Source organism: Rhodnius prolixus, unplaced genomic scaffold (assembly GCF_049639745.1).
Source record: "Rhodnius prolixus isolate KJV_2025 unplaced genomic scaffold, Rpr scaffold_31, whole genome shotgun sequence".
NCBI lineage: Eukaryota > Metazoa > Arthropoda > Insecta > Hemiptera > Reduviidae > Rhodnius > Rhodnius prolixus.
In genome coordinates, this window is record NW_027411586.1 from 449,452 (window position 1) to 593,630 (window position 144,179).

The 144,179-nt window shown below is 35.4% G+C and overlaps 2 protein-coding genes across 5 annotated transcripts; one reads left to right on the top strand and one right to left on the bottom strand.

Annotated features, from left to right (window-relative positions):
• The first annotated feature begins 51,260 nt into the window (after positions 1-51,260).
• LOC141448411 (uncharacterized) lies at positions 51,261-52,367 on the top strand. Its single transcript, XM_074116769.1, has one exon. It carries the CDS (start codon positions 51,261-51,263, stop codon positions 52,365-52,367), a length of 1,107 nt encoding a protein of 368 aa, XP_073972870.1.
• A 12,381-nt stretch (positions 52,368-64,748) lies between these two features.
• On the bottom strand, positions 64,749-94,388 carry LOC141448432 (uncharacterized). Of its 4 annotated transcripts, none has more exons than XR_012454999.1 (2): positions 68,751-70,034; positions 64,749-67,830 (listed from the first exon to the last, which is right to left on the bottom strand). XR_012454999.1 is itself a non-coding variant. In XM_074116791.1 (2 exons), the coding sequence occupies exons 1-2, from the start codon at positions 93,905-93,907 to the stop codon at positions 67,744-67,746; spliced, it is 738 nt and encodes a 245-aa protein (XP_073972892.1). In that variant the 5' UTR covers positions 93,908-94,388; the 3' UTR covers positions 64,749-67,743. The 4 variants fall into 4 exon arrangements, 3 of the variants coding, with proteins under 3 accessions (XP_073972892.1, XP_073972891.1, XP_073972893.1); XM_074116791.1 differs by lacking the exon at positions 68,751-70,034 and adding an exon at positions 93,257-94,388; XM_074116790.1 differs by lacking the exons at positions 64,749-67,830; positions 68,751-70,034 and adding exons at positions 81,719-85,596; positions 93,257-94,388.
• Between the last annotated feature and the right edge of the window lie 49,791 nt (positions 94,389-144,179).

Sequence of the window (144,179 nt, forward strand, 5' to 3'; positions counted from 1 at the left end):
AGGGTCTGCCCCCCATTTCTTGTGAGAAAACATTCTTAAGTTATTGAAGTATTTTTGCACCTTTAACTCAATACTTTCCACGTATTTTTTCCAATTGAGAGTTTTGTCGAATATGATCCCTAAAAATTTAGCTGATGAACTACAAGGGAATCTCCAGTTAGCCAGCTGCATTTCCCTGGATATGCCCAATCTTCTCTTTTTGGTGAAGGGGCAGAGTACCGACTTTGAATGCGATAATGAAAGGCCATTTGTTAAAATCCAATCATTTAAGTTATTTAGGATTTGTCCGAGTGCCTGTTTGCATTCCGGAAGTGTGCTTTTAGTGGTGTATATGCAAACATCATCCGCATATTGGAGAATTATCACATTTTCGATTAATATACTTTCTAGATTAGCTACATAAATGGAGTACAGAATAGGACTCAGAATGCTTCCTTGTGGTAAGCCTATCTGAGTTACCTGTGGGCTTCTATCGAGTCATTTATTTTGAGATAGATGAATCTATTCGATATTAAGTTAATTATACTCCTAATGAATTTATTTGGAAGATTTACAATATGCATCATTTTTGCCAGAATTTGCAATTGTACCGAGTCGTAAGCCGAGGTGAAATCTAAAAACAAAGCAAGTGTTATTTTATTTTCAGTGAAACCCTTGTAAATGTCCGTAACTAATTCGGTTTGGCTTTCGTGAACGGATTTACATTTCCTAAATCCAAATTGGCTGACCGGCAATAAACCGTTGGATTCCATCCACCATTCCAACCTATATTTTATCATTCTCTCGAACGTTTTGAGAACGCACGAGGATAACGATATTGGTCTGTATGAATCGCAATGGTCGCGGTCTTTATGTGCTTTTAGGATAGGGCAAACTAAGTAGTTTTTCCATTGAGGTGGATATTCCCCTTTTCGCCACATTTCGTTGTATAACTGCAGTAACTTGAACTTAACAGCTAAAGGGAGATGGTAGATCTTGGCGTAACTTATTTGGTCCAGTCCTGGGGCTGAATTAGCGTGGTTTTTTGTAGCTGTGTTTAATTCGTTTATTGTAAACTCTTCTAACAGCATATGTGTTTCCACTGCATCGTAACTTATTTCAATATTATTTAGAGCACAGGGAGGAGCTAATTTATTCATGAAGTCGGTGGACCATTCTCCTTTTACAATGAGAATAAAGTTGTTGGATGGGTTCGTTATTGACCTGATTTTTTTCCAAATTTGGTTGACTGGAGTATTTTTGTTCAAATTTTCGCAGAAATGTCACCAGTGTTTCTTTTTTACCTTCTTTTATGATTAACTTGGTGTAGCGGTTTGTTTTTTAAATTTAATAAAATTCTCATAATTGGCATTCTGTTTGTATTCTTTGAACGCCTTTTTCCTATCATATATACTTTTTTTTTGCATTTTTCATTCCACCATTTCTTTTTGGAAGTTGTGTAAGGTTTTAGTCTGGGAATTGACTTTTCATTTGCTTCATTCAGAGCTGCTAAAAAGTTATCATCGTTGTGAATATTTTCCATTTTCCCGCTGAAAGCATCCTTGATCCTTTGCCAATCAGCTTCTTTTAAGTTCCATGATCGGAAATTCTGTATGCGGATATACCTTATGCATTTCTCATTCGACTCTTAACAATGGGAATGTGGTTTTAGCCTAGTGCATCGTCAAACAGAGTCCATGAAAACTGTGAGGCTATTTGGGAGGTGCAAATTGTAATGTCAATAGCTGATCTATGCTTTTGTTTTATATTATTTATGAGAGTGGAAGATCCATCATTTAGATACACTAAATTGTTATCTTGAATGGCTTCCAGTAAAGCATGGCCTTGGGCCTCGGTGTAACTAGAGCCGAATGCTTGGTTGTGTACATTAAAGTCCCCAGCTACTATGAAAGGCGGAGATAAACTCTGAAAGAATAAGTTCCATTCACGATAACATTATTTTGGGGATTATTGTACAAGTATTTTAATGCCAACGGACATTAATCCAATAATGTTATTTAAGGAAGTTATTTCTTTGAAAGGTGTGTTATTTCTAATTAATATCGCTGTACCTCCCTTTCCGTCCTGCCTGTCTTTTCTAATTACATTAAATAAATAAATAAAGCCTTTATTAATTCCTTCAAAAAAAAATACAAATCAGATATAAAATACAAATAAAATTCAGATAAAACTATTTAAAAAACTTTTTTTGGAATCTAGGCCCAATGCTGGGCAAAGGCCCCTCCCAGGTGCGCCCATTTCTCCCTATCCTCAGCCATCCTCATCCAGTTCTCACCTGAAACCTTTACAACGTCTTCTTTCCATCTCATCTTTTGTCGTCCTACTTTCCTTACTCCCCATCTTGGAACCCACTTTGTTAAGGTTTTTGTCCATCTTCCATCTTTTAGTCTTGCAATGTGACCCGCCCATTTCCATTTTAATTCTTTAATTATCTTCATTACATCATCTAATCTTGTTGTGCCTCTTATTATTTTATTCTTTATTTTTTGAAGTCTACTTATATTAAGTAGATTTCTCTCTATTGCAGACTGGGTAGAAGTTATTTTCTTTACTATTTTTTGTGTGATGGACCAAGTTTGGGAACCATAGGTTAGCGCTGGAAAAACACAACTCTTGACAATTTTTATTTTATTCGCCAAACTCACCTTATTATTTTTTAAAATAAACTTTAATGACCAGTACTTCCTCCAGGCGATAGCACATCTTCTTTTTGCTTCCTTTTCGCTTCTTTCTTTAAATGAGATAAGCTGCCCCAGGTAGATAACATCTTGGTTCCAGTTCAATTTGCGGCCTTCTACCTAAATATCCACTTCTTTTCTATTAGTCAAGAGGTGTGTCTTTCCAGGGTTTATGCTGAGACCAGCTTTCTTGCTCATATCTGTAAGACTTTGTAACATAAATTGTAATTCTTCAGAGGTCTTAGAAATTAGTACAATATCATCAGCAAAGCGTAGATGGTTTATATATTTATCATCCACTCTTATACCTAATTTACTCCAACTCAGCTGTTGAAAGATTTCTTGCAAAGCCGCGCTGAAGAAAAGAGGCGATAGCGGATCCCCCTGTTTAACACCTTTTTGTAACCTAAAGTATCGTCCCGGTTTTTCTAATAAAATTCTTGCATAGTTATTTTGATATATGTTTTTAATTAAATTGATAATTTGAGATGGTATACCTTGTTTCTGTAGGGCTTTGAAGAGGAAGGTGTGATCCAAAGAATCAAATGCTTTGGTAAAGTCGACAAAGGCCAGGTAGAGTCCAATTTAAAATTCTTCACACTTCTCAATCAATTGGTTTAGCACTTGAAGATTATCTAAGGTAGAGTATCCACTTCGGAAGCCTGCTTGCTCAATGGGCTGATACATATTTAAAATTGGTTGGATTCTATTTTGAATGAGCTTCATAAAGACCTTACCAATACACGATGTGAGGCTAATGGGCCGGTAGTTATTTATGTCGTGGAAATCTCCTTTTTTATGTAGTAGAATTATATCTGCCCTCTGCCATTGTATAGGAATTGTTTGTTCTTGTAAAATTCTGTTAAATAGCGCCACTAGCTCTTCCATTATACTTGGGGCTATTGCTTTTATCATTTCATTTGTAATACGGTCGTTATCTGGCGTTTTAACTTTTTTTAGTGTTTTCAGAACTGCGATAACTTCCTTGTTCTGAAAAACAGGTACCTTTTGACAGTCAACTTCCACATTTTTGTCGTAAAATGCTCCATCTGTACAACTGTATAGTTCTTCTTAGAATTCTGTAGCTGTGTTCATAATATTTCCCCTATTGGTTTGTATTTTCCCACTATTATCTTTAAATCCAGTACTCCAGAAAATGCCCTCTTGTAAATCTTTTTTCATCTTTTTTATCGATCCATCTGTGTTTAAAGCCTTCTCAATTGATTTGTCCTCAAATGTCTTTTTGTCTTTTCTAATATGAAACCTAGTTAGTTTGCAGAGTGTGTTATATTCCAATTTATCCTTGAAATTTTTAATTTTCTTTCTTTTCAGTTTTTCTCTTTCGTTTATTAGTTCTTTTGTTTTGTCAGAGAATTTAGTTAGTTTCTTTTCCTTGTTTACCTCAAAACTATTTTTAATAAACTCTTCCAGATGGTTGTAGTTTTCCTGAAGACATGTATATTTTAAATTAGAGATATTTTGCAAGTTACTTTGTAGATCTATTTGTCCATTTACCTTCAATACTCTTATTCCAATATGAGATGTGTTCCACTGACTGCGAGGTCTCCTACACATCCATTCTTCAGAGAGTTGCGCCTTTATAAGCCTGTGATCAGTACTGAAGTTTAAATTTCCAATTACATCGTACCTCTTTATCATTCCTTTCTTCTTGGCCAGGATGAAGTCAATTTCGGTTTTATATAGCTGACTTGGAGAAATCTACGTCCACTTCTTACCAGCCCTCTTTTTGAAAAATGTATTAATTATTTTCATTTCGTATTCCTGGCAGAAGCTCACTAATTCCTGACCGGCCTCATTTCTCTTACCATAACCATAAGGGCCGACTGTACTGTTTTCGTCAGTCTCTTTTACTCCCACTTGACTATTAAAGTCGCCCATTATTATGACATTATTTTTCCAGTTCTGTTTTTCTTTTTCTAAAACTAATGACAGCGCAGAGAAAAATGCTGACCTTTCCTCTTCCCTAGCTTCTGCAGTAGGCGCATAAACTTGAATTACGCTCAGGGTTTTACTTTCCCTCATCTTTAATTTTAATATAGCAATCCTCTCTGAGATTTCTCTAAATTCTTCTATTCTTCCTTTTAGACGTTCCCTTACAATGAACCCTATTCCTTTTTGCCCCGGAGTTTCCCCAAAGCAGTAGAATATAAGTCCACTTTTCCGATGTACAATTTTTTCAGCATTTCTCCTTACTTCACATAAACCAAGAATATCAATTTTTATACTTTTTAGAGCTTCTTCCAGTTCTAGAAGTCTATCCTCTTCTTTAGAGTTCTGACCTTTAATGATCCAATTATTAAACCCGGGAGGTTGTGGTCATAATTCCCCTCAATGACCAGTCTTTCTGGGGAATGATGTGGAGTCGGTAATGATCCGTTTTTATTAAGATTTTTCCTGTGACAGACCTGGTTGTTTTCCCAAACGTTGAGTCCAGTTTCCGTTTGATCCTATGTATCTTCTTCTTCAAACTGTCTAGACGGTTTCGCTTTTGCGATTAGATTCCCTTCATTATTTGATCCAAAAAATGTTGTGATATTATGTTTCTGATTTAAAGATTTTCCTATTTTATGTCTCTTTTCAATTTTTTTCTCTTGAGCAGACGATCTTTTGGGCGACTCTGGAGAAAGTCTGCGTTTATTTTTATATTTCATTTCTCTATCTTCTCTTATTACTATTTTATCGTAATTTATAAACGCAAAACTGCCTGACTTTCTTATTTCAGTTAACTCTTCCTGCAAGTTTTTTCTTATTTCTAAAACACTTTTCGGATAGTCCTCTGTTATAAATATATTTTGGTCTTTCAGTAGTTTTTTATTTTTCAACACTATTATTTTTCTTCTATACGTAGTGAATGTAACTAAAATAGGTCTGACTTTCCCTTCAGATTTTCTACCGATTCGCCTCACCATGTATAATAATATTTTTTTTACGCAAATCCCTTTCAATATTATTTAATCTTTCTTCTTGTGACGCTATTTTTTGGACGATTAACGTTTTATTTTGTCAATAGAACAATTTATTTTCTCTAATTTACAATTTAAATCGCCTATAATATCTTTTTTAAATTGAGTTAATAAAGAAACAAATTTTGATTCGTCCATTTTCTCTGGATATCAGTTTATTTTTGATGACGAACAGACAAGTATACAAACAGACAGTGTTTACCTGTATGATGCCAGCACTAAGTTCACTTCTTTCCCTATGCAATAACACACAGCAGGCTATCCCCACTCCACATGTCCGCTGATAACAGTAGCAATTCTTCTAACCTTTTTAATAAAAATTTATGAAATTAAACTTGTTATATCTTCACTAATATTTCGAACTTTTAGCTTCTGTAAAATGTAAATCACTCCACTACTGTTACACTTCCGTTTACTCACCTTTCCTGTTATAAAACCGTCAACTAACAATAAAAAAAACGAACAAATACAGAGAGATGTAACACGCTTGGTGGCCTGCCACCGACTCCCTAATTACATTAAAACCTGTAAATTTTATAATTACCTTTGGTTTAAACCAAGTCTCACTTAGTGTTGCAACATTTATTTCCTCATTTTCCAAACAGACTTCTAGGCTACCTTTATTAGAAACGGCAGACCTTGCGTTCCATTGTAAGATTTTTAATTTATTCATGTTCTATTTATGGTTGAAAGAAGAAACTTAGTTGCGTCTGTATATTCTCTATAAACTTATATAGCTTCATTCAAATTTATAACTCTATCCCTAATAATTGTTTTTAATTTGTCATCACGCATTTTATTCAATTCAGTACTGTTCATACTCTTTAAAATAGAGTAAACCGCTTCAAAAAGAATTGATTTTTCTTTTTTATATTGTGGGCAAGCATTCACATAAATGCCCTATGACTGACTACCACTACTACAGTTCACGCATTTGGCCTGGTTATCTTCCGAACATGCAGATACATCGTGGTTCATTCCACATTTCTCGCATCTTTTATTCCCTTTACACTGATCCTGAAAATGTCCAAATCGAAGACAGTTTTTACACTGTTCTACGTTTTGGATGTAGATATTTACTTCACACCTTACGTAATGGATATATACATATTGCGGTAATTGCTTACCCCTCACTGTAATCAAAACAGATTGGGTGGACACCAATTTCACTTTGTTAGTGTCCCTATCTGTAACTTTCCGTTTCAATCTTCGCGTTTCTAATATTTCATAATGAATCCCAGGTGGACCTCTAAGAACATCTTTTATTTCGGCCTCAGACAATTCGGTTTCTACTCCCCTAATTACCCCTCTTCTTTGCAATTAATATCTCGGTATGTACACATTAAATCCTTTATCTTTGAGCAATGAAGATCCCAACAATTTATTGGCTGAGACTCCATTGTTCAATTCAACCCTAACCTATTTATGCCAACTTTTTTTACGTTGTCAATATTTTGAGAGATTTCTGGGTGATGATCAAAAAGTACTTTTCCAATGGACATTGGATGTATCCTAGCGATCCCTTTTTGGTCTCGTTTGTTGCTTTCAATAATTATGTGAAATGTCCCTAAATCAGTACTTCTATACTCCATAGTAATTGTACTTTTACTTACGGGCACTGTATGTCTCTGCTTTGAAATAGCGTCGTTAATACTTACCACTTTATCCAGCCTTTTCCACTTCATCTCCACATCATCGGGTGGCCTTCCCGATACTCCCCCACAATCCAAGTTCATGTTTAAGGAAACTTACCTCTAAGAAAACTTGACGGTAATAATAACACTCGGAACACACTATGTACACACACACACACACACATACACACACTGATAAAACGTACTGTCTATATCACTACGACCAAGTTACAACTTTGGTTCGCTACACTCAACCGCTGTTACACAAAGCCTAAGCAATATAGTTCATAGATGTTACGTAACTCAAAATTGCCGCCAACAAACAATTCAAATGACAAATTAATTATTAAACACGGAGACAATTTTTCTTTGAATTCACTATTTTAGCAAATCATGAGATAGCTACTTCATTAAATAATTAAATTTATTGTCCACGTGAGATGTTGCTAGGGGTTTAAATAAAGATTCAAGGTTATGAAAATATTATTATTGATCACAACAAAAAAAGGTCTTTACAAAAAAAATACACAATCGTAAACCCTGCTAAATACTGAAAAATACAAAACTTGATTAATAGGTCATGAAATAAATAGAATCAGAAAACTAGTCTCACTCTTATTACTAGGGAACGGATTCGTATGTATTTACATATTTTTTTCTAGGCAATTTACAGACTTTTTTCAACTAGAAGTATTCATACTGACACTTTTTAAGCCGTTTGAGTCTACTTTTATTTCACATATTTCCACATATTTGGATGTTATCGCATATTTATACATATTTGATTAAAATAAATAAATATTTCTACATATTTAATCAAAATATGTACATATTTTTCATTTTGGGCATATTTTCATAATTGGGAGGTGGTTGACAGGAACTGTGAACCACGGACTGTAGGGCTGTGAATCACAGTGGGTACAATGGTTATTGTAATTTACACAGAGTGCTGCTAAACAGTGACGGGCACTTGTTAATTCTTTGAAGTTGTCTGACGTTGTCTGTTCATTCAGCTCATTCGTTGAAGTGTCCAATTCATTTCGTTCGGTCACTTAGTGTATTCTTTTTTGGGTGAAATGCCACGAACATCGGCCTCAAACAAACAACTGGTTGCTAAATATCTTCGCGAGTTTCCAGCAGAACTTTTTCGAAGTGATGGAGACATTTTGTACTGCACAGCTTGTGACAGCTCTCAACGTTCCCAAGTCACCCAACATATTGCTATTGCCACCGGATCGCACATAGAGAATAAAAACAGAAAGAAAGAGAGGACGTCCTATCAAGCCTTCCTTACATCTCCATCATCAAGTAAGTCTACTCTGATTACAGATCTGTGTCGGGCTTTGGTTAGAGCAGATATCCCTTTCCACAAACTTAAAAATCCTCATTTCAAAGGATTCATAGAGACCTATATTGGGAAAAAAATGTCTGACGAGAGCACTCTGCGGAAAAACTACCTGGAAGATATCTATAAAGATACACTAACCAAAATTCGAGAACATATCAAAGATGGACCGATTTGGGTGTCAATTGATGAAACCACTGACGATGAGGGCAGGTATATTGCCAATGCAGTTATTGAAAAACTTGACAGTGATGCTGATGTGGATTCAAAGCCATTCCTTTTGAACTGTGAGGTTCTCGAAAAATGCAATCATTCCACCATTTCACGATTCTTCGATGCCTCAATGCATATCCTATGGCCCAGTGGAGTTTTGAACAAAAAAGTAATGCTGTCCCCAACATGGTCAAGGCTGGGCAATCTATTCAGGTATTTTATCCTAAGATAATTCATGTGACGTGTATTGCTCATGCCTTGCATCGAGTAGCAGAAACTGTCCGATCTTTGTTCAGTGACGTAGATTCCTTAATCTCCTCGGTTAAAAAAGTGTTCTTAAAAGCACCAAGTCGCATTAAAATGCTAAAAGATCTCTATCCAGACTTGTGCCTTCCACCAGAACCAATATTGACAAGATGGGGTACTTGGCTGGAAGCAGCTCAGTATTACTTTGAAAACTACAATAAAATCAAGAATGTCCTTTCACATCTCGAAGACGAAGCAGTAGAGATAAATACAGCCAAGTCTTTATTCGAGAAACCTAATTTAAGGAACGACCTTGCATTCATTTCTGACAATTGCTTATTTCTTGCACAAGCCATTACCCAACTTGAGTCCCAAAATGTTCGACTGACAGAAAACGTGTCCAACGTTAAAAAAGTCATCGAAAAGGTGGAAGGAATACCTGGGAGTAAGGGAGATCTGATCAGATCAAAACTGGTAGAAGTACTGAGCAAGAACAAAGGGTGGGAGACCATCTGCCAGATTTCTGATATTATCACTGGAACAGAAGTCACCTCAGAACATCGTGTACCCTTTACAACCAACGAGATAACTTCTTTTAGCAAGGCACCTATAACATCTGTAGATGTTAAACGATCTTTTAGTCGTTACAAGTCCATCTTACGCCCAGATCGTCGTCACTTTACGTTCCAACATTTGAAATTTCATGTGGTTGCAAACTATTTCGAAGAGTGAAGTTTTCAAAATTGAAAATTTAACACATCTTTTTATAAATAGCAAAAATGTTCTTTGTTGTATAAATTATAACTTGTAAAAACAAATTATTTTGTTCCTAATAAATTATTATAAATTGTAAAAATATTCTTTTCTTGTATAAATAATTATAACTTCCCCCCCCCAAAAAAAAATTCCATTTTCATAAAAAAAATGTCCATTTTACTTAAATATTCCAGAAAATATTTTAAGAAAATCACATATTTTCCACATAATTGGCGATAATAAATGCATATTTTAGTTAAATATTTGACATTTTTAAATACTACATAAAAATCCGTTCCTTACTTATTACATTGCCTATCCTTACAGTAAATCCCAGGCCTGGTTTTGCTTCAATTTACACTTCTTTCCTAGTCTTCTTATGGGAAGCTCACCACCAGTCAGGTACTATTCCTTCCTGTTACCCTTTGAGAAGTAGAGGTTCTCCGCTCAATGGATTCTTCTCTCCCTGAGGCAAATCCCGCCAAGGTGATTTCTTTTCACTCCAATTTGTTTTAGCTCCAACCAGCTCGGTACAACCACCAAATTCCAACTCAGTAATTAATTTATTTTCGAGATCCCATCAGTCTCTATCTCTCATATGTTGCTCGCGTCGTTTGTCTTTTTTTCCCCTGATGCCCTCTTCACACAGCCATATGCTCTTCAAGTATAATTTTTTCCACTTTCTTCATTTCTCTTAATTAAATTTCCTAGATTTATTTTCTTAATCCCCGATTTTACCTAACTCTAACTAACTGACCTGAACAAAATCTAGAAATAATTACAATCATACCATCAAAATTGGTTTCGTTTGGAAAAGCTGTTACAACGTAACAACAAATAAAAAAGCGTTTTGGAGTTTAGTTTTACAAAAGTTAACGCATCAGCAGGTCGGATTATGTGAAAAATAGACCGGTTACTTGGGCATCTTTTGTACGGTAAATCGGAATATATGAGATATATCAACACTATGTTTCGCGAGAATAGAAAAAATAGTAAAGTTTAAAACCGTATAACCAACAAAACAATATGCCGGCTAATTCCACGGATATATATTTGAAGTCATGGCTAAACGACTACTATCCGAATCGACCCGACCATCTAGAAAATTTAAACTTATACGATTTCTGTCGTTATTACGATCTTTCCCACGATTAATTAAAAGCCGAAAAACGAATAAAATTAAAAATAATTTTATTTTAAGAAAGTGCGGCAAATCTTACTAATTCAAAATCCGATTTACAAAACGTTAAATACAGAACAAAACCGCAATAAGTATTATCATTTCGTTTTGCTTCTTTTTAAACTGTGGCGAAATGAATCGGATATTTTAAAAGGTTTTCAGACGTAGCAAGAAGCGTTTGAACATTATTCCTCGGAATTAAAAGAGGCCATGACATATTTTGATAAATTAATAATGATTCAAGAAAAAATCAAAGCACTTATTGTAGAATATAAAGAAGAGAATTTCATTAATTTAGAAGAGGATAATATTACGCAAGAAGAGCAGGATGCAGACGTGGCGAAGTTGGAAGTTTGCGCAGCGATGTTCACTAGCATTGACGATCATGATAGTAAATATAATTTAAACGAAGATCAGAACCGGATTTTTAATACAATAAAACACTTATCGACCAAAGGGTTAATTAAAGCTGTAGTCAAAATTTTAGCCGTTAGTGAGCCAGCAGATAACTGACATTTGGACTGACTGAAAATATTTTATTTGATATTATTAATTTGTTTCTTCATGTTTCTGTTTTCGAAGCAAAAAAAATTGTTAATATATTGTAAAATATGTTTTTCGCAATGAATACCTCGGTTTTGTCCACATACACTATGTGGCTATAAATTTATTCTGCCCATTTAAGTTTTTATACAATTTCACTTGACAACCAATAACTGTGATCATTTTTTGTTTTTAATAACTTGAATAGTTTTTGGTAAGGTTTTATTTAATATCTTAGGTTCACTCGCCTTGAAATAAATTATTTCTTTATTTTCAGTGACATTTCCCATCTTGTAATTTCTCGTAATTAACTCAGGCAGTAGGGAAACTATTGAGCCTATTTTAATTATAATTTATACAAAAAAATAACAATTAGTTAATTTACGTAGTCGTTTCTTTTTTCACCACAAATCACTATTTTAAATAGGGGAGGGATTAGCTATGTGGTTAGCGTACTCGTTTACCACGCGGAGGTCCCGGGTTCGAATCCAGCTGCTAACCCTTAGATTTTCTCTTCCTAGGAGCTTCTTACAGCTGACTGTCCGGTGATGGACAGTGTTGTCTGTAACGAGAGAACACTTTCCGGAGGCCGGCAGTGCACTGAAAAAAGCTCCGAGCGCTAATAACCTCAGCTGTTGATGCGCTAAAAAAAAAAAAAAACTATTTTAAATAAATTTTAAAAAATATGAATGAAAATTAATGCAGTAAAATTACTTAAATAATATCAATGAAGTATAAATGAAATTTTGGGTACTTGCTGATTTGTGTACCTTTTGGCGTTCAATCAACCCTTATACTTAACTTTTTAAACTGTAAGTTTTTGTTAAGGAGATTTTTGTACCTTTTGGACAGATTTTCCTTTTTGTCTATTCTGCAAAGTTACATATCTGCTTTACAGATGAAATTTTTTTAAAATTTGGAATAAGCGTTATAACCAATCATTATAACCTGATAAGGTGTTAAGTCGGAACCGTAACTACTACTGCAGAGATCTTTTTAAAGAAAGATTATAGTTGCGGTCCCCAAAACCATCCTCAATAACAATTTTTTTTGAGAAAACGTTTTGAATAAAATAGGAAGGTATTTGTGCTTAAGTAACAAAATAAAACTGCGATTTCAGTACTTTCTTTTAAGAGGAGTAAGAAAAATAAACTGCAATTACAGTATTGCTCCCTAAAAAGCAAAGAGGCAAAGATTTTAAATCGAACGACAATTTATTGATGAAAATCGGTTCACTCATTGATAATATTAACGATTGCAATACTTTCTCTTAGTAGGTGTAAGAGCATGATGGCACTTCACAGCCACGTAGAGGAGCTTTAACCACTTCGTGCTAAATTTTATCAAAATCGGACTAAGCTTTTAGAAATATTGGTAATAATAGTTTTAGAAAGGGCCTTACTTGGGAGGGGGAAACTCCCCTCCTTATGAGGCACAGTGTCGAGGCTTTAAAAGTGCAAATCTGAACAAAATTTCGATTCGAATGACACTTCATTCATGAAAATCGGTCATGAAAGTTAATAATTTAAAACGATTGCTGTACTTCCCCTTAAAAAGTGTAACGTGGAACGTCGCTCTGATGTTACGTGGGGGAGCCCTAACCCTATCATCCTACCAAATTTTATCATAATCGGGCCAAGATTTACAGAGTAATTAGTAATAATAATTTTTGTGGGGCCTTACATAAAGGGGGCTAACTCCTCTCCCATTCAATGTGCAGCGTCGAGACCACCAAAAGGCACATCTACATAAAATTCCAAATCGAATGACACCTCATTCATGAAAATCGGTTTGCACGTTTAGGCGCTACGTTGTTTACAAAAAGGTAACAACAACAACAACAACAAGACCAATTTTTGAAAATGCCGTTTTGGCTCATTTTCAGCAAATTTTTTCTCGTAATATATTAAATCTGGGTTTTGCCAAAAAAATTACGGTTATAAAGGAGGATTTGCCCTAAATTTTAAAAGAAATTTGAGAATTTTATTTTTTATAGAAAAAGAGAAAAAAATTGTCAAAGTTGAGCGTTTTTCAACGTTACGCTTTTTCGTGCACTTTTTGACGATCAACCCTTATACAACTGTCCTACCGGATGAAAGGTTTAGGGCTCCCCTACGTAACAATAAAGCGACGATCTACTCTTACACTTGCTAAGGGGAAGTATAGCAATCGTTTCAAATTATCGAAACGTGAACCGATTTTCATGAATGATGTGTCATTCGAATCGAAATTTTGTACAAATTTGCGCTTTAAAAGTCTCGACGCTGTGCCTTATAAGGAGGGGAGTTTGCCCCACCCCAAGTAAGGCCCTTTCTAAAACTATTATTACCAATATTTCTATAACGCTTAGTCCGATTTTGACAAAAATAAAATATTATGAATGAACTAAGGGAAGGGATTAGCTATGCGGATAGCGTATTGGATTCCCACGCGGAGGGCCCGGGTTCGAATCCAGCTGCTGACCCTTACATTTTCTCTTCCCAGGAGCTTCTTACAGCTCACTGTCCGGTGATGGACAGTGTTGTCTGTAACGAGAGAACACTACCTGGAGGCCGGCAGTGCACTGAAAAAAGCTCCGCCAATAACCTCAGATGTTGACGCGACTTAAAGCATTTTTTTAAAAAAATTATGAATGAACTGGCCAGCATAATGGTCTGTGACGTCTAATAAATTCTAAAAAATATTAATGAAAATTAATGCAGTAAAATTGCTTAAATAATGTCAATGAAGTATTAATGAAATTATAGGTACTTGCTGATTTGCGTACCTTTTGGCGTTTAATCACCCTTATACTTAACTTTTTAAACTGTATGTTTTTGTTAAGGAGATCATTTATTAAAACTGTCCGGTAGGACAGTTGTATAAGGGTTGATCGTCAAAAACTGCACGAAAAAGCGTAAGGTTGAAAAACACCTAACTTTGACAATTTTTTTTTCTCTTTTTCTATTAAAGATAAAATACCCAAATTATTTTTATAATGTTGAGGCAATACTCGTTTATAACTGTAATTTATTGCAACAACCCAGATTAAGTAGATTTTGAGAAAAAAGTTGCCGTAAATGAGCAAAAACGGCATTTTCAGAAAATGTTCTTGTTGTTGTTGTTGTTACCTTTTTTGTAAACAACGTAGCGCCTAGAGCGCAAACCGATTTTCATGAATGAGGTGTCATTCGAATCGGAATTTTATGTAGATGTGCCTTTTGGGGGTCTCGACGCTGTACATCAAATGGGGGAAGAGTTAGCTCCATATATGTGAGGCCCTTTCTCAAAATTATTATTACTAATAACTCTGTAAATGTTAACCCGATTTTGATAAAATTTAGTAGGATGATAGTGTTAGGGCTCCCCTACGTAACATTAAAACGACGATCTGCTCTTACACTTGTTAAGGGGAAGTATAGCAATTGTTTCAAATTATCGAAATGTGAACCGATTTTCATGAATGAAGTGTCATTCGAATCAAAATTTTGTACAGATTTGCGGTTTAAAAGTCTCGACGCTATGCCTCATAAGGAGGGGAGTTTGCCCCACCACAAGTAAGGCCTTTTCTAAAACTATTAATACCAATATTTCTGTAACGCTTAGTTCGATTTTGATAAAATTTAGCACGAAAAAGTGGTTAAAGCTCCTCTACGTGGCTGTGTAAGAGCCATCAAGCTAAGAGGAAGTACTGCAATCGTTAAAATGATCAATGAGTGAACCGACTTACATCAATGAATTGTCGTTCGATTCAAAATATTTGCCACTTTGCCTTTTAGGGAAAAGTATTGTTATCGCAGTTTAATTTTCTTACTCCTCTTAAAAGGAAGTACTGAAATGGCAGTGTAATTTTGCTATTTACGTACAAATACCTTCCTATTTTATTCAAAATGCTTTCTCAAAAAAAATTGTTATTGAGTATGGTTTGAGGACCGCAACTATAATCATTCTTTAAAAAGATCTCTCCAGTGGTAGTTACGGTTCCGACTTACCTCCTTGTCAGATTAAAATGATGGAATTGCTTATTCCCAATTTTAATAAAATCTGTAAAGCAGATATGTAACTTTGCAAAACAGACAAAAAGGAAAATCTATCCAAAAGGTACAAAAATCTCCTTAACAAAAACTTACAGTTTAAAAAGTTAAGTATTAGTGTTGATTAACCCTCCGCTAGTCGCATGCATTTTATATACTAATATGTCGCCGTGCACCTGTGAGGTGTAGTTTTTTTCGACAGATTCTCTATACTCTTTTTTTGGATATTAATTTAAAAACTGTTTGGCAGCAATATAAATAAGACTAAATTGATATAATGAACGGGATTTTTTTAAAAACACTTAAACAAACAAACATCAAATATAACATATAAAACATATTAAACAGTTTTTTTTTTTGAAAAATAGTCTTAATCATCACAAATTTTATTATTCCGACTCAGAAATATAACTTTTTTTATTTTTATTGGTATTATTATTTAGACAATGAGTACACATAATTTGTACATGGCCTAAACATAAATATACCCCGCAATCTTCACAAGAAAATCTCGTGTTTTTTCTTTGTTTCTCAGCTAAACAAGGCTGACACCGTTTTCTTTTGTGGCCTTTTTCGTTTACAACCGACGATGTGGGTGACTCTGTTTCATATTGACGCGGTTGGTTTGTTATTTCTAACATCCTGTTTCTGAGATTTGTAGGTAGGCCTATTTTTGAATTGCAACGCATTATCATGTACTCTTTCACAAGATCTTTTGACAATTGGCGAAGAAAATATCTCCGGTTTTTTATTTCATTTCCATTGCCTGTAAATATGATTTGAGCATTTATTCCAGCGACGTTTAACATTGCGTAAAAAACTACCATTGGCCAACGCCGGGTATTTCGGGCTACGCTGTATGTTGCACAAAGCTGATCAACTGTGTCCACACCTCCTTTAGTCATATTATAAAATGTTACGATCTCTGGTTTCTTTTGAGATCCTGTTGACTCATCAATTGCTTCATCAAAGTGGGTGCTGGAAATAAGAATAACATTCTTTTTCTTGCGTGGTACATAAGAAACTATAGTACCTTCCTTCCTAAACGCAAATAAGGATGAATTCTCAGGGCGGTTTGTAAAGTTTTTCAATTCCACTGGAATCTGCCATTTATTGGATTTTAGAGTACCTACAAATGATATTTTCTTTTCTGCTAGGTCTTGTAAAAGTGAAACATCACTGAACCAATTATCGGTCGTGAGGTTTCTTCCTGAATTAACTATTGGGGATATTAGTCTATGCACCACATCAGTACTTTTATTACTGATTGAAAACGGACCATCAGGTTGTGTGCCAGCATATATTTCCATGTTAGAAGTGTAATATAAGCGAGCATCTACAAGAGCAAAGATTTTAATGCCGTATTTTGCCGGTTTTGATGGAATGTATTGTCGAAATGGACATCGCCCCCGAAACGCTTCCAGTTTTTCGTCTAGTGTTACGTATTCTCCGAGCGAGTAGCTTTTTTTGCAATTTTGTATAAATTTCTCAAATACTTCTCGTACCGCAGCCAGCCTATCCAGTTTTTTCCTTTCCTCTCTTGTATTTTTGTCGTCAAATCTAATACATCTCATTAGAAACCTAAAGCGTCTAAGGCTCATTGTTAGTCGAAAAGTCTTTATCCCATCACCACTAGTGTCCCACAAATCCTCTAAATTTAGGCGTGCGCCCCGATAAGTGCCAGCAAGGTACAATAAGCCAATAAAAGCTTTTATTTCTATTGAGTCGGTCAGTTTGGCGTCCCTTGAACGGGAAAACGAACTCTCTAAAGTTTGTATATAAATATTAGTGGAGGTAACAATTTTATTTAGCATCTCATCATCTATCATACAACTCCAGGACTGTATAATGCTTTCAGCCTTTTTGGCCGCTCCTTTTACTCCTGGAATATGTACCACAATATTCTGCTTACCAAACTTTCTTCTATTGGTAAAGGGTTTTTTGTACCATCTGTAATTATTTATTATCTTATTATTTTTTTTTTGGACTGCAATATAAGAGCCACCCACTCCGATCTCATTCTCATCTTCTGTTTCTGCATCACTTTGCTCAGTGTCAGAATTCCCATCTCTCTCAAGTAAAAGATCTTCACTAGTTTCTGAAGAATCGTCTAACTCTTCTTCGTCAGAATCATGGTCGAAAAGCATTTTGTGGATCCTAGCCACATCATCTTCTTTATTTAAATCGAACACTCTCTTTTCGGAGGACATTTTAGGATCTGAAAAATAAATAAATAAATAAATAGTCGCAGGCACCTTGGAGGTGCAATTGATTTTTTGATGATATTTATCAATATAGTATTGTGGTTTTTCAGTTATAAAGTAAGTAATAAATACATGTAGCAACATTGTAGCAAGAAAAACTTGCAAAATTAAAAAATTAATATACTTACTTTAATAGTCGCAATGCACCCAAGAGGAAATTTTCACAAAATTTGCAACTAACGCGATCACTAACAACTTTAAAAACACACTGACATGTACAAAGAGTGGGGATAGGAAGATTCGCGAAGGGTAGTTCTTTTAGCTTACGTCCCCACTTTTTTTTCAAATTAGAAAAAAAAACATGCACCCTTTAGGAACATGCGACTACTGGAGGGTTAAACGCCAAAAGGTACACAAATCAGCAAGTACCTATAATTTCATTAATATTTCATTGATATTATTTAAGCAATTTTACTGCATTAATTTTCATTAATATTTTTTAGAATTTATTAGACGTCACACACCCTTATGCTGGCCAGTTCATTCATAGTTTTTTTTAAAAAATGCTTTAAGTCGCGTCAACATCTGAGGTTATTGGCGCCCGGAGCTTTTTTCAGTGCACTGCCGGCCTCCAGTTAGTGTTCTCTCGTTACAGACAACACTGTCCATCACCGTACAGTGAGTAGTAAGAAGTTCTTAGGGAGAGAAAATGTAAGGGTCAGCAGCTGGATTCGAACCCGGGACCTCTGCGTGGGAATCCAATACGCTAATTGCATAGCTAATCCCATTCCTTAGTTCATTCATAATATTTTATTTTTTGTTATAATTATTATAAAATGTTTTTTTTATTCTGTTTTTACCAAAAAGGAGTACAGAATGCACAAATCTTTTTATGAACAAATAATATAAGATAAAAATTAAACATAATTTAGGTAAATAAAGAAAAATAAAAAATTACATAATATAAAATAATCATAACAAATGAAAATTAACCTTCTAGATTAAATGGTAACTTAAATATTTTAGCACTACATTATAACTTATATTAGTCGTTATGTATTGACGAGTGCAACATAACTACATTTACGATATAATTGTAAATGTTTAAACAGTCGGATTTCAAGTGCAGTGACAGTAAATGAAATAATTGTTCCTCTCTACTAATAGTGGTTGGGGTTGATAATTGAGGAAGATTCTTTATTCTCATAGATTCCTAAAGCGGACCGGTAATGAATAAATGGAATAAATCTTCATTTTAATGGAGATTACAAAGTGTACAGAGCAAAGTGTACAGAGCTGGTTAGGATTTATTAAGCTATTGCTTTGTGAACGATTTTAATGGAGAAATTACTGCAAGTTCTAAGTTGGAACAATATGGTAGTTACAGGAAATGGTAGAGAAAGTAGAAGATAATTTGGAACATCCGAAGTGTTTAAAGGAATATTTCTGTTATAAATGCTATAATTTGAGGAGTATAGTCTGGCTACATCAGTATTGTGTAAATTGGTTTCATAGGTTGACAAAATTGTATTTAGATTTTTACGGATTACTTATGGATCCTGCATTTCCCAGAGATGGTTGTAACCAACATTTATAAAAAAACTCCTTTATTTGGGTTACCCAGTTGAACTTAATATTATTGGACGGTAAAGAGTCGAGATGTAATAGACTGTCATAACAAATACGAGGTAATCTGGATCGATCCATTTCCAATACTTTGCAAAACCATTTTAACGCAAGCTTAAAAACAGTAGTGGCTATATGAGATAATCCAGTTTCCAACAGTATTATGTAGTACGGAGTAGATTTTAATAAATGAAAAAGACGTTTATAAAAATTTGTTTGGGCATATTCTAAACGGTCTAAACACCTTAGTCCCCAGATTTGTACTGAATAGAGCAATGTGGAACGGGCAATTGAATTAAACAGAGCTACATTACTGGACCATGAGTTACTCTTGACTTTCGCCAGAATATTGTTTACGGTACTAGCAGCAATATTAAATCTTGAGATTGAGTATTCTGTTGCTGAGATAAACATGGATGAAGAGGAAAACTGCACGCCTAGATAGACGTATTTATTCGTCAAAACGATTTCTGTGTTTTCATAGAAGAATTTTTCCGATAGAGTTGCGCGCCCTCTATGAAATTTTATAATTTTAGTTTTTGTTGGGTTTACGTTTAGGGAATTCAAATGGCAATATTCCTCCAGCGCCTTTAAATTTCTTTTCATACCAACATAAGTGTCGGACAGAATAATAAGGTCGTCTGCATACAGAAGAACCGATAAATCATTAAGGCCACCAATACTTAAACCAGAGGCTCCCACCCTTTCCTTGAGGAAGTTTTCCAAATCTGACAGAAACAGAATAAACAGGAACGGTGAGAGGATTTCCCCCTGCAAAACTCCTTCAGTCATTAAAATATCAGAGGATAAATTAGTTCTATCCTTACATTTAAAATAGCATTTCCATACAGATTTTTCAAGATTCTGATAAGCTTTGGACTCATTCCCATTAAGAACAATTTAGACCAAAGAAGATGATGTTTAACGGGGTCGAATGCCCGTTTAAAATCCACAAAACAAGCGTAAACAATCCTTTTCTTCAAACGGAGGTGGAGATGTATTACAGAGGACAGAATAAAAATGTTGTCAACCAAGACCGCTTCTGAACCCTGACTGAGACTCCGGCAAAATTTTAAATTCTGATTCCCAGATAATCAAACGATTTAACGAAATTTGAGTAAAAACCTTTAAAGTGCAATTAGCCAGAGCTAGCTCCCTATAATTTGCAGGATCATGCCTATCACCTTTTTTGTGGAGTATACAAAGAGAAATTCTCGACCAAAGTTTACGAATGTATTCAGTTTCTAGAATATTATTAAATAGAACTTGCAAGTAAAGTAACCAGTTTTGTTGAAGAAATTTCAGAAACTCAAAAGAAAAACCGTCCTGACTAGGAGCAGAGTTTGATTTACATTTTGATAAACTTTGAATAATCTCATTGAAATCAATTGGCTCATCCAGAATAGGCAAAGAAACGCCAAAATAAAAGCCCTCAATGTTAGGGCATAGTTGATAGCTATCAGTGTAGAATTTTTCCCAATCTTGCAGAGAGACTAAGTTCGAATTATTTCTTTTTGTTTTAAATTTTCTGACTACTGACCAAAAGGCCTTAGGATCTTTAACATTGGAAAAATCATCTAATATTGATTTGTCATAATAATTTTTTGTATCTTTAACTGTTTATACTTATTTTTTAACAACACATACATTTTGTAGTCAAAATCCAAAAAACCACTTCGCCTACAAGCACACAATTGTTGTTTAACTATTTTTTTTTGAAGCTTTAAGCTCTAAATCTTACCAAGGCTTATTAAATGAATAATTTGGCTTGTTATAAACAATTTTTTCATGTTTTAACCCAAGACAAGTTGCAGCATAAGTTAGTGTTTAAAAAATTTTCGTACAAAATATCAGAGGATTTACTAAGAATGGAGACTTTATCTGAGTACATCATAAATTCTTTATAAAGGACAGATTTGTTACTATCCCATCTAAATACGTCATCCTTGTTTGCAATAGAGTTAGAAAAATTACAGGTAGATTGTTGATAAATAAAGTAAAGCCGCAACAATACAGGGAAATTGGGAAAGCAAGATGGCGAACAATGTAGACACTGAGTTTTTTGAAGCTATAAAAATATTAAGTAGTATAAATGATAATAACATTAAAATTAAAAAAAGTGAAATAAAAATGTTAGTTACAAAGTTAGTGACTGATTTCGAAAACATTTACTGTAAAATGAAGACTGAGATCAATAAATTGACAGATAAAGTTAAGGTCTGTTTGTTTGCTCGTGTACGCTTCACATCGTGTCCGTGAAAAACTAGTTTTTTTCCTAAGTTTTTCAAATCTGTTTGTTTTGAAAATTTACAAGTACATAGTACATAGTGTGTTTTGAGAAAATTTGGTGATTTTTCATCGAGTAGTTTTTAATTATTAACAAAAAAGTATTTTTCTCTATTAGTGATAACTAAGGAACGGATTTTTATGTAGTATTTAAAAATGCCAAATATTTAACTAAAATATGCATTTATTTTCGTCAATTATGTGGAAAATATGTGATTTTCTTAAAATATTTTCTGGAATATTTAAGTAAAATGGACATTTTTTTTATGAAAATGGAATTTTGGGGGGGGGGGAAGTTATAATTATTTATACAAGAAAAGAATATTTTTACAATTTATAATAATTTATTAGGAACAAAATAATTTGTTTTTACAAGTTATAATTTATACAACAAAGAACATTTTTGCTATTTATAAAAAGATGTGTTAAATTTTCAATTTTGAAAACTTCACTCTTCGAAATAGTTTGCAACCACATGAAATTTCAAATGTTGGAACGTAAAGTGACGACGATCTGGGCGTAAGATGGACTTGTAACGACTAAAAGATCGTTTAACATCTACAGATGTTATAGGTGCCTTGCTAAAAGAAGTTATCTCGTTGGTTGTAAAGGGTACACGATGTTCTGAGGTGACTTCTGTTCCAGTGATAATATCAGAAATCTGGCAGATGGTCTCCCACCCTTTGTTCTTGCTCAGTACTTCTACCAGTTTTGATCTGATCAGATCTCCCTTACTCCCAGGTATTCTTTCCACCTTTTCGATGACTTTTTTAACGTTGGACACGTTTTCTGTCAGTCGAACATTTTGGAACTCAAGTTGGGTAATGGCTTGTGCAAGAAATACGCAATTGTCAGAAATGAATGCAAGGTCATTTCTTAAATTAGGTTTCTCGAATAAAGACTTGGCTGTATTTATCTCTACTGCTTCGTCTTCGAGATGTGAAAGGACATTCTTGATTTTATTGTAGTTTTCAAAGTAATACTGAGCTGCTTCCAGCCAAGTACCCCATCTTGTCAATATTGGTTCTGGTGGAAGGCACAAGTCTGGAAAGAGATCTTTTAGCATTTTAACGCGACTTGGTGCTTTTAAGAACACTTTTTTAACCACTGTGATTCACAGTCTGTGGTTCACAGTTCCTGTCAACCACCTCCCAATTATGAAAATATGCCCAAAATGAAAAATATGTACATATTTTGATTAAATATGTAGAAATATTTATTTATTTTAATCAAATATGTATAAATATGCGATAACATCCAAATATGTGGAAATATGTGAAATAAAAGTAGGCTCAAACGGCTTAAAGAGTGTATGAATACTTCTAGTTGAAAAAGTATGTAAATTGCCTAGAAAAAAATATGTAAATACATACGAATCCGTTCCCTAGTGATAACCATAGTGAATAGTGTATAGTAGTGATGGGCTATTAGAGCGGACTCGTTCCACTGGAACGAGTCCGATGGTGGAACGAGTTGATTCAAATCCCTATTTTAAAAAAAAAGTGATTCCGCCCCGCCCCAAAAAATTGAGGCAAATTAAAATGAAAATAATTAATACTGTAGTCGTTTACTCTAAAATAAAACTGACTTAAGGCTACTATGTAGAAGTTCACTGACACATTCCAACTTGTAAGAGGAATCCACACCAAAATACAAAACCTGGCGAGCTTAAATACTGATGCTTGAAGAATAAAATAAGTTCGAAGGTTTTTTTAGAATATCAATTCAAAAATAATATTCATTTTATTATTTTGTTAATTTCTAAACAAAAGTAGGGGTCGATCTAAGACAGGGAGTCGAAGGAAAAATAATTTCGTACCCAATATAGCGAACCTTGCAAAGAAACACCAGGCACACCCATCTCATTAATTAAAAAGCAATGCTGTAGTTACTTTACTTATTATTTAATATTTTATTTTACATATAGAAAATACTGTGTGCTTAATCTTTAACTTAGCGGCAGGACGCTCTTTCTTTTATCTTCATTGGCGAAAGTTAAATCGTGTACATGTTAATACGACGATCAAAGTAATACTGAGCTAAAAAATAGTATTACCTAACTGGATTACTTACTGCTGTATCCCTCCCACTCTATCACCTACTTCACAAACATTCGTCGATTGGAAATGGGTTGTAGTTTAATATTCGTTTCATTTGAAAACAAAAAACATTATAACGCTTTCTCAAGATGTTTTTAATTTTTAAAAATTTGTTTTTGTCCATTACTCTTATAATATACGAAGAATTTCGAATAAAATATAATATACAAACACAGAATGATCTAGAGTGCAGGTGGAGTCAGTCGTCGTTGTCATGGTGATGGAACCGTTTAACGACTCCGGCCCAACACCAGCAATTTCATTGGTTAAATCCACTGGAATTGGTGGAGTCAAATCCGGAGTGATTTAAATCCTTTTGAAACCGGACTCGTTCCATTTTTTCGTTCACTGAATCTAGCCAATAGAAAATGCTGGAGCTGGAACCGGAGTCGTTAAACGGTTGCATCACCATGACAACGACGACTGACTCCACCTGCATTCTAGATCATTTGTGTTTGTACATTATATTTTATTTGAAATTCTTCGTATTTTACAAGAGTAATGGACAAAAACAAATTTTTAAAACTTAAAAACATCTTGAGAAAGCATTATAATGTTTTTTGTTTTCAAATGAAACAAATATTTAACTAAAACCTACTTCCAATCGACGAATGTTTGTGAAATAGGTGATAGAGTGGGAGGGATACAGCAGTAAGTAAACCAGTTAGGTAATACTATTTTTTAGCTCAGTATTACTTTGATCGTCGTCATGACATGTACACGATTTAACTTTCGCCAATGAAGATAAGAGAAAGAGCGTCCAGCCGCTAAGTTAAAGATTTGGCACACAGCTTTTTCTTTTTGTAAAATAATAAGCTATTTTAAAAGCTTGATATTAATTCATAGTAAATAAATATTTCTTTCTTTATGAGTAATTATCATTTTGTTTGAAGGGTTATAATTTTTTTTTATGGGAATAATTTCCTACCCATTTGCGTTTTTCTTCTTGAATCAAGTTAACTCCGGTGGTCAAGCTAGATAACGACAAAACTGCAGTTGCTTTAATTTTTATATTTGACTAGCCTATTTTTGTTAACATTTGGTTACGTTGTTAATTTTATATTTATCAGATCAATTGGAAATTAGGGAACTACTTAATGTGTGTTAAAGAAATATAGTTTTGTTATTAACTGGAAAAGCTAACTTTTAATGATTTATTTAATTACAACGCGTGACATTTGTACTAATGCATAGGGTAAGTACAGACTGGAATCAGTGAACGAGTTGTTGGAATCGATTCCAACCCTGGAACCGATTCAAATCCAACGACTCCAAACGCGGACTCGTTCTGCCCATCACTAGTGTATAGAAACCCCCACTCTTATCTTTTGCCAAACTGTTAATGTGCGCAGTAAATAAAAGCTAGCTAAGGCTGGCTCGTGGTGGAGGAGATATACATATGTGAAGGAAGTGAGCTGCCAGGTTTTTTTTTTTGTGTTCTTATACATTAAATTAAAGTAAACACCTAACATTTACGAACATATTGTAACGAAGTTGACCTGGGCGGAGAAGAAAGGCCTAGATTGTTCTAGAGGTTGAACGACCAAAGTCAGTAACAGGCCGCCACTGCATAAACAAAAGGGGCGGTATCTACTTGTGGCAGAAAAGAAAGGCCTAGATTGTTCTAGGGGTTAAGCGACTAAAGCCGGTAACAGGCCACCACTGTGTAGACAAAAGGGCCGGTCTTTACTTGAACTAGAAAGGAAAGGGCTAGATTGTTCAAGGAGTTAGTGACCTGTGTAAAAGCCAGCTAAGAGAAAGGCCTCAGTTGGGGTGGTGGCATATGTGTTTCCCAGCCAGTGATTGACAGGTGAGAGTGAGACAGACGGAGTTGGAGAGAGACGGAGAATGGGAGGAGGCGGCTCACAGCTGAGGTGGTGGCAGTATGTTTTCTCCAGCCAATGAACGTCAGGAGGGCGTGGAAACTTATGCTCAGAGAGTTGTAGGAGGGCAGTCCCAGTTGGAGGGAGGCACGCAGTTAAAAGAAGGCCGACACAGCTGGAGAAGTCAGTTTTTAACAGTTTTTAATCAAGTTTTAAGGAGTTCTTAACGAGTTGTTAATCAGTTAGTTTTGGAGTTAGTCTTGGAGAGTCAGTGTTGAGACATAGTTAGAGAGAGTCAGTGTTGTGGAGTGCTTCAGTGGTAGCTAGTTGGGCAATTAGTCAGTTGATGAGTAGAGCTGTTTTAGTGCAGCTGAGACTAGTGCAATTCGGTGCAGTGCGGACCAGTGGTCAGTCGGGGAACAGTTTTGTGGCGTTACGAAGTGAGTAAGTAACAGTAAACTGTTGTGACTGTTGTAAATGGTGACTGTAATGAATAGCGTTAGTTGCTAGTAAATGTTAATGTTAGTTAATGTTAATGTGTGAATAAATCAGGTTATTACTTACAACTTTAGCGAGTTTTATTATTTAATCAAACCCACATATTTAATAACTAGTGGCAGGCATTAGTTGTGTAAGTAAAGTTTTTGGGAAAAACTTTACAATATTAATATAGTGGATTTTATTAGTGTTGAACTCACAAATTTGTTTGAAAATATGAAAAAAGAAATTAAAGAAAATATTATAGAAGCTATTCGTACAGAAATAGCTAATTTAAATATTGCTGAAATCATAAGGGAAAATAATAAACAATTTGAACAACTGAAACAGGAAAACGGAGAATTAAGAGAAATAATAATAAAACTAAAAAAGGAAATAGAAAGTAATAAAAGAAAGAATAATCTAATATTTTTTGGAATAAAAGAGGATAAAAACGAAAATTTTGAGAAAATAGAAAATGTTGTTTTAGATGTATGTAATAATAAGTTACTAGTGGAGTTTTTTAACAAGTCTAGAGTGAACTATGTGAGAAGGTTTGGAAGAGATAAGAACAAAATACGTCCAGTATTGGTGTCTTGTGTTTCTAAAATTGACAGATAAAAAACTTCTACAAAACTCAAAAAAATTGAAAGGATCTAATATCTTTATTACTGAAGACTATAGTAAAGAAGAATTATTACAGAGAAGAAGTATGATTAAAACCCATATTAAGTTGAGAGAATCTGGGCATTCAAGTATTATAAAGAAACATGGACTGTTAATAGACGGAAAGTACATGCCTTTCTCTGAGATTATAAAAAGTGAAACTACAAGCGAGGAAGAGTCTGAAATAAATGTTTATGATAAAGAATTGAAAATCGAAAAGGAAAAGAAAAGAATTCTGACTGACGTCTCTAACACACCAAAAATCAAAAGAAATCAAAATCAATTGGGAAGGAAAACTGAAACTAATGAATTATAGCAATTACAGAAAAATATTACTAAGAGTACGAAAAATAATAATGAAGAGGAGACTGTTTGTATATATATAATGCGTGTTGAATTACAACTAGACTGAGTTTCTCTGAAAAAGAAAAGAGAAACGACACTCAAAGCCGATAATTCACTTCACTCTTTTCAATCCTAACCTGTCCTTTTTTTTCTACCCACTCTTCACTCGAAGCTACGAGCATGCGCAGAAAGACGGGGGTGGAAATTAAAATTAAATATCTTACATTTTATATTGTTATTTTATAAATTAGCGATGATAGGTTTATCTTATAAATTTATTGGAATAATAAGAAATTTATATGATGGCACTCGTGCAGCGGTGTGGGGTGAACAAAGTGTCTCGGATTTTTTCTCTACCCTTTCAGGTGTTAAACAAGGTTGTCTCCTCTCCCCAACACTCTTTTCAATTTGTATAAATGATTTGCCTGACTTTCTGGGAGGTGGAGTGCTTTTAGGAGATCTCAACATTCGTATACTACTGTATGCGGATGATATTGTACTGATTGCCGACAAGCCGGAGATTTTACAGCAAATGATTAATTCATTAAGTAGTTACTGCCAAGATTGGGGTTTATGTGTGAATTTGGAAAAATCAAAAATTTTAATTTGCAGAAAGAAAGGCGGAAGATTAGCAAAGAATGAACGGTGGTTTTTTGAAGGTCAAGAAATAGAAATCGTTAAAAAATATAAATACTTAGGAGTTCAGTTAACGCCTTCACTTTCCTTCGTTCCACATTTAAAAGAAAAATTAGGTGTAGCTAAATTTGGCCTGAATAGTACTTGGTCTAGATTGCTGTCTAATTCCAAAGTTCCACTAGATTGTAAATACAAATTATTTTATGCAACTTCGCGATGTGTATTATGTTATGCGGCACAGGTGTGGGGCTATAAAAAATATGAACATTCAGAAAGGCTTCAAAGATTTTTTGTCAAAAAGTTATTTCACCTCCCTCCTAATACTGCTAATTATGTATTAAATTTAGAATTAAATCTTTGTAGTATGTATGCTTACACTTTGCAATTACATTTTAAATATTTAATAAAGATAATGAAATTACCAGAGGGAAGGTTGCCTAAAATGATAGCTGAGATAGTTATTACGAGAAATACGTTATGGTATGAAACACTGAAAAATTTATGTACTCATTTTGACATACCTTTTATAAAACTTAATAATAATTCTGTGATTGCTTGGGAAGGAAAATTAAATGCAATAATGAGTAAATTAGGGATAGAGGAAATGATAACTGCACAGTCAAAAGCAAGAAATGGTATCCACCATAAAGTCTATCCAAAATTGACTTACTATCCAGATTATTTTTCAAACAGGCAATTCGGCGACATAGAATTGATATTAAAAGCCAGAACGGAGACATTGTGTTTAAACTATCGACCTTTTAAACCTGATACCAGCCATTTATGTACACTGTGCAACCTTAATCAAGTGGAGGATATAGTACACTTTGTTTCCGTATGTCCTATTTTAACTCCATACCGTTTAAAGTATTTTAATAAAAAAAACCTTACTGAAAATGATTTGTATGTAATATTAAACGGTTGGAATTGGAATAATTTATGCAATTACTTAAAAGAGGCCTTACATTATAGAAGATTAATAATTAATGAATTTAATTGTGATTAAAATGTTTTATTTAGTTAATTTTTTACTCAATAGTGGATTATTTTATTTTTTTTTCCAAAATGTGTTGTATTTATGTTGTATTGTATATAAACGAAACTCAACTCTGCGGACGGAGTACGCTCCATGCACTTGAGTGTTATTATTATTTTTATTTCTGTAATGTAATTTATGTATATAATTGAAATTAAATAAACACTTATTATTTTTTTTTTTTTTTTTTTTTTTTTTTTTTTTTTTTTTTTTTTTTGGCGCATCAACAGCTGAGGTCATTAGCGCCCGGAGCTTTTTCCAGTGCACTGCCGGCCTCCGGACAGTGTTCTCTCGTTACAGACAAGTTATAAACACTTATTATTATTATTATTATTATTATTATCTTACATATATACGCACAACTGCAGAACTTTAAAAGATAATAATAAACTTCGGGAACTTTTAGAAGAGATGGAAAATGTAAAATGGCATTTAATAGGTTTGGCCGAGGTTAGAAGAAGCGGAAAGGAGTGTATCATGTTAGAAAACGGAATCAAATTTTACTACAACGGAGAAGGAAGTATGGGAGGAACTGGGTTCTTGGTGAATTCACATATTTCAAGTCAAATAACCTCGTTCAAAGACTACTCTCATCGGGTATCAAAATTAATATGGAAACCAGGTAAAAAAGGAAATGGGAGAGTAAAAATTATACAGGTGTATGTTCCTACAAGTGAGGCTTCAGAAGAAGAAATAGAGGAATTCTATAATCAAGTTCAGACTGCTATTAACGAAGACTTATGTAGATTCACTATTGTAATGGGGGACTGGAATGCAAAAGTCGGAAAATCAAACGGAGATACTGCAGTAGGAAACTTTGGATTGGGAGAAAGAAACGAAAGAGGTGATCAGACGATAGAGTTTGTAGAGGCAAATAATATGATGATCATGAACACCTTCTTCAAGAAAGACTTACAGAGAAAATGGACTTGGATCAGCCCAGATGGGAAAACCTTTAATGAGATAGACTATGTGGTATCAAATAATAAAGAAATAATAATGGATGTTGATACCGAAGATAATATTAATATTGGCAGCGACCATAAAGTAATACTAACAATGATTAAATTGAAATCTAGAAGGAAATATTTCAAACAGAATAAGAAGAGAGAAATTAATAAAAACCAACTTGAAGTAGATGATTATGAAAACAAACTATCTTCATACCTGAACAGGGAAAATGAAGTTACAGCAGACGTTGATATTCTAGAAAGCAGAATAGTAAAGGCCATTTCAGACTGTACTCAAGATATACTTAAGAATACTCCGAATAAGAGTAGAATCTCCAAATTCCCAAAAGAAATTAAAAAACTGATGCAAAAAAGAAGAAGGTTGGAGACACAAGGAAGAGAAAAAGTGGAATTTATTGAAGTATCTAAGACTATTAGAAAAATGAGTGAATGGTCCTCAAAAAAGTACTTAGGAGAAATGGAAGAAGTTATTCAAAAGGGAACCAGCCTAAAGAAATGTATGAAATCCCAGAAAATGGGACAAAAAATTATCACATCGATGAAAGACAAAAATGGATTTGTTCAAACGGATCAAGATGAGATACTCGATATTATTCATGATTTCTATAGCTGTTTATATAGTGCTCCAGAAGAAGAGAAAGAAGAAGTAGGATACAATGGTAGCTATGATACTCACGAACTGCCGCAGATACTCCCGCAGGAAATTGAATTCGCTATAAATAAACTGAAAAGTGGAAAGGCAGATGGCTTAGATGGTATAGTTAATGAACAAGTAAAAATGGGTGGCGAGAAATTGAAGAAAGAGTTATGCCATCTATTTAATGTCTGTTTGCAACAACAAAGAGTGCCCCTTTCTTGGCTTAAGTCAAAACTTATAATATTGTTCAAGAAGGGTGATAAAAATGATATTAAAAACTATAGGCCTATTAACCTCCTGTCAGTGATCTATAAAATATTTATGGCTATTATAACGAGAAGGATAGAGGCCCAACTGAATATGGATTCTCCTGTGGTCCAAGTAGGATTTAAACGCAATTTCTCCACTTGTGATGCAATTTTAGTAATTCGGAGTTTAATACGAAAAGCACAGGAGTATCAGAGTACGCTTCTTTTACTATTTGTTGATTTCGAAAAAGCTTTCGACAGCGTTTATACTGGAGTAATAATGAAGACCTTAAGAAAAAATGGGATTCCAGAAGAATACATCAACATATTTGAGTACGTTTATAGGAAAGCTGAGATGCAGATAAACCTGGGAAACAAGAAGAGATTCGTTAAGATTAGAAGAGGCCTAAGACAGGGAGATGTTCCCTCTGCCAAAATATTTGGAACTGTTCTGGAAGAAATATTTAAAAACTGCCATTGGGAGAAATATGGTATAAACGTTAACGGCGAAGGGTTAAATACGATGAAATTCGCAGATGACCTGGTTCTAATAGGAAAAACTAAAAATGAATTATCAAATATGTTGAGTAACTTGGTCAGGAATTCAAAAGAATTAGGCTTGAAAATAAACCCGAAAAAATCGAAATTAATGAGGATAAACAGTAGCGATGTTATGTCAATAAGAATAAATGAAGAAACAATTGATGAAGTGGAGGAGTTTATTTACTTAGGACAGCTTAATAGATAAAGAGGATAAGTATGAAAAAGAAATAGCAAGAAGAGTGGGAATCAGCTGGGGAATATATAATAAATTTAGAAAACTGTTCAGGTCAAATGTGAATATAGAAACTAAAAAGAAACTATGGAACAGTGTTGTGAGGCCTACTTTGGTATACGCTAGTGAAACTTGGAGCCTGTCAAGAAAAGACATGAACAAACTGAGAAGAACTGTCAGAAGCATGGAGAGAAGTATGCTAAAAATTACTGGAAAAGAGAGGAAAAGTAATAGGTGGATCAGAAATCAGACTGGGATGGTAGATATAGTGAGGGTGATATCGAAGAGGAAATGGCACTGGGCTGGTCATTTTGTACGGTCGGAGGATGGTAGATGGACTAAGAAGATTTTGGAGTGGTACCCCAGAGAACAGAAAAGAAAACGTGGGAGACCAAAAATCAGTTGGGACCAGGAGATGATGAAATGCTGCGGTGGTGTTACTTGGAAAAGAGTGACCCTCGAAAGATCTGAGTGGAGACGAATGTGCCAAGTATATGCAGAGGCATGGCTACCATCAGAATGATCGCCTAAATTAATTATTAGTTAATGTCGTACAATAGTATCCATAAAAGAAAATAAATAAATAAATTAGCTAAGCTATCTCAGTTAAGTAAGTTTTATTTATTTTATTGTCTTCATTTTCAATTGAATAATTGGTTTTGCTATTTATTTTTTTAAAAAAAGAAAAATACTTTAATTTTGTGTGCGTTAATTTTTTAGAATAATAATTTAAGAATGGAATTAAAATTTGGGAAATACGATTAAGTAGGAAAAATAAATAAATAAATTTAAAAAAAAAAAATTGTGTTTAAAGAGAGAGATATGTCAGTTAAGTAAGAATGTTAATTATTTAAAAAGATCTATCCAGTGGTGGTTACGGTTCCGATTTAGCACCTTATCAGGTTAAAATGATAGTATTGCTTATTTCAAATTTTAAAAAAATCTGTAAAGCAGATAGGTAACTTTGCAAAATAGACCAAAAAGAAAATTTATCCAAAAAGTACTTTTTTTGGTCGTTGAATAAAAAGGAGGCTAAAATAATACAGGTTGAACAATTAAAAACCCAAAATTAAGTTTAAAATTAAAACAAACCCACAACAATTTTATTATTAATGGTTTTCTAAAAATCTTTTTAATTATTCTAAACATTAATATTAAATGAACGTGTATGAAAAGCACTACATCCAACGTATTATAATATTTTTGCAACGTAACCTTTTGTGTCTCTTTTTATTGAACCTCCAACTTAACAACCAGCGCACCCCACAGTAACGAACTTACTTCTACAATTTTTTTTTAACAATATTTACAATTAATTCCTAACTAAGTTATTAAAAACATATTTTCTACGACTTTAATTTTTTACCTGAATATGAAAGCAATAAAAATGGTTTTTAATAAAAAGAAAAGTATTAGTAGAGTGATTTCCCGCTCTTTCATTGTGTGCACACACTGTATAACATTGGAGTAAAGATATAACCTAACCTAATTCAAACGTCTTTTAACAATTGTTGAAATAAGTGCTGGCAATTTTTGCGATTTTATTACTTATTAGAAAACTTTGTTGAAGATATAGTTTACACAAATATTCACACATCATTCCTAATTTTGTAAGTATATATTTTGAAATTATTTAGTTTAATTATTAAGATTGAATTATTTGTTATTTATTTGATGCACTACAAGTTGACTCTTTTAAATTAAAAGTTACCCGCAAAACGAGATGCAAGATTATCTGGTGGATTGATATGTAAGCTGTGTTTTAGCAACCTCACGGAGTTAGGCAGCACCGTTTGTTGTTCTTGCAACGAATTGTTTCTCTCTAATAATTTTGAAATTAGCCGATTTAAGATTATTTAGTAAGATTGATTATACCTTAATTGATAAAAAAGTGAGCATAGTTCTGATTGATTGTTAAGATTGAAACAACTTCTTGTTTCGATAAGTTATTATATTGCTTAGATCAAGTAATACTTCTTAGATTGCTTTCGTAGCTAGATCAAAAGAAAGTAATTATCTGCTTGTTGAAGATTTGTGATGCACTTCTTCTACTTAATTTTTTATTTATTTATCTTTTTTTTTACCAACTCGCAATATTATTTTTACCTGCTAGAGGTGAGGAATGTTTTCCGATCGTTTTAAATTTTTGACACAAAATCATATTAATTGATAAATCAACTTGCAATGAAGGTTATTCATTGTATGTCTCGAATTATTTTCTTATCCATTTATCTGCTCCAAAAACACCAACAACTTAATTAAATATTTGTTCACTTTTAGGCGCTTTCTAGAAATCGGCTATATCGATTTTCTTCCTGCCCTGTTTCATACATTAAAAAATACAGCTTTTATTTGAAACAGTTTTCTAAAAAAAAATTGATTAAAAAAACGAATATGGAGAGGGTGCTAGGTAGGTTTGCCTCAATTTTACTTTTTTTAATTCACGAAAATCGCAAGAAGCAGGTACATTACATTTCTATTAGGTAACCCCAACTGTTGCTTAGCAAATAAAATCTCTCAAATGGAAGGTTCCTGGTACACTACTTAACTGAAAGGATTTCCCTCTTTTTCTGTTTTGTTTTCTTGCTTCTTTAGAAAAATTATGTACTCATGAAGATCAACAATGTTTATTTGAACGTTTCCAACACATACACAATATCGAGAAAGATCTGACACGCGGCATACTTCAAAAGTATTATTTGGTTGCAGTGAACATACACAATGCTGAATAAAATCTTTTTTCCACAATTTCTAAACATGTACGTTAAGAAAAGAAGTCAGGGGTTCATATTGTATTTTTATAACAGCTAACTTTCGTAACTTTTTAGCTAGCCTTTGAATAGTCTAATACACTTCGTTTATATCAATGTTGAGTTACATTCTGTGCAGAACTTATTTTGCTATTTGGAAATAGCTTCTTTTATTAACTTCATTACTGACAAGCTCAATAAACTTGCGTCTTTTCTCAATTCTCTGTCATTGCATTTCATTCTCGTTTTGAGAATTGCAGATTTCTCATTCTCATTGTAATTTTCTCTGGGGTATTTAATTATTTTTATGACAGAAATCTGTTTTACGCCATAACTCTTATTCAGTTTGGAATACTAAAAATTGCCATCACTGTTTGTTGTCAATTACTGTTCTAACTTACTTTTTTGTTCATACATGAAATTATAATATTCCCAATATTACTTCTATAAAGAGGTTTTATAATTTTTATTGTATCAAGCAAAATTTACTTTTCTTTGCGAACCTAAGAATTAATTTTGTGTTCGTTTTTGTTTTCAGAGAATACGAAAAAAATACGTTAAGTATTTATATTTTATACTAATTATTAATTATTTAATAATTATTTACAATAATGCCTTCTAAATACCGAAATAGAAAGCAAATAATTAAAAATTTAGTAACGGGTATTAGACAGACGATTGACAGCACTGCTGAGCTCGAGAACTATACTATTGTGACTCCCGCCGCAACTAAACAACAGCGGTACTACGTTAAAAATCGCGAGGGAATAGTACGAAAACAGAGACAATATAATTTAAGACAAAATGTAGAAATAAAAGAAAAACAGAGGCTGCATGATTTTGCTCATAAAGATGATAAAAAAAAGAAACCGAGAGAGTATAATTTAGCTCATAAAGCGGAAATACAGGAGAAACAGAGTGAGTATAATTTAGCTCATAAAGAGGAAATTCAGAAAAAACAGAGTGAGTATAACGTCACTCACAAAAAAGAAATAAAGGAAAAACAGAGTGAGTATAATTTAGCTTATAAAGAGGAAATAAAGAAAAAGCAGAGTGAGTATAATTTAGCTCATAAAGAGGAAATTCAGAAAAAACAGAGTGAGTATAATTTAGCTTATAAAGAGGAAATAAAGAAAAAAACAGAGTGAGTATAATTTAGCTTATAAAGAGGAAATAAAGAAAAAACAGAGTGAATATGATACAACTCATAGAGAACAAAAAAAGAAACAACAACGAGTATATAATGTTGCCCACAAAGTTGGTATAGCCAGGAAACAAAAAATAAAAGACAGAACGAACAGCAACAAAAAAATTACAATTCAAAGAGAATACAATGAAATGAAAAGAAACAAAGTCAACAATAGACAAAAACGTTATGATAAAAAGAATCGGGCTGTTATTAATTTGAAAAAAAATATTCGGTACTTTTTGACTCGTCAAAACGTAAATAAACCCTCAGCTTCATTCGCAACTTTATTAAAAAAACGGATGCAGACGCGAAAGAAAATAAATACATTTCAAGCCGAATGCGCGCTAATAAACAAATTGTTTCTAACATTAAAACGGAATCGTAAGTTTAATAAACACCGCAGTGTAAGAAATCAAACCAAACGCACACAGTTTTATTACCTGGTAAAACATTGTAATCATTTAGTCGGAATCGCTCGCTCTTTCTTCAGGTATCTAAATAATAAATTAAAAGCCGTTGTTGATGAGGCCGTTAATAAGTTCGAAATATATAAAATTAAAACTCTAACCCCTAAAAATATTGTAAAAGTTTTCGGCGGTAAACAAAAACACACTACATTCTGAACCGTATTTCTATGAAACTTCTTACAGCGTAATTCCTCCCGGACATGTATTACTCGCTGATAGTCAGCAAGTTTTCGTGAACGGACACAATTTTAAAAAGTACATTACTAAAGGTGATAATATTGTAGAATGGCCTTGCGGTAACACATGTAAATTATCAAAACAATGTATGATCACTATTTTAAATAAATTAGTAGCATTTGTTAACAGCAATACGAATGCAATGTCAATGAGAAAGCTTGCGAACACATGTAGGTACAGACATCACAATAAAAAAGGACACACCATACACTGCGCTTTACACAACAGCATTTTTAAATGCAGTACACTTTTACACCTTCTGTCGGAATTATCGGTCCATTACACCGTGTTTAGGAACATTAAAAGGCAGATTTACACTATGCGTAATCTATGTTTCAAAATTAATCGTGTAAATTCGTGTATAAATAAAGCAAATAATGTCGAATCTATTTTACGGTCGGTAATGATTTAAAAAAGTTCCTCGGGAATCTTAAAATCGACACCAACAAATTTAAAAAATATGAACCTTCCACTAGTTGCGAAACCAACGAAATAAATATTTTGAGTAAATATAAGAAAAACTTGTCTTCGTTAAAAAGTAAAGTAACTTCTTTTCCGGAAAAATTCTGCGCTTGTTGCGATATGTTAATTTACGATGAGGAGCTAAAAGATTTCATTAATTTTCAAAATAGTAACAAATCATGGCGGGCTATAATTGATTGTGTTAATAAAAAGTATGATAATATTCACCGTGACGGTCTTAAAATTTGTACATACTGTGCACGAAAATTGACTCAAAATTGTATTCCCGGACGCGCCGCTTATAACTGTTTAGAAGTAGATCCCGTGCCTGAAGAAGTTGGTAAGCTGAATATTTTCGAAACGATGCCTGACCCAATTAGTTAAATCGTTTCCAGCCGAAAAAAGGGAAAATTGCGGTCAGTGAAAAACTTAAATGGTTAAAGGGTCGCGTCACTTATTTACCCCTCCCTTTGCAGAAAAACGTGGACTTACTTCCGAACGAACTGCCCCAAAATCATGAAGTGGTTGTACTGGTTAATGGCGTACCTACACAAAACCGAGTCATATGGCAAGATTTAGTGAGCGCGAATAAAATTTACAAAGCGATTGCTGCTTTAAAAGAAATTAACCCGTTATACGCGAACGTAAATCTAAATGTAAAATTGTTTCCGAGTATTAACGAAAATATAGGTAATAAATGTACTTTTAAGGATGTATCCGGGGCTTCCATAAAACAACTTTTTACAAAACCGGATTTTATACTTTTCACTCCCTTCATCCGATAAATAATAATAATAATAATAATAAGCCTTTATTTATAAAAGAAAAAATACAATAATAATACATACAAAAAAAAATATAAACAACTGACAGTCCATACTCTTGGTCATACGACCGTCAGAGGGGTTGTCTGAATAAAATAAAAACATTTTTGCCTTTTTTGAAAAAATAAGATAAAATAAAATAAAAATAAAAATAACCAAAATAATTAATTAATAATTAAATTCGCTAATTAGCTCAAATCTATATTTCCAGGCTTCTTTAGCGAAATTCACAAGGCTATTCCAGCATTTACCATTTAAGTAGTCTATAAATTCATTTTTAACTAATTTAGCTTTATTAAAATACTTTAACCTAAATTCAGCTAGTATAGGGCATATGGCCACAAAATGATAGATACTGTAACGAAGTTGACCTGGGCGGAGAAGAAAGGCCTAGATTATTCTAGAGGTTGAACGACCAAAGTCAGTAACAGGCCGCCACTGCATAAACAAAAGGGGCGGTATCTACTTGTGGCAGAAAAGAAAGGCCTAGATTGTTCTAGGGTTTTTCCCAAAAACTTTACTTACACAACTAATGCCTGCCACTAGTTATTAAATATGAGGGTTTGATTAAGTAATAAAACTCGCTAAAGTTGTAAGTAATAACCTGATTTATTAACACATTACCTTTACTCACATTAACATTTACTACCAACTAACGCTATTCATTACAGTCACCATTTACAACAGTCACAACAGTTTACTGTTATTTATTCACTACGTAACGCCACAAAACTGTTCCACGACTGACCCCTGGTCCACACTGCACCGAATTGCGCTAGACTCAACCGCACTAGCAAAGCTCTACTCACGAACTGACTACCTGCCCAACTGGCTAACACTGAAGCACTCCGTAACACTGACTCTCTCAAAACTGTCTCTCAAAGACTCACTCAAAACTAACTGATTAAAACTGATTAACACTCGTTAAGAACTCCTTAAAACTTGATTAAAACTCTTAAAAACTGACTTCTCCAGCTGTGTCTGCCTCCTTTTAACTGCGTGCCTCCCTCCAACTGGGACTGCCCTCCTCCAACTCTCTGAGCATAAGTTTCCACGCCCTCCTGATGTTCATTGGCTGGAGAAAACATACTGCCACCACCTCAGCTGTGAGCCGCCTCCTCCCATTCTCTGCTCCCTCCAACTCCGGCTGTCTCACTCTCACCTGTCAATCACTGGCTGGGAAACACATATGCCACCACCCCAACTGAGGCCTTTCTCTTAGCTGGCTTTTACACAGGTCACTAACTCCTTGAACAATCTAGCCCTTTCCTTTCTAGTTCAGGTATAGACCGGCCCTTTTGTCTACACAGTGGTGGCCTGTTACCGGCTTTAGTCGCTTAACCCCTAGAACAATCTAGGCCTTTCTTTTCTGCCACAAGTAGATACCGCCCCTTTTGTTTATGCAGTGGCGGCCTGTTACTGACTTTGGTCGTTCAACCTCTAGAATAATCTAGGCCTTTCTTCTCCGCCCAGGTCAACTTCGTTACACTGCTCCCCTCTTAGAACTGTTCGTCCCGAACAGAAGTCTCCTTCGTGATGTAGGGCAGCAATCGGTCCAAGTGTACCACCTTCATCTTGGATCTGGGCGTGCGTTGAATCCGTTACACCAGGTCGTTGAGCCGACAGGCAATGGTGCAAGTTCCTTCCCAGTAACTTAGGAGGTTTTCCCTTTTTGCGGACACGTTTAAACGCCCAAATTTTCTGGCCTCTCCGGAACGTTCTTCCGATGACCTGCCTGTCATACGATGCCTTCTTCCGGTCACCATCCTGCTTCATCTGGTCGCGTACCTTTTCTCGCACAGCTCTCAACTTACGGCGAAGTTCCGCAGTACAGCTATCCACGTCCGATTCGTCCGTCTCTTGGCTGCCAAATAAAATGTCTCTGGGTAGTGGGAGCTCCCTACCGAACACATCGCTAGCAGGTGTCCGGCCAGTGGTCTCCTGAACTGCCGATCTGTACGCCATCGTTATGGGAGGTGTATGTACAACCCAGTCCTCCTGATGTTCATTCCCCAAAGACCTCTGATGGCCTTCTAGGGTACTGTTGATTCGCTCCAGCGGCGTCGTCCGTGTTCTCCTGATTCCGACGATCTGATAGGCCGCCGATGCTGCAGCTGCCGTTGACGCGTCCTGATCTGCTACGTCGTGGGCCTCTGCCCACTCACTGAAGTGGTCCATCGCAACCAGAATGTAGCGCATCTCTCTTCTGGAATCAGGAGAGGGTGCTGCCATATCGCTGGCTATCCTCTTGCACGGAGTTCCTACCTTGTCCTGCCTCAGGGCGCCATTGGTTCCTCGGCTGGTTCTCTTCATTGCTACCCACTCGGTGCTACGACTAACCCAGTCTACACCGTCCTCGTGGTAGCCTACCAAAGAGAACCGCTGCCTCCGCTTGGCCAATGCCCTCTTCACTGCAAGATGGATCCCGGTGTTACCTCCGTGGATGTCCGATAGCCCTTCGTCCCTTTGCGATCCTGGCAGCAGTACTTGAACTCCCTCTTCTTTCCTCGCTGTCCACGCTTCAAGGCTCCCTTCCACACCTGGTTGAACAATGGTTCTCTTACCTTGGTCTTGCTCTTCCTGTCCGCTGCAGTTTTCTAGCGCTCCCAAGCTTTCTTTTGCCCACGCAGCTTCCTGAACTTGTACAAGGCAATGTCTTCCTTTAATCTGGTCACATTTACCTCCAGTGTCCGACCTGATTCCTGCGTCGTCCTTGCTGCCTTCGTCTTCTTCTCGTATGTTGTCTGTTTCGGCCTTCCTTTCTCCTGGTATCTCGTTTTCCCTTTTTATTTCTCCATCTATTTCATCTTTGCCTGTTCTAATCTCGAACCGCCAGTTTTTCAAATCTTCAATCATCTCAATTTGGGTTTTTTCCATGTTTTTCAGACCTTCTATCATCTTATCCTGGCCCTTTTTAAACTCATCTTGGCCCTTTTTCAGCTCCCTCATCAGTGCTGTTAACTCCTCCATTTCCTGCTTCCGGGTACTTACGGGCATTTAACACTCGTCAGTTTTCCACAACTTTCCGGCAATTCACTCGAACTAATCGAATCACACTTACTCGTCTAGCGGCTTTATCATATCCCACTTCTGACACCAATGTAAAGTTTTTCCAAAAACTTTACTTACACAACTAATGCCTGCCACTAGTTATTAAATATGCGAGTTTTATTAGTTAATCAAACCCACATATTTAATAACTAGTGGCAGGCATTAGTTGTGTAAGTAAAGTTTTTGGAAAAACTTTACATTACTTTCTTCTCTATCCTCTAAGTTACACATAGAACAAAGTTTACTTTCATTTCCATACCTGTATTTATTAAGATAAAGCAGTTCGCCCCTAAGTTTAATAATCCAGCCAACAAAATTCATGTTTAATTTATTATTACTTATAACATTAATTTCAGAATTTAACATATTATATAAAATATGAGTCTGACTATTCTGCGCTAACTCTTTGTACCTATTCATTAATACATTTCTAATTTTCCCCAAAATTACATTTGTTTCTATCTTACTGCTTATAAAATCCGAAAGAGAGATATCAAACGTATTACACATTTTTTCCCAATCTTTGTAAATAAACACTTTTTTTTCAATAACTTCTCTCAAAAATAGATTGGGCCATCTATCTTCCGGTAATGACAAACACCTCCGTAGGTATTTCATGTGCAGTTTCAAGGTATACAGAAATGTGGGCATCACTCTAGTCTCAAGATATAGAATATAGTCAGGTGTATTTACTGGCAAATTAAACGTTCTTTTAATAAAAAATTTCAACAATATTTCCACCTCATTGTACCAAGCCGACCCCCACATCTGTGTCCCATAGCAAACTACAGCTCTACTCACCGAACTATAAATTTGCAACTTTGAGGAAAAAGGTACATCTTTATTAAATATTAAATTATTAAAAGAGTTAAGCGCATATTTGGCCTTCGGAATTCTGTCATTAAAATGCTTAACCAAAGATAACCTAGGAGTGAGCGTGATACCCAGATACCTATAAGAATTCACAATTTCAATTTTTGTATTATTATAATGCCATATTTCATTCCCTGCTGGTCTACCCCCATTTCTAAATACCATTATTTTTGATTTGCCTAAGTTTACTTTCAGATTCCATTGCTGACAATATTTACTAAAAGAATCAATCATTTGCTGTAATGCAATTTTATCAGTAGCAAGTAAAACGAGGTCATCCGCGTAAGCCAACAACTTGACCACAGTATTCTTAACCTGCACGCCGCCTTCAATATAATTTTCCAAATCAGCTATAAAAAGAGAAAATAAAAAGGGACTAAGCAGGCAACCCTGCTTTACACCCATATGAGTTTCAAAACATTCAGTTAGGCCATTTCGACACCATACTGCTGCTTTCGTATCTGTATACAAACTACTTAACACCCGTATAACTTTACTAGACATACCCATTTCTAATAATTTATAGAATAATGCATGACGATCAATACTGTCAAAAGCTGCAGACAAGTCAATGAAAAACGCATAGACTTTTTTTCTTTTTATGTTTAACCTGATGCTGATTATGCTCATCAAATTCATGATATTATCTATGGTGGAATACGACCTACGGAAACCTGCCTGAAATTCCCCTATGACATTATTCACTTCCGCCTAAGCTGTTAATCTATTTAACAGAAGTCCTGTAAAAATTTTTCCGATCGTATTTGCGAAAGATATTCCCCGGTAATTACTAACCTCCTGCATGTTACCTTTTTTAAAAAGGGGAAAAATAATAGAGCTTTTAAAACATTCAGGTACACTTCCCTTTTCAAAAATCTTATTAAAAACTGATAATACTTTTTTTAAATAAATCTCAGGGGTATTTTTAAAATATTCATATGGAATACGATCTAAACCGGGTGCCTTATTATTTTTAGAATTTTGAAGAACACATAACAATTCTGAGAAATCAAATTCTGCATCAAGAAAATCATTTATTATATATGGTTCGGCATAATTTATTCTGTCTGGGCTCAAGGGAGGATTTAATAGGTTTTTAAAATACTGAAACCATTCTGAAGGTAGAATATTTTTATCAAATTTAAAGCTATTGGTTCTAAATACGCGGGTCAGATTCCAAAATTCTTTTGAATCTCGAACACTTTTAAATTTATCAATTGTATTTTCAAGAAAATCCTTTCTTTTAGCTCTACATAATTTTTTATAATCCCTAGATACTTTTAAATACAAAATTTTAATGGTATTCGAATCAGTTTTACGAAAGATCTTTAATAAATAACATCCTAGAACGCATTACCGCACAAACCTTATCAAACCATCAAAACCATTAGGATGTTTGATAAATGGCAGAGAGAATATGATTTGATTGATAAAGGAGTTTTCTATAAGAAAAGTAATCCCCTAGTAGGTGTTAAACCTTGGTTTCTTGACCTCAATTTAAATAGAAGAAGCATCAGGATAATTAATAGAATCAGATCCAATCATGGACTCTGTGGTGCATACTTAAATAGAATAGGAAGAGCTAATACTAATGTATGTACAGAATGCGGTACACTTGACGATTTGGAGCACATTCTGATGGAATGTAAAAAATATAGTAGCTATAGAGTCAAACTGTTCAGCTCTCTTCAAAAAAAGATAAAAAGTCCATTTAATTATATTAACATTATACAGGAAGTTAGATCCACAAGCGAAGAATTAACAGAATTTATTAATGAGGGATGTATTAAAGTGTAAGCTTAAATGATTTAATAGTGGAAATGATAGTTAATTTCAAATATTGAACATACTGTTCTTGAATCGTTGGCTAATGGCCACAGGCATAGGCCCAAAAAAAAAAAAAAAAAAAACCATTCCTGCTTTTTAGCAAAATTTTCACCTGAGTAATTTAATAAATTGTATTTTTTCGCAAAATCCAACACTAAATCGGTTAGGTGACTCAAATTTTCATGAGGATCGTCAGAGACAAATGAAATGTCTGAAACTCGTTTTTCTATTTCATCACGAAAAATTTTACAATTCTGTGGTTTCCATTTTAATTTAGAAATTAACGGTATAACGTCCTCACAAGTTGTTTTAACACTAACACATTTAACAGCAACAGGCAAGTGGTCAGAAAAGGGTACAGGTACTACTTCAAAGTCTAACACATAGTCAAGTATATCTAACGATACCACACAATAATCTATTACAGAAGAACCTTGCGCCCCAACAAACGTGTACTCGCCTAAAACATCCCCTTTTGTCCGGCCATTCAGCATTATTAAATTAAAATATTCAAAAAGAGAAAGCAAATGATTACCATTTTTATTAGAAATAGAGACTTTAGAGTTTCTACTACATTGAACATGATGCGAACCTGATAATAAGGAACCGGGTATCACTTGTGCTTCACTCACTCTACCATTATAATCGCCAATTAATATGAAATTAGAATTGGGCAAACTGTCAAATACCTGAAACAATTCCTCAAAATCATTGCTCCAATGATTACAATTTAAATATACAGGCACAATAAAATAACTAATATAGCATGGGTGACATTGATTATATTGTAATTAAGGATAGTTTTAAACTGAATAATATTTTTATTAATCAATATTTTTTTAACCCCAATAATATGGCCCTCACTAGCTCTTCCTCTTTTATTACTTTTCTTTGCTGGAATCCACAAAATTTTATATTCATTAAACCGTTTTTTAAAAATCAAAATATAATTTTCTTCACTTATAAACGTTTCAAACAAAATAAAAATGTCATATTTACTTAAAAATGAAATGAAATCACTATTATACAATTTACTTTTTAAACCAGATATATTATAACCGACAACACTAAGAAAATCATTAATCTTGTTACCTGGAAAATTCTTCTCTACTTTTTTTGTGATTGAACTGAAGAGATAGATTCACTGCGCCTACGAACCATTTCCATGGAATCGCCATATTTCACAAATTTAGGAGAAGTTTTCTTCAGCCTTTTCCGCTTCTTTGGTGTTTTAACATCTAGCGATATTCCCTCCTCCTCGCCCTGATCCTCCTTATCATAGCCTTCCGTATCAACCTCTGATGTTCTTGTCAAACCAGCAGTTTTAATTAAATCGGAGACATGACAAAATTTACCGTCCAGTAATAATCCATTTCTTCTCATTTTACTATCGTGACCCTTTTCTTTAAAATGTAGATGGAATTTTAGTAGCTCTTTTCGCTCTAGTTGAGTTTCTTTATCCATATCTTCGTTGACAAAAATTCTACTACCTTTCAATTTTCTGGCATTTTGTAACAAATCTCTTTTTCGCATATTAGAGATCAGTGAAACCACAACTGGCCTAGGCTTAGCTCCCTTTTTCCCTATTCTTCTGACAAAATTCAAATCAATTTTAGATACTAGAACCTTCAACACATTATTGAATAAATCCAAGATATTCTTTTCCAACAATTCATTGTTTTCTCCAGTCACCTCATCCAGTCCAAACAGTACCAAATTATTACGCCTCCGGAAAGACTCCATAACTCTTTGTTGCCTGTTGAGATGAGCCTTCAACTCAACATTTTCTTGCTTTAAATTTTTTAAATTCTTCTCATGCTCCTCTAAAACCAGAGAAACATTTAATTTATTAATTTCACGTTGTATTATTTCTTCCACAACTGATTTCATTTCCGACCTCATATCCTTTTTAAAGTTATCAAAAAATTGAATTAACTCTGCTTTGTCAACCGACATGATTAAACTTATTAAAAATACATGTAAATATCAAATTAAAAGATTTAAAACTTTCACGGAATACTTATAAATAATTTCAAGTCGAGGCAGCAGGTAGTGAGTCTGGTGCAAGAGAGACAGCGATAGATCTCCCACTCCTGACAGTACACTTAGAAGTTATCATGCACTATCCCTTCCACACCAACACTAGCGTAGCACACCACTCCCCGTACACTCCACAGCTCTGAATATTTATACTTTTTTGAATGATAAATCAATCTTTGGACTTTTTCAACGTATGCTTGGCGCGAAAATAATGATTAAAAGAAACATCGATATTGCTAACGGAATTGTAAACGGAACAATTGGTGTAGTGGAACGGATTGTTTATAAAGGAAATTTCGTTGATTCTTTAATTGTCGTCGTAAATAATAAACCCTTTCGTACGCGGTAACCATCCACAAATCTCAAGGCTTAACCTTAGATTGTTTGTTCACGAGTTTAGGTAAAGAAGTGTTTGCACCGGGCATGCACTATGTAGCTCTCTCGCGGGTCTCTAATTTAAACGGGTTGTATTTAATAGATTTCGATTCGTAAAAAATAAAAGTAGATACGGACGCGTTAAATGAATACCGTCGATTGAATAAAATGATACAATCACCATGTTTGCAAACTGCGAATAATAATATTTGCGTTTCCCCCACCATCAAGTTAACAAAAAAAAATCCCTTCCTCAATCATATGATAATCGCGAAATTTGTTCTAAAACGGAAATATTTGGCTTAACAAATTCTGACGGCGTTTCATGTTACGCGAATGTTGTTGCACAGTGTTTAATTAATATAGATCGCGTTAAATTTAACCTAAAAAATTATCTCTCCAATTATATAAAAATAAGATTTCCGGATCCAAAAACTCGTGATTATTACAAAACAGTGAGCGTAACTTGCGAAATATTTAATATTTTAACAACCGGAATAAATCTTGGTATAAACGAATCAAATACTAAACGACTCCGCGAATTAATTGCTCACGATAGCGAACTAAACTTCAACGCTAATATTCAGCAAGACGCGCAAGAATTTCTATCGTTCGTAATAAATGCTTTAAAAACAGAAAATTACATTCCGAGCAAGTCATTTGATTGCACAGTTAAATTCGTAAGAAAATGTTTCAATTGTAATAATTATTGGGATGACGTTCCCATTAATCCTGAGGTAATGTACTTTGTAGAATTCGGGGTCGTCCAAAATAACGAGCCGGTTAGTTTTCTAACGTTATTGGACTATAAATTATCGGATATCACGTGTTCAGAATGCGGGGAAAATAAAATTTATATTAAAAGTAAATTAAGTTCGGTATCGGATTATCTAATAGTTATACTAAAGCGTTATCAAGGAAATCGTGTTTTAAATGAAATTCACTCTTTCGATGAAAATAATATTAATATTGACGGTTTTAATTTCACATTGGCGTCCGTGATTTACCATTACGGTTCGGGCCTTAATTCTGGCCACTATGTTTGCGCGATTAAAAGTCAATAATTCGTGGACTTTGTTAAATGACGACATAATTAATTATAATTTTAAATTTAATCCGGGTTTAAAAGACGCGAACATTTTATTTTTAAAAACAAAAACAATGTAAAATCAAAAACGAAACCGATATATTTTAAATTTAAACTCTTAAATTTCGGTCGTTAGAGAGCCAGCATTCTGACATTTGGACTGACCTGCATGTGATTTTTATTTAATGAAAATATTAATTAATTTGTTTGTTCATGTTTCTTTTTGTTTCTGTTTAAAAAAAATGTATCATTGAAATAGAATTTGTTTTTCGCAATGAATCTTTATTTCTGTCCCGATATATTTTTTCCAACGCCGTGAATAAAAACATATTATTTTAGGTTTTATTAAGATATGGGCCAATTTGACCCTAAGTCTTTCGCCTTAACGACCCACCCGCCTTTTCATGGCTTATTGTAATTGAGTATAGAAGTTTAAGATTTTTTTTATATACACTGTTGTCTGTAACAAGAAATCGAAAAACACACCACATATTATTTTCCCAAAGAAAGAAGAAATTTATTTGATTGTAATTTACATATATATTTGCGTTTTAAGCAAATTCTAAGTCATATTCTACAATATTTATTAGTTAATTTCTTTATTTTATTTAATTCCATGTTTTGAACAATTTTACTCAATAATTTTATTCTACTATTCATAAATGTTAGAAATTCTAGGTACATTTAGATGAATCTTTCACAGCTGTGTAATAAAAACGTTAAACTAAAACGTTTCTGTTCAAATTCTTTACCTATTTTTTGAAATATTACGCTCGTAGTTTTTTTTTTTAATTATGTAGAAAACTTTAAGATAACCAACTACAATTAATTAAATTTGATGCAGTTGTAAAGGTTGCAGACCTAATTCAGAGGAATCAATATACATAATGTTAAATAAATACTCCTCACTGTGAAAGGTTTGTTGTATATAATTACTTTATTACATCAATTGTACTTTTTTGTTATAATATGTGTGACTAAAACTAACTGACGGACTAAATCCGCCGAAGCCGGTCCCAAGCCCCGGTTGTAAAAGGATGAGTGGTCCGTTTCATTTTGTTGCAGATATAAAGGCAAACTGTACGCAGAGAGATCATATTCAAAGATGTCTATGAAGTTTAACATTGTTCTTCATAGGACTATGAAACTTTAATTAAAACTATCCAAAAGGTACAAAAATCTCCTTAACAAAAACTTACAGTTTAAAAAGTTAAGTATAAGGGTTGATTAAACGACAAAATGTACACAAATCAGCAAGTACCTATCATTTTAATCACACTTCACCTCGTAATAATTTCAGCCATTTAGAACCGTTTTGGAAAAGCTTATTTTATTTTTTTTTTTTTTTTTTTTTTTTTTTTTTGGCGCATCAACAGCTGAGGTCATTAGCGCCCGGAGCTTTTTCCAGTGCACTGCCGGCCTCCGGACAGTGTTCTCTCGTTACAGACAACACTGTCCATCACCGGACAGTGAGCTGTAAGAAGCTCCTAGGAAGAGAAAATCTAAGGGTCAGCTGCTGGATTCGAACCCGGGACCTCCGCGTGGGAGTCCAGTATGCTAACCTCATAGCTAATCCCTTATTTTATTTAAATTGGTTTCTAATTTTTCGCCATTTTTATAAAAGATTTCTCTTACTATTAAATTTTCTGAGAACATTTCCCTGTGAACAGTGTCTTCATGCATCCTTACAGAAGATATTCAAAACAAATAAGAATCCATTGCACTTATGTAACAATTGATATCATTTAAGTATAATTTTACTGCATTAGATTTTCAGTAATATTTGTTACATTTTATTACACGTCACAGACCCTTATGCTGGCCATTTTTTTATCAATAAAATATTTTTGCTCAGGGAAGAGTGGCACCCCTCTAGCTGGAGTATTTAACTCGGTAACAAGAGCTGTCCTTACGTACGGTTGTCAAATTTGGGGTGCCCAGTACTCGGAAAGATTAGAGAAAGTACAGAGGCTGTACATTAAGAGACTGTATCGTTTGCCAAAAAATACACCTAATTATGTTCTCTACTTAGAAACAGGTGCAAGCCCATTACATGTTTTTACCTTCTCAATATTTTTGAGATTCATTAAAAAGATTTTGGATTTGGATGGTAATCGTTTAATTAAACAATTGGCACTGGAAATAATTAGAAAACAAATTTTGTGGTCTAAAGATTTGGCCAATTGGCTTCAAAAGTTGGAATGTGATGTTAATTTAGATTTCCAGTCTCCTGACAGGTTTGGTGCTGAAATTAACAAGATTATTAATGCTTTAAATCAGTACTATATTAACTGTAACATTTCCAAAGCTCTTAATAATACGTACCATAAAATTTATAGCAAGTTATCTTTTAAAGTAAATTCCACTTATATTGGTTTGGATGCCTACAGCGTGGGTCTAATTATGAAGATAAGAGGAGAGCTACTTGACCTAAACTATAAGCCATACATTCAAGGAAGAAACTACACATGCAGTATGTGCAATATGGGCGTCAATGAAGATGTATTTCACTTTCTTGGTCACTGTAGAATACTGGGTTTTATAAGAAAGAAATTCTTTGACAAGGTGACCTTAAAAGAAAGTGAAATGATTCTGCTGTTGAATGGTTCCAATTGGCTGCCATTAATTGCCTATATTAAAGAATCTATGGCATATAGAATGTTTCTAGTAGCAAATTTCAACTATTAAACAGTAATACCAACCCATGTCTCGGATGTAGTTTTGATTATTACTATTTTGATTATTATTAATATTATTGTTATTATTATCTCTTTAGAGCCCGTTTCCCATTCCTTAAATTAACAAGATTTCTATTTATTTAAGGTATTATAAGTTTTGAAAATGTTTTTTTGTTTTTTTTCTCTCTTCTTTAAAATGTCAGCCACAATTTCCTGACAGACGATTGTACTCATGTCAGTATTCATACGATTCAAATGTGTAATTTTTATTTATTTTGTTTGTAAATATGATAATAAAGTATGTTTTCTATCTATCTATTAATGCAGTAAAATTACTTAAATATTAATGAAGAATTAATGAAACGTTGGGTGATTGCTGATTTGTGTACCTTTTGGCGTTTAATCAACCCTTATACTTAACATTTTAAACTGTAAGTTTTTGTTAAAGAGATTGAATATGAAATGATTAGAGATATTTTCAAGTTTATTGATTGTAATTATAAATTTGTCTTTGTTAAGGGTTATGAAAAGAAAAGATTTCTTTTGGAAAATCTGTACAGTTGTTGTGTAATTAATTTAGAAGATTATGACCGTCCAAAACTTGAATCATTAGAAGCAGTAAGAAATCAGTGTATTATACACAATACTTGTAAAGAGAAATGTACGCAATATCGAATTAAAGCCATCTATTGCTGGCTCAATAATAAGTTTGGTTGGAATGAGCCGGAAATATTTTTGCCTTGAAGTATGAATGTGGTCACTGGCGAATGCATTGAGTTGCACACAAACCTGAATGTTGGTCACTGGGGAGGTGTAAAATCCCCATAAACCATGAATGGATTTGTGCAGATTCTGTACAGTGTATGAATGTGATTGATGTAAGGCAGCTAAAATTCTAACTACCATTAAAATGAAATTATTCGATAGCAAAACATTTCTAACTTCTTTCACATTAATGTAATTAGAAGTTAAATATTTTATTTGTATTAGTCACTTTGACCACTGTTCAATTTATTTTATTAAAAGTTTACATTATTAAAAGTTCTTGAGTTGGAATCTGTCAGTTGAACAGTTAACATCGTGTGCTAGTGCTCGTGATTATTTTCCTATAAAAGTGTGTTTTATTGGGAATTGTGACTTGAATTTTTTTGTATGTTGTGACTTTATCACTAAACATAAATTGATAAGTTTTCAAGAAAATCTATCGAGTAGTTTTTTGGAAAATTGCGAGAGAATAATAATAATCTTAATATATATAAATCTCGTGTCACAATGTTTGTCCTCAATGGACTCCTAAACCACTTAACCGATTATAATAAAATTCGCACACCATGTGCAGTTCGATCCAACTTGAGAGATAGGATAGTTTAAATCTCAAATTATAGTCGCAATTTTAATTTATTGCTAATTATTTGTCTGTTATTATTTGACAGTCACAATTATCTGTTAACTCCAAATGATTCTAACAGATGTCGATACCTTTCGACTGGGTTGAGTAAGTAATCAATAGATGGCGCTGCTATGGTAAATCTACGAACGTGTCATATAAGCTACATTTTAACAGCATAATTACCACGTGTTGTTGACGCTATAAAATTAATTAAATTTATTTTGTAGTGAACGAAATACCGTATAATTCAATTATTTCCACTTTTTAAATTTTTGGTGTTAGCATAGCCGGCCACGTGTTACTTAGACTGAAGTGTAAATTGAATTCATATTATAATGAAGATAATACAGTGAAATTAATCCTGTTTTTTACTTATTTGTGCTTCATTGATCAAAACTTTATAATTTAATTTGAATATATGTATGTAAGTATTATCACATAATTATAAAAGTTAATTAGAATGATTTTCAATTTTTTTTTTCTCATATTTAAACGATTAATTTATTATTTTCAGTCAAATGCCACCGAAAAAATCTAACCTCAACAACGCGAGCAGCTGCCATTGGACGTTCATAATAAACCAGATGCAATGTGTAACATCAAAAAGAATAGTGGAATAGCTGCAGTGTTGCGGAAGAGTTCTATAATAATTTGGGATGAGTGCACAATGGCACACAAATATTCACTTGAAGCATTAAACACAACTATGCAAGATTTAAACAGCAATAATAAACTTTTCGGTGGTGCTATCTTACTTTTGTCTGGTGACTTCCGGCAGACCTTACCGGTTATACCTCGCTCTACTTTCGCGGATGAGATTAATGCATGTTTGAAACAATCATTCTTATGGCGAAGTGTTGAAACACTTCGATTGACCATAAATATGCGAGTACAATTGCAAAATGATCCATCAGCACAAATATTTTCCGAACAACTGCTAGATATTGGGAACGGTAAAATAGAACTGCAACCAAATACGCAATGCATTAAACTACCAGACAATTTTTGCACTGTTGTTCAAGATAAAAATGAATTGATTCAGAGTATTTTCCCGGATATACAGAATAATTATTTGAATCATGAATGGCTTAGTCAACGGGCGATTTTGGCAGCCAAAAACGTTGATGTTGACGAAATTAACTTCCAGATACAACAGTTGTTACCAGGCGATCTGATGTCTTTTAAATCAATCGATACTGTTGTTGATGAAAATGAAGGTGTAAATTTTCCGATTGAATTTTTAAATTCATTAGATATCCCTGGAATGCCACCACATAATCTTCGATTAAAGATTGGTTCCCCTATTATTCTCCTCCGTAATTTGAATCCACCTCAATTATGTAACGGTACGCGTTTGGTCATCAAAAAGATCACCGGAAACATTCTTGAAGCAACCATTTTGGCTGGGAAGTTTAAAGGAAAAGTGGTCCTGCTGCCACGTATTCCGATGATACCATCAGATTCTACCATACCCTTCAAAAGGCTACAGTTTCCAATTCGTTTAGCTTTCGCCATGTCTATAAATAAATCTCAAGGTCAAACAATGTCCATTTGTGGTTTAGATTTGGAAAATCCATGTTTTTCTCATGGGCAACTATATGTTGCGTGTTCACGTGTTGGGAAACCGTCGAATCTATTTGTGTTAGCTAAAGACAGGTTAACCAAAAACATTGTGCACCGATTGGTGTTAAATTAAATTGAAATTGAAAGTATTTATAATTCAAAAAAATAGATATTAATGTTTAAAAGTTTAAGACTGTCTGCCTTGCCTACCTCATTCATGAGTTTAAGCGTCACATGTTATTTACTGTATTATACTGTAATATACTTATATTTGTTATAAAATTAAATGGAAATAATAAATCTGATAAATTTTTATTTTGTACCTATTGATTTCTGCTTAATATCAAGTGTAAGAACATTTTAATTAATTCTGTTCAACGTACTTCCCCTTCAAATCTCAATCCAGTGAATTTATATACCAACATCAACATTTTCGTCTTTGTTCGTAAATAATTTCATTGTACTAAAGGGTTATAGTAGTAGAAAGTCAAATAAGGAGATCACCATATTTTTTTACAAATACCATCTGTGTGAAAAAGCATAGTGGACTCCGTGACTGATGTTCTCTTATTGTTCCTCCTAGATTGTTTACTATAATGTAATATAACAAAAACTTTAGCCACAGCAACGCGTGGCCGGGTCAGCTAGTAATAATAATAAGGTGTATATTTTCAATTTACAATAAACGTAATGAAGAAAAATTACAATATATAACACAAATGCATGGACTTGGTCCATCAGCAGAGAAGCACGTAACTAAAATTCTAACTGGATACAAAACAAAAAAAAAATAAAATAAAACAAAAATACATAAAATTTAAGAGAAGAAAGTAAAAATTAAACTGTTCTATCATAAACTTCCTATATCTACCTGCGCATATACAATACATATTAAGCTGTGCCCAGTCCTTACCATTCAAATACTCTAAAAATTGGGGTTCACCTAATTGTTTTGTCCCAAAACATTTAATTCTGAACTCCTTTAAAACAGGACAAACGGCAATGTAGTGGTAGACATCTTCCACTTGACCCAGATTGCACAAACTGCATAAATGCTCTTGCTCACTTCTCCCAATTCTAAAATTCAGTCCTAAGAGCTGACCTCTTACCTTAAAAACATTTTTCATTAAAATAAAATTGTTATCATCTGCTATATAAGGATTTTGTAAACTCAATGACAAATCCCTATATATACTATGATAAACAGAACGATTTGCTTTTGACAATAAACTGCATTTAAATTCATGTTTAATTTTATCTAATAAATTAACTATATTAGTTGAATTACTATAATTTACCTCACAATCATATTTTTTGCATAAATTTATAAAATTCTCGTGCCAAAACAGTTTTTTATTAATGATTTCTTGAGCAAGTAACTTGGTCAACCTGGAATTATCTAATGACAATACCTTATGAATATATGATATGCAGAGATAAAGTAAAGATATATAACGGACTAGCCCCTGTTTCCAAATATATTATGTAGTCCGCGAATTTCGTGGAAGAGAGAATATTTTTTTGATGAAAAAGGTGAATACTCTTTCAATAGAAACAAACCGCCTAAAACCCCAAACTTGCGCAGCATAACAAATAACTGCTCTTGAAACAGCGTTGAAAACTTCCAATTTCGCTGATATGGGGACACCATAATTTTTCAATAAGCTGCTGTAGGTCGAATTTATTCCAAATTTAGCAGTAGATACTTTTTCTAAGAAATGCTGTCTAAAAGAAAGCCTTGGCGACACTCGAATCCCCAGATACTTATAGTCATTTACTATTTCTAGATTTTCTCCAAGATATGACCAATGTTCATTTCGCGCTAACCTCCCACCATTTCTGAAAACCATTATTTTCGACTTGGTAAGGTTCACTGATAAATTCCAGCAATCACAATACCGAGACAAATTATTTAACATTCTTTGAAGTATGGAGGGGTGATCAGCCATTATAACAATATCATCGGCGTATAATAAACATCTAATATTTATACCCGCAATACGAATGCCACCTTCTAGGGCCTCATGTATATCATTTATATATAACGAGAACAACAGTGGTGATAACAAGCATCCCTGTTTCAAACCCATTTTCGTTGGAAAGCTTCTCGTAAGGCCTACCGGAGTCCACACACAGACCTCGGTCTGATTATACAAACCTTGTACCGCATTTATGAATTTAGTAGACACCCCCATTGTATGTAATTTATAAAAGATATTATTTCTATTTGGAGAGTCAAACGGCGACCTAAAATCAATAAAACAACAGTATAATTTTTCCCCTTTATTTCTAGTCAATTTAATAATGTTAAGAAGATTAAAAATGTTGTCCACTGTGGAATATCCTTTTCTAAATCCAGCTTGGTATTCCAGCAAAACATTATTTTCAGTTACCCATGCTTCTAACCTCTGCAAAAGCAAACCAGTAAATAATTTAGAAATGCAGTCCAAAAAAGAAATCCCTCTGTAATTCCCAGCAACATTTACATCTCCTTTTTTAAGTAATGGAAAAATAATTGATCGCGAAAAACTCGCCGGCACATCTGACGATTCATAAATGTAATTGAACAAATTCAGTAATTTCTCCAAAAAATGTTGTGTACTATACTTATAAAATTCAAAAGGAACGCGATCAAGACCGGGCGCTTTTCCAATCTTTACCTTATTTATTACTTTTAAAAACTCCTTGTAACTGAATTCTTTATCCAAGACCGCTACCACTGTTAAAGACGCTGCAAAACTTATTAAATTCGAATGACCTGCAGGATTTAACAAACTGCTAAAATGCTCTATCCATTCCTTATTTTTAATTGCGGGTGAACAGATAAAATTCTTATTTCTCAATTCTTTAATAACTGACCAAAAATCTTTAGAATTCTGAACCTTCTTCAATTGCTCATTCAATGCCAAAAAATATTCTCTCTTTTTATTTTTACATATAAACTTGTATTCTCGATTACAAATAGTATACTTGTTTTTGATAAACACTAACCCAATTTTTCTAAACAGATGTAAAAGTCTAAAACATTTATTTCTTAATTGTTTACATTCCATATCGTTTTGTTCTTTTTGTTTTGTTCTTCCATTATTAACAGCTCTTTGTTTACAATTACCCAAAGTGGATGCATCTCTAATCATTTTAATAAATACATCTATTGCTTCTTGTGTATTTAATGGAATATTATTATTACAATTAACAATTTTTTGCAGTTTGTTACCAAAATGTTTGTCATCAGATACGGTCCAAGTTAATTTAGGGAGAAGCGGTAAAAGTGTGTTCTTTCTAACATCTGTATTCAAACTGAGAGACAAATGAAGCGGCATGTGGTCCGAAAACAATTGCGGTACCACACAGAAATCACTGACTAATCCAGCTAAATCACAAGATACACAACATAAATCATTTACAGAATTCCCAGGTCCACCAATAAATGTAAACTCCCCATCTGGGTCACTTGTCGTCCTACCATTTAATATAATTAAATTACATTCATCGCACATACCTCAAACATTTTACCTTTATTGTTTATTACAATATCTTTTGATTTCCTATCTACGCTTAATCCTAGTCTACCATCTACAAGATCTGCCGGTATAGACTGCAAATCAGCCACTCTAACATTGAAATCCCCTAACAAAATAACATTAACAGAAATTTTATGCAAAAAATTAGCTAAACGCTCAAATTCATCATTCCACTTATCTCCACTAATATATCTTTAACAAAAACTTACAGTTTAAAATGTTAAGTATAAGGGTTGATTAAACGCCAAAAGGTACACAAATCAGCAAGTACCCAACATTTCATTAATACTTCATTGATATTATTTAAGTAATTTTACTGCATTAATTTTCATTCATATTTTTTAGAATTAATTAGATGTTTCACAGACCCTTATGCTGGCCAGTTCATTCATTTTCTTTTTCTTTTATTTTATGATTTAAGGCGCGTCAACATCTAAGGTTATTGGCGCCCGGAGCTTTTTTCAGTGCACTGCCGGCCTCCGTACAGCGTTCTCTCGTTACAGACAACACTGTCCATCACCCGGACAGTGAGCTGTTAGAAGCTCTTAGAAAGAGAAAATCTAAGAGTCTGCAGCTGGATTCAAACCCGGAACCTCCACATGGGAATCCAATACGCTAACCGCATAGCTAATCCCTTCCCTTTGTTCATTCATAATATTTTATTTTTTTGTTCTAATTATGATAAAATGTATATTATATCTTCGTAATTAAATAGGTACTTTATTTTAGCTTTATTCCAAATTATTCTTCTGATTTATCTTTATTATGCCCTTTATTCTGAGTAGTCACATATATATACTCCTTAACAAAAACTTACAGTTTAAAAAGTTAAGTATAAGGGTTGATTAAACGACAAAAGGTACACAAATCAGCAAGTACCTATCATTTCAATCATACTACAGCTCATAATAATTTCAGCCATTTAGAAACATTTTCTAAAACTTATTTTATTTAAATTGGTTTCTAATTTTTCGCGATTTTTATAAAAGATTTCTCTTACTATTAAGTTTTCCGAGAACATTCCCCTGTGAACAGTGTCTTAATGTATCCTTACAGAAGATATTAGAAAAAGAATCCATTGTACTTTCGAAACAATTGATATCATTTAAGTATAACTTTACTGCATTAAATTTTCATTAATATTTTTTACATTCTATTACACGTCACAGACCCTTATGCTGGCCAAATTTTATCAATAAAATATTTTTGCTCAGGGAAGAGTAGCACCCCTCTAGCTCATATTGATTGTAATAGGAGTTATTAAACGATTAATGCATAGGTTTTTAATGAGACGCTATTCTATTAAACAATTCAAAAAATCATAAAACGTTTTTAAGAAAATTCACCTTACCAACATATATTTACGCAATTATTGTTATTATTACTTTTACTTGTTTATATTTAAGTGCAATTTAGGAAATTATACATCGTCGGTTTAAGTTTATCCTTTGATTAAACGGATTGGCACTATACTGTACCAAATGGTCAAATGTTAATTAAAAATAAGAGTTAATTAATTACAAATATTTATAGTAATACAATATATTAATGTATACAGCTTCCTTTAAATCTGTCCTCATCTGATTATACATATGAATTTTCTTATTTGTTTTTTAGTGCAACAGTCTGCATAGGACGTTAATCTCGACAGTAATGGTTCTCAAAGCATTTTTGTCCAGAACTTTTTTTCCATTGCCTGATTCCCAGCTTTCTGAGATGCTCCTTCAGTTCCCCTCCTTTTAGGTCTGCCTATTATCCGTCTACTCTCCTGTCCTCCTTCTACAGCTTTTTGATTCCTCTGTAAAATGGATTAAGATAACGTATATTTTTAGATCAGGACATTACTGTTACTTTTACTAATTATTTGATTATTAAAATTCTATATAAGTATTTAATTAAAGGGACTTCATTTGTTTATAATTTAGAATGGATTATTATTACAAATAGGTATATATTGGCTATTAGCCATTCAAGAGTGGAATTCCTTTTAACTCCGTGATTCAATTTTTAACAGTGATAGAAAAACTCTAGCTTTATCTTTTTCTATTTCATTGTGCGTGTGATTTGAGTAGGGTTCGCCAGGTCGAGTGATGATTATTCAAAATAAAGAGCGTAGTAAAGATAAAACAAAAATAATTGGGAACGGAGTTAAATTAAAATGCCTGTTTACTAACATTTATTAAGCCGTAATATAAACTGCATTTTTATATTAGCAGAAAATATTTTATTGATAAAAAAAATGGCCAGCATAAGGGTCTGTGACGTGTAATAGAATGTAAAAAATATTAATGAAAATTTAATGCAGTAAAGTTATACTTAAATGATATCAATTGTTTCGAAAGTACAATGGATTCTTTTTCTAATATCTTCTGTAAGGATACATTAAGACACTGTTCACAGGGGAATGTTCTCGGAAATCTTTTATAAAAATCGCGAAAAATTAGAAACCAATTTAAATAAAATAAGCTTTTAGAAAATGTTTCTAAATGGCTGAAATTATTACGAGCTGTAGTATGATTGAAATGATAGGTACTTGCTGATTTGTGTACCTTTTGTCGTTTAATCAACCCTTATACTTAACTTTTTAAACTGTAAGTTTTTGTTAAGGAGATTTTTGTACCTTTTAGGAAGTGTTAATTATAGTTTCATAGTCCTATGACGAACAATATTTAAACTTCATAGACATCTCTGAATAAGATCTCTCTGCGTACAGTTTGCCTTTAATCTACAACATAATGTAACGGACCCCTCATCCTTTTACAACCTGGGCTTGGGACCGGCTTCGGCGGACTTAGTCCGTCAGTTAGTTTTAGTCACACATAACAAAAAAGTACAATTGATGTAAAAAAAATAATTATATAGAACAAACCATTCACAGTGAGGAGTATTTATTAAACAATATGTATTTAGCTTCCTCTGAAGTAGGTATGCAATCCTTCTGACAACTGCATCAAACAGAAAATTAATTTTGGTTGGGCAATTTAAACTTTTCTGCATTATTAAAAAAAAAACAAAAAACGAGCGTAAGATTTAAAAAAATCGGAAAAGAAGTTGAACAAGAACTTTTTAATTTAATGTTTATAGTCATCAGCTGTGAAAGATTCATCTATAGGTACGTAGAATTTCAAAAATTTATAAATATAGACTAAAATTGTTCAAAATATGCAAATTAATAAAATGAAGAAATTAACTCATAAATATCGTTGAATATGACATAGAATTTGTTTTAATCGCAAATTAAATGTAAATTACAATGAAATATATTTCTTCTTTGAAAAGGATGGACCATTTCTTACAAAAAAACAAAATAACATTAATGTATTTTCATTCACATCGATTAAAAAAATATTTCGGGACAAAAAAGACTCATAGCGAAAAACAAATTTTATATCAATGATTTTTTTAACAGAAACATGCACAAACAGATTAATAATATTATTAAATAAAAATCACATGCAGTCAGTCCAAATGTCCGTTACCTGCTGGCTCTCTAAGTGACCGAAATTAAAGATTTTAAATTTAAAATATATCGGGTTTGTTTTTGTTTTCACATTGTTTTTGTTTTTAACATTAAAATGTACGCGTCTTTTAATGCCGGATTAAATTTAAAATTATAATTAATAATCTCGTCATTTAGCAAAGTCCACGAATTATTTTGACTTTTTATCGCGCAAACATAGTGACCGGAATTAAGACCCGAACCGTAGTGATAAATCACGGACGCCAGTGAGAAATGCCGTCAGAGTTGTTTAAGCCAAATATTTCCGTTTTCGAACAAATTTCGCGATGATCATATGATTGAGGAAGGCATTTTGTTTTTGTTAACTTGATGGTGGGGGAAACGCAAATATTATTATTCGCAGTATGCAAACATGGTGATTGGATCATTTTATTTAAACGACGGTATTCATTTATCGCGTCCGTATCTGCTTTTATTTTTGACGAATCGAAATCAATTAAATACAAACCGTTTAAATTAGTGACCCGCGAGAGAGCTACATAGTGCATGCCCGGTGCAAACACTTCTTTACCTAAACTCGTGAACAAACAATCCAAGGTTAAGCCTTGAGATTTGTGGATGGTTACCGCGTACGAAAGAGACACCGGAAATTGTTTCCTATGCACGTAAATATTTTTTATTAATTGAAATCGCGCTTGTACCCTTTCTAAAGTAAAGGGTTTATTATTTACGACGACAATTAATGATTCAACGAATTTTCCTTTATAAACAAACCGTTCCACTACACCAATTGTTCCGTTTACAATTCCGTTAGCAATATCAATGTTTCTTTTAATCATTATTTTAGCGCCCACAAATAAATTTATAGTTTTAGATAAATTAGCTGTGCTAGAGACGTCTTCCGAAATTTTAGAAATTAACAAGTTCAAATCTTTTATTTTTTTATTTGACAATTTGGAATTATAATCAATTTCATCGATACTATCAATTGTAACTATTTCTTTCGCGAATTTATCCGAATAAAGTTTATTAAAAGTTATACATTGAGCTTTAGTCGCGAAAAGACATAACGGATTTTTACCGGAATCGACTAATTCCTTATACCTTTGAATTACATTATTTAAATCGTTATTTGGTAGAAGACGTGAGTTTAATAGTGAGATGTCTTCTTCGCAGACATTACCCGACCGAATATTGAGCAAGGTATTTATAAAACCGCTTTTATCATTTTTTTGTCTTACGTTAATTTTTAATTCGTCATATTCGAACATCGACCAAAGATCAACTGAACCGATGGATCCGAGTTTGGATTTACATTCGATGCGGGTTAACTTTTTAAAAACTTGATTACCTTTGACGGGCTGCAATTGTAACAAATCTCCGAAAAGTAAGATATTAAGATTACCGAAAGGTTCATTATTTTTGGCAATTTCCGTCAACCGAAGATGAATATAAGCAAAAACGAGACTCGAAACTAAACTAATTTCATCGATTATCAATAATTTCATATCTTTAAGTACGTGCCTAATCGCCCGACAACTTTCAACGTTTAATTTATTATATTCGGCGGTTTGTTGGTGCTCAACCGGGAGCGATAAAAGCCGGTAAATGGTGACAGCCAGGCCGGTCGGAGCCGTTATAGCCACTGAAACAGTGTCTTTCTTAGGCGGAAATGTGTTGTTAATCCAAACTTTTAACGCTTTTAAGAGATACGATTTACCCGTACCGCCTACACCAGAAACGAATAATTTAATTTGACTGTTGCATTTATTATTACTTTGGTCGATAAGTGTTTTAGTTATTTTATTAAAAATCCGGCTTTGATCTTCATTTAAGTTAAATAAATTATTATCGCGATCGTCATTACTAGTATACATCGCCGCGCAAACTTCCAACATCGCCACGTCTGCATCCTGAACCTTTTAAAATATCCGATTCATTTCGCCACGGTTTAAAAAGAAGTAAAAGGGAATGATAATATTTATTTCGGTCTTGTTCTGTATTTAGCGTTTTGTACATCGGATGTTGAATTACGTACGGTTTTCCACGCTTTCTTAAAACAACATTATTTTTTAATTTTATTCGGTTATCGGCTTCTAATTGATTGCGGGAAAGATCGTAATAACGACAGAAGTCGTATACGTTTAAATTTTCTAGATGGTCGGGTCGATTCGGATAGTAATCGTTTAGCCATGACTTCAAATATACATCCGTTGAATTAGCCGGCATATTTTGTAATTGGTTAAACGGTTTTAAACATAGTTTTCTATTCTCGCGAAACGTGGTGCTGATATATCTCATATCTTCCGATTTACCGTACAAATGATGCCCGAGTAACCGATCCACTGTTTCGTATAGCCCGATCTGACGATGTGTTAATTTTTTTAAACCTAAACTCCATAACGCTTTTTTATTCGATTCTTTACATATACTCTTTAACAAAAACTTACAGTTTAAAATGTTAAGTATAAGGGTTGATTAAACGCCAAAAGGTACACAAATCAGCAAGTACCCAACATTTCATTAATACTTCATTGATATTATTTTAAGTAATTTTACTACATTAATTTTCATTAATATTTTTTTGAATTTATTAGATGTTTCACAGACCCTTATGCTGGCCATTTTAATCTACAAAATATTTGTTCAAGTAGAACACCATTTAACTTAGATTGACTGTAATAAGATAAATAAGATATGCATATTTTTATGACAGCTAACATAATTATTCCAGTATTTTACTATAAGTAAAATTAGAGGGACTACATTAAATTACAATTGAGATATGAATAATTATTGTTGAATAATTTACTTGATATTACCTACGCGTTATTTGTGCTCACAAATACTTCGGAAAGACGAATTCTAGACTGAAATATTAATTTAAATCCGTGATTCAAATTTAAATAGTAGCCGACTCTGCCTTTGTCTTTTTTTACTTTAACGTGCATGTACACACATACGATATATGTGACTATTCAGAATAAAGAGCATAATAAAGATAAATCAGAAGAATAATTTGGAATAAAGCTAAAATAAAGTACCTATTTAATTACGAAAATATAATGTACATTTTATCATAATTATAACAAAAAAATAAAATATTATGAATGAACAAAGGGAAGGGATTAGCTATGCGGTTAGCATATTGGATTCCCACGTGGAGGTTCCGGGTTCGAATCTAGCTGCTGACCCTTAGATTTTCTCTTTCTAAGAGCTTCTTACAGCTTACTGTCCGGGTGATGGACAGAGTTGTCTGTAACGAGAGAACACTGTCCGGAGGCCGGCAGTGCACTGAAAAAAGCTCCGGGCGCCAATAACCTTGATGTTGACGCGACTTAAATCATAAAAGAAAAGAAAAAGAAAATGAATGAAGTGGCCAGCATAAGGGTCTGTGAAATATCTAATAAATTCAAAAAAATATTAATGAAAATTAATGTAGTAAAATTACTTAAAATAATATCAATGAAGTATTAATGAAATGTTGGGTACTTGCTGATTTGTGTACCTTTTGGCGTTTAATCAACCCTTATACTTAACATTTTAAACTGTAAGTTTTTGTTAAAGAGATTTTTGTACCTTTTGGATAGATTTTCTTTTTTGTATGTTTTGCAAAGTTACATATCTGCTTTTCAGATTTTATTAAAATTGGGAATAATAAATTTAATTTTATCATTATAACCTGAAAAGGTGTTAAGTCGGAGTTACTACCACTGGACAGATCTTTTTAAAGAATGATTATAGTTGCGGTCCCCAAACCATCCTCAATAACAATTTTTTTGAAAAAAGCGTTTTGAATAAAATAGGAATGTAATTTGTACGTAAATAGCAAAATTAAACTGCGATTTCAGTACTTCCCTTTAAGAGGAGTAAGAAAAATAAACTGCGATTACAGTACTTCTCCCAAAAAGGCAAAGAGGCAAAGATTTTGAATCGAACTACAATTCATTGATGAAAATCGGTTCACTCATTGAAAATTTTAACGATTGCAATACTTCCTCTTAGTAGGTGTAAGAGCATGATGGCACTTCACAGCCACGTAGAGGAGCTTTAACCACTTCTTCTTACTAAATTTTATCAAAATCGGACTAACCGTTATAGAAATATTGGTAATAATAGTTTTAGAAAGGGCCTTACTTGGGTGGGGCAAACTCCCCTCCTTATGAGGCACAGCGTCGAGACTTTTAAAGTGCAAATCTGTACAAAATTTCGATTCGAATGACACTTTATTCATGAAAATCGGTTCACGTTTCGATAATTTGAAACGATTGCTATACTTCCCCTTAACAAGTGTAAGAGCAGATCGTCGCTTTAATGTTACGTAGGGAAGCCCTAACCCTGTCATCCTACCAAATTTTATCAAAATCGGGCTAAGATTTACAGAGTAATTAGTAATAATAATTTTGGAGGGGGCCTTACATAAAGGGGGCTAACTCCTCTCCCATTCGATGTACAGGGTCGAGACCCCCAAAAGGCACATCTACATAAAATTCCGAATCGAACGATACCTCATTCATGAAAATCGGTTCGCGCGTTTAGGCGCTACGTTGTTTACAAAAAAGGTAACAACAACAACAAGAAGAAGAAGAAGAAAAAGAAGAAGAAGAAGAACAAGAACATTTTCTGAAAATGCCGTTTTTGGTCATTTTCGGCAACTTTTTTCTCAAAATCTACTTAATCTGGGTTGTTGAAAAAAATTACAGTTATAAAGGAGGGTGTGCCCTTTATTTTAAAGAAAATTTGGGAATTTTATCTTTTATAGAAAAAGAGGAAAAAAATGTCAAAGTTGGGTGTTTTTCAACATTACGCTTTTTCGTGCAGTTTTTGACGATCAACCCTTATACAACTGTCCTACAGGACAGTTTTAATCAGCCCACAAATCTTCTAATTCCGTTTTTTCATTTTTCGATATATAACTAGTTACGTAAATGACTAATCTCAAATCTCCGTCTTTAACAAATTGCACGTCAACGTTAAACCCGCCGGAAGCTAATAAAAGGACAGGGTTGTAGTCGTAATGCGTACCTCACTTCTCTGTCTGGGCAAGTCATAAACACGTTTCGGACCGAAACCTTTAACTCTAGACGCGATTGTGGAAATTATGTCATTAATTATCAATTCGTCGGTAACTTTACGCGGAAATCCAAACCGACATTTAGTATACATTTTTTGATTAACGCGATATTTACGTTGACAGTACGAGTTACATTTATGCATTTGATATTTCCGGACAAACGAGTGCAAGACAGGTGACTCTAAAGGATCCGGTAACCGAGCACAAATATATGTGTTAATAAAATCGGCAACCTTTTTAAAGCAATCATTATTAATTTCCGGACTATCCCGAATCCACAATAACATGTGGTAATGCGGCGCCCCCTTTCTTGATATTCTACGCGCCAAAAATAATGTTCCACGAAACCTAATACCGGATTTATTTTAATCTTTATTAGAAACTTGAACATATTACGGATGAGACGGTGATAATATCTACACACACTAGTCGGATCTAACGCACATAACTCTCCGGCGGACATTTTCTCCACGTTAGGAACATCTTTATTAATTTTGACAAGGTACTGCAATAATTCGGAATGATCATATTCTGCACACGACAATGTTACAAAAAAAGTCGGCGCCCCAAAATCGCGTGTCATGGCATTGAGTTCTTGGCGACGACGTTGCCAATACTCTTTAGTACCTCGCAACGAACTAAATAGATTGATTAATTGTTGTTCTAATAATTCATCGTTACCGGAAACTTTGGTCAAAATATCATTCACCGTGTACGGTTTGTAAGCGCGAACGTTTAACAAGTGAGCAATCGCCCCGCCTAGGTATTTAAATTCACTATCGTTTAACAAGTGAAATAAATAACAAGGATCCCGCCGAAACCGCCCGTCTTTATTCAATATTCGCGTTTTACGGTACTCAGCGTCCGACAGAGGAATATTTCTATTTACCTCAAATTTTCCGAACCTGCCTTTAGGAAATAGATGAGGAAATGTTAGGTAATCTAAATTTTTATCAAAAACCGACACGTAATCTCCCTTCATTTGCTGCATTTGATACGATTCAATTTCACTCGATTCCACTGCATTCATATTTATCGGATGTAGGGAGTGAAAAGTATAAAATCCGGTTTTGTAAAAAGTTGCAATATCTACTTTTTTTATGGAAGCCCCGGATATATCCTTAAAAGTATATTTATTACCAATATTTTCGTTAATATTGGGTAACAATTTTACATTTAGATTTACGTTCGCGTACAACGGGTTATTTCTTTTAAAGCGGCAATCGCTTTGTAAATTTTATTCGCGCTCACTAAATCTTGCCATATGACTCGGTTTTGTGTAGGTACGCCATTAACCAGTACAACCACTTCATGATTTTGGGGCAGTTCGTTCGGAAGTAGGTCCACGTTTTTCTGCAAAGGGAGGGGTAAATAAGTGACGCGACCCTTTAACCCTTTAAGTTTTTCACTGACCGCAATTTTCCCTTTTTTCGGCTGTAGACGAATTACACATTGAAACGATTTAACTAATTGAGTCAGCATAGTTTCGAAAATATTCAACTTACCAACTTCTGCAGGCACGGGATCTACTTCTAAACAGTTATACGCGGCGCGTCCGGGAATACAATTTTGATTCAATTTTCGTGCACAGTATAAACAAATTTTGAGACTGCGTCGGTGAATATTATCATAATTTTTATTAATATAAAGAATTATAGATTGCCATGATTTGTTATTGTTTATCTGAAAATTTATGAAATCTTTTAAATCCTCGTCATAAATTAACATATTGCAACACGCGCAAAAATTCTCCGGAAAGGAAAGAACTGTACGTTTTAAGGAAGATAAGTTTTTTTTATATTTATGCAGAATATTTATTTCATTGGTGTCGCAACTAGTAGAAGGTACATATTTCTTAAATTTGTTTATATCGATTTTTAGTGTTCCGAGAAACTTTTTTAAATCATTAACGGACCGTAAAATAGATTCGACATTATTTGCTCTATTTATACACGATGTTACACGATTAATTTTGAAAAATAGATTACGAATGATGTAAATCTGTATTTTTATGCTCCTAAACGCGGTGTAGTGGACCGATAATTCCGATAGAAGTTGTAGAAGTGTACTGCATTTAAAAATGCTGTTGCGTGAGGCGCAGTGTATGGTGTGACCTTTTTTTTCGTGATGTCTGTACCGACATTTGTTCGCAAGCTTTTTGATTGACACAGTATTTATATCGCCGTGAACAAATTCAACTAATTTATTTAAAGTAGTGCTCATACTTTGTTTTGAAAATTTACATGTGATACCGCAAGGCCATTCTACAATATTATTATTACCTTTAGTAATGTACTTTTTTAAATTGTGTGCGTTCACGAAAACGTGCTGGCTATTAGCAAGTAATGTAAGGCCGGGAGGAATCGCGCTATAAGAGCTTTCGAAGAAATAAGGTTCAGAATGTGCAGTGTGTTTCTGTTTACCTCCGAATACTTTCACGATATTTTTAGGAGTTAGGGTTTTAATTTTATTGATTTCGAACTTATTAACGGCCTCATCAACAACGGCTTTTAATTTATTGATTAGAAATCTTAAGTATGATCGAGCGATTCCGACTAAATGATTAGAATGTTTTATCAGGTAATAAAACACTGTGCGTTTAGTTTTATTTTTGACAATATAATGTTTATTAAATTTACTATTTAGCTTTAAATTTGCACACAATCTGTTTATTAACGCGCATTCACCTTGAAACCTATTTATCTTTTTTCGAGTCTGTATCCGTTTTTTCAATAAATTAGCGAATGACACCGAGGGCTTATTTACGTTTTGCCGAGTCAAAAAGTACCGGATATTTCTTTTTAAGTTGATAACAGCTCGATTTCTTCCATCATAACGTTTTTGTCTACTGCTGACTTTGTTTCTTTTCTTTTCATTGTACTTTCTTTGTGTTTCAGTTTTCTTTTCACTGTTTGTTCTGTCTTTTTGTTTCTGCTTCCTTGCTATGCCAACTTTATGGACAACATTATATACACTTTGCTTCTTTCTTTTATGTTCTGAATGAGCTATGTCATATTCTCTCTGTTTTTTCTTTATTTCCTCTTTATGAGATAAATCGTACTCTCTCTGTTTTTTCTTTTTCTCCTCTATATGAGATAAATCGTACTCTCTCTGTTTTTTGTTTATCTCCTTTTTATGAGATAAATCGTACTCTCTCTGTTTTTTCTTTTTTTCCTCTCTATGAAATAAATCGTATTCTTTCTGTTTCTCTTTAATATTTTCTTTATGTTCTAAATTGTACACTTCCTGTTTCTCTTGGATTTTTTCTTTTTGTCTTAAATTATATTGTCGCTGTTTTCTTACTATTCCCTCGCGATTTTTAACGTAGTACCGTTGTTGCTTAGTGGCGTCGGGAGTCATAAAATTGCAGTTCTCGAGCTCAGCAGTGCTGTCAATTGTCTGTCTAATACCCGTTACTAAATTTTTAATTATTTGCTTTCTTTTTCGGTACTTAGAAGGCATTTTGGTAAATATATAATAAATATAAGTAAATAATTATTACAGAAGGTAAATACTTAACGTATATTTTTCTTAGATTCTGAAAACAAAAACAAAAAAAAAAATTATTTTTTAGCTTCGTAAAAAAAAGTGATTTTGGTTTGTTGCAATAGAACTACAAAAAGAAATTTGAAATATTTTAGTAAAAATAAAAAATAAAAAAAAGGAACTCCAGAACAATAGTTGACCATAACTACAAACAGAAATGGAAGAAAAAAATTTTTGTTAACCAAGCTGAATATGAGTTATGGAATATTAAGTTGCAGATTGCAACTTACAAAACCAAATAAAAACCCAAAAGGAAAATTAAAATTATGAAAATAAAAAACCTGAACTTGAAACAAGAATATTTACAATGACAGAGAATTGAGAAAAGACTGGAAGTATCTTCAAACATGGAAATTTATGACTCATGTAATCCTATTTGATAAAGAAAGCTCTTCGAAAAATGTTTCGAATAAAACCTATTTATTGAAATAGGTGTAAACTGGGCTCTAGTAATCGTGAAAGTGAAAAACTATTTTATAAAGTGGTTGACACTTTCGGTTGAAAGTTTATTATCGACTTGTACTATTTTGTGTCAAAATTTGACACGATTGGAATATTTTCCACACCAGAAGCAGACAAAAAATATTGCGAATTGATCAATAAAGGGGACATCCATTCCGAAAAACAGACAGAAAAATAAATAAAATAAGAGGATTTGTATCAGAAAACTACATCTAGCAAGTAATTACTTTATTCTTTTGATCAAACAACGAAAACAATCTATGGAATATAATAACTTATCGAAATAAGAAACTGTTTGAAACTTAACAATTAATCAGAACTAGGCTCACTTTTTGACGAGACATTAGCAATTAAGGTGCACTCAATCTTACTAAAACAAGCTCTACATATATTCAGCTAATTATTGAAGTAAATTATATGAAACTAAGTAATAGCAAAATATCTACTTACAAAATTAAGAAGAATGTATGAATATGAAGTCTTCAACAAAGTTGCTTAATAAATAATAAAATCGCAAAAATTGCTAACACTTATTTCAACAACTGTTAAAAGACGTTTGATTTAGGTTAGGTTATATCTTTACTTCTATTTTACAGTGTATACAAACCATAAAGGAGAGGGGAATCACAGTACTATAACCTTTATTAAGTAAAACACTATTTTTTGTTCACAACCTCAGACAAAAGAATAAAGTATAGTAAAATATATTTTATTAAGTTAGGATTAAGTTGTAAATATATTATCAGTATAGACATATCGTTGTTCTTTTTAAAATTTTAGAAGTTTTCACAGTGGGGCGCGCTAGTTGACTTAGCAGATAACAAGGTTTAGAGACACAGAAGGTTACAATGCAAAATAAATAATACGGTGTGTCTGTGTGCTTTTTTAAACACTGGTATAATATTTTTAATAATAATAAACATTTTTGAACAAACCTGTTGTAAAAATAAAGTCGTATGTTTTCTTTTTAAATTTTAAACATTTTTTTGTGTTTAATTGTTCATTCATGAAAATCAGATCATCCATCGATAATTTAAAACGATTGCAATACTTTCCCTTAGTGGAGAAAGATCAGAATGGCACTCCAATATAATTTAACCCCTGTTCTCTCGCCAATTTTATCAAATTTGGGCTAAGATTTTCAGAGTTAATAATGATAATTTTAGAGTGGGTTAACTTAGGTGAGGCAAACTCCCCTCCTTGACTATCTCCTTATCATTTTCCAAAATATTCCAAACCATTAAAAGTCTATTCTGTAAAGTTGCTATTCTGGTTTACAGGTTTTTTCAACATATGGGATAGGCAATATTTTTATACATTGTACTTTAATACTTCATACCAAGTTAGTGGAAGGTAGATGTAGCATTATCAAATCAGTGAGTAGAAGATAAAGACTAGAGAAAAGTTAGGGGGGAATGTTGCCAAGTTGGCAGGAAGAAAATGCAGACTGAGAATAGTTATGGAGGATTAGTGAACAACTAGTCGGAAGATGTAGAATGAAAATAAAAACATGTTACGAGTTATGGGGGAGTGGTAACAAGTGGTTGGTGGTAAGAAGATGGATATTGAGAGAAATGTTATGGGATGAAATGATGAATGATGAATACATCCCATGAAGGGGTATTAAATAATAGAAAGTAATGCAGTAAAAGTTGAAACCTTCTTTCTGCCGAATTTAATCAAAATCGGGCGATGAATATTGATTAATTGATGAATATTGAATATTGATTAATTGATGAATATTGAATATTGATTAATTGATGAATATTGAATATTGATTAATTGATGAATATGGAATATTGATTAATTGATGAATATTGAATATTGATTAATTGATGAATATTGAATATTGATTAATTGATGAATATTGAACATTAAGATCCACAAAAGCTAACATATATCCACATAAAATTTCGATTTGTAATGTCAATTCAATCATGTAAATTGATCGGTTCACTCGTCTATAATTTTAACGATTGCAGCGCTTCCTCTTATTGGGTGTAAGAGCATGATGGCGCTTTAAAGTCAAGTAGGGAAGCTTTAACCATTTCTTCGTGTTTAATTTTATCAAAATCGGACTAAGCGTTAAAGAAATATTAGTAAAAATAGTATTCCCTCTCTACCCCTTCCTCCCCTCATGAAGTGGCACAACGTCGAGACTTCTATAATGCAAATCTGTACAAGATATAGGATTCGAATGACGCTTTATTCATGAAAATTAGTTCATGCGTCGATCATTTGAAACGATTGCCATACGTCCCCCTAATAAGGGTAAGAGCAGAACGTCGTTTAAATGTTACGTAGGAGAGCCCTAAACCTTTCATCCTGCCAAATTTTATCAAAATCGGGTTAACATTTACAGTGTTATTAGTAATAATAATTTTGAGAAGGGGCCTCACTTATATGGGGCTAACTCCTCCCCCATCTGACGTGTAGCGTCGAGACCCCCAAAAGGCACATCTACATAAAATTCCGAATCGTATGACTCCTCATTCTCAAAAATCGGTCGGCGCGTTTAAGCGCTACGTTGTTTACAAAAAAAGGAACATCAACAAGAAGAAGAACAAGAATAACAAGAACAAGAACATTTTCTGAAAAAGCTGTTTTTGCTCATTTTCGGCAACATTTTTCTCATAATCTACTAAATCTGGGTTGTTGCAAAAAATTACAGTCATAAAGGAAGGTTTGCCCTACATTTTAAAGAAAATTTGGGAATTTTATCTTTTATAGAAAATGAGAAAAAAATTGTCAAAGTTGGGTGTTTTTTAACGTTACGCTGTTTCGTGCAGTTTTTGACGATCAATTCTTATACAACTATCCTTAACAAAAACTTACAGTTTAAAAAGTTAAGTATAAGGGTTGATTAAACGACAAAAGGTACACAAATCAGCAAGTACCTATCATTTCAATCATACTACAGCTCGTAATAATTTCAGCCATTTAGAAACATTTTCTAAAAGCTTATTTTATTTAAATTGGTTTCTAATTTTTCGCGATTTTTATAAAAGATTTCTCTTACTATTAAGTTTTCCGAGAACATTCCCCTGTGAACAGTGTCTTAATGTATCCTTACAGAAGATATTAGAAAAAGAATCCATTGTACTTTCGAAACAATTGATATCATTTAAGTATAACTTTACTGCATTAAATTTTCATTAATATTTTTTACATTCTATTACACGTCACAGACCCTTATGCTGGCCAAATTTTATCAATAAAATATTTTTGCTCAGGGAAGAGTAGCACCCCTCTAGCTCATATTGATTGTAATAGGAGTTATTAAACGATTAATGCATAGGTTTTTAATGAGACGCTATTCTATTAAACAATTCAAAAAATCATAAAACGTTTTTAAGAAAATTCACCTTACCAACATATATTTACGCAATTATTGTTATTATTACTTTTACTTGTTTATATTTAAGTGCAATTTAGGAAATTATACATCGTCGGTTTAAGTTTATCCTTTGATTAAACGGATTGGCACTATACTGTACCAAATGGTCAAATGTTAATTAAAAATAAGAGTTAATTAATTACAAATATTTATAGTAATACAATATATTAATGTATACAGCTTCCTTTAAATCTGTCCTCATCTGATTATACATATGAATTTTCTTATTTGTTTTTTAGTGCAACAGTCTGCATAGGACGTTAATCTCGACAGTAATGGTTCTCAAAGCATTTTTGTCCAGAACTTTTTTTCCATTGCCTGATTCCCAGCTTTCTGAGATGCTCCTTCAGTTCCCCTCCTTTTAGGTCTGCCTATTATCCGTCTACTCTCCTGTCCTCCTTCTACAGCTTTTTGATTCCTCTGTAAAATGGATTAAGATAACGTATATTTTTAGATCAGGACATTACTGTTACTTTTACTAATTATTTGATTATTAAAATTCTATATAAGTATTTAATTAAAGGGACTTCATTTGTTTATAATTTAGAATGGATTATTATTACAAATAGGTATATATTGGCTATTAGCCATTCAAGAGTGGAATTCCTTTTAACTCCGTGATTCAATTTTTAACAGTGATAGAAAAACTCTAGCTTTATCTTTTTCTATTTCATTGTGCGTGTGATTTGAGTAGGGTTTGCCAGGTCGAGTGATGATTATTCAAAATAAAGAGCGTAGTAAAGATAAAACAAAAATAATTGGGAACGGAGTTAAATTAAAATGCCTGTTTACTAACATTTATTAAGCCGTAATATAAACTGCATTTTTATATTAGCAGAAAATATTGTATAGATAAAAAAATGGCCAGCATAAGGGTCTGTGACGTGTAATAGAATGTAAAAAATATTAATGAAAATTTAATGCAGTAAAGTTATACTTAAATGATATCAATTGTTTCGAAAGTACAATGGATTCTTTTTCTAATATCTTCTGTAAGGATACATTAAGACACTGTTCACAGGGGAATGTTCTCGGAAAACTTAATAGTAAGAGAAATCTTTTATAAAAATCGCGAAAAATTAGAAACCAATTTAAATAAAATAAGCTTTTAGAAAATGTTTCTAAATGGCTGAAATTATTACGAGCTGTAGTATGATTGAAATGATAGGTACTTGCTGATTTGTGTACCTTTTGTCGTTTAATAAACCCTTATACTTAACTTTTTAAACTGTAAGTTTTTGTTAAGGAGATTTTTGTACCTTTTAGAAAGTGTTAATTATAGTTTCATAGTCCTATGACGAACAATATTTAAACTTCATAGACATCTCTGAATAAGATCTCTCTGCGTACAGTTTGCCTTTAATCTGCAACATAATGTAACGGACCCCTCATCCTTATACAACCTGGGCTTGGGACCGGCTTCGGCGGACTTAGTCCGTCAGTTAGTTTTAGTCACACATAACAAAAAAGTACAATTGATGTAAAAAAAATAATTATATAGAACAAACCATTCACAGTGAGGAGTATTTATTAAACAATATGTATTTAGCTTCCTCTGAATTAGGTATGCAATCCTTCTGACAACTGCATCAAACAGAAAATTAATTTTGGTTGGGCAATTTAAACTTTTCTGCATTATTAAAAAAAAACAAAAAACGAGCGTAAGATTTAAAAAAATCGGAAAAGAAGTTGAACAAGAACTTTTTAATTTAATGTTTATAGTCATCAGCTGTGAAAGATTCATCGATAGGTACCTAGAATTTCAAAAATTTATAAATATAGACTAAAATTGTTCAAAATATGCAAATTAATAAAATGAAGAAATTAACTTATAAATATCGTTGAATATGACATAGAAATTGTTTTAATCGCAAATATAAATGTAAATTACAATGAAATATATTTCTTCTTTGAAAAGGATGGACCATTTCTTACAAAAAAACAAAATAACATTAATGTATTTTCATTCACATCGATGAAAAAAAATATTTCGGGACAAAAAGATTCATTGCGAAAAACAAATTTTATATCAATGATTTTTTTAACAGAAACATGCACAAACAGATTAATAATATCATTAAATACAAATCATATGCAGTCAGTCCAAATGTCCGTTACCTGCTGGCTCTCTAACGACCGAAATTAAAGATTTTAAATTTAAAATACATCGGGTTTGTTTTTGTTTTCACATTGTTTTTGTTTTTAACATTAAAATGTACGCGTCTTTTAATGCCGGATTAAATTTAAAATTATAATTAATAATCTCGTCATTTAGCAAAGTCCACGAATTATTTTGACTTTTTATCGCGCAAACATAGTGACCGGAATTAAGACCCGAACCGTAGTGATAAATCACGGACGCCAGTGAGAAATTAAAACCGTCAATTTTAACATTATTTTCATCGAAAGAACGGATTTCATTTAAAACACGATTTTCTTGATAACGCTTTAATATTACAATGAGATAATCCGATACCGAATTTAATTTACTTCGAATATAAATTTTATTTTCACCGCATTCTGAACACGTGATATCCGATAATTTATAGTCCAATAACGTTTGAAAACTAACCGGCTCGTTATTTTGGACAACCCCGAATTCTAGAAAGTACATTACTTCAGGATTAGTGGGAACGTCAACCCAATAACTATTGCAATTGAAACATTTTCGAACGAATTTAACTGTACAATCAAATAACTTGCTCGGAATGTTATTTTCTGTAACTAAAGCGTTTATTACGAACGATAGAAATTCTTGCGCGTCTTGCTGAATATTAGCGTTGAAGTTTATGTCGCTATCGTGAGCAATTAATTCGCGGAGTCGTTTAGTATTTGATTTGTTAGTACCAAGAGTTATTCCGGTTGTTAAAATATTTAATAATTCGCAAGTTACGCTCACTGTTTGGTAGTTCTCGCGAGTTTTTGGATCCGGAAATCTTATTTTTATATTATTGGACAGGTTATTTTTTAGGTTAAATTTAACGAGATCTATATTAATCAAACACTGTGCAACAACATTCGCGTAACATGAAACGCCGTCAGAGTTGGTTAAGCCAAATATTTCCGTTTTCGAACAAATTTCGCGATTATCATATGATTGAGGAAGGCATTTTGTTTTTGTTAACTTGATGGTGGGGGAAACGCAAATATTATTCGCAGTATGCAAACATAGTGATTGGATCATTTTATTTAAACGACGGTATTCATTTATCGCGTCCGTATCTGCTTTTATTTTTGACGAATCGAAATCAATTAAATACAAACCGTTTAAATTAGTGACCCGCGAGAGAGCTACATAGTGCATGCCCGGTGCAAACACTTCTTTACCTAAACTCGTGAACAAACAATCCAAGGTTAAGCCTTGAGATTTGTGGATGGTTACCGCGTACGAAAGAGACACCGGAAATTGTTTCCTATGCACGTAAATATTTTTTATTAATTGAAATCGCGCTTGTACCCTTTCTAAAGTAAAGGGTTTATTATTTACGACGACAATTAATGATTCAACGAATTTTCCTTTATAAACAAACCGTTCCACTACACCAATTGTTCCGTTTACAATTCCGTTAGCAATATCAATGTTTCTTTTAATCATTATTTTAGCGCCCACAAATAAATTTATAGTTTTAGATAAATTAGCTGTGCTAGAGACGTCTTCCGAAATTTTAGAAATTAACAAGTTCAAATCTTTTATTTTTTTATTTGACAATTTGGAATTATAATCAATTTCATCGATACTATCAATTGTAACTATTTCTTTCGCGAATTTATCCGAATAAAGTTTATTAAAAGTTATACATTGAGCTTTAGTCGCGAAAAGACATAACGGATTTTTACCGGAATCGACTAATTCCTTATACCTTTGAATTACATTATTTAAATCGTTATTTGGTAGAAGACGTGAGTTTAATAGTGAGATGTCTTCTTCGCAGACATTACCCGACCGAATATTGAGCAAGGTATTTATAAAACCGCTTTTATCATTTTTTTGTCTTACGTTAATTTTTAATTCGTCATATTCGAACATCGACCAAAGATCAACTGAACCGATGGATCCGAGTTTGGATTTACATTCGATGCGGGTTAACTTTTTAAAAACTTGATTACCTTTGACGGGCTGCAATTGTAACAAATCTCCGAAAAGTAAGATATTAAGATTACCGAAAGGTTCATTATTTTTGGCAATTTCCGTCAACCGAAGATGAATATAAGCAAAAACGAGACTCGAAACTAAACTAATTTCATCGATTATCAATAATTTCATATCTTTAAGTACGTGCCTAATCGCCCGACAACTTTCAACGTTTAATTTATTATATTCGGCGGTTTGTTGGTGCTCAACCGGGAGCGATAAAAGCCGGTAAATGGTGACGCCATTTACATTATATGCAGCCAGGCCGGTCGGAGCCGTTATAGCCACTGAAACAGTGTCTTTCTTAGGCGGAAATGTGTTGTTAATCTAAACTTTTAACGCTTTTAAGAGATACGATTTACCCGTACCGCCTACACCAGAAACGAATAATTTAATTTGACTGTTACATTTATTATTACTTTGGTCGATAAGTGTTTTTGTTATTTTATTAAAAATCCGGCTTTGATCTTCATTTAAGTTAAATAAATTATTATCGCGATCGTCATTACTAGTATACATCGCCGCGCAAACTTCCAACATCGCCACGTCTGCATCCTGCACTTCTCGGATAATATTATCCTCTTCTAAATTAATGAAATTCTCTTCTTTGAATTCCGCAATTTTATTCTGAAGCTCTTTGATTCCTTCTTCAATCATAATTAATTTATCGTGATAAGTCATGGCCTGTTTTAATTCTGTGGAATAATGGTCAAACGCTTCTTGGTACGTCCGAAAACCTTTTAAAATATCCGATTCATTTCGCCACGGTTTAAAAAGAAGTAAAAGGGAATGATAATATTTATTTCTGTCTTGTTCTGTATTTAACGTTTTGTACATCGGATGTTGAATTACGTAAGGTTTTCCACGCTTTCTTAAAACAACATTATTTTTTAATTTTATTCGGTTATCGGCTTCTAATTGATCGCGGGAAAGATCGTAATAACGACAGAAGTCGTATAAGTTTAAATTTTCTAGATGGTCGGGTCGATTCGGATAGTAATCGTTTAGCCATGACTTCAAATATTCATCCGTTGAATTAGCCGGCATATTTTGTAATTGGTTAAACGGTTTTAAACATAGTTTTCTATTCTCGCGAAACGTGGTGCTGATATATCTCATATCTTCCGATTTACCGTACAAATGATGCCCGAGTAACCGATCCACTGTTTCGTATAGCCCGATCTGACGATGCGTTAATTTTTTTAAACCTAAACTCCATAACGCTTTTTTATTCGATTCTTTACATATATCAGCCCACAAATCTTCTAATTCCGTTTTTTCATTTTTCGATATATAACTAGTTACGTAAATGACTAATCTCAAATCTCCGTCTTTAACAAATTGCACGTCAACGTTAAACCCGCCGGAAGCTAATAAAAGGACAGGGTTGTAGTCGTTAATGCGTATCTCACTTCTCTGTCTGGGCAAGTCATAAACACGTTTCGGACCGAAACCTTTAACTCTAGACGCGATTGTGGAAATTATGTCATTAATTATCAATTCCACAAGGTCGTTGTGACTCCGGTTGAAAGCTTTATGCGATTTCGGAGGTCAGGCGGCAAGTCAACCCCTCTTCCTCGTAGTGTGGACTGGTAACGCGGCATTTGTTGCGGCTAACGGGGCTCTGACGGGTCGGTGTGTCTCCCCCATCGGCTTCCCTCCTTCTATCTCCCCATCCTTTAATCCTTTCTTGTACCCCTATTGCCAATCCTTGCGTCTATCCCTTTATCCTTTGATCCTATCTCTCCCTTTCCTGCCTCTTGAATCCCTACCCAAGCCGAGATGGGGACTCGTGTCGAGGCTGAATGCGTACAGGGTAGTAAAATATATGTGCGGTAACGATCACCTTGGGGCACCGGGCGAAACCCCATTGTATTGTAGCCTTCCTGTGGCAGTGGGGGTCTGTTACAGGTGACCGTCTATCCCCCACTTCTCGTGGGAACAAGATGAGCAATTACAATGGAAAACTAGATTGTAAAACGACAGCCAGTGGTGTTCCTCAGGTTACTGAGGAAGGAACACAGGCTGGGTTAGAACCAAAAGGGGAAAGAGTGAAAGGCCCTAAGACGAATTTGGTGGGACTACAGGGAAGTTCTTCTGGAGGGAGCGGCAACGCAGACCCTCCAGGTAAAGAGGCAGTCGCTGGAGTCTCCCAGAAGTTGAAGGGTATTCTCATTACACCTAGGAAGCCGAGTGGGGCTCAGCGGAGAAAGCTGGCTAAGCTTAAGGTCGCTGAGGCTGGGAAGGAGTGGATTCCTGGGAAAGACTGGAGGGAAAGGGGGAAGGGGCAGAAGACCTCCAGAGTGGTAAACCAGCCAGATGGGCAAGGTATAATTCCTTCGACCTCCTCGGATGGGGCAGGCATTGGGAAGGAGGTGAGAGTCGTTAGTTCTCTCCCTCCCAAATTAAGTCAGCCCCCTAAGAGGCCTAGGTCGGAGGTCAGTACTCCAAGTTCGGCGTCGGAGAAGGCGGTGGCACAGGGTAGCAAGAGAGTGAAACTCCCAGAGGAAAGGCCTACGGGCTCCTTCAGGGACGCTCTCTGTTCTCAAAAGATGGCCATCGTTCTTGACTCCTATCCGAATGACTTTTTGTCGGAGGAGCAAGCGGATCTTCTTCAGCAGAAATTGGTGGAGGAGATCTGTAGTGAGAAATGTACTGGCAGCATCGGACCCCAGTTTCGGAGCTGCTTTCTCTCCAAAGGTGCACTCATTCTCGCTTGCGAGGGTGAGGATGCGAGACTTTGGTTAGAGAGGGTGGTTCCGGAGCTCCGGTTGGGTGAGGGAGCTAAGCTGAGGGTGGGTCCTGCCAGAGATATCGTGAGGGCGGCTAAGGTGGCTATGTGGGTACCTGGCGCTCTCAAGAATACCACTCCGTCCGTTATTTTGGACAAGCTGCTCGTTCAAAACGAGGGCTTGGATATAGCGGAATGGAGGCTCCTAAATAGGAAAATCGAGCCCAAGGGTCAAACTCTTGTGTTCGAAATATCGGAACAGGCCCTGAGTAGGTTGAAGGGGACTAACTTCGAGGTTTTTCTAGGACTCGAAGTGGTCAGACTCAGGGTAGTTTCGAAGACTTCTACTGGTGCTGCAGCTCATGATGACCCCCCTGAATCGATGGAGGTTGCTTCAGGTGAACCTCCATCACAGTAGAGGGGCGTCTGCAGCTCTAGTAAAATTCATCAAGGAGGAAGATATCGCCATTGTCCTCATCCAGGAACCCTGGCTGGTACGGGGGCGAATTGCAGGACTTGGCGAAGCGAAAGGTAAGATTTATTATGACCATAACCTTGACAATCCCAGGACATGTATTTTTGTTAGGGAAAACATTACCTCTTTACTGCTAATGGAATTCTGTTTCAGAGACCAGACCGCAATAAAGGTGAAGCTACATGTGGATAAGGAGGCCAGGGAGATTGTCGTGGCCTCGACTTACCTTCCATATGACTCTACAGTCCCTCCCCCATCGGAGGAGATGCAGTATCTGACCAACCGGTGTAGGGAGAGAGGACTGCAACTACTGATTGGGTGTGATGCTAATTCCCATAACGAGGTATGGGGCAGCTCAGGAACCAATCAGAGAGGTAAGTATCTTCTGGACTTCATTAGTGCGAATAATTTGCATGTTATAAATGAGGGAGAAGAACCCACCTTCCACAACTCTATTCGTAGGGAAGTGATCGACCTAACTTTGGGAACTAATTTTGTATCGACCCTTGTTAGGAACTGGCATGTGTCGGGGGTCCCCTCACTTTCGGATCACATGTACATTAGGTTCGACATTGGGTTTGACTGTAAGGAGGTGGTTACTTACAGAAACCCTAGGAGAACAAACTGGGACTCGTTTAGACGGGATCTCAGCGCAAACATTGGTACAGTCAACAATAACTTTAGGACCCGGATGGACATTGATGAAGCTGCTGAGAGACTTCAGGGCGTCATCAAGGAGGCCTACTGGGAGAATTGTGCGGAGACAGTGATGACATCTAATAGGAAAGTAGGCTGGTGGAATAACCAGCTGAAGGAGCTCCGCAGTAAAGTTAGGAAACTGTTCAATGTAGCTAAAAGAAGGGGTACATGGAAGGAGTACCGTGAGGCCCTAACTTCTTACAACATAGCCATTAGAAAGGCTAAAAGAGATGCTTGGAGGAAGCTCTGTGAAGAGGTAGAGATGACCTCGGAAGGGGCTAGGCTCCATCGCATAATATCAAAAAGTCCAGGGGGTGCCCTGGGTACCATCAGGAACGAGGAAGGGATTTTTACCAAATCGGGGAGAGACACATTGGAGTGTCTCATGAGAACTCATTTTCCCGATTCGAAGGTAATTGAGTCAGGACAGCATGGTGAGGATACTCTGGGACCCGATAGGTGTCGGGGGACCAGGGAAACCTGGGCCGTGGCTAAATACTGCATTACCTACAATAAGGTGGTCTGGGCTGTCAACTATTTTAAGCCCTATAAATCCCCGGGTCCTGATGGCATTTTCCCTGCCCTTTTGCAGCAGGGGAAAGATTTAATTACTCCTATCTTATGCAGGATAATGAGGGCATGCTTGGCACTCAACCATGTCCCTAGGGCATGGAGGCCTGTAAAAATTATCTTTATTCCAAAGCCCGGGAAGAGAACTCATACCCAGGCGAAGGAATTTAGACCAATTAGTCTAACATCGTTCATGTTGAAGGTGCTAGAAAAACTGATTGACATGTATATTAAGGAGGTGGCTTTAAAGCAACGGCCTCTGCATGCCAATCAGCATGCCTACCAAACAGGCAAATCTTGCGAGACTGCCCTCCATTGCCTGGTTAAGGAGTTGGAGGCTTCGGTATTTTGCAAGGAGACAGCTGTGGGCGTGTTTCTGGATATTGAGGGTGCCTTCAGCAACACTACCTACAGTTCAATTGCCTTGGCGATGGATAGACATGGCGTAGAGTCCACTGTTTCAAGATGGATCTGTAACATGCTATCGTCAAGGAGAATTACAGCGACCCTTTTTGGAGAATCGCTGGAGTTAACGACAGTTAGGGGGTGCCCTCAGGGGGGGGTTCTATCCCCGCTCCTTTGGTGTATGGTCGTAGATGAGTTACTTGAGGGGCTAGACCTTCGTGGGTTCTCGGTCCTTGGCTATGCAGATGATATTTCTGTAGTGGTCAGGGGTAGACATGAGACAATCGTGGATGAACTCATGCAGGAAGCTCTCAAGGTTATAGAAAATTGGTGTAGAAGGGTAGAGCTTTCAATGAACCCTTCTAAAACTACTCTGGTTCCCTTTACAAGGAGAAGGGACAAGGAGAGCTACAAAAACCTTCGATTTTTTGGTAAAACTCTGGATGTGTCGGGTGAGGTCAAGTATTTGGGCATTGTCCTGGATACCAGACTCACTTGGAAGGCGCAGATAGAGAGAGTTACATTAAGGGCTAAACAGGCCCTTTGTGGAATAACTAGAACCTGTGGGAAGACATGGGGTCTTAGCCCAAAGATGACCCACTGGCTCTACACCCGTACAGTCATACCTATCATCACCTACGGTTCAGTGGTGTGGTGGAGGAAGACTGAACAACAGACGGCAATTAAGGCTCTAGCAAGGGTGCAGAGACTGGCCTGTCTGATGATCACGGGGGCCTTTAGTAGCACCCCTACTGCGGCGCTAGAGGTACTTCTGGGGTTGGCTCCGCTTCAATATGTTAATCAGGCGGAGGCAAGGGCCAGTGCGTACAGAATGGCGAGAAATGGGCAATGGAGGCGTATAAGTTCCTGCATTGGCCATATGATTATTTCAGATAAGGTCGACCCTGGGCCGGTTATTGACATGGCAGGGGACAGTATCTGTCCTAAATACAGTTTCGAGACTCCTTTTCAGGTGTGTATTAAACCGAGGACTGAATGGAGTGTAAACTGGACGGATCAGTACCGGAAGGGAGGCATTTGGTTTACCGATGGCTCCAAGATGGACTGTGGGACTGGGTCTGGAGTGTATGGGGTTAAACCCGAGGTACTCATTGAGAGATCTCTTGGGAGATACGCCACAGTCTTCCAGGCCGAGGTTTTTGCTATTAAAATATGCGCTGAGGAAAACCTGCGGATGGAACCTAGAAATAGGGAGATTCGCATCTTTTCGGACAGCCAGGCTCTCGTATCCTTCAGAATCACCTCTTCCCTGGTCTGGGAATGCAGGAAGGCCCTAGAACTACTGGCGCGGCACAACAAAGTTCGGTTGGAATGGGTGCCGGGTCATGTGGGTATTGAAGGGAATGAAAAAGCTGATTATCTGGCCAGGAATGGGGCTAGCACTCCTTTCATCGGTCCAGAGTCTGTCCTGGGGATCACCAGGGGTTCGGTTCGCGCGGCTCTCAGAGATTGGATCTGGAGGGAGCACGAAAAGAACTGGGTGATGTGTCCTGGGGTTAAACACAGCAAGACCTTGATGCCTTGGCTGTGTAAGCAAAGATCCAAAGAGACCCTGTGTTTGGGCAGAAATCAGATTACTCTGATTACAGGCCTATTCACGGGGCACGGTCGGTTCAAGAAGCATCTGCGCAAGGTGGGGCTTATCAGCTCGGAGCCGTTGTGCAGATTATGTCAGGAAGAGGAGGAAACGGCCTCTCACCTGTTGTTCGATTGCGTTGCAACCGAACGTTTGCGCTATGAAACCTTTGGAACGCTGAGGCCGAAGGAGATAGTAGCGCAAAAAGAACTAGTAGGGAAAGTCCTTGACCTCTTTAGGAGGGGAGGGTTCGCCTACTAGAACTAAGAAGGGACTGGCACAATAAGTCTTCTGTGGCTGCGGTGCCTTGGGGCATAGGTCCCGTCCCATCTACTATCTTATCTTATCTTATCAATTCGTCGGTAACTTTACGCGGAAATCCAAACCGACATTTAGTATACATTTTTTGATTAACGCGATATTTACGTTGACAGTACGAGTTACATTTATGCATTTGATATTTCCGGACAAACGAGTGCAAGACAGGTGACTCTAAAGGATCCGGTAACCGAGCACAAATATATGTGTTAATAAAATCGGCAACCTTTTTAAAGCAATCGTTATTCATTTCCGGACTATCCCGAATCCACAATAACATGTGGTAATGCGGCGCCCCCCTTTCTTGATATTCTACGCGCCAAAAATAATGTTCCACGAAACCTAATACCGGATTTATTTTATCGTTTATTAGAAACTTGAACATATTACGGATGAGGCGGTGATAATATCTACACACACTAGTCGGATCTAACGCACATAACTCTCCGGCGGACATTTTCTCCACGTTAGGAACATCTTTATTAATTTTGACAAGGTACTGCAATAATTCGGAATGATCATATTCTGCACACGACAATGTTACAAAAAAAGTCGGCGCCCCAAAATCGCGTGTCATGGCATTGAGTTCTTGGCGACGACGTTGCCAATACTCTTTAGTACCTCGCAACGAACTAAATAGATTGATTAATTGTTGTTCTAATAATTCATCGTTAACGGAAACTTTGGTCAAAATATCATTCACCGTGTACGGTTTGTAAGCGCGAACGTTTAACAAGTGAGCAATCGCCCCGCCTAGGTATTTAAATTCACTATCGTTTAACAAGTGAAATAAATAACAAGGATCCCGCCGAAACCGCCCGTCTTTATTCAATATTCGCGTTTTACGGTACTCAGCGTCCGACAGAGGAATATTTCTATTTACCTCAAATTTTCCGAACCTGCCTTTAGGAAATAGATGAGGAAATGTTAGGTAATCTAAATTTTTATCAAAAACCGACACGTAATCTCCCTTCATTTGCTGCATTTGATACGATTCAATTTCACTCGATTCCACTGCATTCATATTTATCGGATGTAGGGAGTGAAAAGTATAAAATCCGGTTTTGTAAAAAGTTGCAATTTCTACTTTTTTTATGGATGCCCCGGATACATCCTTAAATATACATTTATTACCAATACTTTCGTTAATATTGGGTAACAATTTTACATTTAGATTTACGTTCGCGTACAACGGGTTAATTTCTTTTAAAGCGGCAATCGCTTTGTAAATTTTATTCGCGCTCACTAAATCTTGCCACATGACTCGGTTTTGTGTAGGTACGCCATTAACCAGTACAACCACTTCATGATTTTGGGGCAGTTCGTTCGGAAGTAGGTCCACGTTTTTCTGCAAAGGGAGGGGTAAATAAGTGACGCGACCCTTTAACCCTTTAAGTTTTTCACTGACCGCAATTTTCCCTTTTTTCGGCTGTAGACGAATTACACATTGAAACGATTTAACTAATTGAGTCAGCATAGTTTCGAAAATATTCAACTTACCAACTTCTGCAGGCACGGGATCTACTTCTAAACAGTTATACGCGGCGCGTCCGGGAATACAATTTTGATTCAATTTTCGTGCACAGTATGTACAAATTTTAAGACCGTCACGGTGAATATTATCATAATTTTTATTAATATAAAGAATTATAGATTGCCACGATTTGTTATTGTTTTTCTGAAAATTTATGAAATCTTTCAAATCCTCGTCATAAGTTAACATATTGCAACACGCGCAAAAAGTCTCCGGAAAGGAAAGGGCTGTACGTTTTAAGGAAGATAAGTTTTTTTTATATTTATGCAGAATATATATTTCATTGGTGTCGCAACTAGTAGAAGGTACATATTTCTTAAATTTGTTTATATCGATTTTAAGTGTTCCGAGAAACTTTTTTAAATCATTAACGGACCGTAAAATAGATTCGACATTATTTGCTCTATTTATACACGATGTTACACGATTAATTTTGAAAAATAGATTACGAATGATGTAAATCTGTCTTTTTATGTTCCGTGTCTGTATCCGTTTTTTCAATAAATTTGCGAATGACACCGAGGGCTTATTTACGTTTTGCCGAGTCAAAAAGTACCGAATATTTCTTTTTAAGTTGATAACAGCTCGATTTCTTCCATCATAACGTTTTTGTCTACTGCTGACTTTGTTTCTTTTCTTTTCATTGTACTTTCTTTGTGTTTCAGTTTTCTTTTCACTGTTTGTTCTGTCTTTTTGTTTCTGCTTCCTTGCTATGCCAACTTTATGGACAACATTGTATACACTTTGCTTCTTTCTTTTATGTTCTGAATGAGCTATGTCATATTCTCTCTGTTTTTTCTTTATTTCCTCTTTATGAGATAAATCGTACTCTCTCTGTTTTTTCTTTTTGTCCTCTCTATGAGATAAATCGTACTCTCTCTGTTTTTTCTTTTTGTCCTCTCTATGAAATAAATGGTATTCTTTCTGTTTCTCTTTTATGTGTTCTTTATGTTATATATTATACACTTTCTGTTTCTCTTTAATGTGTTCTTTATGTTCTATATTGTACTCTTTCTGTTTCTCTTTTATGTGTTCTTTATGTTCTATATTGTACTCTTTCTGTTTCTCTTTTATGTGTTCTTTATGTTCTATATTGTACTCTTTCTGTTTCTCTTGGATTTTTTCTTTATGTTCTAAATTGTACGCTTCCTGTTTCTCTTGGATTTTTTCTTTTTGTCTTAAATTATATTGTCTCTGTTTATCTATTATTCCCTCGCGATTTTTAAGGTAGTACCGTTGTTGCTTAGATGCGGCGGGAGTCACAATAGTGTTGTTCTCGAGCTCAGCAGTGCTGTCAATTGTCTGTCTAATACCCGCTACTAAATTTTTAATTATTTGCTTTCTTTTTCGGTATATAGAAGGCATTTTTTTAAATATATAAATATAAGTAAATAATTAATACAGAAAGTAAATACTTAACGTATATTTTTCTTAGATTCTGAAAACAGAAAAAAAATTATGTTTTAGCTTTGCAGAAGAAAGTGATTTTGGTTTGTTGCAATAGAACTTCAAAAAGTAATTTCTCCAACTGGGAGTATTTTAGTAAAAAAAATGAAATAAAATAAAAAAATATGAACCTCCAGAACAATACTTGACTACAAACAGAAATGGAAGAAAAAAATTTCTGTTATCCAAGCTGAATATGAGTTATGGAATATTAAGTTGCAGATTGCAACTTACAAAAATAAATAAAAACCCAAAAGGAAAATTAAAATATTAAAAATATAAAACCTGAACTCGAAACAAGAATGAATTTCAATGACAGAGAATTGAGAAAAGACTGTGAATGTTTCTTCAAACATGGAAATTTAGGACTCATGTAATCCTATTTGATAAAAAAAGCACTTCGAAAAATGTTTCGAATAAAACCTATTTATTGAAATAGGAGTAAACTGGGCTCTAGTAATCGTAAAAGTGAAAAACTATTTTATGAAGTGGTTGACACTTTCGGTTGAAAGTTTATTATCGACTTGTACTATTTTGTATCAAAATTTGACACGATTGGAATATTTTCCACACCAGAAGCAGACAAAAAATATTGCAAGTTGATCAATAAAGGGGTCATCCATTCCGAAAAAGACAGAAAAATAAATAAAATAAGAGGATTTGCATCAAAAAACTACATCTAGCAAGTAATTACTTCATTCTTTTGATCAAACAACGAAAACAATCTAAGCAATATAATAATAATAACTTGTCGAAATAGAAACTGAAATTTAACAATTAATCAGAACTAGGCTTAGTTTTTGTCGAGACATCAGCAATTAAGGTGCACTCAATCTTACTAAAACAAGCTCTAACGAACTTTGAATATTCAGCTACTTTTTGAAGTAAATTATATGAAACTAAGTAATAGCAAAATATCTACTTACAAAATTAAGAAGAATGTATAAATATGAAGTCTTCAACAAAGTTGCTTAATAAATAATAAAATCGCAAAAATTGCTAACACTTATTTCAACAACTGTTAAAAGACGGTTGATTTAGGTTAGGTTATATCTTTACTTCTATTTTACAGTGTATACAAACCATAAGGGAGAGGGGAATCACACTACTATTAAAACTGTCCGGTATAACCTTTATTAAGTAAAACATTATTTTTTTTTTCACAACCTCAGACAAAAGAATAAAGTATAGTAAAATATATTTTATTAAGTTAGGAATTAGTTGTAAATATATTATCAGTATAGCCATATCGTTGTTCTTTTTAAAATTTTAGAAATTTTTCACAGTGGGGCGCGCTAGTTTATCTGTATAGCAGGTAACAACGTTTAGAGATACAGAAGGTTACAATGCAAAATAAATAATACGGTGTGTCTCTGTGCTTTTTTAAACACTGGTTTATACCAGTATTATATATATTATTATATATAATAAATAATAAAGATTTTTGAACAAACCTGTTGTAAAAATAAAGTCGTTGTATGTTTACTTTTTAAATTTTAAACATTCTTTTGTGTTTAATTGTTCATTCATGAAAATCAGATCACCCATCGATAATTTGAAACGATTTCAATAATTTCCCTTAGTGGAGTAAGATAAAGATGGCACTTCAATATAATTTAACCCCTGTTCCCTCGCCAATTTTATCGAATTTGGGCTAAGATTTAGAGTTAATAATGATAATTTTAGAGTGGCTTAACTTAGGTGAGGCAAACTCCCCTCCTTGACTATCTCCATATCATTTTCCAAAATATTCCAAACCATTAAAAGTCTATTCTGTAAAGTTGCTATTCTGGTTTACAGGTTTTGTCAACATTTGGGATAGGCAATAGTTTTATACATTGTACTTTAATACTTCATACCAAGTTAGTGGAAGGTAGTTGTAGCATTATCAAATCAGTGAGTAGAAGATAAAGACTAGAGAAAAGTTAGGGGGAATGTTGCCAAGTTGGCAGGAAGAAAATGCAGACTGAGAATAGTTATGGAGGATTAGTGATCAACTAGTTGGAAGGTGTAGAATGAAAATAAAAACATGTTACAAGTTATGGGGGAGTGGTAAAAAGTGGTTGGTGGTAAGAAGATGGATATTGAGAGAAATGTTATGGGATGAAATGATGTATGATTACACATCCCATGAAGGGGTATAATAATAGAAAGAAAATTGTGATTACAATACCTTCCGGTAAGAGCGGTGAGATAAATTGTGATTACATTGCTTCCTCTGAGGGATTTAAGAGAAGAACAGCTCTGATCGCAATAACTTCTTCCAAAGAGGGGAAAGAAAAGCTATCTACGATGAAAGTTCTTTACCCTAAAATTTAAACTGCAATTACGGCATGATTGCAATACGGCATCCCCTTAGTAGGTGTGAGAGCAGAAGGCACTTAAATGTCACGCACTCTTAATTCTTCTTCTCGCCAAATTTAATCTAAATCGGGTGAAGATTCACAGTGTTATTAAAATTAATGATTAATAATATATTAGTTTAAGGCGGTATTATTTACGTGAGGCAAACTTCTCTGCGAAAGTATATAATGCGTCGAGACCCTCAAAAGACATTTCTACATTAATTTTCGATTCTAATGACACTCTATTCATGAAAATCGATTCACGCGTTGATGATTTGGAACGATTGCAATACTTCCCCTTAGTAGGAGTAAGAGCAGATCGTCGCTTTAATATTATGTAGGTGAGCGCTAACCCTTTAATCCTGCCAAATTTGATCAAATTATTTTGTCTATTCTGCAAAGTTACATATCTGCTTTACAGATATTCTTAACATTTGGAATAAGCAATACTTCCATTATAACCTGATACGGTGTTAAGTAACCACTGGAGAGATCTTTTAAAAGAATTAAGAATTATTTAAAAAGAATTTAATCTTAGAATTGCGGTCCCCAAAGAAGCAAGAAAAAAAAAATTTGGGAAAACGTTTGGAATAAAATAGGAAGGTATTTGTACGTTAATAACAAAATTAAACTGCGATTACAGTACTTCCTTTTAAAAGGAGTAAGAAAAATTCACGGCGATTGCATTACTTCTCCCTAAAAAGAAAGAGTAATTATACTTCAAATACGCACCAATGCAATACTTCTCTTTAGTAGCTGTAAGAGTATTTTAATGGCATTTTAATGTAATGCAGTAAAAGTTGAAACCTTCTTTTTGCCAAATTTAATCAAAATCGGGCGATGAATATTGATTAATTATAGATCAATATTGAATATTAAGATCCACAAAAGCTATATCCACATAAAATTCCCATTCGTAATGTCAATTCATTCATGTAAATTGATCGGTTCACTCGTCAATAATTTTAACGATTGCAGCACTTCCTCTTATTAGGTGTAAGAGCATGATGGCGCTTTAAAGTCACATAAGAAAGCTTTAACAATTTCTTCGTGCTTAATTTTATCAAAATCGGACTAAGCGTAAAAGAAATATTAGTAAAAATAGTATTAAAGAAAGTCTAATCTCTCTACCCCTTCCTCCCCTACTGAAGTGGCACAACGTCGAGACTTCTAATCTAAAATGCAAATCTGTACAAGATATAGATTCGAATGACGCTTTATTATTCATGAAAATTAGTTCATGCGTCGATCATTTGAAACGATTACATACTTCCCCTAATAAGGGTAAGAGCAGAACGTCGTTTAAATGTTACGTAGGAGTGCTCTAAATCTTTCATCCTGCCAAATTTTATCAAAATCGGGTTAACATTTACAGAGTTATTAGTAATAATAATTTTGAGAAGGGGCCTCACATATATGGGGCTAACTCCTACCCCATTCGATGTACAGCATCGAGACCCCCAAAAGGCACATCTACATAAAATTCCGAATCGTATGACTCCTCATTCTCAAAAATCGGTCGGCGCGTTTAGGCGCTACGTTGTTTACAAAAAAGGTAACAACAACAACAACAACAAAAAGAAGAACAAGAACAAGAACATTTTCTGAAAAAGCCGTTTTTGGTCATTTTCGGCAACTTTTTTCTCAAAATCTACTTAATCTGGGTTGTTGCAAAAAATTACAGTCATAAAGGAGGGTTTGCCCTACATTTTAAAGAAAATTTGGGAATTTTATCTTTTATAGAAAAAGAGAAAAAAATTGTCAAAGTTGGGTGTTTTTTAACGTTACGCTATTTCGTGCAGTTTTTGACGATCAACCCTTATACAACTGTCCTACCGGACAGTTTTAATCCTACCGGACAGTTTTAATTTTGACGATCAACCCTTATACAACTGTCCTACCGGACAGTTTTAATGTCGGTAAAATATAGGTTTCTTCCGTATCAATCTTAAAACGCACTGCACTAAAACCGTCTAAAATAATAAAATCAAATAATTTGGATATTTCACAGTTGATTCTAATTAAAACTGTCCGGTAGGACAGTTGTATAAGGGTTGATCATCAAAAACTGCACGAAAAAGTGTAACGTTGAAAAACACCCAACTTTGACAATCTTTTTCTCTTTTTCTATAAAAGATAAAATTCCCAAATTTTCTTTAAATTATAGGGCAAGTCCTCCTTTATAACTGTAATTTTTTTTGTCAAAACCCAGATTTAATATATTACGAGAAAAAAGTTACTGAAAATGAGCAAAAACGGCATTTTCAAAAATTGGTCTTGTTCTTGTTGTTGTTCTTCTTGTTGTTACCTTTTTTGTAAACAACGTAGCGCCTAAACGCGTGAACGGATTTTCATGAATGAGGTGACATTCGTTTCGGAATTTTATGTAGATGTGCCTTTTGGGGGTCTCGACGCTGTACATCAAATGGGGGAGGAGTTAGCCTCATATATGTGAGGCCCCTTCTCAAAATTATTATTACTAATCTCTTTAACAAAAACTTACAGTTTAAAATGTTAAGTATAAGGGTTGATTAAACGCCAAAAGGTACACAAATCAGCTAGTACCCAACATTTCATTGATATTATTTTAAGTAATTTTACTACAATAATTTTCATTAATATTTTTTTGAATTTATTAGATGTTTCACAGACCCTTATGCTGGCCATTTTAATCTACAAAATATTTGTTCAAGTAGAACACCATTTAACTTAGATTGACTGTAATAAGATAAATAAGATATGCATATTTTTATGACAGCTAACATAATTATTCCAGTATTTTACTATAAGTAAAATTAGAGGGACTACATTAAATTACAATTGAGAAATAAATAATTATTGTTGAATAATTTACTTGATATTACCTACGCGTTATTTGTGCTCACAAATACTTCGGAAAGACGAATTCTAGACTGAAATACTGTTTTAAATCCGTGATTCAAATTTAAATAGTAGCCGACTCTGCCTTTGTCTTTTTTTACTTTAACGTGCTTGTACATACATATATGTGACTTCTCAGAATAAAGGGCATAATAAAGATAAATCAGAAGAATAATTTGGAATAAAGCTAAAATAAAGTACCTATTTAATTACGAAAATATAATATACATTTTATCATAATTATAACAAAAAAATAAAATATTATGAATGAACAAAGGGAAGGGATTAGCTATGCGGTTAGCATATTGGATTCCCACGTGGAGGTTCCGGGTTCGAATCCAGCTGCTGACCCTTAGATTTTCTCTTTCTAAGAGCTTCTTACAGCTCACTGTCCGGGTGATGGACAGAGTTGTCTGTAACGAGAGAACACTGTCCGGAGGCCGGCAGTGCACTGAAAAAAGCTCCGGGCGCCAATAACCTTGATGTTGACGCGACTTAAATCATAAAAGAAAAAGAAAATGAATGAACTAGCCAGCATAAGGGTCTGTGAAACATCTAATAAATTCAAAAAAATATTAATGAAAATTATTGTAGTAAAATTACTTAAAATAATATCAATGAAATGTTGGGAAATGTTGGCTGATTTGTGTACCTTTTGGCGTTTAATCAACCCTTATACTTAACATTTTAAACTGTAAGTTTTTGTTAAAGAGATTTTTGTACCTTTTGGATAGATTTTCTTTTTTGTATGTTTTGCAAAGTTACATATCTGCTTTTCAGATTTTATTAAAATTGGGAATAATAAATTTAATTTTATCATTATAACCTGAAAAGGTGTTAAGTCGGAGTTACTACCACTGGACAGATCTTTTTAAAGAATGATTATAGTTGCGGTCCCCAAACCATCCTCAATAACAATTTTTTTGAGAAAGCGTTTTGAATAAAATAGGAAGGTAATTTGTACGTAAATAGCAAAATTAAACTGCGATTTCAGTACTTCCCTTTAAGAGGAGTAAGAAAAATAAACTGCGATTACAGTACTTCTCCCTAAAAGGCAAAGAGGCAAAGATTTTGAATCGAACTACAATTCATTGATGAAAATCGGTTCACTCATTGAAAATTTTAACGATTGCAATACTTCCTCTTAGTAGGTGTAAGAGCATGATGGCACTTCACAGCAACGTAGAGGAGCTTTAACCACTTCTTCTTACTAAATTTTATCAAAATCGGACTAACCGTTATAGAAATATTGGTAATAATAGTTTTAGAAAGGGCCTTACTTAGGTGGGGCAAACTCCCCTCCTTATGAGGCACAGCGTCGAGACTTTTAAAGTGCAAATCTGTACAAAATTTCGATTCGAATTACACTTTATTTATGAAAATCGGTTTACGTTTCGATAATTTGAAACGATTGCTATACTTCCCCTTAACAAGTGTAAGAGCAGATCGTCGCTTTAATGTTACGTAGGGGAGCCCTAACCCTGTCTTCCTACCAAATTTTATCAAAATCGGGCTAAGATTTACAGAGTAATTAATGATAATAATTTTGGAGGGGGCCTTACATAAAAGAGGCTAACTCCTCTCCCATTTGATGTACAGCATCGCGACCCCCAAAAGGCACATCTACATAAAATTCCGAATCGAATGACATCTCATTCATGAAAATCGGTTCACGCGTTTAGGCGCTACGTTGTTTACAAAAAAGGTAACAACAACAACAAGAAGAACAAGAACAAGAACATTTTTTGAAAATGCCGTTTTTGCTCATTTTGAGCATCTTTTTTCTCAATATCTATCAAATCTAGGTTGTTGCAAAAAAATTACAGTCATAAAGGAGGATTTGCCCTATATTTTAAAGAAAATTTGGGAATTTTATCTTTTATAGAAAAAGAGAAAAAAATTGTCAAAGTTGGGTGTTTTTCAACGTTACGCTTTTTCGTGCAGTTTTTGATGATCAACCCTTATACTTAACATTTTAAACTGTAAGTTTTTGTTAAGGAGTCCCATACAAGCAACCTTGTTTAGCTCTCCCGAATTTATTATCTCTTTTAGCTCCTATCCAGCTTAATTTATACCCACTAAAATACTTTTCGAACCTAAAAAAATCTTTGTCTTCAATAAATGTTTCATAAAGAAAAAACAAATCATACCCTTTTACAAAATTAAAAAATTCTGGTTGATCCTCCTTATTTTTTAAACCAGCCACATTGTAACTCAAGATAGAACAAACATACTCACGACAGCAAAAACTTGTTTCTCTACAATGCTTACTAACTTCAGCAAGGTTGGCTTCATTTTCTAACCCAGATTTTCCTCCTTCTCCAAAAAGTTTTTTAAGAGCTGTAGGTCCTGTTCCCTGGCTATAACTCCCTCTACATCATCCCAAAAAAATTTTCTATCTTGATAAATCAAAAAATGATTTCTTACCAACACCTTAGCCTCCTTATCCTTATCCAATATCCTTTTCTTCACTTCCAGTAAGTTTTTCCTTTTTTGCCTATCCTGATAAGACAGATCCCTGTTGATCCATATTCCAGTCCCTCTTAGTTTCTTTGCGTTCCGTAATACCAGTTGTACATCAGAAATTTTCAAAAACTCAACCAAAATGCTCTTATTTCGTCCAATGGGCAATATTCTATCAATCATCAAATCATTTACACCTAATGCTCTATTTAAAAAATCCTGCACTGCCGTAATTTTATTTTCTGTAACACTGATCTCCTCCAAACCGCCTATTAAGTTTTTAGATTTCGACTTCCTTAACAGAAATTCGAGATTTCTTTTAATCTCCTTATTTTCCTCTTTCAAATGCACAATTTCCGCTTTCAAATTTTTATTATCACTTATAATTATTTCTAATTTTTCTTCTATGACTTTAAAGTCATTCTTAAATGTTGCTAATTTTGAATCAAGCATTTCACTTATTCTATTTAACAACTTATCGTCTACAACATCCAATGAGCGCGGCATTTTCTTACTATCTATTTCTTCTGGAGAGCTATTACTTCTTCTTCTTTTACTAAAACGTTCAACGCTTGTTTTACTTTCACTTACACTTTTTATCGCTCCATCACTCATAACCAGTAATCAAAACATATAATCAGCATTGAACTAATTATATAAAAATCTATATTCTTCTATTCTTGAATTTACCACTAAATACTTTCATTTATATTTTAAATTATTAAACGGTTTTATTTCAATTTCTTGATACAAATCTAAACGGAAAACTAAAAAGCAATAATAAAAATGTAAATGTTCATTGAGCAATAAATAACCTTGACTTATATCTCTTCTCTTCTCATGAACACAATTCTCTTCTCTCAACTATAGGCTGAACTTTAGCACAAAAGTTAACAACACTTATCTGTTTCAAATTTAACTTTTAATTTTTCCACACTTATTACTCAATATTCCTCCTCCAAAATTCTCCAAAGTACACACAATAGTTTAATACACCAATACGAAAAAAAACTGCGTTCAAATCACACCAAAAACCATTAAAAAAGAACAGAAATATGCAGAGCAACAGATTTCAAGTGTTCACAACAACTGCTAGCGTGCAACTCCAATTGCGAGAGAATATTGTTAATTTTATTAAAATCTGTTAGCTAGTGCAGTATATTGTGAAGTGGTGGGGAGAGAACCAGTTTATTTTGTTAGACGCTGTGTTCTGGTAAATAAAACTTATTTCATTGTCTATAATTTATCTGCTGTTTATGAAAGTAACAGTTTACAAACATTCTCTTCATATTTCTAATTTTTCGTCAAATTGAAATATATTATTTAATTAATTGAAATTTCATAGCCACCTCTTTTTAGTGGTTTTTAAGAATTTTCTTACAAAATCTGTTCATATGTATTAACTTTTAATTTTTCCACACTTATTACTCAATATTCCTCCTCCAAAATTCTCCAAAGTACACACAATAGTTTAATACACCAATACGAAAAAAAACTGCGTTCAAATCACACCAAAAACCATTAAAAAAGATTTATTTATTATTGACAGATTTTGAAATTTTGAAGTTAATTCTTCTCTCTTTTCTTCTTTTTCTCTACATTTTACAAGTTATTTATTTTTCTTTCACTTAAAAAGGTAATCTTCGTTATTTTAAATTCTAATCAGATGTCGCTTAATAAAATTACAAACGTTGATAGTGAGAATGTTGCTGTATTGCACTTAAACCCGAGTGGAAGCGGGGGGGAGCGCTAATTCTTTTCAAGCACATATCGAATATATGTTTGAATCTATATCAAAAGACGTATCTTCGTCAAAAAAAGAAAACGAAGCTATAAACAAACATATGAAAAAAATTGAAAACGACCTAACTACTGGATTTACAACTATTAAAAATGAAGTTACCAAACTAAGGAAAGAATTTAATAGTCTGAAGAAGAAAAATGCCCAGTTGACACAAAGATTGGAAAATGTGAATTCTTTGTTTGATGAAATACATTATTTTGTTAAATTCAATAAAATAAGAAATCTAAATGTACCCTATAAAGAAAATGAGAACCCTCTAAACTTAATTTCTGTAATCTCTATTAAGATAGGCTTCCATTTCGATTATTCAGAATTTGATGGCTGTTTCAGAATATTAAAAAGAGTGAGTAATCCTGTAATAATTTTGAATTTCATTGAATTTCATTCTGATATGAGGGAATTTATAGATCTGGCTAAATCTAAAAGAGATTTACTCAAGTCGTCTATGTTCCAAGATATCTCAGAGGATAATCAGACATCTGTTTTGATTTTTGAGGAAATGGGTAAGCATTCTTATCGCCTATTTAAGAGAGGTGGGGATCTTAAGAAACAGGGGAAACTGAAGCATATTTGGTATAATAATGGCCGAGTGCTTGCTAGGAAAGAAGATGGTTCTAAAGTAGTGGTAATAAAGTCTTCTATTGATTTTAAGGTCTTTGATTTGGATAACCGGAGGGCTCGAGATACTTCAGAATCAAATGAGGCGGAAACCGATGTGGAGGTTGCTTATGATACTGATAAGTCAACTCTGAGTCAACAATCGATAGTGAAATTAGGCCGTAAAAGGAAGTTTAAGCATGTCAAATCTCATAGAATTGAAACTTTTTTAAAGCCGAAAAAACCCGCCTCGGACGCAAAAAACGAATAAAGAACTTAGAAACCAATTTTATGCGAATAGGATTTTGGAATGTTTATGGATTTCGGACCTTGTTTTCTCTGGATTCTTCTGAAATTGAAACTCTTCTTCAACACAAGATCATTTGCCTCGCTGAGACATGGATTTATTTGAATAAACCTACCCTTCCTCATTTCTTAAAGGATTATGAAGTGTATATGGCACCTGCTACTAAGCATCATCTTAAAGGTCGTGCCAGTGGAGGATTAATTATATTGACACATAGCACTCTATGTCCCAAAATCAATGTTATCTTCTCTAAGGAGTATTCAATCTTCTTGAAGTTAACTTTTGAAGAAAAAGTTTTTATTTTGGGCTTTGTTTATTTGAAACCTGGTGTTCAGGGGGACCATTCTTTGGAAATGTTATATACAGATATATGCGATATTATAAGCTGCAACAGTCATCATAACTTGATTATCGGCGGGGACTTCAATTCCAGGGTCGGTGACCTGAATTCTTTTGAGGAGGATATTTTCCAATATTCGCCGTTTACTGGTGCGAGAAGTGTTAGTGATGTTAGTGAGAAATGTGAGAGGTGTTCAGTTAGTGCAGATGATGGAAGAGTGTGGTTTGTTCTTGTGTAACGGAAGATCTTTAAGTGATTCCCCTTCGAATTTTACCTTTGTTAGCCAGCAGTACTGTTGACCTTGTCTGGATCTGTACCGGCACACTGCAAGTCACTTTTGATTTTAAAGTTGAAAATGTATCAGACATATCTGATCATTTTCTCTGTAGTTTGCAACTTAAATTATCTGGAAATCACTTAATTAAAAGTTGTAATAGCGGAAATAGTAGGATTACAGTAGTGGATAGGGACCCTCTTAAACTAACGAATTTTTTTTCCTATATGCAAAGTAATAACAATATTTACTATGATGGTGGTGACACATGCGATATTTTTAATAATTTGTATGCTACAATATACAATGCTATGGTTGATTGCCAACTGTTATTTTCCATTAACAGTAATACACGTAACAGAAGGAATCCGTGGTATACTGTCGAATGTGCTAATGTTAAAAAGGAGTTAAATAGTTTGGTTAAAATTTGTAAGAAGAACTCTTTTAAAAATGATATTAAACACTTATATATCGATTTGAAAAAGAAATATAGACATTTAATTATAAAATCTAAAGATACTTATTTCAAGAATATTAAGCTAGCCTTGAGAGATACGAGAAATCCCTCTGAATTTTGGAGGTTTGTGAGTATATTTCGTGGAAGGAGAAATGATAAGTGCCCGATCCCACTGGAGGAATGGGAGCAGTTTTATTTTTTAACTATGCCCCCAAAATTAGTTACTGACTTTTCTTTTTTTGGTTACTTTAATCCAGATCTGGATGGTGCTATCACGTTAGACGAGCTTCTTGTTAGTATTAGCCAATCTAAAAATAAAGCCACTGGTCTGGACTTAATCCTAAACGAATGCTTCAAAAATTTACCTCCTCCTTGGACGCACTACTTGTTAAACTTGTTTAATCGGATATGGGATGATGAACGTTTTCCTCCAGACTGGCACAAAATAAAGTTAAAGCTCTTGCACAAGAAGGGTGACCCGTTGGACAAGAGAAATTACAGAGGAATAGCTATTATTAACGCCATAACGAAAATCTTCACTGGTATCATACATAAAAGGTTAATGAGCTGGGTGGAAGACAGGCAGCTTATACCTGAAGAGCAGATGGGTTTTCGTTCGGGAAGGGGCTGTTGGGACGCCATTTTCGTTTTATCTGCTGCAATTAACATAAATCTTAGGCTGAAGAAAAGATATGTCTTCGGCATTTTTGTAGACTTTCAACGTGCCTTTGATTCGGTTTGTCACGAAAAGTTGTGGCATAAATTGTACTCCTTAGGCATTAGTTGCAAAATTATAAGAATAATAATGAATTTGTATGATGGCGCAATACTGACAATCTCTGCTGACGAACTCCTTTCTAAGGAAATCACTGTTTCGGAGGGGGTGTTGCAGGGGGAAATTCTCGCCCCTTGTTATTTTCCCTTTATCTGAACGATATTCTAGAGTTCTTCAAAAGTAATGGAGTACAGGGCGTAAGTATTGGACACAATCGTGACCTATTAATGATCCTTTACGCCGATGACATTGTCTTGCTGGCATCTTCTGAGCGGGAAGTCCAATCAAATTTAAACATTCTTGAAGATTACTGCCAAGCTAACTCTCTTACAGTGAATACTAAGAAAACTCATGTGGTACCCTTTTTTAGAGGGGGCAGAGTAAGGAAAACACGGAGTTTCTTGTTTGGCCAATCTAAAATACAAGTTGTAAATTCGGTCATTCATGGTGTACCATTCTCCACTTCAGCAAAGTTTTATCAGGCCTCAAAGTATTTTCTCTCTAAATTTTATATAGCTCAATCATCTGTTCGAAATATTTTAAAATCAAGTAGGTCTGATTCCTGGATAGTAAATGCCAGTTGTTTGATTCTTTGGTGGAGAGTGTTGCTTTGTATGGTAGCGAAGTTTGGGGTTGTCTGTACGGAGATATATTAGAGCGAGGACAATTAAAGTTCTTTAAGTATATTTTGAGAGTCCCCTCTAATGTCCCAAGTGCTTATATCAGACTAGAGTGTGGCCGGACTCATACTAAGTTTAGAATCTTTAAAAGAGCTATTGGTTGGTGGGTTGCTATTCTAAGCATGTCTGATGACCGACTCCCGAAACTGTGTTTCTCAAGGCTATTAGAATTGGAATCTAATTTTACATTACCATTTAACTGGGTATCTGTTTTACGGACTCATTTAAATGAAATCGGTTATGAACAATTAATCACAATATCGAATGTAACAGATATATTAAAGTATAAAAATGACTTGATTGCCTCTTATAAAAATCACATGTTTAGTTGTGATGTTGATTTTGCTGTAAAATCTTCCTTCAACAACTTTTACAGGAAAATAAGTGCACTGGAGCCATCTGCAGAATCTTATTTAGAATTAATTGGCAGTATAGAAAAATTAAGAGTAGTCGCACAACTTAGATTGTCGAACAAAAAACGATTCTCTTTGAAAATAGGCTCAAAGAAAATTGATATTTTTCCTGAAAATGTATGTCAATTTTGTAATAATGGCAATAATGATTTAACTCACTTTCTTTTTAAGTGTTCGAGATTTTCAGATCCTAGAGATAGATACCTTTCAGAATTTGTGATCCATGAGAATATTGCTGATCTGTTAATTATTACTGATACTCATCGTATAAATAGCATTTTTTCATTTTGTAACAGTTGTATTAATTTAATAAGATGATAAAAATTAATTAATTGTACTTCATTAACATATGTAACAGTAAGAGGACCACAACAAGTACGGCAATCACTAGAATTCAGTTATTTATGTTTTCTTTTTAAGTTTTACTTTCTCTTATGCTGTATTATTCAGTCTTTGTCGCAAGAGAGGGAGATAAAAATGTACTCTATTTGAATTTATTGGTTCTCGTTTAATTAAGGATTATATATATAATTTTGGTCTCACAGTCAATCAGAGATATAAACCAACATGTATTAGTGTTGATTTTGTAGTGTTATTTCTATTTCATTTATTTATTTATCTTTTCTTGTAGTCGGTTTCTATATTTTCTTTTCTTTTTCATGCAGTTAAAATGTAATATTTTATAACGTATATATTGAATTATTCCAACTCCCTGCGACAAGTATTTGTATTACTTTATAAGTAGAAATAAATTATTATTATATATTATATATTATTAAAAGTTCTTTCTTTGATTGTTGGTAATCTTCCACCATTTCATCGGTCAATTTTGTATTTTATGTTACCAATTTACAAGCTCCTGTCCGCGGCCAGCTTCAGTGGAGACGGGGTGGATCGAAAAGGGAACTAAACTTGGATAAATAAATATAATAATGTTATTAGAAATTAACGATGAAATATGTTGAGCGCCACGCTGTTTATTTTGTTACCGTAGCAACAGCGAACCTACGGATAAAATAGTAGACAAAGAAAATGAAAAATTAAATAAACCAAAAGATGTATATATTATACCAAAATATATATATCAAGGAGAATAATGCAGGTATTAAATAGCAAATGTACTAAATAGCTTTTCTATAACAATAAAAAGTAATTGAATAATCAAAAAAATATCTATAAATAGTCCAAACAGTATCTGGGTGAAATCACTCTCTCACCAAATAACCCTGGATGGCTTCTCTCTTCGGGCCCAGTTCTTCCAGTTCCTTTTGTCTAAGTAAAAAATCCAGAGTTGCTTCCACCTGCTACCTATTTCTTCACCTAAGATTGAAACAGAATTTCCGGCAACGCCGATCGCAAGGCAGATGTGCACTCGATGCTTGCTTCCAAAACTACTCCTCGGTTGATCTTCGTCTCTCGTTGTTATTTTTTTGATTTTCTCTTTTTTTTTTTATATATATTATTTCATATGATCTATCGTAGAATTTTGGACAGTTGAAATATACATGTGTTTTCTACTAACATATTGAAAACCTTGTGCTTTAGACTATTCTTTTCGAATTAATTGGCGTACATTTGCTAATTAAATATTTAATAAACTATTATAGAATTTTCCTAAAAATCTAATGTAACCGATTTTTATCGGTAACATTTTCCCCCCTTGCTACCGGAGTGAAACGTCGGGGATCTGATGTTAGACGGTATGTGATTACGGAGATGGGTGAGGTTTAAGTTGATCTACGTGCCAGCAACCTAAAGATCTGCTCTCTAAATCTTCCAGTTCTGCAATAACATTCGATACCATTCTTTTTATCCTACACTGCTGAAACTTTGGTGCCAGTTTGCCTGCGATGTATTTACTTGCATCTGATTGCGCGTGGCTCTTTTTCCATACGATATCTCCGGCGTGGAATCTAGAGGGACGTCTTCTTAGGTTGTAATTCCTCGCTGCCTTCTCATAAGCTCTTGCCAAACGATCCTTTACTTCTTCGAAGAGAAGAGGCATCTTGGCTAGTTGTTCTATTCGCTCCTCCCTGCTTACTTCCGGAGTAGTGTCATTGAAGTCCAGCTGTGCATATTCAGTACCCGACCTCTTTAACTCTCGACCGAAGTTGAGATAGGCCGGCGTAAAACCAGTGGCCTCGTGCACCGCGGTCTGCAAAGCAAAGCTAAGCTTAGGAAGCTCTCGATCCCAGGTTCGGTGGTTATCTTTCACGTATGATGCCATCATCGTCTTAATGACTCGGTTTGCTCTTTCGGTAGGGTTGGCCTGTGGGTGGTACGCTGCAGTGAACCATATCTTCGCTCCATAATTTTCCATCAACTTCTTGAACTCGGAGCTGATAAACTGCGCACCATTATCGCAGATCACCCTCTGAGGAGCTCCAAACCTCAAGATAACATTTTCCTCTATAAGTCTGGTGATTGTTTTAGTATTTGCCTGTCTTAATGGTAGTAGTAGGCTGTACTTAGTGAAATAATCTACTACCACTAACAGGTATCTGTTTTGTTTGGAGGATAATGGTAAGGGTCCCATCAAGTCTGTTGAGATAATTTGCCAGGGCTCACTGACTACTTTCGATTTCCCCATCAATCCGGCAGGTTGCCGTTGTAAAGGTTTATTCTGGAGGCAAATACTGCACCTCGCAACATATCGCGCTACATCCGCAGCCATTGCCGGCCAGTAATACTGTTCCTTTACGCGTTGAAGGGTCTTCCAACTTCCAAGGTGTCCGGACATTGGACTATCGTGATACTCCTGTAGTACCTCCCGCCGTTGTCTCTTAGGAACCACTAATTTCCACGAGCAAAACTGATCACTTAACAGCTGGTTGCGCCCTTCAGCTACCCGCTTGAACAATTTTCTTTCGCCTTCCACTCTCCAATTTGGGTATTTAGATGGTTCCTTTTGTACCTTCTGAAGCATTGACGCGTACCAGCCCTCCACATCATCAAATGTCAATTTTATTGCTTCTACCACTTCTTCATTTACCCTGGATAGCGCGTCGGCCGCCACATGCTGTTTTCCAGGTCTGTGTTGAACGGTAAATGAGTACTGTTGAAGTTTCAATGCCCAGCGTGCTAATCTTCCCTGTGGATCCTTCAGATTAAGTAGCCAGATCAAAGAATGGTGGTCCGTTATTACTTTAAATTCGGCCCCCTCGAGATAAGGTCGGAACTTCTCGATCGCCCAAAGCACTGCCAAACATTCTTGCTCCGTTACGGAAAAGTTCTTTTCATTTCTTGTTAGGCTTCGACTAGCGTAGGCGATTGGTTTTTCACCATCTTCAAAAACCTGAGAAAGGATGGCTCCCAAAGAAAGGAAGAAGCATCCGTTTGTAGTACAAATGGCTGACTGAAGTCGGGGCAAGTCAGCCCGGGTGCGGAAACCAAAATATTCTTAAGTTCCATGACTTGGTCTTCTCCCCAGTTCCATTTCTTGTTTTTCTTCGTTAACTCCGTCAACGGTGAACTAATGGTCGCAAAACGCGGAACAAATTGCCTATACCAACTTGCTAGCCCTAGAAATCGTCTCACTTGTTTGACTGTGCGCGGCTGAGGGAAGTTCAAAATAGCCGTGACCTTTTCTGGGTCAACATGTAAACCGTTCCGGTCTACAATATAGCCCAAATACTTGAGTTCGGCTCTGCAGATTTGTGCTTTTTCCCAGTTGACAATTAAGCCTGCCTCTTGAAGTCTCTTCAGCACCAGCTCCAATATCTCTAGGTGTTCTCCATACTCTTCGGTTGCCACCACAATGTCATCAAGGTACACAAACACTTTCGGTTCCAACTCTGGTCCTAGGACTGTATCGATTAACCGTTGCCAAGTAGCTGGGGCGTTATTGAGCCCAAAAGGCATACGTATAAATTGGAACAGACCTCTACCCGGAACAGTGAAAGCTGTTTTCTCTCTGTCTTCTTCTTTCACCTTCACTTGCCAGTAAGCTGACTTCAGGTCTAAGGAAGATAAATACCTTGCCCCTCTTAACTTGTCCAGTATGTGTGAAGTGTACGGCAACGGATACGCGTCTCTCTTCGTAACAGCGTTTAGCTTCCGAAAGTCCACGCAAAACCTGTGTTCTCCATTTGGTTTCTTTACTAGCACTACCGGCGAGGACCAAGGGCTTGATGACTGCTCTACGATTCCAGCCTCTAACATTTTGTCTAACTCCTTATTTATTATAGCCTGAATTGCAGGCGATACAGGGTAATATCTCTGCTTAATAGCCTTGTTGTTACCTGTGTCGATCGAGTGCTGCACGATATCTGTACCCTCCGACGTAATGGTGATTAATTGCCAATATTGCAGAAATTTCTGGAGTTCTTTCTCTTGTCGTGTGGTCAGTTCCGCCCTTTCTACCAACGCTGCAGATACATGGACCTCTTCTTCATCAACTTCACTGAATGTCCACTGCTTGTTCTTCAAATCTGGGACAATGCCCATTGCTTCCCAGAAGTCTACCCCTAAAATTATGGTATTCACCAAGGCTGGGACTATTAAGAATTCAATTATTTTTACTTTCCCAGTCAACTCCACAGGCATCTCAACAGAACCAAGCACTTCGCAGCGGTTCCCATTCGCGGTAATGACTCTCAGTGGCTCTACTTTCTTTACCGGCAATTCTAATTTCTTCAGCCTTCTCCAACCGACCCCTCCAATAAGAGAACGAGTGGCTCCAGAGTCCAATAATGCCGTAAACCATAGCCCAAAAATAGAAATTCGTAAATGTGGTCTTCCGTCTTGCTTCTCAGCCATCTTGTGGAGTGGTCGCACAGTCTTTCCCTGCATAAAGGCAGAAACTACCGCAATCCTTTCGCGCCACTCGGGATCTGATGGGGACATCTTAGGCGAATGACTCGAGCTCTGTCCTCTCATGCTCGGTCGCCTTTGGAGTTTCCCTGTTGTTGACAATGAGTTAGTAGTATCCTGTGAGGGAGCGCCGCTACTATTTCTTTTCGGGCAAACCCTAAGCGTATGGCCGATTTGATGGCAATTCCAGCACCTCAAGTTAGTTCCTAACCTCTGCTGCTCCGCTGGTGGTGTGGAAGGGGTAGTGGAAGTGACTATTGGATTCACCTTAACAGGTTTTCCAGGTGGTCTTTTATAAGCAAGATCAGGCTCCAGGGATCCCTTTACAGGTGGTTCTTCGTATCGTGATGCCATAGTAGCCCCAATCTCAAGATTTGTCAAGACCATTTCCAGTTCCTCAATATTAGTAGGCGACGTCAGAGGAAGCAGCGCGCGATACTCTCCTTTCACATTGCGCTTAATAATCCCAAATTTTTCTATGTCACTTAGAGGCTTGGAAAGACGAGCGAACAGCGCCTGCATCTTCGCAATATAGATAGCGATGCTCTCCTGATGTCCTTGGGTGCGCTTACGTATTTCTTCCATCAATTGGTGGTCATAATCTGGGTCTAAGAATGTTTTCCTCAGCCTTGCTACAAATTCATCCCATGTATTAATGGCATCCCGCTTTGACCTGTACCACACAAGGGCAGTACCTCCCAATAGTTCGCCTGCAGAACGAAATAGTTCCTCTTTGGCGATCCCCTTGGCTGTTCTTCTATCTTCTACTTCAGCTAGAAAAGAGCAAAGGGACTGATCCGGGTCATCAGCAGTGTACTTGAGGCCCCATTAGTACAATTTTAGGTCTCTAATTGACATGGTCTGACGCATAGCTTGTTGCTGATCCGGTTGGGACTGCGCGCCTACATCTGTAAAAACAACAGGCTTTGACGTAGTACCTAGTTTTAATAAGGGGGTCATCTGCTTCCCTGGTACTTCTGCTTCTCCTTGAAGTTCTGTGAGATACTCCAAAAGGTTACCTACGTCTTTCTTCATAGCTTCTTGCTCAACTGCCTCCTCACTCTCGAGCTCAGTGATTCTATCCAGCCGAAACTTTACATGAAGAAGCCGTGTATGGAGTCGTTTAATGTCATTGGTATCGTCTTCTGCTAATACTTCCGCTTGATCTTTAAGCGCTTCGAACTTCTTAACACAAAGTGTAAATTCTCCTTTAGCAGGTAGAGCAGAAAATAATTTCTCAATTGGTGGTATCTTTGATTGCAAAGCCTTAACAAACCTCTTTCGTAAATCGGGGACTAATCCTTCACCAGAAATACCCCTTATGGCCAATTCATAACTTAATTCATCTTTTAAGAGCCTATAAGGATCCATGATTAATAAATTTTATGAAACCAAACCAACCTAAAAAAAATAATGCAAGTCTGAAATAGGAATAAATACAAAAAAAAATATTTTAATAAACCACCAATTAAAGGCAAAAAAAATAAGTATTAATAAACTCGCAAACTTGCTCGGGCCCCACGTTGGGCGCCAGATAAAATTGTTACCAATTTACAAGCTCCTGTCCTACGGCGTAGGTCCTACAAGCGAACCTACGGATAAAATAGTAGACAAAGAAAATGAAAAATTAAATAAACCAAAAGATGTATATATTATACCAAAATATATATATCAAGGAGAATAATGCAGGTATTAAATAGCAAATGTACTAAATAGCTTTTCTATAACAATAAAAAGTAATTGAATAATCAAAAAAATATCTATAAATAGTCCAAACAGTATCTGGGTGAAATCACTCTCTCACCAAATAACCCTGGATGGCTTCTCTCTTCGGGCCCAGTTCTTCCAGTTCCTTTTGTCTAAGTAAAAAATCCAGAGTTGCTTCCACCTGCTACCTATTTCTTCACCTGAAGATTGAAACAGAATTTCCGGCAACGCCGATCGCAAGGCAGATGTGCACTCGATGCTTGCTTCCAAAACTACTCCTCGGTTGATCTTCGTCTCTCGTTGTTATTTTTTTGATTTTCTCTTGTTTTTTTTTTTTTTTTATATCATTTCATATGATCTATCGTAGAATTTTGGACAGTTGAAATATACATGTGTTTTCTACTAACATATTGAAAACCTTGTGCTTTAGACTATTCTTTTCGAATTAATTGGCGTACATTTGCTAATTAAATATTTAATAAACTATTATAGAATTTTCCTAAAAATCTAATGTAGCCGATTTTTATCGGTAACATTTAAACTAAACAATATTCAGTTGGCAGTCTGTATATATGTATGTCTTGTCTATCCTATGCCACTTTTGAATTTTATGCTAAAAGTTAATTTTGTATTTCAAACTAAACTGTATTCAGTTGGCAGTCTGTATATATGTTGTCTTGTCTATCCGGTGTCACTTTTGAATTTTGTGCTAAAAGTTAATTCTCTATTTTAAACTAAACCATATTCAGTTGCCAGTCTGTATATATGTATGTTGTCTGACAGTCTAGGCAATGTCTGTCTTTGTCATTCTTTTTAGTTTTGCCATAAAAGATGTTTCCTCTTTCGGTCTATACTATTTGTGATTTTTTAATTTTATCGCACTATTGATCTTCAGTCTATAAGTCATACCCCTGCTATCCCCCTTTTCCAAGTTGTCCCACTTGTCATCCTGAGGTCCCAGTCTCCCATTAACCTAGTACTTTGCCCCCCTTCCTCCAGCTAATGGCCATTCCCTCAGTCTGCCATTTAAGTTTATCAATGGCCATTCCCTTAGCCAGTCAGTGAGTCAAGTTTCCCATGATCATACCCTCAGTCAATTAGTCAATTTTTCCACGGCATTCCCTTTGACAGTCAGTCAAGTCTCTCATGGCCATTCCCCATTTCAATCTGTCAGTTAATTTCCCATGGCCATTCTCTTAGTTAATCCGTCAGTCACTTAGTCTAGTTTCCCATGGCCATTCCCTCAGTCAATTAGTCAAGTTATTCTCATGGTCATTCCCTTTGTCAGTCGGTCGTCTTTCATGGCCTTTCCTTTAGTCAATTAGTCAAGTTTCCTCACAGCCATTCCTTTAGTCAGTTAGTCATATCTTCCTCATAGACATTCCCTTAGTCAGACAGTTAAGTTTCCTCTGGCCATTTACTTAGTCAGTCAATCAAGATCATCATTCAGTCAATTATTCTCAAGGTCATTCCCTCAGTATATCATTTAAGTTTATACTATGGCCATTCCCTATGTCGGACAGTTAGCCAAACTTTTCTCATGGCCATTCTCTTTTAGTCAGTCAGGCAAGTTTCCCTGTGGCCATTCCCTCAGTCAAACAGTCAAGTTTCCAAAAGAACATTCCCTTTGTAACTGGGCACTAGAATTAGTTGCTAGGTTTATGAACACAGCTGGGTTTTTATTGGAACAAAAAGTATTTTATTGACTTTCGGGCATTCTGAGTTGGGACTTGCTGGAATACAGACGAGGATTGAGAGTTTGTAGAAAAGCCAAGTTTCCCTCTTGCTGACCTGCGACTTTTCTTGTCTGCGGCCCATGCGGCGTATGTATGTTTATTCATGTACCAAATATTTTGTTAAGTAAATCCGTTAAGTAAATTCATCAGACTTATTGTTATCATAGCTTTGTTCAAGTAGTTTAGTTGTCCTATCTATCTGTGAGTGTATGTACGTGTGTGTGAGTGTGTGCTTGAGTGTGTGTAAGTGGCTCTCTATAGAAGTGTAGTTCGTACGAGGTAGCGGCTGGCCTACACCTTAGTCAGTCAGTCCATCAAGTCTCCCCATGGCCTTTCTCTAAGTCAGGTAGTCAGTCAGTCAAGTTCCCCCAGGCCATTCCCTTAGTTAGCCAATCAAGTCTCCCCTTGGCCATTCTCTAAGTCAGTCAGTCAGTCAATCAGTCAAGCTTCCCTAAGGCCATTCCCTTAGTGTCAGTTAGTCAATCAGTCAAGCTTCCCTAAGGCCATTCCCTCAGTGTCAGTTAGTCAATTAGTCAAATTTGTCTCCTGACCATTCCTTCAGTCTGTCAGTCAAGTTACCCAGTGGCCATTTCTTTAGTTAGTCAGTTAGTCAAAATTTTCATGGTCGTTCCCTCTGTCAGTTAGTAACGTTTTCCTCATGCCATTTTCTTAGTCAATCAGACAAGTTTCTTCACATGGCCATTCCCTTACTCAGATAGTCAAGTTTCTCGTGGCCATTCCTTTATTCAGTCAATTAGTCAAATCATTCTCATGGCCATTCTCTCAGTCTTTCGTTATACTTACTCATGGCCATTCCTTTAATCACTCAATCAAGTTGCTCCATAGCTATTCCCATAGTCAATCAATCAAGTTTCTCGTGGCCATTTCTTTAGTAAGTTAGTCAAATTTTCTTCATAGCCATTCCCTCAGTCAGTCAAGTGGCCATTCCTTTAGTCAGACTGACTAGTAATCCCTATGCCTGGATTCTCAGTCAATCAGTCCTTAGTCAGTCAGTCAGTCTAGTTTTACATGGCCATTCCCTTTGTCAGTCAGTCAAGTTTTCCTTACAGCCTTTCCCTCTGCCAGACAGTCAAGATTTCCTATGGCCATCCCCTTTGTCATTCAGACAGTCATGTTTCCCTTGGCCATTCCCTTAGTCCGTCAGTTAGTCAAGTTTCTAGTGGCCATTCCTTTAGTCAGACAGTTAAGTTTTCTCATGGTAATTCCTTCTGTCAAACAGTCAAGTTTCCACAAGGACATTCCCTTAGGCAGTCAGTCAGTAATTTTCTTATGCCTAGTTTTTTAGTCATATAGTCAGTCAGTCATGTTTTCCTATGGCCATTCCCTCAGTCAGGCAGTCAAGATTCTCAAGGCCTTTCCTTTAGTCAGTCAATTTTCCCACGGCCATTCCTTTAGCCAGTCAGTCAAGTCTACTCATGGCCATTCCCTTAGTCAGTCTGTCAGTTAAGTTTATCCATGGCCATTCTTTAAGTCAGTCAGAAAGTCAAGTTATCATGGCCATTCCATCTATCAGTCAGTCAAGTCTCTTCATGGCCATTCCCTCAGTCAGATAGTCAAGTTTCTCAAGGCCTTTTACTCAGTCAAGGTTCCCCCTAGCCATTCCCTTTGTTGGTCAGTCAAGTTTCTCATGGCCATTCTTTTAGGCAGTCAATCAGTCAAGTTCTCCATGGCCATTCTATTAGTCAGTTAGTCAAGTTTTCTTCATGGCCATTCCTTTAGTCAATTAGTCAAATCCTTCTCATAGCCATTCCCTCTGTCAGTCAGTCAAGTTTATTCATGGTCATTCCCTCACTCAGTTAGTCAAGTGTCCCATGGCCATTTCCTTAGTCAGTCAGCCAGTCAAGACTCCATGGCCACTTCTTTAGTCAATTAGTCAAGTTTTCCCATGCCATTCTTTCAGTCAGACAGTCAAGTTTCCCCGTGGCCATTTCTTTAGTCAATCTGTCAAGATTCCTATGGCCATTCTCTAGTCAGTCAATCAGTCATTTAGTCAAATTTTTCCTCATGGTCATTTCTTTAGTCAGTTAGCCATTCCCTAAGTCAGACTGTCATTCAAGTTACCTCAAGGCCATTCTCTCAGTCAATCAGTCAGTTAGTTATTTCCCTATGCCTGGATCCTCTGTCAGTCAGATCCCTACGCCTACTTTCTCAGTCAAATAGTCAATCAGTCCTCTTAGTCAGTCAGTCAGCCAGTCAGTAGTTTCCCCAGGGAATTAGTCAGTCAGTCTAAATTTGAAAGGTTTCAGTATTAAGTCAGCACCGTTCAACCCTCGTACGAGTCATCTACGGAAAGGAAGAGCGTTCCACCAACACTGGCATCGGACTCTGCTGGCCTTTCATCAATGTCAAGATTGCATCTTACCTGATGCCAATTGACAGAAGTCTATTAATCGCAATTAAGTGGCAAGAGTGGCAGAAGTCTGAACTGGCCATTCAGCAAGCTGTTCCTGCCCCGAAATCAGTGAGTAGAACTCTGGCGAGTCCATTGCGGGAGAGGATGTTCGATCCTCGAAGGGAGGTGCGCCCCCCGGCATAGAATTTATCTTTTAGTGTTTTATTGCCCAGTTGGTAGCACTGGGAAAGAGAACGGAGAGGGGGCTACAGCTTGTGCCTGGGAGCTCAAGCCAGTTGCCCTTGGGCATCTCAAGAGAGTAGGGGGTGCCAACTGATTATGTTTGTGTGTCCGCCATTGCCAGGTTTTTAGCGTCGATCTGACTGGAACTGTTTTCGCCAAGAACTGGACAACCCTTTAGCCGCCCGGTTGAACGATGTACTTTTGTTGTCTTGTGATAAATCAATTTGTGAGTGTTATAATAAGTTTAATTAAGTCAGAAAACTTGTCAGTTTAATTAAGTCAGAAAACCCGTCAGTCTGATTAAGCCAGAAAACTTGCCAGTTTAATTAAGTCAGTAAACCTGTCAGTCTAATTAAGCCAGAAAACTTGCCAGTTTAATTAAGTCAGTAAACCTGTCAGTCTAATTAAGCCAGAAAACTTGCCAGTCTTATTAATTCAGAAATTCTGTCAGTGTAATTAAGTCAGAAAACTTGTCAATCTAATTAAGTCAGAAAACAAGTCTAATTAATTCAGTTTTATTTATTTGGATCTTGATCCGTTTTGTATATGAGTTTAAAATTGTAAATATACCAAATATATTTGTTATTGCGTAAGTGAAGGTATTCTGAGTGTTGGTGGCGCCCCACCCTTCCCTTTCCTTTAGTTTTATTTCATAGTCATAGATTTTTCAGATAGGCCTCCCGTAAGTAACATTAAAGCGATGTTCTCCTCTTACACCAACTAATGGGAAGTTTTGCAATCGTTTCAAACTATCGTCGCGATAACCGATTTTCATGGACGAAGTGTCATTTGAATCAAAATTTCTTACAGATTTGCATTTTAGAAGTCACGACGTTGTGCTTCTTAAGGAGGAGAGTTTGCCCCATGCAAGAAAGGCCCTCTCTAAAACTATTATTACTAATATTTCTACTTCTGAACGAAAACTTACAGTTTAAAAAGTTAAGTATGTATTGATTAAATGCCAAAAGGTACACAAATCAGCAAGTTCCAAAAAATTTCATTTATACTTTTTAGTATCATATTTATTAGAATGTAATAGATGTCACAGACCCTTATGCTGGTCATTTTACCACTCATAAATATTTTTCTGTTAGAATAATAAAAGATGTGTCTCATCATCATAGTTAGTGTTAAAAAGGCATTTCGTTTTAACTCTTTTCCAAATTATTCTCGTGATTTATCTTTATTCTGAATAATCATCATATTCACTTCCACATTATAAAGAAAAAGGGAAAGTTGGAGTTAGTCTTTTACCGTTGTAATTTGAATTACGGAGTTAAAACGAAATTTCAGTCTTGAATTCGTCTTATTTGAACACAAATTACATAGTTAACAAATAAATGATTCTTGTAATTATAATTCATTCATTCAAACTAGTGTTTTGTTTTTCAGATAGTGTTTTTTTTTTGTTTTTTTTATCTAATGTTTTGTTTTTGTGATAGTATTTCGTTTTTGTAATTTTTTTTATTTTTTTTGTTACTTCCTTCTGCTGCACGAAACTTGCACTTAAATCAGATTTCAAAAACAAAAACAAAATAAAATCGGTTTGTACGTTTGTGTATGCATTTGCAATTTTTAACGTCAAAACAATAGTCCCAATTTTTCAACAACTTTTTTTTTTTTTTGTTTAACCTGTTTAATAGTACCTCTTATTACAATCTAAATTTAATGGGTGCTGCTCATTCTTCTATGTAAACGGGAAAAGAGAATTTCAACTGCGAATACGGCATGGTTGCAGCTCTTGCCTTTAGGTGTAAGAGTAGAGGGAAAAAGAGAGTTCTGGCCCATGACGTCACGTCGGAGCCGACCCCTCTATCAACGGTATGGTGTAGATGGGCAGTAGGTTAATAATAATTTAAAAAAACTTTTTTTAATACATCCTTTTACTCCAAAGACGGTCGCTCTATCAAGTTGTGGTCACCCTTCTTGGCCACCCGGTCGTTGGTCCGAGGCGCTATTCTTATTATCTTATTTTCTTCTTAGACATCTGATTAGTTATATTTTACTTCTCTTAATCAGATTTTTTTTACCTGGGTGAAGGGACCAGTAATTGACTGGTTAAGAAAAAATTCGAGTTTAAGATAGAATATCTTCCGATATTTTGGCTCCAGGTGTAGGTTGTACAATTGTACCGCGCCAGTAGGATGTATTGTATTTTATTAATATTTTAATACCAGTAAATTCGATCTTTATGTCCACCAAAAATGTTTTTTTTTGTAATTATGTCAATGACCCAGTAATTGACATACCGAATTTTCTGTGGTACTAGTGTTTGACATGGGGTGGGACCAGTAATTGACAAATATATTCATGAAACGGCATAAGGTATGCATTCAAAACCACTTTTAAATCTAAATAAATCACATAAAACACCTAAATCAGTTTTTCAATTGGATTTATAACAGAAATCAGTCTTATTCATAATTAATTACAGTAGTAGGAAGTTGTACGTTATGGGCCACTTTTCAAAAGCTAAGTCCAGCCATCCACTTTGTTTAGTATCGACTCTGACTGGACACATAACAATTCAAACTTCTATTATCCCTTCTATTATTTCACTTTTAATAAAAATATAAATGTTTAATTGAATTCAGATTCAATAAATGTGTTCTTTTTTTTCTATGTATTACTTAGACACACTCTAGAAATTTATAATTGCATGCAATTAATTAAATGTCTCGTAACAATGTGAAACCTTTTCATCGAATAATATGTAAGAGGGGTTTGAAACTGCGCTATATAAAATTGCACCACCTTTAACGAAGCTCAGTTAGTAAAATGGCGGTAGAGTGGAAAGACATTTCAGCGAGTGATTAAAACTGTCCGGTAGGACAGTTGTACAAGGGTTGATCGTCAAAAACTGCACGAAAAAGCGTAATGTTGAAAAACAACCAACTTTGACAATTTTTTCTCTTCTTCTATAAAAGATGAAATTCCCACATTTTCTTTAAATTATAGGGTAAACCCTTCTTTATAACTGTAATTTTTTTGCAACAACCCAGATGTAATAGGTTTCGAGAAAAAAGTTTCCGAAAATGGGCAAAAACAGCTTTTTCAAAAAATGTTCTTGTTGTTCTTGTTGTTGTTACCTTTTTTGTAAACAACGTACCACCTAAACGCGTAAACCGATTTTCATGAATGAGGTGTCATTGTGTCATTCAATTCGGAATTTTATGTAGATGAGCCTTTTGGGGGTCTCGACGCTGTACATCGAATGGGAGAGGAGTTAGCCCCCTTTATGTGAAGCCCTCTCCAAAATTATTATTACTAATTATTCTGAAAATCTTGGCCCGATTTTGTTAAAATTTGGTAGGATGATAGGGTTAGGGCTCCCCTACGTAACATTAAAGCGACGATCTGCTCTTACACTTGTTAAGGGGAAGTACTGCAATCGTTCAAATTATTGACGCTCCAACCGATATTCGTGTATGTGTTGTTATTATGTTCTATATTTTAAGTAGATTTAAGTAGACTCACCGCCCACGGCTCCTGAACAGGAAGTGAGAAAACAGAAAAAGACGCAAAGCAAGAAGAACAAAACTGATACTGATGTAAAGAGTGTTAAGACTACTTGAGAGCGTTTCGCGTTCCGACCTCGTTCAGATTCGTCTTTAAGACAGCGAGAAGATATCGATGACTACGGATACTCTTCCTTCTGTTAAGAAGCAATTACCGTATGCTAATGATAAGCATATTTTGGCATATAACGTGGCAGGATTAAAAAGAGCTTTTACAAGGAATTTTATATCTTATTGGCTGACGGATTGGGCAAATGATGGTAGACTTTGTAAATTCCAGGCAGGTTTCAGGCGCAATTATTCCACAACAAATAATGTATTCACTCTTTTAAACGTAATTAAATAAAAACTTAGTATTAAAAAAAAACAGAAGAAACATTTTTTGTGGATTTCTCGGCTGCCTTCGATACTACTGATTGGTATTCCCATATTTGCAAGTTTCTAGGAGTTTCCTCTAAAATAGTCCGATTGGTTGAACGCCTTCCATCACACACTGCTGGGAGTGTATAATGTACTTTTATTATTATATTATTATTATTATTATTATTATTTTATATATAATATTATTTTTTGATATTATTATTTTACTATCTCTTTTACTCACTAAATGTAAATTTAATAAGTTAATTTTAAAAAATAAAGATATTTATTTAATTTATTTTTTATTGTATTATTATTTTACTCTTCTAAGAAATTTAGGAAATATCTAAAAAATCTATGTAATTCATCTTCTATAAGTATTATTTATTTCAATTATTTTATTATATTATTATTTCCCTTTCTTTTTCAATCTTTAAATGTAAGAAGTTTAATTCCATTCTTGTTTAATGTCCGCTACATAGACTCCTCCGACGATCGATTGATCATGGATAAAATCTTTATTATTAATTTATGAAATGTATATTTATTTTTATTATTGTAATGTATTTTTAAATAGAGACTACTACTACTAAACGCCAAAAGGTGCACAAATCAGCAAGTATCCAACATTTCATTAATACTACATTGATAATATTTAAGTAATTTTACTGCATTAATTTTCATTGATATTTTTTTGAATTTATTAGATGTCACAGATCCTTATGCTGGCCATTTTAATCTACAAAATATTTGTTCAAGTAGAACACCATTTAACTTAAATTGACTAATATCTAATCAACAAACTATTAATCACAGGTTAAAAAAAAAACTTTATAAAAAAAAAATATATAAGGCTAAAAAATTCAAAAACTTTTTTAAAAAAATGCTTACACCAACATTCATCAATGATTTCATTTATTTATTTTTATTTTTAAATAAAAATCGTCGGTTTAAGTTCATTCTTCGATTAAAGTAATTGTTACTTTATATAGTAGTCAAGCGTTTTGATAAAAGGTTTAATTATTATTATTTATTTATTTGTTACATGGGCATAGCCCTATACAAAGGAGTTGCTACAAAAAACAAAAAACAGTACATATACAAAAAACAAAAAGAAAAACTTGTACATCTTACATAGCAAAAAAAAAAAAAACAATACCAGTGTTATAATTTAAGTAATAATTAATAGAAATCAAAATCTCTTGCGATAAATGAGTTATTAAATATTCATATAAATCAATAATTCATATTATTAGTTAAACACTGTATTATTCATTTAGAATAAATGCCCTCAGTTTTAACACATTTTCCACATAATAGTATAATTTTTTTATATTTTCAGCACTGATATTATGAAATAATATTGGAAAATTAAATTGATCAACATCTTGTAAAAAACCTAAATATTTTAAACGAAATTGTAAATATATTGGGCAATTTAACAAAATATGGGACAAATCTTCAAATTGGGCGGTGTTACACAAAGTGCACTTTTCATTTGGATTTAATGTATATGTAATTTTACCAATACTAATCTTCAATACATATTTAGAGGACAAACGCAACTGAGAGAGCAATCGTATAAATTTAAAAGAAATAGGAAAATTCAAATAATTCTGTGGCTCCTGATCATTAAAAACTAACGCAGAATAGATTAAACTAAAATTGGAGCTGTGCAATTTGCAAAGGTCAGATTCTTTAAGCGACTTTTTATAGCTTGTCATTGAATAAAATATCTGATAGATTTAAAGAAGGAAACAAGAAATTTAATTGTGAAACCCAATTATACTTGGTATTTACTGCATTACGACTTAATTCCAACAGCTTTAGAAAACACAGCAACGGGTATCTGTCGGGCGACATAGCTTTTAATTTATAAATCCAGTTACCAGCAAACTTGAGAAGAAGATAACTAATGTGTACCACACCAAATTCCAAACGCACGGCAAAGTTGGGCGTACAACGCGGTAATCGAAGCAAACGCTTGTAAAAATTTAGACTACATGCATCCAACGTGTTGCTGTACCTGAGCCCCCATATATGGGCACCATACAATAATACGCTCATCGCAATGGCTTCATTCAGTTTAACCCTGGAATCCCAACAGATTAATTTCGATGCAGCGCAAGTATTTAACACAGTTCCAATAGCCGCATTTGTTTTAGATACCGCATTTTCAGACGCTTTTAGAAAAACCCCGGAATTAGAAAATAAAACCCCCAAGTAATTGTAATTAGAAACTTGTTCTATCAAAACATTGTTAAAGTATAAATTTCTGACTTTTTTCTTAAAACTTTTTGAAAACCTAATAATTTTGGTTTTATTGGTATTAACATTTAAACAATTTTCTTTGCAGTACGATTCCAAGCATTTCAGTTTCGATCGAATATCGGTGAACGAATCCCCAAAGATTATCAAGTCATCGGCATATAACAACATCAGAATGTCAGAGCGATGCCCCACAGGAACGCCGAACAGTCCCCTACTTCTAAAATAAGTCTCAATATCGGAAATGAACAAATTGAATAAGAGCGGACTCAACGACTCCCCCTGCAAAACACCCCCAGTGACCTCTATTGGTTCCGATAATTGATTACCAACCCTAACTTGCAAGACTGCATTATCATAAAGTACTTTTAGAAATCTTATAATTTTACCGTTAATCCCAATCTGGAATAATTTTGACCAAAGTAAGGTATGATTCACAGAATCAAAGGCCCTTCTAAAGTCTACAAAAACACCGTATAATTCACCACCAGGCCGGGAAAGCTTAATTTGTATTAATGAGGATAAAATAAAAATATTATCAGTACAGCCTCGTCCAGCTCGGAACCCATTCTGGCATTCAGGTATTGCACCAACCGTTTCTGACCAAGTTACAATTCTATTTGATAAAATCAAAGTAAATATTTTCAACAAAGTATTAGCTAAAGCTATTAATCTGTAATTTGCTAATGAAGTTGCGAATGACGACGCTCGTCCTGGACGCCCCAGTACATCAACAACCGATGAAAATGTTAAGAAAGTAAAGAAAATTGTTATGAAGACTCGTCGAATCACAATTAGAGAAGTTGCTGAGGATGTCGGCATATCGGTTGGCACATGTCATGCAATTTTTTCTGAAATTTTGGGCATGAAGCGTGTGGCAGCGAAGTTCGCTCCAAAATTGCTGAATTTTGATAAAAAAAAAAAAAACGTCGCATGAGCATCGCTCAGGAATTGTTGAATGACATTATCATGCCTCAGCCACCGTATTCACCAGATTTGGCGCCCTGTGACTTTTTCCTGTTCCCAAGATTGAAGAGACCCATGAAAGGACGGCGTTTTGCGACGATTGAGGAGATAAAAAAACCGAATCGCTGAGAGAGCTCAGCAATTCGACATACCAAAAAGTGCATATCAGAACTGTTTCGAGGATTGGAAAAAACGCTGGCACAAATGTATTATATCTGAGGGGGACTACTTTGAAGGAGACCAAATAAAAATCGATGAATAAATAAATATTTTTTGAGAAAAATGAAAATTCACCTTATTTTTTGAACACACCTCGTATAAGTGACTACCCAGAATCAAGGACATATCAAAGATAAATCCGAAGAATAATTTGGAATAAAGCTAAAATAAAGAACTATTTAATTACGAAGATATACATTTTATCATAATTATAACAAAAAATAATATATTATGAATGAACTAAGGGAAGGGATTAGCTATACCGTTAGCGTATTGGATTCCCACGTGGAGGTTCCGGGCTCGAATCCAGGTGCTGACCCTTAGATTTTCTCTTCCTAAGAGCTTCTTACAGCTCACTGTCCGGTAATTGACAGCGTTGTCTGTAACGAGAAAACACGGTTCGGAGACAGGTAGTGCAGTGAAAAAAGCTCCGGGCGCCAATAAACTCAGATGATGACGCAACTTAAATCATTAAAAAAAAAATGAATGAACTGGCCAGCATAAGGGTCTGTGACATCTAATAAATTCAAAAAAATATCAATGAAAATTAATACAGTAAAATTAGTTAAATAATATGAATGTAGTATTAATGAAATGTTGGATACTTGCTGATTTGTGTACCTTTTGGCGTTTAATCAACCCTTACACTTAACTTTTTAAACTATAAGTTTTTGTTAAGGAGTAATTATATTAGGTTTGTTTCAACATATCCAACCATCACGCTGGCCGATTTGGATTTAGTGCTAATTTATATCAATCTTTACAGTGACTTAAAATCTTTACAAAGGTATTCTAAAGAATATACTGCTAAGTCAGCTAACAAACATTATATAAATTGTGCTTGGTCAAATCCAAAACAAAAAGATGGACCTGATACATGTGCTTGTTCAAACATTGCTTCTTTAGCCCACCGCTTTAATAAATTATTAAATGAGCTGTTCAAAGAAAGAGTAGCGGGAGGTAAATGTAGTTGATGAGATGTAGTGTGATTTCTCAGTTTGTAGTCATATCTCAAGATGTCAAGTGATATAAGATTGCAGCTTACAACCGGCTTCTCGCTCAACACCCGCAATTCAAAACAATTAGTGACTGGTCTTTCTGAAGAAGGTGAGCCACTTATAGTAATAAAAACAAAAAATCAGTCATTTATTTAAATGATGAAGATTGGGAAATTCTCCAAGCCCTGTCTCCGAAATTTTGTAAAAAAAATACGGATCCTCTATGCCCTATATTCAATTAAAGCATTCATCAGTTTTCTTTGAGAACTTCACCCATAAAACTATGGTTATCCAGGGAAAACCATCATGGCTTGAAAATCTCCTCAAATATCAGCCTCCGAAGAGCAATTTATTAAGAAACGAATATTTTAAACTAGAGTGTAATTGAAGATGTTAATAAACAAAGTAATTTTTTTAAAAAAGGTATTGAACTGTTTTAACAAAAATGAAACAACTGCTGAATGAATTTTAAATTAAACAGACAGTTTCTTTATTTTCCTGAATTGGCATCAACGTAAGGAATTAATAAAGAAATACTCAATTTTATAGGAATTTTATTAAGCTACAAAATCTTTTACATATGTATATCCATGAAGGTTTCTGGAAACCTTACCACTTTACATATAGCTTATTACCTTTACATTTCAATATTTTTTCTACAAGATATATATCTTTATTTTTAGTTTTCTGTAGTTCCTGAGCATAAAATGCACCCTGAATAGGTTTCCAGACAAATCCTCCAGTAAGTAAGTATAAGGTAATGTTTTACGAACTAATTTCACTTTAAATATTTCAGCACTCCAATTAGGTGTGTAGCCTTTGGTAAAAACAGTTCTTCGTTTTGATATACGAACATAATCTCTTTCTTCAAAACGTTGTTTATCTTTTCTAATGTAGAAGAGTAAACATTAGCTAGTATGGATACTTCATTAGCAGAATTTATTCTGATGGTGTCATACCAACCGTACAATGTACTTTTCTATTGTAGGTATTTATGAGATCAAGTAAATGTTTTGTACAATTGTAGTTTCCTCTGAGACTAAACAACTGATATGTAACTGGGCACTAGAATGAGTTGCCATGTTTATGGTTACAGCTGTGTGATTTTTATTTGGAAAAAAAGGATTTTAATTATTTTTGTTCATGCTGAGTTGGGACTTGCTGGAAGTGAGACAAGGTCAAAACTGTTTGGAAAAACTTGTGTTACCTCTTGTTGACCTGCGAGTTTTCTCGTCTACGGCCCTGCCGTAATTGATGTAAATTACATTAAATAATTTATTAAAAAAATTTTCCTGAGAAGCTATTCTGAGTAATGGTAAGATTGGCTATTGGTACTCTAGCTTAGGTCAAATAGTTTATTGGTCATATCTCCGTGTGAGTGTGTGTGTGTGCGTGAGCGTGCGCGCGTATAGAATTATTGCTCAAGTGAGAATTGGGAAGAGGCATCATAGATTTGAAGATTTTATTAAATCTTTCAACAATTGAACTTTTAATTTAACTGTAAGTACTGTAGTGATTAATGTTGTGCTTCTTCATGAGCTTCTTGAAGGAAGCATTGTAGAATTCCTTCCCATTATCTGTTTGAATATTTTTGGGTACTCTTCCACTCGAATTAAAAATATAATCCATTGCTTGAGTGATATCTTGAGCGCCTTTGGATTTAACAGGTTCCACCCAGACATACTTTGAAAAACAATTAATCACTGCTAATATGTATTTGTAACCACTATTTTGGCGAGCATATGGTATCATTTCTATTAATCAGCTAGCCATAAATCATCAATACCTTTGAGCAATGTACGTCTTCGAGGGTAGCGTACAGCTGGTCTGTGAAGTTCAATAACTATAACCTCTTTGGAACACATTGATCCTTGTCTCAATAGGATGAATCAGTCACCAAAAAAAAAATGAACAACAATGATCCTTGTTATTAAACACCTTATCCTTTACAGAATCTTTCACATCTGATATTTATTTCTAAATTTAAGTATTATATTTATTCTTAACACTTGAAAACTTAATCAAAAACTGTTTTAAGCTGATAGGCTGTTAAAGGAGTATTCGGATTGAATGCATCCAGTCTACTTTTTATTGTTTCAAACAAAAGTTCTACATAATTCTGAGACACCAGTTTTCTAGCCTCATCATAAGTTTCGAAAAGGTACTCTTTGGTTACAAAATGTTTGTTCAGATAGTTTTGAAGGTATAACTTGCTTGGTAAATCCAATTGATCTATATAATTTTCTAAGTATGTTTTAGTAAAGTCATTCTTACCAGAAGTTTTAAATTCGTTACATATTTTTCCAGATATCTGATATTAACAGCATCAGAACCCCTTAAAGCGTCACTCACACCTATTAGGCGTTTATTTTCAAAGTTGATATCACCATCTTCATCGGCACTTGCATGAAATACTTTCTTGATTTGGGGTAATGATCTACCAAATTTATCGACTGACCTGTTATTTTGTGCTGTGATAAGCTAGCACTGAAGAATTATTCAAACTTTATCAGTTTAATAAACAATATCAGCCTCTCTCAACTCTTCAATTATAGAGTGAATTTCATTTTCATGCCCTGTATGACCTGCACTAGTTGAGGCGTGTAGCAGCCGAAGTCGATCAACCAGTTCGTTAGGATCATCCCCAGTATTCATAAATACTTTGACCTTCCCTCATACCTTTACTAACAGTTTGCCTCGGTCTTAGCTTTTGTCTACTAGTTCTCGTTGCAATCAGAGTCAGAGGTGTTCGACTATGTGACGCTGTACCTGGTGGAGTAAACCTAGTTTTTTTTTTTTGTGTACCCCTAAACAATCTTTCGCGTACAATCTTTGCGTTGGGAACCGCTGATCTAGACGGTGGTGGCGTATAACTATTTCCAACCTCAGAAATTAGTAGGAAGTAGGGAAAACGCAGGTACGAATCCAGTTAATTATTTTAGTGTTGTTGCTTATAATGTATGCGGTTTAAAGAATCAATTATATAATACAGATTTTTTTGTTTATCTGCGTAAATATGAGGTTTTCTTTCTGTTTGAAACTTTTGTGTATGAAGAGAAATATTTTTTAATATTTGAAGAACGTATTAAAAATTACTCACTAATGTGGGTCCCAGCTGTTAAAAAATCAAAATTTGGTCGAGCTAGTGAAGGGTTGTTGATAAAAAATAAGATTTTGCTCTCTCATTCATACTCCTGTAGTTGAAGTAATTTTTGATGTTAATAGTAATTACTACATAGTGCCTGTGTATTTAAACTTCAATAACTGGAGTTGTGATTTCGAGAAATTGTACACGGTTATTGATAGTACTCCTGATTCTAGATTTATTCTCATAGGGGACTTTAATTGTAGAGTTGGCGACTCACAAGTGATTCCCAAAGATTTGTTCTTCCTCAGAAATTAGTCTCTTTGGACATGGGAGCGATGTTTCAAAAGAAATAAATTATGGCATAGGCTTTTTTTTTTTTATTCAAGTGGTGTCATTTCCTGCTTTTCCAGTAGTGCTTTCAAAGGACTCAGTAAAGGATATTTCATTTACAAATATTCATCGGTCTCTTCTTTGTCTCTCTTCAATAAAATACACTTTTCTGGAATCGCCTTTCTGCTAACGACTACGCACAACATCGTCACAGGGCAACTCCGTGGCTCTGTGAACAATGATATTCTAGAACATAATTAAGGTATTATATAGGTTTCGAAACCTCCTCTCAATCCCTCTATCTAATCTTTCTAAACCATCTAATCTGTCTGATCTATCTAACCAACCTAAGTAAACTATTTATCTAGTCTATCTATCTAATCTATTTATCAAATCTACCTAACTAATCTATTTATTTAATATACATATTTAATCTATCTTTTCTTTCACTCCACTATCACTTTTAACTCCTACCTATCACTACCTTTTATCCAAAAATTTAAAATATAATTACCAAAGATGATTACTTTTTCAGCAATTGGAAGTATATAAAAGGAAAACGAATATATGCCGCACATTATCAAGAAAAATATTACTTTTGCTGCAGCAACGATTGTGCAAATATTTTCTTGAAATCTTCATACAAATACGTAGCTCAAAATGAACAAATGGTGGCATTTTACAATCAAATATCACCAAGACAGATAAAAATCGTAAAAAAAAATGCGGTTGTTAAAAAAAAAAAAATATTTTAACACTAAAGTCAAATAAATAAAAACCAGACAAAATATATAGAATAAATATAATGGCTCCACTAGATAGAATAGATATAATAAATAGAATAGATAAATAAATTGTGTAGAATTTCACTTCTCTATTTTTAAACTTGACTACAACTAGTGACTGCCACTAGTTAATAAGTAAGTTCATAAATGATAAAACTCGCTAAACTTGTAGCAAAATTTATATACATATTAATTACAAAGCACAGTAAATAACAGTAACTAAAAACACGAATAATTACTGAACTAATTCACTAAAGTCACAACTGTTCACTGTTAGACACTTATATTATAACATCACTACATTAAATCACTGTTCGGTGTTATAATTTTGTTTTAGATAAAAATTCTGCCGCGCCGGATGGAGAAGGGTAGGCGCTCTCTCGCTCATAGTGTTAGTGGTTAGAGTTGACTACTGGCTTTGGTGAAGTAAATTATTCCCTTATATTGAAATTCCCATGTATTGTTTTCTGTAAAATATTGTAACGAAGTTGACCTGGGCAAAAAAGAAAGGCCTAGATTGTTCTAGGGGTTGAGCGACCAAAGTCGGTAACAGGCCACCACTGTGTAAACAAAAAGGCCGGTCTCTACTGCGCCGGAGAAGAAAGGGGCTAGATTATTCCAGGAGTTTAGTGACCGTAGCCTGTAACAGTCCACCCCTGTGTAAAAGCCAGCTAAGAGAGAGGCCGCATTTGGGGTGATGGCAGTATGTGTTTTCCCCAGCCAGTGATTGACAGGTAGGAGTGAGACAGACGGAGTTGGAGTGAGTCAGAGAGTTGGAGGAGGGCGCTCCAGCTGAGGTGGTGGCAGTATGTGTTTTCCAGCCAATGAGCGGCAGGCGGGAGTGAGAAGACGGAGTTGGAGTGAGAGTTGGAGGAGGGCGGCCCCAGTAGGGTGGTGCAGTATGTGTTTTCCTCAGCCAGTGACCGGCCGGTGGGCGTGAGGCAGACGGAGTGGGGCAGTCGCAGTTAAAAGGAGGCAGACACAGCTGGAGAAGTGAGTTTTTGAGTTTAGTTTTGAGTTAGTCTTGGAAAGTTAGTCTTTGAGAGAAAGTTTCGGGAGACACAGTTCGAGAGAGTCAGTGTTGCCAGTGCTTCAGAGTTAGCCAGTCGGGTAGTTAGTTAGTTAGTGAGTGGAGCTTTGTTAGTGCGGTTGAGTCTAGCGGAATTCGGTGCAGTGCGTACCAGTGACCAGTCGTGGAACAGTTTTGTGGCATTACGTACTGAGTAAGTAACAGTAAACAGTTGTGACTGTTGTAAATGGTAACAGCGTTAGTTGCTAGTAAATGTTAATGTTAGTAATGTTAATGTGTTAATAAATCAGACTTCTTATAAGTTTAGCGAGTTTTATTATTTATCAAACCCACATATTATTAAATTAACTAGTGGCAGGCACTAGTTGTGTTGTTAAAGTTTTTAGTAAAAGGTTGAAAAACTTTACAATATTATAAAATATAAATATATTTTATCTGTTGTAACACATTTTGTTATCTTTGTATTGGAGTTCACCTCTAGTCGCCGTGCTTTGTGTTCGTGGCATTTGTGCTCTGTATTTGTTGGGGTTTTAAGTGAGGTTAAATAGTAAATTAAATAGTTTTTTTTAGACTGATTTATACAGTTTTCAGTGCTCTTTCTTTTGACGTAAGAATCTTATAATCATTACTAACGTCATAATTAACAGTTTAAATAAAAAAAAAAACAAGATTAGATTTATTAAATCTTTTATTAGTGCAAAGCCAGGTGAAAGAGATAGGGATGGATAACGGAGCTACTGGAGTGGGGACAGCCAATGGTAACGTAGACTCTCCTAATCTGACTGTTTTGATTAAACAATTGGAATGTTTAACTAACGAAATAATTCTTTTACGCAAAGACTTTAATGTTATCGATAAAAAAATAAATGATAATTTCAAGAAAGTTAACGATGACATTATTGGCATGAAAAAGGAAAATAAAAAATTAAGAGGGGAAATTGTTTCTCTGAAACAACAGCTTAATACAACCGAACAATTTGTGCGATACAATGGATTAAAAATCAATAATGTTCCACATCAAGAAAACGAGCAAGTTATGGCTATCGTTAAACAAATAAGTGAGGCAATAGATTTTAATTTTGATGAATTTAAAATAGATTCTTGCTACCGCATCAAATCTAAACTACCAAATGGTCCAATTATAGTAAAATTTATAAGGAATTTAGATAAATTGGAATTTCTTAGATTGAAACGTGTCAAGAAAGATATTCTCAATACTGATTTGCTGCATTTGGCTCCCTCTCAGCCTATATATATTTCTGAGTTTTTGTCGCCGCACAATGCATGGCTTTTTAAACAGCTGAAAAGTATTCAACACAAATGTAAATTAAATTACAGTTGGACAAAGAACAATTTAATTATGGCTAGAGAAAATGACCAGTCCCCAGTGATGTTTATACGCTCAGTTGATGATATTCATAGGTTTTTGTCTAAACACTCGGAAGTTTTGTCCGAGATAGATTATTCAGGAGATGACCGTGGAATAGAAACGGACACCTCTGAGGCTAGTAAAAAAAGTGGTTCTATTGTGAAGAAAAGAAAAGTCAAAACTACTTCCTCAACTCTGCAATCGTCTCTGCGCTCTTTTTTAAAGTAGTAAACACCCCGTCAACTCTTCGGCCAACCCATAGCTGCGGTATAACATCACCTAAGGATTTGTTAGAATGTGGTACATCTTCAGTAGCGGTCCCGGATAGTAATCAAAATGTTAACAATTATTTACCGCAAGGTCAGGGTAATCTTATGAAGCAAGGTACGAAGTCAATTAAAGTTTCAAAACGTATTGTTAATAATAAAGTTAATGATATTAATAATTATAACTTTAATAGCAATTTCAAAATGTTTTTCTGGAATATTAATGGGTTCTCTAATTTATTTAGCTTAGAAAAATTTCAAACAAAGTTTATTAGGAGCTTTGATATTGTTTGTTTAACTGAGACCTGGCTCTCAGACGATTCAAAATACCTAGGCTGCTTTTTACAAGCTCACTACGATCACTTATTTAGTTTTGCAGTAAGGGAACATAGGGTAGGCCGGCCGAGTGGTGGTTTGGTTGTGCTAATTAAAAAGGGCTATAAATATGATTGTATTTGTGTCTCAAATAACTGGGTATTTATTTTAATTCATTTTAAAAACACTAAAGTAATTGTAGGAAATGTTTACTTTCAGCCAATATCGATATTGATCAGGTACTTTCAAAATTAGATTCACTATTATACACTATTTGGCTCAACTATATAGATTGTAGTTTATATATCGGAGGTGACTTCAATTGTCGAGTTGCTAACATGAATAACGGCTTTTCGGAAATATTTGAAAACACTTTTCTTCATCCGCATAGATCATCAATGGATAGTAATAATAATAATAATAATAATAATACTTTATTTTTAAAAGTATATAAGTACATTAAATTTTTAGTACAAAAGTATAATAGGCATGGCTACATGGAGCCGTCTGCCAGAGTTTACTAATGTTTAAATGAAAATACTCTTTCTCAATAAAACAAAGAAAGCTAGACCTAAAAAGACATGAAATAAAAATGAATAAAATAAATAAATAAAAAGTATAAACATAAAATAATAATAGTGAACTGCTACAGAACAAAAAGAAGAGATCAACATTTATAACAAATTAAATAAGAAAGTACAAAAACGAAAAAAGTTCAAAATAAATAATACAAAAAATAAATGAAATGTACATGAAAAGAAATTCTAAGAAGAATCCACAATCCAGATATACCGAACTCTCCAAGCATGACGAGCATAGCGGATCAATGGGCGTGGATTTACTTGGCCGGATAAATAAGCAATAATTTCATCCCTTGCAAGAGTTCGCTTATTGAAATAAAGAACTCGAAATTCCGCCAATAGAGGACACACACCCAGAAAATGATATATCTCTTCGCGGGTATTGAAGTTACAAAGAGAACACATTTTAAGGTCGGAATCTCTCTCAAGCCAAGGTCTACCATTTAAATATAGTAACTCTCCCCTCAGCTTAAATAGCCAGCGAAGTTCAGAGTGGCTTAGATTCTCGGAGAAAGAGACCGTAACCTTTTCTCGATGGTCCGAAATCAAGACTCTATACAATAAAAACCGGTCGGATGCTACTGCACAATTTACAGACTCCACCAGACGAGACTTATTAATAGCATCTGGAAGTTGCAGAAGTTGTTTAGGACAATCAGAAGGGTCAACCAAAGAGAAATGAAAATCATATTGGTAACACCTGGAGAGAGTGAGCCAATGTTTAAACCAATAGACCTTATTATTAATAATCTGGAGGGCAACAATTTTAGATAGGCGGTGATCAGGTAAAGAAAGAACTTTAATTAAATATTTTAGGTGCAAATGAAGGGTATAGGATTCAAAAGGAGGCAACTCAGTCTCTATGGCTAGCATGTAAGAAGGTGATACTAATGGTAAACCATACAACTTCTTTATAAAAAATCTTTGAAATTTTTCTAAGATTTCATAAGATTGAAAGCCCCAAACTTGGGAGCCATAGCAGACTACTGCGCGGGAGACACTCTTAAAAACTTGTATTTTAGCATTTAATGGGATGTTGTTATTTGAAATAAATTTGGAACAGACCCTGTTTAGACCAAGTTTAGCCGAGGAGACTCTCTCTTCAAGATGGGGTATAAAGGAAAGGCGGGGAGTTAACATTACACCAAGGTACTTGTACCGGTTTACAATCTCAATTCTTTCGCCTTTGTAAAACCACTTCTCAGATGCCGCAAGTCTGCCTCCCTTACGAAAAATCATTATCTTTGACTTCTTAAGATTTACTTGTAAATTCCATTGGTCACAATAATTTGCTAAAATATTAATATTTCTTTGGAGACTGACTGGGTTATCGGTTATGAGAACAAGATCATCCGCATAAAGCAATATTTTGATCTTAGTGCCTCCTATTATAATGCCACCTTCTAGGATAGACGGAAGGTCGTCTACAAACAGAGAAAAAGAATAGGGCTTAAAAGACATCCCTGTCTAACTCCTGAACCCACCCGGAAATATTCAGAGATTCCATCTCTACCACGGACTGAGGATAAGGCTGAGAAATATAATTTCTTTAAACATATCAGAAATTTAGAGGAAATACCCAGGTTGAACAATTTTAAAAAAAGAGAAGAATGATCTACGGTATCGAAGGCCGACTTCAAATCTACAAAAAAACAATAAATTTTCTTGCCTCTTTCAGAAAGTTTAAGGTTTATTAAACCAGTTAAAATGAAAATATTATCGACAGCGGAATAACCGCGCCTAAACCCTGCCTGGCATTCGCTCAACAAATTATTTTGTAACACAAAATGTTCCAACCTACGGAGCAACAAAGATGTAAATATTTTAGCTAGAGAGTTTAAACATGAAATGCCCCTGTAGTTGGAAACCTCATTGATATTTCCTTGTTTATAAAGAGGAAATATTATAGATTTACTAAATGATAAAGGAGGATTGCCGCTTTCATAAATGTAATTAAAAAAAGCTAAGATACTGTCAATAAAGGTAGAAGTTGCATTTTTGTAAAATTCATAAGTTATACCATCAGGCCCTGGTGCTTTATTGTTTTTAAGGAGAGAGAGAACATGAAGAAGCTCATCAAGTGAAAAAGGAGAATCAATAAATGGATCTGCATAAGAAATTGAGGAAACTAAAGGGGGATTGAGTAAAGTTTTGAAATGAGACACGAGAGTGTCCATAGAGATATTGTTACCACAGATAAAATGCTTTCGACGAAAACTATTCACTAAATACCAAAACTGTTTAGAGTCGCAAGCAGCTTTAAGTTTATCGCATAAGGAGGAGTAATATTTTCTTTTAAGGCTGGTACAGAGCAAAAAATACTTTTTATTTTCTTCACGATAAACGTTTTTCACTAAGATAGAGTTAGTTTTCCGAAATAGGTTCAAGAGCCTAAAGGCCCTTTTTCTTGCTTGGAGGCAACTATAGTCAAACCAAGGATTTTTCTGGTAGGAATTAAGATATGAGGATAAAGAAGCAGGAGAAGGACATGAGTGCTTGATGCAGACCGTCAAAATGTCGGCAAATTGTTGAGGATCATCAGGAAAATGAGAAACGCCATTTATTTCATTATCTAAATTCTGCCTATAAATATCTCTATCTTTTTCTCTCCAGATAAGCTGAGGAAGAAGTGGCAACGTATTATTGCATATTACCTGTTCTAAACGTATAGAGAGCGATAAAGGCAAGTGGTCCGAGTAAGTTTCACTAAGAACGGCAAAATGATCAATAAACGGTAGACAGTCGAATGATACACAGCCTAAATCATTCACCGAGCAGCCCATAGAACCAATGAAAGTGAATGCACCCTCCCTATCATCTTCAAAACGGCCATTCAGAATTATCAGATCATTATTATCACAAAACACTAGAAATCGTGAACCGACCTTATTTAAAACAGTGTCTTTAGATGACCTGACAGGAGAACATTTAGGATTGTTGGGAAGTAAGTCGTCTGGGAGAATCTGGGACAATCCAATCCTAACGTTAAAATCACCCAACAAGATTAATTTTCCAGACGGACACAACTCTATAGACTCACAAAGGTAAGTGAAGTCATTATCCCAGTCATTACAGTTTAGGTATACCGGAATTACAAATATCAGTTCACCTTTTTGCCTGATACAAACCACAGTACGTCCTCCCAATGTAGAGTAGTAAAAATTATTCTTAGAACGTTTTATACCACACAGCATTCCACCACCAGCTCGCCCATGCTTGGAGGTTTTCCTAGCTGAAACCCACATTAAATTATGATCTGGAAAATAATGGTTAAAAAAATTATAAGAGTCCTCTAAAACAAAAGTTTCTAAAAGAAAAAAAATATCATATTTTCTCAATAAACATAAAAAAGAAGCTGAAAAATTTACAATTTTAGACCGCAACCCAGAAACGTTGTAACATATTAAGGAAATAGACGTAACAGCAATGGATGTATTCCTCTGACAGACAGCCGGAAAATCTCAAGACGTCCCGCGACGAACCGACGAAGATAGATCCGGGGTTACCTTACTGGCCTGATGAGCAACACGAGCGAAGTAGTCCTTCGGTAAGCTATCAGATCGGAGAGCCGACACAAAATCAGAAAGATTTCCTCCAATTAATTCATTGAGCTTCCGTACTCCATCTTGGCCAGCACAGCACAGGCCGTCCCGAGAGGACCACACGAACTTACATCCCTCCACCATCAGACAGTCAGAGCGCACCTTCACTTTGATGTCTCTATTCAATCGCAGAATTTCTCTCCTGAGTAACAACAATTTAGTTTTCTTCTTCCTAGTTACTTCCGGGAGGTCCTCATGAATAACAAAGCCTGTACCTCTTAGAATCTTTGCAGAATTAAGAACCATTAACTTATGTTGGATACAAGAGAATGACACTGTTGTATACTAATGCGGCCGAGGGATGAAGTCCAGTATACAAGCTCTTCTTCTCACCGCTCGCAGGTACAAGTGACTGGATGGCCCTGAAAAGGACCGTTCACAAAAAAATTTGTCGGCGCTTGACTCGCCTATGGCGCTCCCCAGCGGGGTAGCCGTACAGTTGGGTGGCCCTGAAAAGGGCCGTTCACACTGTTGGTTGAAGTGACTGCGCCGCTCCGAGAATGGCTTGCTCCCAGCGCGAGGCCACAGCAAAAGTGATGTGAGAGGCCCTGAAAAGGGCCGTTCGCTAATACCAGTCAACCGGCTTTGGGAGCCCCGGCAGTGTGGCCAGCACCCCGATAAACCCCGGTACCAATTGGCCTGGTCCTCGCTCGTATCTCACACTGTGGCAGCGCTGGTGATTTGGCTTGCCTCCGTAGCTGGCGAACTGCAGCGGCTCGTGTGCTGGGCTTGGTCCTCGCTCTTGTCTCGCACCGCGGCAGCGCTGGCGTTCGGCTCGCCTTCGTAGCTGGTAAACCAAGGCGTCTCGTGTGCTGCACTTCCTTCTTTCTTCTTTCTTCACAATACAGGGGTTAAGTGATCGATTTTTTGTTCTGGTCCGGACAGTGAGGTCCTTTGGCCGGTACAGAGATCCAGGTTGAGAGTAAGGCCCAGTCAGCAATCTTCCAGCTAAGGTAGCTATTGTGGATGTTTTCCCGTTGAAAAATTATCTTGGACTGATGCAGACACGGCCGATTCTGCCCTTTTTATAGCGAAGTCGACCGTGCTGCGCCCTGGCGTCGCGACTGCGTCGCTATCTCTGTACCGTCCAAAGAACCACACTGCCATTCCAGAGTCTTGAGAAAGACTTTTTAAAATGGGCTATTTGCCTCTTTTCCTTTTTTATTTTTCTTTGATAAGCAATCATATGTACATATAAAAATTATTTTTTTTCTATTTACAAAAATTATGTAGCTGTTCAATTATGCAGCAAAGTGAAGTTGGGGTTCCAACATGCCTCCGCCCTAATTGAAGAGCTACGTTGCAAATCGCACTGGCCGCCTGATGGTCCTCGATGGTCTAGTTGACCGATGCTCGCTTCCTTCATCGTTGGCGGTAGAAGGCTCCGGAGGTTTTGGTGCATCCTGTTGGCTCTCCTCCAGTAGGTAGGCTGGCTTGAGGCGGTCCAACGAAACTCGGTCTTCCCTGCCGGGTAGTTGCACTGTAGCCGTTTTGTCATCCCGTTTCCGCACTAGGTACGGTCCTGAATAAGGTGGCGTCAGTGACCGCTTGTGAACCTCTTCTCGTAAGAATACATGTGTGCACTTTTCCAGGTCCGGGCTGACGAAACATTTCGTTTGCGTTGGACTGATGGTTCGTGCCCATTCCTGCCGTAACAGTTGTAAACTGGCGTCTGTGGGTGCTTGAGTTCGAGGAGGCATGAATATTTCTCCGGGCAAACGTAGTGGCTGTCCCAACACTGCCTCTGCTGCGCTTAGCCCGGTGGTTCTCCTTAGAGCCGACCTTAGTCCTAGCAGGACCGTAGGCAAGGTCTTTGTCCATTTGCTGGCCTCTTCTAGCCTCGTCCGAAGTGCGCTCTTCAGGGAACGGTGCCATCGTTCTACCATTCCGTTGCTTTGTGGATGGTAAGCCGTTGTTCTGAGATGCGTGATCCCTAGAAGTTGCGCTAGCTGGTTGAACAGCGTCGACTCGAATTGCCTTCCTCTATCAGTTGTTAGGCGGACTGGTACTCCATATCGAGCTATCCAGTGGCGATAGAAGGCCTCTGCCACAGCGGTAGCGGTGATGCTAGTCAGAGGTATCGCTTCCGGCCACCCGGTCGCTCGGTCGACCATTGTCAGGAGATATTCTTTCCCGTCTGATGGTGGGAGTGGTCCAACTAAGTCCAGGTGCACGTGTTCAAATTTCTTGGACGGCATGAAGGACCCAAGCGATGTCGAGGTGTGTCGGTTGACCTTGGCCCGTTGACAGGGTATGCAGTGTTTTGCCCAATATGCTACGTCCTTTTCCATGTTTGGCCAGAAGAATCTAGCGGTCACCAGCTTCCTTGATGCTCTGATCCCTGGATGGCTAAGGCTGTGCAGATTCTCGTAGATTGGCTTCCTTAATTCCCCTGGTACGTATGGCCTGGGTGTTCCCTTTGTGGTCTCGCAGAAAAGACTGTACTCTGCACCAGGTACCGGAACTAGCTGGAGGCGAAGAGTCTCCCTTTTCTCTTGGGTATCGATTTCTTCGTCCCGTTTCTGAGCTTCAGCTAGGTTCTGAAAGTTGTTCAGTACAGTTACCTCCGCAATCCTCGATAAAGCATCAGCCACGGTGTTGTCCTCTCCCCGCTGGTAGCGTATATCCGTGGAGAATTGAGAGATGTAGTTCAAGTGCCGTAATCTCCTGGGACACAAGGTCTTATTGCTCTGTAGCATTGCGTAGGTTAGTGGCTTGTGGTCGGTGTATATTAGGATATGCCTGCCCTCAATCATGGGTCTGAAGTAGCGTATTGCCTCATACACTGCCAGAAGCTCTCGGTCGTAGGTGCTGTAGTTTTGTTGCGCCTTGTTGAACGCTTTAGAGAAGAAACCTAGCGGCTGTAGTGTGCCCTCTTCCTGTTGCTGTAGCACTGCTCCCATGCCGATGTTGCTGGCGTCACAAGCTACTGATAGCTGAGAGTCCGGTGAAGGATGTGCTATGCATGTTGCATTCGCAAGGTCCTCCTTGGTCTTCTCGTAAGCCGCTTCTGCTTCCCTCGACCACACTATAGGCGTCTTATCTCTGCGTTTAGCGTGGTGGAGATATTTGTTGAGCTCTCTCTGGGTGGTGGCTGCGTTGGGAAGGCACTTCCTGTAGAAGTTTACCATCCCAAGAAATCTCCTTAGATCATAGATGGTGGCTGGTTTTGGTAGTTCCCGAATAGCTTTCACCTTCTCCTGGAGTGGGCAGATCCCTTCTGGTGACACGGTGTACCCAAGGAAGCTGACTGTCGGTTGTCCCAGTACACATTTATCAGTCCTTAGCGTCAGCCCTCGCTCACTCAGCCGCTGGAACACTACTTTTAGGTGGGCTTCGTGTTCTCGCTCATCCTTGGACGCAATGAGTATATCGTCTACGTAGACGAACACGAATGGTAGATCCCTAAAAAGGTGGTCCATGTATCGCTGAAAGGTCTGGGCTGCGTTTCTTAGACCGAACGTCATCTTGACGAACTCGAATAGGCCAAACGGTGTGATTATAGCCGTCTTCGGAATGTCTTCTTCCGCCACTGGTATATGATGGTACGCCTTGTTTATATCCAGAGCCGAGTAAATCTTAGTGCCGTATAACTGAATCGTGAAGTCGTGCAAGTTAGGCACATTGTATCGGTCTGGCACGGTCTTGCTATTCAGCAGGCGGTAGTCACCGCAAGGTCGCAATGTTCCATCCTTCTTCTCAACCACATGCAGTGGGCTGGCCCATGGGCTCTTGGATGGCCGACAAATACCGTCGTTCATCATTTGCTGGAACTCCTCCTTGACAGCTTGATACTTGCCTGGCGGCAATCTGCGCGCCCTGCTGCATACGGGAGGCCCTGTAGTTTCAATGTGATGAAATATCCCGTTGTTTTGTCGTACCTTATGTGAGCCAACCTTCGTTAAAGTAGGGAACTGTAGCAGCAACTCCCTAAATGGTACGTGCGGTGGTACAGTAGATAGCTCTAGTAGCTCCACGACTTCAATGGACCCTATAGTTGCGAGTCCTGTGGTCCGGTCTATTAGACAGCGCTGGGCCAAATCAACCACCAGATTGCTTCCGGCGAGAAAGTCTGCCCCAAGTATGTGCTGCGTGACGTTGGCCACGATGAAATCCCACACGAACAGTCGGCGTAAGCCAAGATCCAAGCTCTTCCTTTGCTCTCCATAAGTTGGGATTGGAGTGCCGTTAGCCGCATACAGGCTGAATCCTGAGTCTCGTTCCCTGGCCTTGTTACAGTTGGGGATGATGGATATCGCCGCGCCCGTGTCCACCAGGTATCTTGTCCCTGTTTTTATGTCAGTGACGAAGAGACGGCGGAATTTATTAGCGGTAGCGGCTTCCGCCTTCCCGTCTACCGCGTCCCATTTGTTGACGGCTGGCTGGTGGTCTCCCATTTGCAAGGTTTCTTGCACTTTGTGGCCTTCTCCCCGAACTTGTGGTGGTAGTAGCAATACCCATCCTTGGGAGCTCCTTGGTCACGGTTCCGGGCCCTACTTCTTCCACGGTTGCTGCGCTGAATGGCAGTGGCCAATGCAGAAAATTGCTCATGCAAATCTTGCAGTTGCTTCTCCAGTCGAGCAAGTCTGTCGCCGTCAGTATCCCTCACAGCGTGAACAGAGGTATTGGAGTCTACCTCCATTACCTTGTCTGCCACAGTGGCCAACTTGTCTAGGTCGTCCTGTTCAATAGCGGCTAGAATCCCTCTCACTCTCTGCGGTAGTGCTCGCAGCCAAACGGTACGTAAGACGCCGTCCGACATCGCTGTACCCGCTTGGTTTTGCATTTGTCGCAACAGCTGTGAAGGAGTCATGTCGCCAAGCTGTGTTTGTTCCAGAAGCCTTAGTATCCTTCTCTCCTGGCTTTGACTGTAGATAGCGATCAGTTTTTCCTTCGTTGACGTGTAAGGCACTGGACCAGGTGACTGCACTGAGCCGGCTATTTGTGTAAGCACCTGATATGGTAGCTGACCAACCAGGGCTTGAAATCGTCCAGCCTCGCTCTTGATCTTGTAGGCCCCAAATAGAGCTTCGATTTGTAGAAACCATAATGCTGGATTTTCCTCCCAGAACTGGGGTAACTTCACGAGGCTTACAGCCTCTGTGTCCGGTGCAGGCTCGAGCGGTGCGTCCCTCGCTTCAGTCATCACGTCGGGGTCACCAATTGTTGTATACTAATGCGGCCGAGGGATGAAGTCCAGTATACAAGCTCTTCTTCTCACCGCTCGCAGGTACAAGTGACTGGATGGCCCTGAAAAGGACCGTTCACAAAAAAATGTGTCGGCGCTTGACTCGCCTATGGCGCTCCCCAGCGGGGTAGCCGTACAGTTGGGTGGCCCTGAAAAGGGCCGTTCACACTGTTGGTTGAAGTGACTGCGCCGCTCCGAGAATGGCTTGCTCCCAGCGCGAGGCCACAGCAAAAGTGATGTGAGAGGCCCTGAAAAGGGCCGTTCGCTAATACCAGTCAACCGGCTTTGGGAGCCCCGGCAGTGTGGCCAGCACCCCGATAAACCCCGGTACCAATTGGCCTGGTCCTCGCTCGTATCTCACACTGTGGCAGCGCTGGTGATTTGGCTTGCCTCCGTAGCTGGCGAACTGCAGCGGCTCGTGTGCTGGGCTTGGTCCTCGCTCTTGTCTCGCACCGCGGCAGCGCTGGCGTTCGGCTCGCCTTCGTAGCTGGTAAACCAAGGCGTCTCGTGTGCTGCACTTCCTTCTTTCTTCTTTCTTCACAATACAGGGGTTAAGTGATCGATTTTTTGTTCTGGTCCGGACAGTGAGGTCCTTTGGCCGGTACAGAGATCCAGGTTGAGAGTAAGGCCCAGTCAGCAATCTTCCAGCTAAGGTAGCTATTGTGGATGTTTTCCCGTTGAAAAATTATCTTGGACTGATGCAGACACGGCCGATTCTGCCCTTTTTATAGCGAAGTCGACCGTGCTGCGCCCTGGCGTCGCGACTGCGTCGCTATCTCTGTACCGTCCAAAGAACCACACTGCCATTCCAGAGTCTTGAGAAAGACTTTTTAAAATGGGCTATTTGCCTCTTTTCCTTTTTTATTTTTCTTTGATAAGCAATCATATGTACATATAAAAATTATTTTTTTTCTATTTACAAAAATTATGTAGCTGTTCAATTATGCAGCAAAGTGAAGTTGGGGTTCCAACAGACACTAAAATAGGTTTATTCACTTTGTCTCTGGAGCCTAGAGGAAACACATAAAGATGCTCAACAGAAATATCCAGCTTTAGTACTTCACGACAGAAGTCAGAGATTTTCACACTCAAATCGTCTGTCGAAGAGTGTTTAATTCCTTTGAAAATCAAATTATTTCGACGAGATGCAATTTCAACTCCTTCAACACGAGATTCTGTTAAAATATTCATTGATTTAATGGCCTCCAATTCAGCTTTCAACTGAGCGTTTTCCTCTTTAAGTGAAATTAAATCGTCTCTAAGAGCCGAAAATTCGACCTTAGTAGCGAGAGGGGTCAATTTATAATCCAACAGACCGGACATGACTTCTTTTATTAGAGGCACTAATTGGGAAGTATCCATTTTTTCCATTGTTAAATCTGTTAAAGAGATTTTTTTAGATGTGGGAGCAGAATCACCAGGAGAGCTTCTTTGTCGTTTTAAACCAACAGTTGGACTATCAGTCATAAAAATTTGTTTAACTAAACAAATTACGAGTTAGTCAGACAACTTAAATAATTATTAATGTGAATAATTTTAATTTTGAAGTATAAACGAAAAAATAAAATAACTAAAATCACATCAATGAATTTAATGTAAACAGTTGCGTAATAATAAATAGGAGAAGAGTGTAAGCAACTATAAGATGAATTTCATAAACAAACCCTGTCCAGCTGGCCTACGAAAGCAAATATTTCCAAGCTACAATATGACGACTCTTTAACCCAAAGGGCAGAGTTTATCTGTAATTTGTATACAAACGCACCTCACCAACACTACCACTGAACAATAGAAAAGTTAAATTTTTAATTAATATCTCTGAAACTAGTCGATAGATTTAACTCAAAGTTTGACGATCACTAAAATGAACAATAATCTCCGAGAATGCCAAAAACTGTAAATTTTAATCCACTAGAAACCACTTAACTAAAAGAAAAAAGAAAGAGCCGATCTTAACATGACCAAGTCAGGTAGTAAACTTTAATTCATTTTAAAAACACTAAAGTAATTGTAGGAAATGTTTACTTTCAGCCAATATCGATATTGATCAGGTACTTTCAAAATTAGATTCACTATTATACACTATTTGGCTCAACTATATAGATTGTAGTTTATATATCGGAGGTGCCTTCAATTGTCGAGTTGCTAACATGAATAACGGCTTTTCGGAAATATTTGAAAACACTTTTCTTCATCCGCATAGATCATCAATGGATAGTATGGTGAGCAATAAGGGCATAAAATTGGTTTCTTTAATGGAAAAGTATAATCTATTTTTAATAAACGGAAGAAGTAATGGTGATAAGGAAGGGGGATTCACATATTTGGGTAATTCAGGTAATAGTGTCATAGATTTGATTTGGAGTAATATATTAGGTTTACCATTAATCACTAATATGGTTGTATCCGACAACATTACTATTTCTGATCATTTGCCATGTACTCTTCACATCTCTAGTTCACAAACTGGTTTGCTCAGCCCGATAAATACTCCCGCACAACCCCTATCTACAACCAGACTTGTTTGGAATAATGCTAATAAAACCTTATACTTGAAAAATTTATCTTCATTTGAAGGAACAAACAATGTACCAGATTTTATGGATAACTTATTAAAAAGCGTGATTCTCTCCTCCGCAAAATTAAGTGGCATGATACAAGAAAAGAAATTTTTTTTAAATAGTCCGCCATCAAAAAATAAACCGTGGTTTAATTATAACTGCAAAATTAAGAAAAAATTAATGAATAAAGCCTTTAAAACATATAAAAAATCTAATTTCAATATTTTACACAGAGTGAACTTTGTTGAGGCTAGAAAACATTATAAACAATCTTTAGTAAAAGAAAAAAGAATCTATTTTGAACTTATTAATGCTGAATTATCTAAAGCGAAAGATTCCAAACAATTTTGGACGATAGTTAGAAAGTTCAAAACAAAAACCAGCAATATAAACCCTATAGACTTGGCGACCTGGACTTCATACTTAAACATAACATATTCTAATAAATTAACAACTAATTTTCATATTTTAGATGTTTCACATCCATTTTTTGATGTTGAGTTCAGTAAAACTGAATTATTAAGAGCCGTCAATAAATTGAAATTGAATAAAGCTCCGGGACCAGATTCTATACCCAATGAATGTTTAAGATATTTACCTGAGGAGGGCATAAATTTATTTTAAGGTTGTTTAATGTAATTTTACGTAGAGAGGAAACGCCCACGTCATGGAGTAAAACTTATACATTTTTCATTTTTAAGAAAGGCGATCCACTTTTACCTGAAAATTATCGCGGAATTTCACTTCTGAATTCTATCACTAAAGTTTTTACACAATTATTACATAACCGTATCACAAATTGGGCAGAATACTGTAACCCTCTCTCGGAAGTTAGAATGGTTTTAGGAGCGGTAGAGGATGTCTGGACAGCTTATTTGTATTACATTCCATCTCCAATTTGTATCTCCAGAAAAAGAGGGGAAAGTTATACTGTGGTTTTGTTGATTTCAAGAAAGCATTTGACACCATTAATCATAATTTGTTGTGGAATAAATTATATCAGTTTGGCATTAGTAGGAAAATTATAAAAATTTTGGAAAATTTATATTGTAAAGCTTCAGTTTCAGTTAAAATAAATGACCAACTCTCGGAGCCCATAAAAGTAACTCAGGGGGTTCTCCAGGGAGACGTTTTATCGCCGATACTATTTTCTATTTTCATTGATGATTTAGACAACTTCCTTGGAATAAATGACTGCCAAGATGTGTCTATAAACAGTAAACAGGGCATTCGTTGCCTACTTTACGCGGATGATTTAATACTTCTGGCTGACACGCCAAGGGAACTACAAAAGAAATTGAATGCACTCCATAAGTATACAATAAATAATGGTTTGGAAGTTAATGTAAATAAAACAAAAATTATGATTTTCAACAAAGGTGGTAAGCGAAGCCAAAAATCACAATTTTATTATAATAACAACAAATTGAACGTAGTTGATAGTTTTAATTACCTCGGAATTCTATTTTCAAGCATGGGAATATTTTCCAAAACATGTACTGAAATGATAAACAAATCAACTGCAGCCATTAGTAATGTTATTGGTATGTATATTAACTAAATCTAAATCATCCAGTTGGGCTACGAAAGATAAATTTTTCGAAAGTTTAATACGATCTGTGCTCATTTACGGAGCGGAAGTGTGGTCACTACGGTATCTAGAACAGATAGAAATTGTGCTCACTAGGTACTTTAAATATGTGTTTCACTGGCCAGCTAGTACCCCTAATTATTTTATAAGGTGTGAACTAGGTAAAAATAAAATTAGTAATATTATATTCAAGTTAACTTTACGCTGGTACATAAAAATTTTAAATATGCCTGCTAATAGATTTCCTAGACTTTGTTTTGACAGACAATTGGAATTAGAAAATGGGCCTAGCTCTAACGAAACTTACAATTGGGCATCTCAATTAAAAAAACTGTTTGTATTTGCAGATCATGAGTGGTTATGGTCGAACCGGGATCCCAGTAGCATTAAGAACAATATGAATAATATGTTAAAAAAAGTTTGAAAATAAATCAAGTTTTGACGACTGGAAGAGAACCAAAAATTCGACTTATAACCATTTATATTTTCACTTGAAAACAGTGCCGGGTATAGAAGAATATTTTTATTTTCTAGTTCCAATTAAGGTAACACGCCTCATCAGCCGAATTCGGCTGATGAACTTTAAACATAACTTTTTCTATTGACGATATTCATTGTAAATGGAACGCTGAGGATATCTGTACTTGCTGCAACTTGAATTTACCGGACGACCTTTTTCATTTTTTCTTGACCTGCCCTTTATTTGAATCATTAAGGTTATTACATATAAATCAGTACTTGTTGGATGGTAATGGCCTGATTGGCCTCCTTAAAATAGATTCTGTTAATAAACTTTACAATATTTATTACTTTACAATTAAAGCCTTAAAAAGAAAATTGTTAATAGCAGATACCCTTAGGTATGTTTTATAAATTTAAGTCAGCTCCATACTTCAAATTGTACACTTTATCAAACTTTCATTTATTTACTTATTTATTTACATTTATTTATTCACTATTTTCTCTCTCTTTCTCAATCTGTCAGCTTTCCGTACATTTTTATTTGGTATATATCGAACTCCTCTATAATGATTGTAACTTATATACAGAATAAAATAAAATAATTAGGCACAGGACGGATTCACCGGTAAAGTAATTAAAAAAATAAACTAATTCTTTTAATAAAGTGATAAGATATTTATTTATTTATATTTTTTGAATTTCGATTTTTCTTATATCTAAATTCGAGTACAGAAAGTAAATTTAATAACATTATTAATTAGGATCTTAAATTAAATAAGTTACAAGTTTCTTTTTTATAATCCAATTGACAGAACTCTAGTTCTCTATTTACCCTACTTCTAAAATTGTTTTCTACTTCATTTCTTTTTCTACAATGCTTCGAGTAGAGTTTGTTTTTTTAGTTTCATTGTTTACTTTAAGTTTAAATTAATTATTTTACACTATGTATTTTTAGTATAAATTTTTGTTATTTCCTTTCTTTTACTATATTTTAAGAAATGTATTTTTGATTTAAAATTTAATCATGTATTCTGTGAACTCCTCTGTAACGGTTTGTACAAACTTAAATACAGATAATAATAATAAAATAATAAATAATAAAATTATCTTTGTATTGATATTCCAGTCTGCTCCAAGCTGAAACAGCGCACCGCCATAGAGCAGAAAAGGGACGGCATAGAGAAATAATTCAAGCCTCCAGTTCCTTTAACATTGGTTTTCCGGGCCGGATCTGGTTATCGGCACAAATAAAAAGGAAGTGGAAGACATCGCTGCTGCCATAGGGCTGCTTACGGGAGTGCACAGACGACATTTCAGGTTGCGGAAATCGGTGAGTCAGACTCATTGCTCTCCTGTACATTCTACATAGTTCCTTTTTCCTTTCTCATCATCCCCTCTGTGCTCCTTTTATCTTTTCCTTAGATATTAAGCATTTTCTACCTGTGGCTGAACTAGAGGAGCGTGTCAAAAATACTAAACGGCAGAAGGCAGCAGCGCAAAGCATTTTAAAAAAATTTATAATTTTGCTATAATTCAGACTTCTCAGTAGATAACTATAATCAGTTTCGTTCAAAATTGGATCGGTTAATAGACTCATTTACTGATCCAGTACACACCATATTATTTACTAATTTACTAATGATTATTTGGATAAATGTTTTTCTTAAGCACCGGGTTGGATCGCTTAGCAATACTAATAATTAATAATAATAATAATAATTTTTTTTCCCGATTGGGAAAAATGCCACAGGCACCTACCAGATTAAGTCTGGGTGTGTGGGGCTCCACCCCTTAAAAAACCCCTCCTCTTCAAGTATTACGTCCACCCCGGAACCGCCATAAGCATTACTTCAGGATGATGCCTCGTATTAAATGCAACTATCTTTGATTTGTCTAATTGTCTGGACCGTAGACCCTATCGACGGTCTAGCTCCCTCTTCTTACCTTTTAGCACAAACCTAACGAAGTACGAACATTCCTCCCATAGGTCTGGGCTAACTAGCATAGTTTCAACTACATTATGCGGTGAAATCGGTCCAGTCTCGCCCTTTCCTCCGCCCATCTTTCACCTTCGAAGAACGTATGATGCGCATCATCATAGGCAGTATCCCCGAACATACAATTTTGCGTGGCCACCTTACCCATTTTGCCAAGATACAAGGAAAAGTATCTATGGCCAGTCAAAAACTGGGTTATGTAGTAATCTACTTCGCCGTGTCTCCTATCCGCCCAAGCTGCAGGATCTGCGATGAGACTAGCTGTCCATCGACCCCGAGTATCAGCCAACCATCGTTCGCGCCAAGCCCGTTTAACATACTCTCTTGCTTGCGCCTTAACTACGCATTTCCCCAGGGCATCCTTCTGCAAATAGATCAACCTTCTGGTTTGAGCGAGCAGATCTATAGGTGTCACTCCAGCCACCACTAAAACCGCCGGTTCAGACACCGTTCTATATGCACTAGCGATTCTAAGTGCACCCCTTTTTTGTACCACAGCCAACCGCCTACGGTACGTTTCTTTACTGAGAACCTCAGCCCAGATCTCGCTACCATACAGCAATAAGATTGCATTGGCAGTAGACATCAATAGGCGTCGTCTGCTAGCAATAGGTCCTCCAGTGTTCTCCATCAACCCTCTCAATGCGGAAGTGACTTTAGCGGCTTTCATTGCTGCAGGTTTAAGCTGTGCGCCAAACGTGAGCTTTGTGTCTAAACGTACACAGAATCCCGTTGTACATCACATTCCACAAATCAGGTCCCAATATAGAACCCGGGCGGCACCACCTGTAATTTCCTTCCGCCGTGTCATATCTCAGCTCTCTATTATTAAAACTGTCCGTTGGTTCAGGCCAAGAACTTTATTTCCTTGTTGTTGTTCTTCTTCAGGGAACTCCACAGCAATGTCAGTAGAGTTTTATTGTGGTTGGAATGAAAATAAATAATAATTAAAATAAAACGGTAAAATAAAAATTTATAGCAGTGAAACTTGTAGGAATTATAAATTACCTCTGGCCCATGCCAGGAATGGTGTGTGTAACATATTCCATCACTTTATTCTATCTTCTTTCTAGAATAGCAAGCTACAACAATGTGAATAGAGTTGTGTTATTTTTTTTAGGAAAGAAAAAGTTATTTTCAATAGAACTCGTAGAAATTTTAATTTACCTCATTCTTTTGTGCTAATGGTTTCACAATCTAGTCACATCCTTTGCTCTTCATCAGTCGCTTTTCATTTTTTTTTTTTCGTTTTTTACTAATTCTACAATTATAATGCTACAGTCTAATTCTACAAAAACTAAAGCACGAAATAATGAAGAAATAGGAAGTATGATATTGCAAAATTTAACAACGATTGCCACTAAAACTTCAAACAAGAAGTGTTTTTATAAATACATAAAAGAAACCTCACAATCCAGCAATTGAAGAATTTATTTTCCTTATACTTTAGTACGGCTACATTTAGAAAGGATTTGGTTAACGGATGCTGTCATCTACTCGTACTTCGTACATCAATAAATGGGGTAGAATTTTCCCTGAACTATGGGCTACTTTAACCCTTAGGTCATCAAACCAGAAGGTATCTCAACATGACACAAGTAATGGCCAATAGTTTGTGCAATTGATGGTGGCTTAAATTCAATTACTATTCTTAAATTATATTTTTTTGCTAGGATTGTCAGGGTCTGAGGTATACTTCGTATCTCAGTAAGAAATTCCGCATTACTTTTCAAAGAATATGGTTCGATGAATTTTAAGTATCCTATTACTACAGCTTTATCGGAATTGTGGCATTTGGTTTGTTTGGTGAAATAGCTAAGATCAACAATTTCATCTAAGCTACCTAGACCAAAAAATGATAGGTTTTCATAATTAAAAGGGACAAAAGGACGAGTCCAAGTGTCTGTTGTTTAAAGGGACTGGTTCTGCAAAGTTCCATCCCTCTTGCAAAGAGAAGTATGTAGAACTCACTTTTCTTAACTTGAATGGTTTATTCTTTCCCATCCAATTCTCTTCTTCCCTAGTCCTTTTTTGGAAAACTGATTCTTCAGAGAATGAATTTTTCTCTGTTCAATTTTCAAGGTGGGACACATCACTTTCTCCTCTAGTCATTGGAACAGGTGTACTACAGGGGATTTCTAACAACTTACTGAAACTTAATTTCATCTACCCTTCTAGGGAATTATATGCTTCATTAAAAACATATCAGCCGATACAAGTTTACTTTGTTGGAACGTTGATGACTTAAGGTCTTTGAAGTAGCTTTCTATGTATGAAGTAGTTTACTTTATCTCAGAACCAAAAAAATTTGGTACCAACTGCCGACCAAAGAGGCAGTTTGTGACATAAACGTTGTAGTGGCGTCACGATGGCAGGCAATTAGAACAAATTGTCTTCATCCTCATTCTCTTTAAGTATTTGGAGTTCTGTCTTCACCGTACGATATATCTGAGAGAAACAATCGTTCTCACTTTCAGACTATTCGTACTCTAACACACTTTCATTTTCCCTTCCTATTTCACATTCTTCATGCTCTAGTTTTTCTGTTTCTAAATTATTTACTAGCCCTTTAGAAATAAAGTTAATTATTGATTTTTTTTAGCATTTTTTGATTCACAATTTTCATAAGGAGATAAAGCAACAAAAAGCAGTTCTCGAATTTTTTGCTTAATGTCTGAGAATACTGTAAGATCTGTCAACAGACATATACAGTGACAGTACAATTTCTTTATTCGAAAATCTTTATTTGCAAAACATTTCCATTGAGTTACTGCTTTTATGAGATGATTACGATCCAGTCTAAAGAAACAAGATGGTGTTAACTTTCTATCTGATAGACTGGCGTAGCAAGATTCAACATATGCATTTACGCTGTTATGCTTAGTAATTGCTGTT

What these genes read in the sequence shown, in the direction of transcription:
- LOC141448432 (XM_074116790.1), bottom strand. Translation starts at nt 84,347, where the DNA reads ATGTTAACTTATGACGAGGATTTGAAAGATTTCATAAATTTTCAGAAA.
- LOC141448411 (XM_074116769.1), top strand. Translation starts at nt 51,261, where the DNA reads ATGTGTAACATCAAAAAGAATAGTGGAATAGCTGCAGTGTTGCGGAAG.